The sequence below is a fragment of the Mesoplodon bidens genome (assembly GCF_964165515.1).
Source record: "Mesoplodon bidens genome assembly, chromosome: 20".
In the NCBI taxonomy this organism is placed as follows: domain Eukaryota; kingdom Metazoa; phylum Chordata; class Mammalia; order Artiodactyla; family Ziphiidae; genus Mesoplodon; species Mesoplodon bidens.
The window spans coordinates 28,715,941-28,860,119 of NC_138181.1; the positions used below are offsets into that span (position 1 = coordinate 28,715,941).

Consider the following 144,179-nt stretch of genomic DNA (forward strand, 5'->3'; position numbering starts at 1 on the left):
TTAGAACACACATGATTACGGGAGTTGGTTATCCAGTCTGTGCGATCTGTCCATGCTGAGTCAAGACCTGGGCCTGAGTCAGCGGGATGGACAAGCTTCATGGGGTAGGTGGGGGGGAGGGGGGGAAGGAGGCTAAGTGGAGAAGTGAAGATGGCAGGGGCAAACTGGAACCTGTGTGGATGGATGATGGGAACCCGTGTGTCCCACCTCGGTCTCTCATGCCTCCAGTCCTCCAACCTCGGTGATGAAGGTGACCTGCAGAAGAGCTGGTGCGCTTCACTGTGGAGTTACACGCAAACCTAACCAGGATTTGGAGCTACTGCCCTCCATCGCCAGGTGAGCCAGTGGAGGCACCGCTGTGCTGGGAGCTGCCACGGCACCTGACCCCACATGGACCTTCTGACTTCCTGCAAACACTGCTCCCGTTTCACTTCTGCCTTCCAAATGTTGCTCAGGTTTTCTGGGATCCATAGTTCCAGCTTAGGTACACTGACATCGTACAAAACCACCACAGTCTCCAAGCTGCTGGCCAGGGGTTAGGGGTATAGCCCGAGAATGCACAGGAAGTGTTTGTCTCTCTGTAATGGCAGAGATTGGCCATTTGAGGATGTGTGTGAATCACGTGCATACAACACACGTAAAGGTAGGAAAGTTAGTATTTATAAACCAGTGATACTACAAAACTAGCAAATAAAAATGAATAAACGTCCAGAATAAATTTTAGTAAAACTATTAAAGTGATGATTAATGCTGTTCCAGCGTATACCAAACGGATCATTAAGATGCTGATAGGTTTTCTGCATTAGTCTGCTAGGGCAGCCACAACAAAGTACCACAGACTGGGCGGCTTAAACAACAGAAATGTATATTCTCACAGTTCTGAGTCTGAGATCAAGGTGTTGGCAGGGTTGGTTTCTTCTGAGGCCTCTCTCCTTGGCTTGCAGGCGGTGCCGTCTTGCTTTGTGTTCAGATGGTCATCTCTCTGTGCATGCACCTGTTGGTGTCTCTGTGTCCTAATCTCCTCTTATAAAGACACCAGTCATTGGATTAGGGCCCACTCTGATAACTCTACTTTAAGTTAATTACTTCTTTGAAGGTCCCATCTCCAAATACAGTCACGTTCTGAGGTACTGAGGTTTAGGACTTCAACCTATGAATTTGGAGTGGGGGACACAATTCAGCCCATAACATTTTCTGTAGTACAATAAAGTTTGAGCAATACTACATGCTCTGTTTTCTTCTTGGAAATCCACAAAGTCTATTTCTATATGAAAGATTATACAAAGTCTTGAAAAACATCCAGTATTCATCTTTAACACACCCCACCATTTTATACATTCTTTGTCGATAATCCTAAACCTTCTTTTGTCTCTTATACATTGGCCAGTAATGTTGAGCAATTGTACGGTGATCCTACCTGCCAGCTGGTGGTGGCAGTCGGGCAGGGAAATGCACGTGAGGCGGAGGAAAGCAAGTACAAACTAGAACTCAGTCCAACTCTCATCAGAACCTGTGCTGCTCTCTCGGCCCCTCCAAGCCTCAAACTTTGAAGATGCTTGGTGAGTTTCTGTCGATCTACGCTGAGAGATCGCTTTGTAAGGGGGCAAAAGGGTTGGCCTTTGCCACATGGAATTGCCTCTTCCACCTGTACCGAGGGGATCTTCCAGACTGCTAGGGACCTGGAGTCTCCTTGCTCACCTATAGCTGCTGGCCTTTCACCCGGCCCAGCCTCTGCTCACTTCTTTGTTTTCTTGTTCTTTTCAGGTGAGGAAAGGAGCAGAACTGTGGACACCACTGGGGTGTGACAGGCAGCTGGGCAAGGATCCATCCAGGAAGGGGAGGCCAGGTCTGAGTGGGTGGGGACGGGTGACAAAGGTTACTGGCTGGCACGGGCAGCTAGTTCTGCAGTGGCAGTGGAAGAAAGAGCCCCTGGCCACAGCCCAGCTCCAGAGGGCCCAGTCAGCCATCTAGCTGTATACACCACTTGCTCGGGCCTTTCCTGGTCCGTGGCCTACTTTCTGCTTCCTAATCTTACCTCTCCAGCCTAACGCTCATTTCAGCTAGAGTTCTTTCCCTGGGCCCTGCGTCCCATTCTGAGCAATTCCTGTGGCTCTGGCCTTGCAGGAATTATCTGAGTCAGACCCCAGAACTCACTCCACACCTCAGCCAAGGGAGGACCCTGCCCACTACCTTGGCACCTGCGGAAGCAGATGGCTCTTTCTGTTCTCGTCGTGCTCTCATTGTGAATCATCTCCAGGCGTTGCAGGTAGAATTTGTCAGCTTCTAATGTCAGCTAAGCTTTGAAACTGGTATCTTTGCAGCCTAGTGAAGATGATATGATTTTAACGAAGTGTGCATCTCAACAGCAACTGACCCGGCAGGTTAGCACGGTAATAACAGCTTTCGTTTGAGCAGGGCACGGTGCAAGTTGCTTTACATGCAGTATCTCTACTCCTCACAAGAGAGCACGTTGGGGCTTCCTTGGTGGCGCAGTGGTTGAGAGTCCGCCTGCCGATGCAGGGGACACGGGTTCGTGCCCCGGTCCGGGAGGATCCCACATGCCGCGGAGCGGCTGGGCCCGTGAGCCATGGCCGCTGAGCCTGCGCGTCCGGAGCCTGTGCTCCGCAACGGGAGGGGCCACAACAGTGAGAGGCCCGTGTACCGCAAAAAAAAAAAAAAAAAAAAAGAGCACGTTGTCCCAATTTTACAGAGAAAATGGGCTCCCAGAGAGCAGCTTCTCCTGGCTAGAGCGCATCAGAGCATCAGCTTGGGCCCCCGCCTCCCGACTCCAGGGCCAGGGCCCTCACACGAGCCTTCCCAGACATACTGGTTCATGTTAAAACAGCCCTTAGCACAGCGTTGTCCTCACTCTCTATGGAATGACTGCACTTCCCTCTGAAGCCCAGTTCAGAGTGAGCGCCCCTCCTCCCCCGGCCATAGCCTCTGTCAGAATGCTCCCGCTGGAATTCAGTACGCTCCGTTCCGTGAAAACCATTCGTACCCCGAGCCCGGTTCGCTGAGTTGCTTTGGGAAATATACTGTTTCCGAATTAAAACTGCCACATAAATGTGAGGGGAGGTGTTGGTGCATTTCTCTCCCCGGCTGGCTGCGATCTGTTAGGTCTGCGCCTTTTCTTTTTCAGAATCTCCCTTTCTCATCGCTGCGTCCAGCAACGCCCGCCCTCCATCTCACAGAATGGAGTTGCATTTTAAGCCGACATCCCTTAAAATCTTACACACATCTTTTCCTTTTATATTTTAAGAACAAAATAATACACTTAAGAACACACCAATTTAACCAAATAGGCTTAATTGTGGGGCCGTCACAGCGGTGTGTGTTTGGTAGAATTTCGTGTTCTCGTTTCACGGTATTAAGAGAGGGTGAGTGAGAGACTTTATATTCCTTTAAGTCATAATTTACAAGGCAGTTTTACAAATGTTTTCTCACTGGCCCCTTAAGAATCTCTCAGAGGCTTAGACAAGTTGGTATTTCACAGAAGAGGGAGAGTGACTGTCCGTGATCCTGCAGCTGATGTGGAGAGAAGGCCTTCTGGTCTAAGAGCTGTGCACTTTGACTCCACCTCACACTAAATTCAGGTCCTTTTTTCTTTTTTTTAATGAACATATATCCCCATATCTCCTCCCTCTTGCGTCTCCCTCCCACCCTCCCTATCCCACCCATCTAGGTGGTCACAAAGCACCCAGCTGATCTCCCTGTGCTATGCAGCTGCTTCCCACTAGCTACCTATTTTCCATTTCGTAGCATATATATGTCCATGCCACTCTCTCACTTCGTCCCAGCTGACCCTTCCCCCTCCCCGTGTCCTCAAGTCCATTCTCTACGTCTGCGTCTTTATTCCTGTCCTGCCCCTAGTTTCCTTTTTATCCACAGGGCGACTGACTTCTCCTGTGGACCAGGGCGGTGTGATGAAAGAACACCTCACCCTCCTTCCCCTGTTCACACAGTATGCCAAGAGTTCTGGGCAGTGCGCACCGCTTCGCTGGCTATCGTCTGACAGGGCTGTGGCTGAGATGGCCCCCGGGGAGGGTCTCTGAAGGCCCCTCTGTTCCCTGGAGCCTGGGAGATGGGGCTCACCATCCCTTCCCGCAGCTGCTTAGGCTCTGCTTTGCAGGTAAGGAGCAGGGATCACCAGGTCAGTGCACTTCGGAGCCCGGCCTCCAGAAAGCTTCTCCTTTCCTCGCTGCTGCCAGAAAGGAAGGAAGGAACCTTCAATCCAACCTCTCTAGCCGGGGATCCTCTTATAGGTAAGAGATGCAGTCTGATCATGGATGACCTTCCGCTGGTTTTGCCCATGTTAAGTGAGACCTCATGGAACAAAGCAGCCATGCAAAGAGCTGGAGAAGAACATTCTAGGAAGAGAGAACAGGAACTAGGAAGCCCTGAGGAGAGAATGAACAGGGTGAGTTTTAGAAACGGGAAGGAGACCAGTGTGACGAAAGCGGGGTTCGGCAAACTCTTCTTGCCAAGGGCCAACTAGTAAATATTTTAAGCTTTTAGGCCAGTCAGTCTTGGTTGCAACTACTCTGCTATTGTAGCACAGGAGCTGCCCTGGACAATACATACACGGATGAGCATGGCCGTGTTCCAATAAAACCATATTTGTGGACACTGATAATTGAATTGCCTATCATTTTCACATGTCACAATATAGTGTTCTTCTTTTTATTTTTTTCCCAACCGTTTAAAAATGTAAACACCATTCTCAGCTCAGGAGCTGTACAAAAACAGGCAGTCGGCTGGGTTTGCCCGTGTGCTGTCATTTGCCGACCCCAGGGCTAAAGCATGCGGAGCGAGTGGGAGATACAGATGGAGTGAGAGAGAATGAGGTGGGCGCAGGCCAGACCCCATGCAGGGGTTTTGTAGGCCATGGAAGCAAGAGAGGATTTTATTCTAACTGCTATGGGGAATGCCTGAGGGGCTTTAGGCAGGAGTGTTACGTGATATATTTTAATGACACTCTGATGCATCTGAGTCTAGAGTGGACAGCCAGGAGACAGAAGTAGAAGCAGAGATACCGGTAAGGAGCCTTCTCCATCAGACCAGGAAGAGATGACAAAATCCTGGACTGGGAACTAGATCCCCAACCTCACAGGGAATGGCCTGTCAGGGGGATAGGTGTTTAAGCAGGGCACCTGCTGCACAGCATGTTCTCAGTAAATGTACGTTCCCTACACTTTCCTTCCTTCTTTGGTGATAAAAAGGCTGGAATGTGGGTTTGGTCCAAATCTCTCACCACTCTCAGAAAAATGAGTCATTCTACTAAAAATAAGTCAGATAATATCATGAAAAGTGAGTGGACACACACTTAAGTTTTGTTAATGACTCTGTGATAGGTTATGTGTATGTGTGTGTGTGTGTGTGTGTATTCATATTTTTGTTGAGCCACATGAAATAGCTAAAATTTTCTACTGATTAAGGTTTATCGAGATCACTGGCCTTATTGGTGCTCTGAAAATACATTTAGTTTTAATCTATTTAGTTGTCCTCATTAAAAGTATTAATATGTAAATCAAACCATCATGCTGTATGCCTTAAATTTATATAATGATGTATGTCAATTATTTCTCAATAAAACTGGAAAAAAGAATATATTGAAAAGGTTTTTAAAAATTATCCTTAAGTACCGAGAGAAAAAAACAAACTTGATCCTTTTGCCAGAATTAACAAAAACCAACCTTTATACACCATTCCATGTTCTCCCAATCTCTTAATCTCACCTGGCATTGAATCAGCATAAAAATGTAAGGAACACCAAAGTCACGAATTTGCCTGATATTGGCAAATTATCAACTTGGAAAAGGGGGATGAATCACCCTGGATCCCATATGGGACCACATAAGACCACGAGGTTGAGATGAGGTGTGATTAAAAATCTAACCAACCCAAAATCTGGGCATGATGTACACAGTTGTAGGGTTAAAGATTTTAGACCTATTTGATTTTATGTACTTAGAAAGGTAGAGGTGGTTAATCAGTAGTTATTAATATTATATTTACAGCAAAGCATACATATGACCATAGTTCTTGGCCCAGGACGGCTCTGGGGAGAATCCTTCCTCGCCTCTTCCAGTTTCCCGTGGTTCCGAGCATTCCTTGGCTCGCAGCTGTATCACTGTAGCCTCTGCCTTTGTCCTCACGTGGATTTGTCCTCTGTGGGTGTGTCTTCTTCTCTTCTTTTATAAGGACACTTGTCTTTGGATTGAGGGCCCACCAGGATGACCCAGAATGATCTCATTTCCAGATCCTTAACTGATGACAAGTCTACTGTCATCGTTATTTTTCTTCCTTTTTATATAATACCTTTTTCTTCTCTGGCTGCTCTTAAGATTTTTCTCTTTATCATGTGTTTTCAGAAATTTGGTTACGATTTGCCTCACTGTGCTTTATTGTTTGTTTGGTTGATTGTCCTGCTTAAGGTTTGTTGAGCTTCTTGCGTCTATGGGATTCATCAAACTTGGAAAATTTTTGGTCATTATTTCCTCAAAGATTTTTTTCTGGCCTCCCCCCACTCCTCTCTTCTCTTTCTGGGATTTCAGCTAAATATATGTGTGTCAGATTGCTTCGCATTGCCCCAAAGGATCACTCAATCTTTGTTTCTGTTTTCATTTTCTTTCGTCTTTTTTTTTTTTTTTATCTCTGTGCTTCCTTGTGGATAGATTGTATCGCTATCAGTTCATATTCCCTGGCCTTTTGTGCCTAATCTGCTGCTATTCCTATCCAGTGAATTTTTTTGAAATAAACTTTTATTTGAGAAGAGTCTTAGATTTACAGAAAAACTGCAAAGATAGTACAGAGTTCCCGTATACTCCTCACCCAGAGTCCCCTATTGCTAACATTTTACATTACTGTGACACATTTGTTACAGCTAAGGAACCAACGTTGGTATATTACTATTAACTAAAGTCCATACTTTATTCAGATTTCCTTAGTTTTTACCTAACGTCCTTTTTCACCTCTAGGATGCCACATTACATGTAGTTATCATGCCTCCGTAGGCTTCGCTAGGTTGTGACAGTTTCTCATACTTTTTTGTTTTGGATGCCTTTGAGAGTTTTGAGGAGGTATTTTGAGGAATGTCCCTCAGTTTGGGTTGGTCTGATGTTTTCCTCATGGTTAGACTGAGTGTATTAGTGTTTTTTTTTTTTTTTTTTTTGCTGTGGTAATCAATTACTACAAACTTAGTGGCTTAAACAATACAACACAAATATATTACTTACAATTCTGTAGGTCAGAAGTCTGACGTGAGTCTCACTGGAAAGCTCAAGCTGGCATGAGAGCAACAGCCTTTATTCTCACAGTTTTACACTTCAGGAAACTCCTCCTTACCTTTCAGGTAGCAGATATACACAGAAAGGGCCACGATGGGCCTTTCCCATAGGGAGAGCAGGAGGATCTTATAGGGAAGTGAAATGCCAGCCTGCTTAAAAGTGTCTCCATCGTGGGTCTATTGGGTGGCTCTGGGTTAAAACACTTTTTTTTTTTTTTTTTGCGGAACGCAGGCCTCTCACTGTTGTGGCCTCTACCGTTGCGGAGCACAGGCTCCGGATGCACAGGCTCAGCGGCCATGGCTCACGGGCCCAGCCGCTCCGCGGCATGTGGGATCTTCCCGGACCGGGGCACGAACCCGTGTCCCCTGCATCGGCAGGCGTACTCTCAACCACTGCGCCACCAGGGAAGCCCCAAAGCACTCTTACCAGAAGGGCCCTAAAGTGACATAAACATAGTGGACACTCAAAAGTCTATTGATAATTATCAAGGGCAGTTTCTCTCTGTCTTTCTCTCCTTCTCTCTCTCTGACACACACATATAATACCAAGCAAAACAGAAATCAGAAATCAAAGTGATTTTAATCTTTCTCTTTAATCTGTTCTATTTCCAAATTTTCATTTTGTTTTAAAATTATCATCTTTTTCCTCAGTACAAAAATAAAGAAAGAAAAAAATTAGTAGCTCACCCGTCCTTAAGGTGACCAATATTAACAGCTTCATATCTACACCTTTATCCTTTTGAATTCAAATTTTTTGGGGGGTGTCCACTGTTGTCTTTGAAAAAAGGAGATCAAAATAGGAACCTTTCTTTGCATCTTGATCTTCATTCTTTATAATACATCCTGGGCCCCTGTCCAGAACAACAGATATTCTTAATTTGTTCTTTTTTATTGGTGCATAACATCCCACAGAATGGATCAACCCCAGTTGATTCAATCATTCAGTTATCAACATTCAAGTTCTTTCTGATTTTGTCACTACAGAGAAGTCTGTATTGCTCTAATCTTCTTCTATAATCATGTATTATTTATATTAGAAAATATCATTTAGACTATAAAAATAGAGAGATAATTACTATAAAGTCAAGAAACAGATGCTGAATGAGCAGATAAATGAATGTATTAAAATGTTACCTGGGAGTGGGGCCACATGCCATTTCTATCTTGAAATAATCATCTTTGCACTGTGAGCCCTGTCTCCCAACGTGGACTGCAAATGCGTCAAGATCAGGAAGCAGGCCTCCTTTTTCCTCGTCACCTCCAAACTGCTGAGCACGGTCCTGTGGAGGGTGGGCAGCCGCAGGCCCACACAACGCACTGAGCCCTCATAGTGTCTTTTGAAAACAGCTGTCTAGATTTCAGAATGCAAGTTTCCCACGTGTACAATGTTATAAAATGGTGTATTCCCGGGCCAGCCCACAAACTCTTATTTTAACCCATAATGAAGGAAAACTATATACTTTTACCATCATGGTTTCTTATTATTTCTGTGGGAAAAATGTTCTGAATTGAGTTTCTGCATGCAGAGAATCCTCCTCTACTGTGTGTGTGTGTGTGTGTGTGTGTGTGTGTGTGTGAGAGAGAGAGAGACAGACAGACAGAGAGACAGAGACAGAGACATCCTACCCTTTACTGTGTTCAAATGAGTTGTTTTCTCTCCCTTCTGCTAATCCTGTTATATGTGGAAGTTGAGCAAGCAAAATAGGAAATATGATGACTAAATGTGAAAGTGCCAGAAAGAAGAAAGGCAAAAAAAAGAAAACATTTAACATAAAATTTTGATATTTTGCTTAGAGTCTTCATTCATGTTTGAGATCTAAGAATTTGAATTTGATTGCTAAGAATATAGTAATATTCTTGCATACAAATGAAATGAAACTTTATAAGTGGAAGAGATTCTTTAGTTGTTATAGATTTCTCCTAAGTCAAACTTTTTCAAACGGCATATTTAAAACATGATGTGAATCAAAGCAAAGGCTTATTTAAATATTAATAATGATTATGGAATGTATCACTTATTAATAGCCATTGATCTGGACACACGTTAGTTTGTTTTTATATGTTCCTTTGGAGAGTCCTGTTTGGAGAGTCATTAAAAATGAACATTTTGATAAAATTAAAGACTGGGAGAAACTATATAGCATCTGTAGGAAAAAATTATCTTCTACACAGAGATTTAAAAATTCTTATAAGAATGTAGTGTAAAATATAAGATGTATTAGCCAGTGCTTTGTTTTTTGAAGTCCCATGGATAAAACTAGCTAAAACTTACAAGTCGGGGTTCCCTAGTGGTGCAGTGGTTAAGAATCTGCCTGCCAATGCAGGGGACACAGGTTCAAGCCCTGGTCCGGGAAGATCCCACGTGCCACGAGCAACTAAGCCCATGTGCCACAACTACTGAGCCTGTGCTCTAGAACCCGCGAGCCACAACTACTGAAGCCTGCACGCCTAGGGGCAGTGCTCCGCAACAAAAGAAGCCACCGCGATGAGAAGCCCGTGCACTGCAACATAGAGTAGCCCCCATTCGCCACAGCTAGAGAAAAGCCCCGTGCAGCAACGAAGACCCAACGCAGCCAAAAATAAAAAAAATTAAAAAAACCTTTACAAGTCCTTTACATAAAAATCATAAGCATATCAAGAAATAATTTTCTGAAATCACCTATAAAAATATATTAAAATGTTTACATTAATAAAAGGAAAATCTATTCTTAAAAGTGTTAATTTTTCAAAAGAAGAAGAATCACCCATAGTTCCATCCCTCAAAGACAACCACTATTAATGTTTTGATGTAGTTCCTTTTCACCTTATATTAACATCTTTAGCGTGACCTTACTGTACATATAAAACTTTGTTTTCCTTTTACCCTCAATGGAGCATAAATTTCCTACTATCTTACTTAAGTTCATCATAAGCAAAAATACCAGTAAGAGTGTATATGTGGTAAAATATTTGTAAGCATTGTGGAAGATGACAGGGCTAGGGTAGTGTTCCTCTAATTTCTCAATGAGGGAAAAGGCTTGGTCAAAAGTGTCATATAGGGCTTCCCTGGTGGCGCAGTGGTTGAGAGTCTACCTGCCGATGCAGGGGACACGGGTTCGTGCCCCGGTCCGGGAGGATCCCACTTGCCGCGGAGCGGCTGGGCCCGTGAGCCATGGCCGCTGAGACTGTGCGTCCGGAGCCTGTGCTCCGCAACGGGAGAGGCCACAACAGTGAGAGGCCCGCGTACCACAAAAAAAAAAACAGTGTCATATAAACATGACATCAACCACATACATTGTGAAACGAGTCGTCATGAATCTGTTGGTTCTGCATCCCTGAAAAGATGAAAAGTACTCATCAAGGTAGGAAATAAAAACAAGGAAATATGGAGACAATCTGAGCAACTCAAGTGAGGGTGAACCTACAATGTTGGCCCCGCCTCCGAGGCTGGCTCCGCCCAGCCACCCAGCGTGAACTCACCGATCAACCCTCCCTCGGGAGTCTGTTCCTGGGTCTGCATTATTTCTTTCTCTCCTTCAGTCTTAAGGTTCTTCACTTATGGTTTGTCGCGTTTTCTTTATTATCTCCAGTTATAGGAAAATGAAGCAAAACTAACCGCCCGTAGTATTTGTGGCTTTGATCTTTTTTCCATTTTTTTTTTTTAAGCGACAGAACCTTTTCCCAAAATGAAATCTTATGCAGAACCTCAATATGTAAAACAGGAAAGAAAGTGGTATTTTTTTTGGTTGTCCGGAAAGAAGTGGTGCTAAAAACCCAGCATCCACAGCTGGACATTGAGAAAATATGTGGTGGGCTGTTTAAACCAACATTTGCTTTCAAATTACAAAACATCCAAGGCAAATCGTGAAGTTTTACTTACGCCGATTGTTCTGCCAACAAAAATTCAGTTTTGTGGAAACTATTTATTACACACAAGGGGTTTCTGATGGAAAAGAAATTTGAAAATTTTTAGAAATCAAAAAAAGAAATACATTTGAAACCATTAAATTTTGGAATGAATGTTGATTTTGTGGTGACACAATCTCTGAAAATTATCATCATTCACTCAAAACAGTCTGAGGAAAATAGCATGTGCCTGGAATCCACAGTTGAATATGTCTTCTTCTTTTTTTTAAGGGAAGTTTTTATGGGGATAGGGTAAAAAGAATGAAGTAAAAATTTACTTCATCTATTTGAGGAGATGAAAATCAGAAGGAAAGTTAAAGAAATACCTTAGGAATACCAAAAAGAAATGAAAAAGAAGATTAAACTGTTTCAAAATATCCCCAATGCATTGTTTCCTCAACAAAGTCATCATGTGATGAACTGAGAGGTCAGTGCAAGAACACTTACAAATTCTTCTGAGAAATCCACAAATTAAGAAATCCTTGCATTTCATTGATGTTGAGGAGACAGCTGGGAAATGTGACCTTTTAAAACCACAGAACCCTTCAAAATCTTCCCATTGATCTTAGAATAAAATCCAAAGTTCTCGATCTAGCCCCTGCCCACCTGCCTGTGTCCTTCTTACCCTCATTCAGAACTCTTAAGTCACATTCACCTTCTTTTGGTTTCCAGAATATGCCAGACCCTTTTGCTTTTCAGGGCCTTTGTCTTCAATCTTGCCCCTGGCTCTCGGGGCTTCATCACACAGTTGATATCCGTTACGTGTTGAAGTGTGTCCCCCTCAAAATTCATATATTGAAATCCTAATCCCTCAATACCTCAGATTGTCTTTGCAGATGTAATGAATTAAGATGAGATCATATTGGAGTATGGTGGGCCCCTCATCCAATAAGACTAGTGTCCCTATAAAACGAGGAAATTTGGATACAGACACACATCCAGGGAGAACACCATGTGAAGATGAAGGCAGAGACGGAGTGATGCTGCTACAAGCCAAAGAATGCCCAGGATTGCTGGCCAACCACCAGAAACCAGGGGGCAAGGAACAGGTCCTTCCCCCATAACCCTCAGAAGGAGTCAACCCTGTGGACACCTTGATCTTGGACTTCCAGCTTCCAGAACTGTGAGGCAATGCATTGCTGTTACTTCCGCCACCTGGCTTGTGGTACTGTGTTATGGCAGCCCCAGGAAAGGAATACAGTCTCCTCTCCTCCAAGTTTTGGCTTAAATGTCATTTTCTCCTTGAGAAACCTTCCTTGACCACCTAGATCCCCCAGTATTTTCTATCCAAAGTCGCGTTTGTTTCCCTCAGAACACGGATACAAATCTGTAACTATTTTCTTGGTTTGTCTGTCTGTCTGTTGACATCACCCCCACTAGAATGTAAGCTCCAGCAGAGCAGGGGTTGGTCTTGCCTTGTTCTTACCGGCTTGTCAGGAGCACGGCTGGGAAATGTCTTGGAGTTGCATCTCAGGAGAAGGAGGCAGTGCCGAGAGGTGTACGTGTGAATTGTCGTGCACCTTTTGGATGGAGTGGAGATGAAACTTTCTGAGGAAGTAGGAGTATTTAAAAATACTGTCAGTCCTTTGTTTTCTGACTCTTCTGTCTTTCTGATTGGCAAACTTCCAAACATTTTCTAATAGGATAAGGTGTGTTATTCAAAATGCTCAGAAGTTTGGGGACAAAGAGAACAGACGGAACATCATCAAGGTTCACATGCTGTGAATGAGGAACTTATAGGGAAATGGTGGAAGCTGTAACAAAAATTCTTCAAATATTCGGATTCAGTGAATTATGTGGTTTGCTGAATTTATGTTACAAACTGGAAATTTATTTAAAATTTTTAAAATTTTTTATTTATTTATTTTTGGCTGCTTTGGGCCTTCGTTGCTGTGCATGGACTTTCTCTAGTTGGGGTGAGCAGGGGCTACTCTTCATTGCGGTTCGCAGGCTTCTCATTGCAGTGGATTCCCTTGTTGTGGAGCACAGGCTCTAGGTGCACGGGCTTCAGTAGTTGTGGCATGTAGGCTCAGTAGTTGTGGCTCGTGGGCTCTAGAGCGCAGGCTCAGTAGTTGTGGCGCACAGGCTTAGTTGCTCCGTGGCGTGTGGGATGTTCCTGGACCAGGGCTCGAATCTGTGTCCCCTGCATTGGCAGGCAGATTGTTAACCACTGCGCCACCAGCAAAGTCCCTAAAATATTTTTAATACTTGAAACTATTATAGTAATTTTTTCTAAAGAATCTCAAGGCAAGGCTATAGGCACTTTTTCCTTCTGACTTTAAAAGCACTACTTTATAGTTCATTACTTTAGAGAAATAATGAATATTTCAAATCCATTTGGGATGAGACAGAGAAATTATAGCAAAAAAAAAATTTTGAAGTTTTCAAAGTTGAAAGCCTTCCTTTTGGACGAGAAAAATTCACTCATCTCTCTCTCCCTCTCTAACCCCATATACATACACACACATACACACACACACACAAACATCCTGGCACTTTTAAAGAGTATTTCTTCCCTTACTTCATCAGAAGAACAGGACAAAATTAATATTTATTACTAAGGATTGGGCAATATATTACTCAATTTAAATTCATTATTTTCAGAGAATAATTGCAACAAAATGCACCTCATTTTAGAGTTTCTAGTAAAATGGAAGAAACTGTTACATGAGGTAATAGGTAAGAATTTCTCCAACTTGATGCCTATGGTCCCTGAACTTTGATTGATGGCTTTTTCAACATCTTTGCAGTTCTGTTTCAACTGCAATCTAATGTGGCTGTATATTTATTCAGTGTGGACTTCACAATGATATTCTTTGCTTTGTATTGGCCAACTGCTCTGGCAAGTGTGGAACACTCATTTTCCATGATTTTATAACCTCTGCTAAATTACAGCAGCATGGAACAGAGCCTTGGTGGCCAGGACCGAAGTGGTACCATAGATACTGTGGCGAAAATTAGGGCATCAACTGACAGACTGATGAGGGGGGCACTGATTTAATCACAGCTATAAATACTTAACCCTTTAGTGAGCATGCCATCATATTCTACATTCATAACTTTAACGTACAGTTGTAAAGACTGCGATTATAGATGGAGGTGATGTCTGAGTCATTACTAGGATGATACAATGGAAATTAACATTCCAATTTACTAGACTGTAAGAAAACTTCTTGGAAGGCAGAGATTTTCATTTGTTTTGTTCACGAGAAAAGTTCTTGGGCATTCAATAAATGGTTATTACTTGACTCAATAAATGATTCAATAAATTATTATTACTTGACTCAATAAAGAATTATTGCTTGAATAATTATTTATCAAACTATTCTCATTTATTAGAAAAATAAATTAAAAACCCATTTGAGAGGGGCCAACCTTGAATGTATCTTTAAGTTTCAATCATGGAGAGGTCAATTGCTGCATGGCCAAGTAATCACTGTCCTTTCTCGACTCCCTTGAAAAGAAATGAGTTCTGATGCATCCAGGTAGATGGTCCTAGGATGTTCCATTTTGCAGGTGAAACATAAACATGCCTCACTCAGGAGCTCACTCTAGTTTCAATATACTACACTGCTCAAACAACATCTATTGCTTTAGACCAGGTGTTTGGTCAGATTTCTTTGGTATGGCAAAGGCTATTTTTTTCCAGAAACTTTCAAAAAGGTTATATTTTGCTATACTGACCCGTTTTCCACAGAGATTTATGACTGTATGCATCTCATCAAAGGGCTAAAATATTTCTTGATAATGTATATCAATACATAGTAGATTTTGGGGTCATATTTACATATCTTCAAGCACGTAAGAACAGAATGAAATTCAGTCTATGTTTTATGAGTTTAGGGGCCTGGAAATTGGAAACGATACCCATGCCCAGGGAGCTCCAGGGGCTCAGGAAAGGTGGGAGTTGGTGATGCCTCCCAGTTTCCTGGCTGGTTAATGAAGTGACAAATACAAGGTGGTGGGGAAAGATGTTATGAGTTTAGTTTTTTGGACATAAATAATTTGTCGTACCCGAGGAACATCTAGAATAAATGCATCCAGAGCTTAGAAATTATAGATTATGGAGTTATCACCAAATAGTGATATCTGAAGCTTTGGATGTGGGTGAGAGCACGCAAAGAGAAAGCTTGTAGAATGAGAAAATAGGAGGGGTGAGGACAGAGTATCTAGAAACACCATAATTTAGGAGGCTGGCAGCAGAAGAGGAGCCAGCCGAGAAATAAAACAGGAGAAGGATGTCACATAGGCATCAGGCAGTATGATGGGAATCATTAAGTGATACAGAGACGCTGAGCAGATCAGGACTGGAAATGGCCCTTTAGAAAAATTACTAGAGGGACTTCTCTGGTAGTCCAGTGGTTAAGACTCCATGCTTCCACTGCAGGGGGCACAGGTTCAATTCCTGGTCAGGGAACTAAGAGCCCTGCATGATGCGTGGTGGAGCCAAAAAAAAAACTACTAGAAGGAAATACATAAAAATACCACCAGGTCTATTCCTTACTGGTAAGATTGCAGGTGTCATATTTTCTTTTCAACTTTTCTGTACTTCCTGCATTCTTCACAATAAATATCGATTACATTTATATTAAAAATACTCTGATAAAGTCTAAAATATTTTTTGAGAACCCAGGGCAAGTAACTATTAATTAAAAGTAGTGGAGTGCCTCTGTGCTGGACACCATACTAAGGATAAAACAACGAACCAGAGGATGGCTCTGTTGTTTTACCAGAAGGAGTGGAAGCTGGGTTGACAAGGGAGGGGTGTAGAGCTTGTGGGGCAAAGTAGCAGGAGATGGGGCTGGAAAAGAAGTTTGGTGCCGGATTATAATGGGCTTTTTATGTCTTGTCAAATAATATGGACTTTATTCTGAAGGCTGTGGAGAGATTTTTGAGGGGTGGAGTTAGGATTGGAATTGTGCTTCACCTGAAGTTGATTTTCTGCTTAACTTGGCTGTTAATCTGGATGAGTCCGAGTTAAGAAGCCCAGTTCTGAGGCCTCTGCCATAGCTGAATAAAGGCGATGCAAAGGGGATGGAGGAGGGGCCAGGCCCAGAGAGATTTGGGATCCGCATCAACAGGTCAGTAGGATACTACTGACTGGATGTGTGTTGGGGGGAAGAAAAACACCGACTACTGGGTTTTTAACTTGGGCCCATGGGTGGTAAAGAGTGACAACTGTCCTACAGAGTTTGTATACAGTTACTGTAATCACCTATAATTGTCATTGCTTTATGAAATAAGAAAGTGGCTGGCTGGGTCAAATAGTATTCTATGAGGGGATAAGAAATAATGGTGCATGGGAAATCTATTTTTGAGACCACGGCCACAAAACAGAAGCCTAAACCCTCAGCTCTCCTCCCCAAAAGCACTGAGATACTTTTCTTTTTCCAGTCCATAGAACTCAATACTTCTGTGACAAAGAGGGTGTTGGAGCTATGTTTTTAGAAAAGTGTTTACATATATGTAGCTCTGGCCTCTCAGGAAGGGACTTTCTGTGTCGGGGAGAGAAGTTTGGGAGAAGGCCAATGAAACTGCATGTGGGGGAAGAAACAGGTATAACCAGGTGAGAATCTATACTTTAAAACAAGGGACCCCAAAAAACGGCAGGTCCCAAGTGAACTGTATTAGTTTGAGCTAACACACCTTGAAGGTGACAGGTGCTGCCCCTGTATTCTTGCATTCTCTCACTCATCCCCATTTCAAGGCATTGAATACTGAGGCGTTAGGTTAAGCAACTTGACTGGGGATGCCCAGCTAGTAAGTTAAAGAGGCCAGATTTGAACCTAGCTGCATGTACTACAGTATAAAACCCCTCTCCTGGAACAACCACATTAAGACATCTTTCAGGAAAATTAGCTCTCACCCTTGCCCGTCTCATCCTGCAGGGAGGGAACTTCTGTTGCACACTCAAGTCTGGGAGGACGCTGCTGGTGACTTACTAGGGAAAGGCCTTCCTTTTCGCCCCCAGACGGAGCTCCAGGCGGTGTCCCTGATGACAGCTACCCTTCAAATGGTTACACACTCAGCTACTGATGAGGGTTCAAATAAAGTTAAGGATGCGTTACTTGGCCCAGTTATTGCACTAATATCTGAGTAATGCTCTCTCGTCAGTTAATTGCTCCTTGTATTCCTTGGAAGTGGGCAGTGTTAGAAAGTGAATTTTTATTCACTCAGAAAACAGGCTCTAAACACCGCTGACACCTGCCCCACCAACTGCATGGCAAGAGCTCTCCCCGACACGCCCTCCTCCTCCCTCCTTCCCTACCTTCAGGTGACCCTTAGGATGGAGAGTCAGGTAGGTACCTGCTGTCCCCTCCTACCGCCGCCAGCACACGGCCGGAACCCAAGCTCGCGCCCCGTACCCCACCCCCCGGACCCCCACTCGAGTGTGAGCGCCCGAGTGTGCAAGCAGCAGACTCACGCGCAGCCGCTTGTTGCTCCCGCTGCCGCGACGTGGGTAAGTGAAAATGAAATTGACTTTTCTGAGAAATGATGAAAGCGGCGCTTGCCTGCCAATGAACAGCGGCGGCGAACTTCCGCACCTCCAGGCCGGGCGGCTCGCGCCCTCCCTCCGCCTCCACCTCCCAGTTGCACAAGCTTGAAACAAACACTGGGGAGGAAGGGCGGAGGGAGGAGGGCGGAGGGGGGAGCGAGCGAGGGACGGAGGGAGGGAGGGAGCGAGGCACCAGGAGGGCGGGGGGTGGGGGGATTTCCAGCCTCAGCGCTTCGCAGTTTCCTCTCCTTGTTTTGCTTTCGATCTGGACTGTTCTCAGGCAAGCCGGGGAGTAACTTTTAGTTTTGTTCCTGCGATTATTCAACTGACGGGCTTTCATTTCCATTTCACACATCCTAGCAACACTTAAGCCTTGCGGAATTGTATTGATAGCGTGAAAAAGCACACTGAGAGGTAACATTTTTCAAATAATAGTTGCGACTGTGCGTGTGTGTTTTTCTCGAGGGCATGTTTATGAGGACTGGAGGGGATATGTGTGTGCGCGCGTCCTGATGGTTTGACACGATGTTTTGCAGACGGAAAATGCTGAGGTTCATAAATATTAATACTGATTTTTGGAGGAACAGTCGGCGCTGTTATGGATCATCTGATTTTAGGGGAAGCAGGTTCTGCTGCTGTTGCTGCTGCTACTGGGGCTGCTGAGGCTGCGAGGAGGAGGAGGAGGAGGAGGAGGAGGAGGAGGAGGAGGAGGAGGTTGGTGGAGGTTTAATTTCACTTTTGGATTTGCAGATGCGGAGAGGTGGCTCCATGGACACAGACCTGCTCTGTGTGATTCTGCGCCCCAGGTGGTGTGTTGGGGGGTGCAGGTCCGCTGGAGTCGGGCCTCCTTTTCAAACAAAATTCTCGCGTGCATGTGTGTGCGTGTGTATGTTTACGGAGGCCGTCGCCACCAGGTCCGAAGGAGGGGAGCGGGTCCTTCTCCTTGCCCGGCGGCGGTGCCTCTCTCCAGGCAGCCTCTGGCGTAAATAGGCAGGAACCCGCAGTCCACCCTCAGCCTGCGCCCCGCGCCCGGGCCGGGAGAGGCGCCTCCCGCCGCGGCCAAAGGAAACTTGATGGGGCGCCCGGCGGCGGTCCCGGGGCTCGCCCGCCCGCCGGGCTCGGGGAAGAGTCGCGGGCGTCGGGTGCCAGCGGCCGGGGCCGGCGGGCGGTCTCGGAGCGGAGCTGCGCGCGGGGCCTGGCCGGCGCGCCCGGCTTCCTGGGGGCTGGGCCGCTGCCGCCACCGCCCGGGAGGCACGCCGCGTCCTCCTTCCCGCCGGCCAGCGCCCGGCCTGGCCCTGGGGCTTTGTCACTGCACTTGTCCCGGCGCGCGGGGGGCTCGGGCGGCGCGTCCCGGGAGGGCGCCGCGCCCAGGGGTCAGCGGCCCGGCCGCGGCCTAGCGCCGGGCGCCTCCGGGTCCCCGCGGGCGCCCCCGGGCCGTACTCGCGCGTTGGGCCTGACCCGCCTTGGCTACGGAGCGGGCGAGGTGGGGGCGGGGAGCCTCCGGGGACCGAGCGGCGCCCTGCTGGCAGGCCCGGGGCCGGCGTCCCCTGGGGGTCCCGGGGCGCCGGCGGCGGCGGGGTGGGGACGGGAGTGCCCGCCCCGCGCCCTCCGACCCCGCTCGGGGCGCCGAGTGGCATTCGCCCGCCGGCCGAACGTGGTTGGTGCAAAGCCGCGGCAGCCACTTCCTTTCCGCCTCGCGGGCCGGGCTCGCCCACCGAGCGATGCCAGTCGTGGCCGATCGTGGCGCCCGCCCGCTCGGGGTCCTACGGCCTGGAAGCCGGCCCCGAGAGGGCTCGGGCAGCCTTTCCAAGTTCAGAGGGTTTCAGGATGCAGCTCATCCCCCTCCTGGGACGCGCCGGCATCTCTGTTTGGGCCCCAGGTGTGGCTGCGTGGGCCGCCCTCACCCCCTTACCCCTTTAGAGAGGGAGAGGCGGAAAGGAGGCTGGCAGCCCGAGCCGGGCGCGGAAACAGCCTTCCGGGCACCAGGCGAGGCGCTGAGGTCAGTCGGTGTAGGCAGGACCGCTGGTCATCGCTGTGAATGTGACCCCTGGCACTAGCAGTCGAGGTTGCCACATGCGAGCGGCGTGCCTTTCAGTCGTTTTTGCCCCCAGAGTATAGTGTTTGGAACTTGGGGACATTTTACCTGCTCCCTCCCTCTTCAGCCTCCTCCCTGCAGTGTGGGCAACGGGTAGCGCGCCCTGTCCTTGGTTAAGAAAACGCAGAAGCTTCCTACTTGAGGAAAAGTGCTGGCATTTGCCTTCTGCCACTGGCCTCCCAGTTGCTGTGACTCGGTCTGCTTTTGATGGATGGCGAGGGAGGGTGAAGGATAGTTACATTTCCTGTTGTGGATTTTCAGGAATCACCAAGGTTGCTGTCAAGCCTGCATTCATTTATTAGTTTCAGACCGACTGCAGATAACATTGGGATTTAGCAGCCTGCGCTTTTTGGTGCTTAGGGGCAGGTGCAGACAGGGGCCTGGTGACAGACTGAATGGGAAAGGTGGATGGTCTTGATGTTAGGCAGATGCACGCTCCTTGCCACGACCTGGAGGGGGACCCCTGTTTAACTTCATGCACAGATTCAGGATTTTCTAGTTTTCTCACCCGCCCCCCCACCATTCCTTCCTTGGAGAGGGAAAGGGTGAAATCCTGGAAAAGCTTGTGTTTTCTAAGGAAAGTTCAGCAGATGGAATATTTAGGACTTAACCTGGTAATTTTAAGGGATAACCTTGAAAAATCTATTGATTGACGGGGCAGAGTCCAGAATTTCACTGTAATTAGTGAATGATTATAATTTATAACTTAGCCTGTTGTGTAAGAAGTTAGATTTTGGCCTCTTAGATCCGGGTTCTTGTCTGTTATGATTCGTAACTGATTCTTAATATTAAACATTTACATACTTTATTCTCAATGAGTCGGGTTTTTTCTTCTTTGACCTTCAAAAGTTAGAGATAACTGCATATTTCAGACTTACCTACCTGTAAAAATGTCATCATAATCAAAAGTAAGCGTTTATGGTTAAATTGGAAGCCAATTATGGCAAACCAAAGTCCTGACAGCTCAGTGAACCATGACCCAGCTTTTCTCTTCCTCTCCTTTCCTGCTTTATTAGGCAAATATTCCGTATACTAAAGCTAGTTAAACATGTTTAAACCTAGTAGTGGAAAATTTGAAACTTTGGATGTTTAACATTTGGATGTTTGACATGCATCGATTTCCTCATGTTTCCAAGGACACTGTACTTTTATTCTTAGTATTATGGCATATAAGCTTCCTTGTTTTTAGAGCATTTTTACACAGTTTCCTTTTGATAGAGAACAGACCACTGAACTCTAAATGGGGTATCTGGGACATGGTTCTATTATGTTCTTTATACCAAAAAAGGCTTAAAGCAGATAAGGGAGTTTATTCATTTAATAACTATTCCTAGAACATTCACTATGCCCCAGACACAGTGCTATGTTCTGTGGGTTCAACTGGGAACAGGAAGACAGTTTCTTTACCCTCTGGGGAGATTGCATTCTAGTTGGTGAGCTGACAATACCCAGCTAAAAAATAAAGACAGTAATTACCTTTAGGGGTGAGTGCTATGGAAGGTGATAATAATACTTAACTGTATATCTGATAGGGTTGCTTTTGGAAACAAATGAGATACTGTTATGAAAGAAGGTTGCGTAAGTTATAGCAATCTACAAATGTGTAAGGCATTCACTTTCAAAATTTTATCAGATTATTCTTAACTTGAAAAACCAGGGAATCATGACTGTGGATTAAGCACTGACTTTCTCTTATAGAATTTTCAGCAAGAAGGGATTTTACTTGTTCTGAGAGAAAATAGTAATGGTAAGGAATTAAACACAGCATAGCTATTTTATGTAAAGCATTAAAGTATTTAACAGTGACATACGATATTATCAGTGAGTTTTTTTTTCTGTCAGAAGAGAAGTTAGATGGTGTCCATGGAGACCAAATGATATGGAAATAAAAATGGTTGGACCAATGTATTTTCCCTCTTCATATCAAGAAAAAACCTTCCCAAGCTCACTTTGCTGTAGTCTGAATTTTCTTCATCATTGCTGAAGACTCTTCAATTCATTATCTGTTATTAATTGTATGCCCTTAACTGATTTTAGTTTTTGCTGTAACATCTTTAAAGGGACTCAGTGAACTTGCATTTATTTATTTATTTATTTTTCTAAAAAATTATTTATTTATTTATTTGCGGTATGCGGGCCTCTCACTGTTGTGGCCTCTCCCGTTGTGGAGCACAGGCTCCGGACGCGCAGGCTCCGGACGCGCAGGCTCAGCGGCCATGGCTTACGGGCCCAGCTGCTCCGCGGCATGTGGGATCTTCCCGGACCGGGGCACGAACCCGTGTCCCCTGCATCGGCAGGCGGACTCTCAACCACTGCGCCACCAGGGAAGCCCTGCATTTATTGAATGCTTACTCTGTACCTAACACTATATATGTGAAAATGATATGCGACAGCATATGTGAAAATAAATATAATAGATCGTATATATTTACCATAGATATAAAATACATAAAATGGTATATAAAAATAACATAAGTTGCTGTGAAATAGTTATTGTTAACAATAAAATCAGTTCTTCTTTTGGTCTGTATGGGACACAGTGTTCCTTCTCACACAGGGGTAGGAAGTCAGGGCTTTCTGTCCCTGTTGGCCCCATTCGTACCCTACTTTTGGCCTGAGTCTGATCGGTATTTGGTTGTAATGTCTGCCCAAGGCAGGGTCAAAGCAGTGGCCCTCACGGTGGAGGGGTGCTGGTGGGCTTGGGAGTGACGAGATGTGATTAAATGTTGAATTTTTTTCAGCAAAGAATGGTAAGTTATCTATAGGGTCCAGATTTAAACCTGAAGTCAGTATTTTATATAAAATACCAAGAGAAATACACAGGCAGGAAGTCACGTCTACAGGCACCTGAGGCTGGGCCCTGACCCGTCCAGAGAACCCACAGTCACCAGCATTTTGCCTTGAGAGAGCCTTTTAAAATGATTTCCCCTCTCCCCAGCTCCATCTTTTGACAAATGGTCTCTGAAACAGATTGTGTGTAGCTAGGAAGACTTCATATGCCCATTTTTATTACTCAGAAACACATTAGACTTGCAGTCAGAACTCCTGGTTGACTTGAGAGAACCAGCATCAGCAAATCTAGTTGATCTAATTCCAGCCCAAAGTAGAGAAACTCGATGTTGTAGGCAGCCTGGGCAGCTGTTTCTTAGATAAGCTGTTAGACCTATTGGGCCTTCTGAGGTCCTAAAAGTAGTTACCACCTTCCCACTCCCATCAGTAACTTTGAGTTCTACTGGGGATCCAGGGACCCCATGATATGAACCATTGCAGTAACTCAGGCGATTATTTTGTTCAATGAACACAAACACTGAGTCCTTATTTCATTTATTTATTAAATATTTGTTGACAGACAGCTATGTACAAGGCTCTGGGTAGTGGGAGGTGCATGAACTCAAGAGTCCAGAGGCCCAGAGTTGACTCAGCTCTTTCATTAACTCTCCAATCACGTCTCCTTTCTGGACCTTAGTTTTCACATCTATAAAATGGGGCTGCATGGTTCTGTCATCTTTGAGGGACGGGACTTATGCGTGTATCGTCATCATGGACAGGAGGGGGCTTTTAGAAACCACACAGAACCTTCAGACTTGAGACTGTCTGCAGCCCCCTCTTCTCTTTGTCTCTCCCAACCTTAGAACCCCTCCTCCGACTCCATAGTAAGCCTCTCACGTTCACCAGTGTGTCCTGGATCCCTGTCACTCAGGTATATGGGCCAGAGCAAAGGCAGAGAACCACTGAGTCAGGGATCTCTTCCCAGGGCCAGACCTTTTCATTGTTTCATTGAGGCCAGGCTATGCAGGAAAGCAAGCAGATGGAACTTGTTACCACCTTTTAGGCAGTGCTTTGAATAGGGAATCTGTGGTCCCTCCCTGTGGGCTCTGCCCATGTTGACCTTGCTTGTCATACAAAAATGGGATTCGCGGTACAGTTGTGATACTCTGAATTTTCCATTCTGAACACGCAAGAAGGACTTTGTTTCACGAGTATGTCTCTCCCTAGGAAGGCCACAGAGTCACGGGTTTGTTTTTTGTTTGTTTCTGTTTTGGCTTATAGTCCCCTTTATCAATGTAGTATTCAGCTTCGATAAGCAAGAAAGAACAAGAGGCAAAGCAAAAAATGTCGCCGTGTGTCCCGTGCCCTGTGTGCGTGCCTTGTAGCCCCATGTTTTTGAGAAACAGAAGGCTGTGCTGTTCTTTCTGGTGATGGATTCTAAGCATTTTTATATCAAGGGCAAGACCAATTTAGTTCAACAAAATATCTTCCTTCAGGGTTTTGTGTGATAAAAGCCTGTCTGGTTTTTTTTTTTTCACGTCTTTATTGGAGTATAATTGCTTTAAAATGTGTTAGTTTTTGCTGTACAACAAAGTGAATCAGCTATATGTATACATATATCCCCATTTCCCCTCCCTCTTGCGTCTCCCTCCCACCTTCCCTATCCCACCCCTTTAGGTGGTCACAAAGCACCGAGCTGATCTCCCTGTGCTATGCGGCTGCTTCCCACTAGCTATCTATTTTACATTTGGTAGTGTATATAAATCCATGCCACTCTCTCACTTTGTCCCAGCTTCCCCTTCCTCCCCTGTGTCCTCAAGTCCGTTCTCTACATCTGCGTCTTTATTCCTGCCCTGCCACTAGGTTAATCGGTACCGTTTTTTTTAGATTCCATATATATGCGTTAGCATATGGTATTGGTTTTTCTCTTTCTGACTTACTTCACTCTGTATGACAGACTCTAGATCCATCCACCTCACTACAGATAACTCAATTTTGTTTTTCTTTATGGCTGAGTAATATTCCATTGTATATATGTGCCACATCTCCTTTATCCATTCATCTGTCGATGGACATTTAGGTTGCTTCCATGACCTGGCTATTGTAAATAGAGCTGCAATGGACATTGTGGTGCATGGGTCTTTTTGAATTATGGTTTTCTCAGGGTATATGCCCAGTAGTGGGATTGCTGGGTCATATGGTAGTTCTATTTTTAGTTTTTTAAGGAACCTCCATACTGTTCTCCATAGTGGCTGTATCAGTTTACATTCCCACCAACCGTGCAGGAGGGTTCCCTTTTCTCCACACCCTCTCCAGCATTTATTGTTTGTAGGTTTTTTGATGATGGCCATTCTGACTGGTGTGAGGTGATACCTCACTGTGGTTTTGATTTACATTTCTCTAATGATTAGTGATGTTGAGCATCTTTTCATGTGTTTGTTGGCAATCTGTATGTCTTCTTTGGAGAAATGTCTATTTAGGTCTTCTGCCCATTTGATCAAACATTTTTGAGAGTTAACTACTTGCTCTGTCATTTTCATAAATAATTTCTTTTCCAGCGTCCTTAGCAATCTGTTGCTATCTGTGTAAGAGCATTTGATACTCACACACCTAATGTGATCAAAGGAAAGATGAGCTTCCTATTTAATTTGTTCTTTTTGAGCTTATGGATGTCAGGTTTTTGTAGGAACCAAAGAAATACCTTCTAGATAGCTCCTAGCCCCGTAAGCTTAGAATCAACTGATTTTCCCATCTCATGAGGTTGACATTTTGAATGAGAAGAAAGTGCATACAAATAACTTTGTTTCAAGTAATATCTAACGGGTTATTTTTGAAGAGAGCTTTTCCTGTTCTCCTTACCCTACAATTATTGAAGATGATGAGAAAAGTTACAGTGGTGGACCAGAGTGTCCTGGCACGTGGTTAGGATGTTAGTGGGTGTGTGGGGTGGTGGAATGTGAGTGGGGAGGGTGTTGGAAGGTGACAGTTGGGAGAACGAGGTGATGAAAAAAGAGACTAAGGTGGAGAGTAGGATAATGCCTCCTGAATTCTTTTTTTTTTTTTTTGCGGTACGCGGGCCTCTCACCCCTGTGGCCTCTCCCATTGCGGAGCACAGGCTCCGGACGCTCAGGTTCAGCGGCCATGACTCAGGGGCCCAGCCGCTCCGCGGCATGTGGGATCTTCCCAGACCGGGGCACGAACCCGTGTCCCCTGCATCGGCAGGCGGACTCTCAACCACTGCGCCACCAGGGAAGCCCCTCCTGAATTCTTGAGTGGGAGACAGGAGGGAGTCAGGCAGGCAGACCCTGTGTCTGCCACAAATGTCATTGAAGGCGTCTTGAGGTAGGTAGAGGGGACAGCTTGGTAGTTAATTGATAGTGACTGCAGGACCAGTTGAAATGAAATGCCGGAGGACCCTCCATTTCTGACTTTGAAGTTTGGCCTTTTTATCTGGGGGGGGCAAATTGCTAGGCATCGGCCAACTTTAGACAAGTAAACAGGAAGCTGTGAGTGGTCACCACTTGGACATGGTTGAAGCCACGTTAGAGCTGGAGAGGATGGAGGAATTGGTGCCCTGACCTGAGGCCTCAGATTCAGTCTAAATTGCCTTTGGAGGCAACCGTGGTCCCCTCGAGGAAGATGCATGTTGATGAAATGGATCAGCAATACTGTCATAGGTCTTAGGCTGTCCTCCCTCCCCCATGCTGGTCTTCCTTGCTGCTGTTTTTTATTTTTACCACGCTGCAGGAGGTAAATAGGGAGTCAGGAAAATAGAATCGGCCGATACTGTGTTTCCCTAAAGGATACAAGGCACAGGTTAGGACTGAACCATGGATGGCATCTCTGGTAGTGCAGGCCACTGGTTTTGAAACTAAGCTCTTCATACTGTAGTTGGGGCATTGTACTTGGAAATAAGCTGTCTGGAATTCAGTTGGGCAGTGTACACTTAATGTCTTAAAAATGTTGCACTCTCTGCTCCCGCTATTCCACTTCTAGGAACCTCCATATGTGAGGTAACGAGAGGTGGAGTGAAGATTTATGTACAAGGATGTTTAACTGGTAGCTTCTGTAATAGTGAAAACTCGGAAACACCCTAAACACCCAACAGTAGGAGCACGTTTAAATGAGTTACGGCACAGTCCACACCCTGAGTATAGATAGCCGATGAAATTCATGTTTTTGTATTTAATAACGATGGGAAGCTGTTTGTGGAATATGCTGAGTGGAGAAGAAGAGGATATTCAATTGTGACCCTAATTTTATTTTTAAAACGTGTGTGTTTATCTGTATACACATCATTAAGAAAAAACTGGGAGGAAGCATTTCGCTGGTGTGATTATGGCTGTTTGGCTCTTTTTTCCCCCTTGAAACACTTGTATTTTCCAAATTTAATACAACAGCACAGTTACTTTTATAACCAGAAAAATATTCTCAAGACAGCTCTGCAGGGTTCCCTCTGACCTCACGTCTGGTAAACGTAGGCGGAGGACAAGTAAGTTGGATGTTGCTCAGCAGGCTGTTGCGCATGAACTTGGCCCCTCCTGGGCCCCTCGTGCCTTGATGTGCAGAGCCGGGCTCTAGAATCAGGGCCTTCCCAGCCAGTGCTGAGAGATGCCCTTGTCCCCATTCATCTGTTACTACTTGAAGACCCTGAGATTGATGGCTCTCTGGTGCGGTTGGGACACACTGTTTTCTGAAGAACTGTGGAGGGTCTGAGATGTTATCCCACTTCACAGATATGTCTTCTATGTATGTGAATACTGCAGAAGCCCCAGACACGGGGGCTGGAGGAAAGAGTTGTTTACTGAGCTTTACAACCAGGTCAGTGGCCAGAGAGATGTTGCAGTGTTGGTCCCCCATACCTAGTCCCTGAAGTGATAAGTGATGCCATGAAAGCTGATGGAATGTGGGTGTGGTACGGTCAGAGCAACCATCCCCCTCCTCTGCCAAAGGAGGGGGCACGGGGAGGGGGGGAGAGAGAGAGAGAGAGAGAGAGAGCGAGAGTGCATGAGCAAGCAGGCGCCTTTGCTCCTTTGAGCCAGCATGGCAAGGATCCAGGGTTTTCATCCTAACCTTTTGGAAGGTCTGGGCTGAGGTCTGGGCTTCATCCCTTTTGAAATGTACATGCTTAGAGACATAGGTCTTCCTGGGACCCTGCAAACTTAACCCAGGGACCTAGTCAAGGCTGTAACCATTTGGCCCTCTTGAAGAGATAAGAGAAGTTTGATTATCCTTCTGGATCAGAGCAATTAATTTAGACAAATGGCTACAGATCCAGTTCTCATGGTAGGTGAAGAGTAAAATGTTTCTAGGGGAAGTGAATGCAAACATTCACTATCTTTTATTCACTATCTTTATGTTGTGTTCATTCCTGTGTCTCAGGTGGCTCAGCTGTTTTACAGGAGCACTGAGGAATCCAGGGAAGTTTTATTTTCCCCACACAGCAACCTTTACAAGTCCCCACGGGAGAGTGACTTTGTGTGACTCAATCAGAGTGTGATTTCTGAGTTTCCATAACTGAAAAGATTCCAAATCCTGAATTTGGGTCTGAAAAAAAATTTAGAATAGTTTTGATCCCTTTATAGATATGGGAGATGTTTTTTGCATTTGTTATGAAACTAGGGTTAGGCGTAACCGTAAGGACTTCAGAGGCAGAATGCCAAAGTGATGAGTATTGATTAGGACAGTACTGTCCGATACAAACAGAATGTGAGCCACGGGTATCATTTTTAATTTTCTAGTAGCCACGTTAGAAAAGTAAAAAGAAGTAGGTGAAGTTAATTTTAATACTATTTTATTTAGCCCAGTGTGTCCAAAATATTATCATTTCAACATAAAACGGATGTAAAAGTATTAATGAGATTATTTACGTTCTTTTTTTCATACTGAATCTGCAAAGTCCAATGTATCTTTTACACCTTCAACACATCTTAATTCAGTCTGGTCACATTTCAAGTGTGCAGTAGTCATGTGGCTGGTAGCTACCATATTGGATGGTGCAGGGTTAGGAAATGAAGCAAGGTGTGAAGAGAAATACAGGGAAACATTGTAATATGAGGCTAAACCTAAAAAAACCACAGGAAAGCAGAGGTAGGTCGTTTGGTTATAACTGCATCTCACTGTGCCTCCCCCCACAAACCTCACCCGATCTCATCAGCTTAAAATAATAAGATGCTCTGAATCTCTTCAGAAGCAACACACTGTGCGTGCCATTCCTTTGGCGATTAGTCACAAACATCTTGAATCTTTTCCACCCTTTGAACTGTTGTGAAGAAGGTCGATTCCTTGGATTTCCCCGTTTGCAACACCTCCATGGGCAGGTTGTCTGAGAGCTGGGATTGTGTCGTATTTCCTTGCATTCTCCACTAGTGCTTGATACACAGTAAGCACTAGATAAAATATTTGTTGATTTGATTTTCAGCCCTAAAGCAAAGGTTAGCTTCAAAGGCTGAATTCCAGCTTGGGACCTATGTCCTAGATCTCCTTTGTGTTAGAAACCTAATGGTATATGTATTGAGCACATAAACATTGGGATTTGTCATTTTGCAATAGGATTTGTCACTTTGTATTAGGCGTTCAACATCCAGAAGGTGAAAAAATTGTTCGGTTTTCTCCTTTTTACCGAGGGCTTAACAAAAGTCTTATCAGGCTATTCCTGTGACATTCATGTCCCAGTGCTGGTAGTAATACTTTCCTGTACATGTAAATAAGCTGTATTTGCTGATAAACCCGAGGTATACATTTGGGAGCTGCTACTTTCTTGGTGGGTTAGTTATTAACAATAACTTCATTATTAACAAACACTCAGCCCGTAACTTATGTGCAGGGAAGTTCTTTTGAAATCAAGCACCGGTATGTTACAGTTGCCTTCATTTGTTCTCTTTGACTCTAATTGTTGGGTAGAAGCAACAGACTTATCCACAGAGCCCAGGCAATTTATTTTTACTGAAGCCTACCTAAGAACTGCTTAGGTAGCTTTTCTCTGTGAGATTAAATACGACCTTCACTGAATCATGTTAGCAGGGCCAGCAGCTAGAAAAATAAAGACTAAACCAAACCTTCAGCAAAGAAATTCCCAGCTGCTCAGCAGGTCAGAGCTTTCGTGATTGCTTTCTTCCAATGAAAACACTGTAGATTAGTTTTAAGTGAATTCTAGTAGGTTTGGGGATTTGCAACTGACAGAAGAACAGGAACGTGTAATCTCACTTTCAAATCGTAATCCTGAAGGTAAATCTTTATTGACTCTTTGTGGGGATGTGGGGATTTTGTTTGTATGGGAAAACTTAACTCATGTGCACTGTTGAGCTGACCTGGAAAGTTAAGGTCCTCAGGGATGAGGGACAGAGAAGTGAGACAAGAAGCTGGTGCCCCCAGAGGATGCCCTGGGCACGTGGGGTGCTCTGGGTGGCTCCGAGCACCGACCCAGATGGTCCCCTTTCTTCTATCCGTTACAAAAGCGAAGTCCAAAGGCCCCAGGAGGGAATGTGGATGAACTGCTATTTCCACTTTTGGGTGTGTCTCTGCTGGTGATTCAGGAAGTCGGGGTGAGTTTAAAATATTATAGGACAGGATTGATTTATTTGCCTCTCTTACAGGTGCTTTGAATGCATCAAGACTTTTTTTTTTTTTTTTTTCCCAAAGTCAGGGTGCAATTTGGGCTGCAGTCTGGGCCCTGAAAGGAAACAGTGGACAACTCTGATCATTCATCCAGTCATCGCTTTCTTAACAGGTGTGTACTCATCTCCACGTGCAGGGAGCAGGTCTAGAAAGGTAGCGAAGTCCTCAGCTTGGAATTGAGTGAGCTCGGTACATGACCTGTGCTCCCTGCAGTGAGGGGCCTTCGTCTGGGCAGCTGACACCTCACTTCCAGCCATGATTTTTGGTGTCTGGGCATCCCTTTTAGAGGTCTTCTTCCACCCATCAATGGGCCACACGGGGTTGTCTCAGGTTGTAGGGGAGGTGACAATGCTAACATGGCACGTTTTGGGGCCAACTGTGTACATTTTATTTTCTAAAGGACAGAGTCTTCGTAAATCATGTAATAGGCATAAGACAGCATCTTGTTTTGTTGTTCTGGCTGTTTCTCTACCGTCTTCCCCCCCCCCCCCTCAGTTTGGCATGTCGAATTCAGCTGGCTGGCTGGCTGTTGTCTGGTGTCTTTTGTCACGAAGTGGCTGCGTCGCGATAGTTATCTCCACTTTCTACTTCCCTTTCCCTGAGGGGAGATGGTAACTGGCAGTGCTGCTGATAACAGACAGCTCTGAAGCCCTCCCTGGAGGTTTGTGCTGGGAGAACCTCTCCCTTCACATACCATCCAGGAGAGGCTTTTCCCTCACATGGCTTGAGATGGCATCGCCATGAAGGGGAAATTGGCCTTTATTTAATTTTGAAAATCCGTCCTCTCTCTCCCTCTGTCTCCCTCTCTCTCTGTGTCTGTCTGGAGGGGAGGGGTCAGTAAGTTACCTTCAGGTTACCTGGAAGTAAAGAATGACTTGTCCACGGTAGGACTCAAAGAAACAGTGACAGCAAGTAGTGAATTCATAAATGTGTGTTTGTCATTTTTTATTATTATGGTAAAAGTTACCTAACAGAAAATTTGCTTTTATAATCATCTTTAAGTATAAAGTCCAGTGGCAAAAAATTCATTTACAGTGTTTGCAGCTGTTACCACTATCCTTCTCTAGAACTTTTTTTTAATCATCTCAAACAGAAACTCTGGACCCATTAAACAAGAACCCCACCTCCGGGGCTTCTCTGGTGGCGCAGCGGTTGAGAGTCCGCCTGCCGATGCAGGGGACACGGGTGCATGCCCCGGTCCGGGAAGATCCCACATGCTGCGGAGCGGCTGGGCCCGTGAGCCTGTGCTCCGCGACGAGAGAGGCCACAACAGTGAGAGGCCCGCCTACCGCAAGAAAAGAACCCCACCCACCTCTGCCTGGGCAGGCACCATTCTACTCTCTGTCTCTATGAACTTGACTCCTCTAGGTGCTTCATCTAAGTGACACCAGACAATATTCGTCCTTTTGTGTCTGGCTTATTTCACTTAGCAGAATGTTTTCCAGGTTCATCCATGTTGGAGCATGTGTCAGAATGTCCTTCCTTTTAAAAACTGATTAATATTCTTACATTTTGTTTCTCCATTCATCTGTTGATGGGCACTTGGGTTGTCATTACCACTGGCTATTGTGAACCTTGCCGGTTTGAACACTGCTGTAAAAGTATCTGTTTTGAGTCCCTGCTTTCAGTTCTTTCAATCCAGTGGATCATACGGCAATTCTAGGTTCAACCTTCTGAGAAACCATTTTCCACAGCAGCTGCACCATTTTACATTCCCATCAATAATGCACAAAGGTTTCAATTTCTCCTTGCCAAAAATTCTTTAATTTTTTTTTTTGATAATAGCCATCCTAATTGGTGTGTGGTGGTCTCTCATTGTGGTTTTGATTTGCATTTCCCTAATGGCTGGTGATGTGAGCATCTTTCCATGTGCTTCTTGGCCATTTGTATATCTCTTTGGAGAAATGTTTATTCCAGTTCTTTGCACATTTTTCTTTAACATCTTTATTGGAGTATAAGTGCTTTACATTGTTATGTTAGTTGCTGCTGTATAACAAAGTGAATCAGCTATTCGTATACATATATCCCCATATCCCCTCCCTCTTGCGGCTCCCTCTCACCCTCCCTATGCCCATTTTTGAATTGGTTATTTGTTTTTTGTTGTTGTTGAGTTGTAGGATTGAGTCATTCTTTTTGTGGGTTCCAAAGTGACATACAAGTATGGTCTGAAAACTCAAAAGATTTTCCATCATTACCGTATGTGTAGCATGTGGCACAAAACCATTTTTCAAATTTTGAGATGTTATAGAGCTGATAAAGCACCTATTGAGGAATTAAATTATACTGAATTAAGTACATCAGAGTGGAGTGGAAAATGGGGAATCAGCTAAAAGTACTTAACCTTGTCATAGAGTACTAGAATTGGAAGTTTTCCTAGAGATTATAGTCTGTTCCTTCATTTTTACAGCTGGAGAAATCAAGTAACCTGCCCAGGGTCATGTGGCTGGATTAAGTACTTAGTACATTTTGTTGAACTCTGTAGTAAAGCGTTAATTTTTTTCTGTTGTATTTTTGAATGCTAAAATTTCTGGTGAGAGGAAAAACTTAGCAGTGCTTGAATATGGTAGTGAATTAATCGTAGCAGCCTCTCATATGATACCTTCAATACTTGGGGCTCATCAAAAAGCCCTAGTATTGTGGTATTTCGGGATAAAAGTGAGTAAAACAGCCTCCGGATAACATTTGGGGGCATGAGAATTTAAACATAATACATTCAGTAATGGTTCAATATGACTACTTGAGTGGATGAAAAAAAATATTGCTGTAATAACAGATCTCTTAGGAAAAATGAATAAAAGCATTTGTGTATTTATTGTGAATAATCAACAGAATGAGAAGCCATTTATTTGTCCTTATAAGAGCTATAGTAGATGAAAAAATGCAGTGAACTATCAGCTTTACGGTAGCAAGTTAATTGTTGGTTTACTTTTATGCTCTGCTCACATTTTTCACTTCACTCAATTCTTTTGAGAAGTTGGTCTTTATTGCATAAGGTAGCCTGACAAGCTAACATACAGATTATAACTAGGAATCAGTTGTAAATAATTGGGAAGCAGATAGATAACTGCAAAAATTTGTGTTAAATTTGTATTCCCTTCAGGCTTAGGGCCAAAGCTTTTATTTTATTTTTTAAAATAAATTTATTTATTTTTGGCTGTGTTGGGTCTTCATTGCTGCACACGGGCTTTCTCCAGCTGCAGAGAGCCGGGGCTACTCTTTGTTGCGGTGCGCGGGCTTCTCATTGCGGTGGCTTCTCTTGTTGCGGAGCACGGGCTCTAGGCGCTTGGGCTTCAGTAGTTGTGGCGCAAAGGCTTAGTTGTTCCGTGGCATGTGGGATCTTCCTGGACCAGGGATCGAACCTGTGTCCCCTGCATTGGGGATTCCTAACCACTGCGCCACCAGGGAAGTCCCCCAAGGCTTTTTAAAAGTCTGTAAAATTAGCCTCAAGTAATATGAAGAGAAATGTGATGATGAAGTTAAGTTGAAGACTCCTTTCTGCAAACAAGTATTTTAAATACAACTCTCAGAAGAGTTAATTCCTTCAAACAGATGTTTCTGGACTGCTGGTGTGACGCCCGGTGCGTGGAGATGCAAACTTGACAATTTCATGTTCTCACAGAGCTTATCATTTACTTAGAGAGACAGGCAGGGAAATAACCATCTATAAGAACAAGAAGAATGAAATATGTGCTTAATAGAAGAAGCACAGCAGCAGAAGGCTACGGGAGGGAAGAGGAAGGAGCTCTATCTTTGACCAGGGATGAGCTTCACCATGATCTCCCACCTGTGGTAGGAGGAGGGCAGGGTCAACTGGTGGCTCATGGGTGCTCAGGGCATCTTGGTCGAAAGAGCAGTAAGAGCGAAACCATGAAGGGTTGGAGATTCCTTACACTCTTGGAGGATGGAGAGTTCTCTGGTTTGATGGGAACGGGCAGGTCAAGGGAGTGTCAGGGACCGTTCCTGGTGGCCACGAAAAGTTCCTTCAGTGCATGTGTTCCCGTGTTTTCTAGCAAGGAAAGGCTTTATTCTGAGCATAGAGCAAGCTTTTGGGAGGAAGGGTTATTGAAGATTTGGAACATCTACCTCCCTTACATTTTAGAAGATGATACGTAATGACTCCTAGCAGTTGGATGTGGCAGAGCTGTGAGCCTGCCACACTTAAGAGGAGCTACGAGGAGGTATAAGAATGACGCATGCATTTCATTCATAGACGCATGGGCATTGCAGGAAGGACCAGACTGTGCTTTTGATAATAACCAGACCTGTTTTTGACATGCTTTCATACGTTTGTAAGAGGAAGTGATACACAGGTACAAAAATATTTTTTGTACCCTCTTTTGTTTGTTTTGATTTAGTTTATAAAGAGAGGGAAGTTATTATGAATAGGTTTACAATACTTAAGTGGGGAGGAGATAGAGACGGCTGCCGTTAATACAGATGAGAAACTCAAGTTAGAGAACCAAGACGATGGCAAGGTGCCCCCAAACGACAGCTTCGCACAGTGGAAGTGTTTAGGACAAGGCATCCCCGTGGCTCCGAGAGTGGCTGGATCTGGCTGTCATCTCAGCAGTGAGACTGCCAGTTGCGGTAGGACATGCGGTGTGCTCGGCCATGTTCTCCGAGAGACACCATGGAAGACCCTGGAAGGGCTGGCTTATGGAACCTTAGAGTCAAGCCTCAACTACAGGGACTTAGGAAGCCTGGAGGGAGCCGGGAGTATTGGTGCACCAGGTGGGGCCTCTTCCCGTCTGCATCCCCCCAGCATGACCAGGTGACGGTGGCACCACCATCCGGTATGAAGGCCATAGGTTGGTTGATGGCTGCATTGATGGCATTTATTGGATATTTGCTGGGCTCTTCACTTAGGTTTGAAGATCTTATTCAAAGGCCCAAGATATTTCTGTGTTACATTTCAATATATCATGCTCTACATTTATTATCAACGACTGCCTTGTTGACCTGATTATAAATTTTGGAGTGCCGTTATGTGAGGGCTCCGCACAATGACTTGCTTCTACCCGGTACTCAAGGAATGTTGGATGAATTAAATCGTAATGATTGACCTAGTTCTGCATTTGTAATTTCCTCTCCAGACAGACTCCTTGGTAGGACCTTAGAGCGAATGGGGCTCATGTGCTGGGTTTTCTAGTGAGAAAGGAGGACCAGACAGCAGGTGGGAGGCACCTTAGCCACGTGTGCATGTGCCCTGGGGTGTACCAGGGTGTTTCCCCTCATCAGTTGGCAGGGACCCTTGTTAAGGTGCAAGGACAAATGTCTCTCTGTTAACTAGCCAGCCTTAGTGAGCCTTCCAGCTGTTTCTCTACCATATCCGCCCAGTTTTCCTGGGGCACAGCTTTTCCGTATTGCTAATGGTTCAAACCTGCTATCACACTTCCTCCCTCTTGCCCTTGTTGTTATTCTTCCTTTTGTTTGGAATGTTTTTCCTTCCTTTCTGCCTGAGAATCCCCTACCTTTCCAGGCCCACTTCAGACGCCCCCTCTTCTTTGAAGCCTTCCAGTGTTCTCTCTTCCGGGCTTTGGCATAATATAGTAAAACTCCCCCGATATGCCTTCCAAAAAACTCACCTATATAAAATGCAAGGTCCTTTGATTGGGAGGTTAATGAAATGACTGAGGTGAGTCCCATGCAGAGAATGAACCAAGAAACAGTTGTGTTGAAAGCCTGAGTTCAAGAATCGGGGTGTATTGTAGCATCAGCCACATCCTGGAAAGTTTTATCATCTGTGGTTTGTTTCTCTTGTATCACCTTCAGGACATGGTGCCTCGTTTTCGAGCTGGTTGTTTAGGTTCCAGCCTCCATCATTACCACGTAAACTTTTTGAGGACAGAGATCACGTCCCCATCATCTTTGTACCCACCACAGAGCTTTTCACAGGACTCAGCTCCATAAGGTTTTTTGAATGAAATGCTACATAAATGTAATTCAAAACTTGTTAACATACTTAACTCGATTCACCTGGAAAATGTCATAAAAATGGTGAAATTCTTCTTCTTTGGGTTGCATGCTTTTTTGCAGTCATTTTTCCCCTGCTTGTTTATTACTTGTTCATATTAAGTTTTATCCATCACAACATATAGTTCATGTCATCTGCCTTTTCCTCCCCATTTCCTGCCCCCAGAGGGTTCTCCAGGAGGGATTCATCCACGTTCTTATCAATAAATAATTACTACATATCATTACATGCAATGAGCTGTCCCTGATGTTTTGGGAGTTCTGAAGACGAGTAAGATGACATGCCTGCTCACAAGGACTTTAGCCAGAGCTCTGCCTATTTTCAAGTACGTGAAGCTGTGAGCTTTGGTTGAGTTTAGAAGGTGGAGGAATTGGTGGGATAAGAAGTCAGAAAGGTGGGACGGGGCTGAGTTAGGGTGGCTGAGAGTCCAGATTTTATTCAGTGGGCGCTGTGGAGCCCCTGAAGGGTTTTGAGTCAGGTGACAGATGTTTGGGAAGGTTGATCTGGCCAACACTGTGCAGGGTGGAGATGATGCTAATATTCCAGAACATGGACCCTGGGTACCGTCCTGCTCCTTGTGAGAGATTCTGGCTGGGTCCACTCTGCTATGAGGTGAGGCACTGGCTCTGCTCTTCGGAATTTCTTTGGGGAAGTCTTAGCGGAAACCAAAGCAGTCATCCCATACTTTTCCTTTTACTAGAAGCTGCCTTGTTATCTATTTATTCCTCACAGTAGCTCTGCCAAGTTGCTATTAAGGTCTCTGTTTATAGATGAAGAAACTAAGATTCGGAGAGGTTACAGGTTGTGAGTGGTGAGGTTCCAGTCAGGTGTGCTGGACACCAAACCTGAGCGCTCTGCAAGCACCTTCTGCTTCTGCAAGGAGGGGGAAGGAAACCAGTGTGGTCCTGGGAGGGGTTGGCAGAGAGGGAGAAATGGTAACAATACAGTGGAGGCCAAATCCAATTTTCAGGTACCGTTTGGAACTTGTTTAGTGGCAGTAAGTATCTTTTAAAAATATTTGAAGAGGGCTTCCCTGGTGGCGCAGTGGTTGGGAGTCCGCCTGCCGATGCAGGGGACGCGTGTTCGTGCCCCGGTCCGGGAAGATCCCACATGCCGCGGAGCGGCTGGGCCCGTGAGCCATGGCCGCTGAGCCTGCGCGTCCGGAGCCTGTGCTCCGCAACGGGAGAGGCCACAACAGTGAGAGGCCCGCGTACCGCAAAAAAAATAAAAAAAAATTGAAGACATTTACGCAGCTTGTAGAGGAGAGATGTGTTCTTGATTCAGAGGTCTTATTTATTGTATTTGGGGTGGCCAGCAATGCTGGCTCTCATTTCCAGTTGGAATTCATTGGTAATCAGGATGCCTTATTGTAGGAATAGAATCATTAGTGTATACGGTTATCGTTTGTGTGTTGGATCTCAACCTGATTTGAACAAAAAGAGCTGAATTGAATGGCTCTATAATATTATATAATAATAAGTAGTAGAAGAAGAAGAAGAGGAGAAGGAGAAAAAGAAGAAGCAGCAGGAGTGACCTTACTGAGAGTTTGCTGGCTGCGGGGACAACTCAGAGGAAATCCCCAGAGGAAAAATACCAGCAAGAAGGAAGCTGTCAGGGACCCTGTGAGTGTGGAATGAGTGAGGGAGTCATTTATTCTTATCCAGGGCAAGAGGTAGACATTGCCCTTCAGTGCCAGCCTTTTTCAGAGCAAATTATTTTCAGGCAACCATCTTAGGGGAAACATCGGTTTTCAACATCATCGGCCAGTAATGGATTTGAAATCAGATGGTAGCAAATAATTTTGCCATTTTATGCAAATAGGTTTTCTTAGGAGTTTCCAGTATGCTGGCCTTTCTAAGAATCCCTGTTATTTGACTTTTCAAACTTAAGTAATGAAAGCATTGCCATCTCCTTTTTCTTCTCGTTCCCTTGTCTTTCCTGTGGGACAAAATATACCCATTGTATCTATATCTTAGAGTTTCATAATTTAGTTGTATCTGGAAATTAATTTATCTGTGACTTCACACAGCTTTCTCATCTTATTTTTTTTTATAAGAAAGAATATTACATTTGTATATGTAACATACATATAGATTTAGATCATTGTAGTGTTTTTTGTTTGTTTATTTGTTTTTATTTTATTTTATTTTATTTTTTTTGCGGGGAATATAAACAGCACAGAGAATTTAGGTCCTGCCCATTTCCTGCCATGTTCCTCCTTCCCAAGCTACTTTGTGTGTCTCAGTGATACACTCTGTGGTCCATAGTTTTCTCACCTGCACCATCTTATTTAACTTTTCCTGTACTTTCCCCGTGTACTTGAGGACCAAGATGTCTTTTCCAGGCTTTTGTATTGCTGGCTTAGCTGGATGGCTCCAGGAACACCCATCTATTCATGGAAGGAGGGACAGTCTGAAATGAAGTCCCCACTTAACTGCCAAAAGGAGAAGTCGTGCCTTTCAGACTTTGCTTTACTGCAAAGGCAGTGCTCAGAGAACATGCTGATTAAGGGAAAAATAGGGTCGCTTCTTTTCCCATTTTCCATATGGAAAGAAGGTTTGAACATGCAGTATGAGCCTGAGTCCATATGCTTTGAAATCTGTCCATGATTCTTGCTTTGCTGATTTGCAGAATCTGATGCCATCTAGGTACTTGGGTCTAGGGCCAAACACACCCAGTGGTCCCAGCATGATTTCAAATTTATGATTTTTTTTTTTTTTTTTTTTTTTTGCAGTACGCGGGCCTCTTACTGTTGTGGCCTCTCCCGTTGCGGAGCACAGGCTCCGGATGCGCAGGCTCAGCGGCCATGGCTCACGGGCCCAGCCGCTCTGCGGCATGTGGGATCTTCCCGGACCGGAGCACGAACCCGTGTCCCCTGCATCGGCAGGCGGACTCTCAACCACTGCGCCACCAGGGAAGCCCCTATGAAATACTTTTTAAAAGTCAGTCTACCCTTTTAGGTCCTTACTGCCTTCCATGAGTTCTTCTAGAAAATACTCTTTTAAAAGGTGATGGATTTTAAAAAAATGCTCGTAGAGTTTCATAATTTAGTTGTATCTGGAAAGTAATTTATCTGTGTGGCTTCACACAGCTTTCTCATCTTATTTTTTTTTTACAAGAAAGAATATTACATTTGTATATGTAACATACATACAGATTTAGATCATTGTAGTGGGGGTTTTTTTGTTTGTTTATATTTTCAGAAAACATGTTTCACACATGGTTAAATCGCCTAGGAAACATTTGACCCATGGCTGGGTCAAAAAGTATCCTTTAGGGCTTCCCTGGTGGCGCAGTGGTTGAGAGTCCGCCTGCCGATGCAGGGGACACGGGTTCATGCCCCGGTCTGGGAAGATCCCACGTGCCGCGGAGCGGCCAGGCCCGTGAGCCATGGCTGCTGAGCCTGCGCGTCCGGAGCCTGTGCTCCGCAACGGGAGAGGCCACAACAGTGAGAGGCCCCTGTACAGCAAAAAAAAAAAAAAAAAAAAAAAAAAAAAAAGTATCCTTTAAAATTTTTGATACCTATGGCCAAGCTACTGTCTGGAAAATTTCTACCTATTTGTACTCCAACCCATAGTACATATGAGATGTAAAGCACTATTCTAGATGTGTTACAGGGTTCCTTATCTAATCCTTGCAAAGCCCTTTGGGAACAGATAGGGTTGATAAGCTGCCTAAGGTCACACAGCTAATAAGTGCTAGAGCTGGGATTTAGAACCAGGCTGGAGTTCACACTGTTGCCTTTTCTGCTCTGTTACTGCCATGGCAGCTCTTGTGAGGAAATTAACCAAGGGATGCTGTGATGAGACTCTTTCTTCCTTCTGTGAGTCCCTGGGGGGCGGATAGAAGCTCTTCTTTAACCCTTATTCTGGATGCGTCAGATAAGAGAGGTGCAGAATGATTTTCCTGAGGCAAAAACTTTGGTCTTTACATTCATTCTTTCAGAAACTGTACGATTCAGACAGTGTTCTCAGAGAGATCTTTTGAAATCCAGCCCCTTTCCTCAGCTCTTCCTTGCCCCCTTGTTCTGCTGGCTGCAGGCTGAGACAGGAGACTGTTAAAATCTTACCCTTATGACCCTTTTTCCTGCCTCCTTCTCCCTCACGGAGGTGTTGGTGGGACCCATCCTGGATGCCTGTTGGGAGGCTCAAGTGGTTGCCAGCATCCCCCGGGGGGCATGTCGCATAGAGGTGGGAAGGTTTTGCAGAGTTTTGCTTCAGCTTTTAAACCCTTGCTTCTCTTTGCTGCTGGATCTGGAGAGACGGATCACGCGCGTGCACACACACACACACACACACACAGTATTTTCACCAGTGCAGCCCTGGAGTCATACAAGGTCAAAAGACTTCCTCTTTTAGGAAAAGCCCCAGACAGCTCCCTGTCTTCTTGTTCCACCCTTGTCTGTGGGTGATTTGTATTCTAAATTGCTCCGCCCTCAGAACAGAGACCCAACAAAACAGAAAGTGTAGGGAAATGCCACCACGACTCGGCTCTGTGTTTTCTTTCTGGATCTGTAGCCCCGCAGGACTTAAACGCTCATGTTCCTGAAATGTTCCTGATGTGAGGAAGCACCTGTCAGAACTAGCATGGTGTCCAAGATAAGTTTGGGAAACACCCGTTTTCTAGTGTGTATGTTTGAGAACCCAAAGGGCACGTGTAGATGAATCCTGTCCACTCAAGGTTGAAGCCTGTCTTGGATGCTGGGGTCTCATGATAAAGGAGCTCAGCGATGGAGAATCAGCTTTGCCAGGGGTTAAGCCACAGCTTCCTCCTCTGAAAATGGAAATAATAATAATAATAATACCTACCTCATAGGGTTGTTGTGAGGGTTAAAGGAGATAATATAGAAAGAGCGTAGAGTTTAATACCAGGTACATATCCTAGTCGTTGCCGTCATCATGCCACCACCATCTTTACCTGCTGAGGGATCGGGAGAGCATTTTTTTGGAGGCATGTTCGACTCTTTCAATGCATATATTTGTAAGCAATTCAATTCAGTGCGTGTAAATGTAATCTCTGGTGTGAGTGCCTTGGCCCTTTTGGTAGGAGGTCTCTGGGGCTCCTTCACCTTTGACCATCGTTAGCCTTGCTACGTGTTCTTTCTTCACACTGCCTGGAGGAAGTGTGTGCGCAAGGATCTCTGAATTGAATCTCTACCCAAGTCCCGCAGAACCGAGACAGTTCAATGTACATGAGACGTCTCACATGGCAATGATATACCTGTGCTTTCATTCCAAATTATTTTAATTGTAAGAGTTAAACTTTCCAGACAATTCCTTGAGTGAATTTACATTTGTGCCACTTGGAGTATTTAGTCTTCTTGTTTCACATGATGGTTTCCACAGAGCAGGAGGGCTTATAAGAAGTGGGAGGCGGGCTTCCCTGGTGGTGCAGTGGTTGAGAGTCCGCCTGCCGATGCAGGAGACACGGGTTCGTGCCCCGGTCCGGGAAGATCCCACATGCCGCGGAGCGACTGGGCCCGTGAGCCATGGCCGCTGAGCCTGAGCGTCCGGAGCCTGTGCTCCGCAATGGGAGAGGCCACAGCAGTGAGAGGCCCACGTACCGCAAAAAAAAAAAAAAAAAAAAAAGAAGTGGGAGAGTGGTGCACGTACCCGTCTCAACAGATGACGCCGTTCTCACGCTGCATAAACTATAGTGAACAGCAACAAATAAACGTGATTTAACTTGATACCCGTGAAAGTATTCTTCGTAATAAATCTAATTTTCGAAATGAAATATTTAAAATGTAGGAAGAGGAATGATGTCATTACCAATGTTATTGTAAGGAAACCCTAGGGAGGATATTTTAAAGAAAACTTGAATCTTATTTAAAGCTTTTCTTATATCACAAATAAGTCTTTTTGTATTAGATTGGTAAAGAAAAATGTATATATATTGCTAGGTAGAACTACTGTAAAGGCAGTCATAATTTTTAAATGGCTACCTCAGATGTCAAATCAAAAAAATATTCAGCAGAAGTACTTCCTCACTTTTTAATATGCAAAAGCAGTTTGCATCAAAGTTTTCCATTTCAGGACTAAAAATGTGCCATTATTCACTAACTCAAGCACAGTGCAGGCCAGATTAATTTATAATGTAAGTACAACTTAAGGAAGAAGATGCTGATTTTCTTGTATAACATGGGAACAATAATATATTCCAAGGATAGAAATAACTTGAAATTAATTACAGATCCCAAATCCCTTCTTTGCGATCCAAAAAGCTCTGAAAACTGAAAGTTTTTATCATGACTCACTTGTCAGTAGAGTCTGCCTCGAATTGGCATGAAGCTATTTATAGCTTTTACTAATCCCAATCTGTGTGAATGCTCACGTTTTACTGCAGAAATATTACTGTATTAGATTAAGGGGTTCTGCTCTGGAGATTGCGGGGGGTGTTATGTTCTATATGGTATAGGCACCATATTATCTCTCTAAAATCCCCAGGCTGCTGGATTCTGAAACATATCTGGTCCAAGGGTTTTGAATAAAAGAGCAGTTATGTCCCAGGACTTGAACATGCCCTCATCCTGGTTTTTCCAGGGACAGTTTCTCTTTACATCTGTTTAGAGGAAAGGTATAATTATTAATAAGGCCCCATTCACGCTCAAAAGTGTTCCATTTTGGACAATAAATGATTGGTCACCATACTGACCATCTATGCATTCTGGGTAATGGAATGCTAATGGGCATCAGTAAGTTTCTTGTGAAATTCCATATGTACAACTTTGAAATAAGTAAGCTTCCAGATTATATCTTGAAAGCCTAAAATAATGTAAAGCAGTGTTTGTAAGAAATAATTTTTAAAATGTAAAAATACACATCCACTGCTTTCTTAGACGAATTCTCCATAGTATTTAAATATACACTTTTTTTTTTTTAAGGGCAAATCATCATTTTCCTTATCGTGATTGCTTGTGTACCAGCCTTTTTTTTTTTTTTTTTTTTTTTTTTTTTTTTTTTGCGGTACGCGGGCCTCTCACTGTTGTGGTCTCTCCCGTTGCGGAGCACAGGCTCCGGATGCGCAGGCTCAGCGGCCATGGCTCACGGGCCCAGCCACTCCGCGGCATGTGGGATCTTCCCAGACTGGGGCACGAACCCATGTCCCCTGCGTCGGCAGGCGGATTCTCAACCACTGCGCCACCAGGGAAGCCCCACCAGCCTTCTTTTACTAGGCTGCAAGCCCCCTCTCTGTTGCCCTTCACATTGTTTTTTTTTTTTTTTTTTTTTTCCTTTTTGCGGTATGCGGGCCTCTCACTGTTGTGGCCTCTCCCGTTGCGGAGCACAGGCTCCGGATGCGCAGGCCCAGCGGCCATGGCTCACGGGCCCAGCCGCTCCGCGGCATATGGGATCCTCCCAGACCGGGGCACGAACCCGTATCCCCTGCATCGGCAGGCGGACTCTCAACCACTGCGCCACCAGGGAGGCCCTTTCACATTGTTTTTGATGCCTGGCATCCACAGTCAGGTCATAGTTTATTAACTTAGCATCAGTCTTTGCCGTACTCTTAGGCCCTGGGAACAGAGTGGTGAGCAGACAGAATTGGTCTTGGGCCTTATGGAGATTCTTGTCTAGGAAGGCAGACAGATTTGAGGCCTGGCCTCGCCTGCCAATGACGTGCTTTTGAAGCTAAGACTTGAACAGTGTGAGTCAGCCAGTGAAAGGCGATGCCCTTGAGGACGGCAGGTACAGAGGCCTTGGGCTGCCCTGCTGGCCGGAGGGTCAGGGAGTAAGGCCAGCAGAGGGAGGGGAAGCTGGAGCCAGTGTGGGTGACAACAGTGGGCTTTAAGCAGATCATGTTTATGCTTTTACGAGAGCGTTCTGGCTGCCTGGCAGATAGCAGACCGTGGTTGGGAGGTGGTGGGGAGCCGTCAGAATGGCTGCTTGGTGCCGGCTTTGCTGAAGGAAGGAATTGTTCTGGACCCGCTGGTTTCACTCTCTATTCTTACAGTGTTATAGTTACTCTCTTGGGAAACAGTAAATATGTGCTCTGCTTGTTACTTGGAGGCCAAAGTGGTTACTGAAATGATCAGCCAAGTGAGAGCAAGAAGAACTGCAGGTTATTCAGGCTTCCGTTTTCCCCAAGTTGAGGAAGAGTTGTAAATAAGAAACAAAAAGCAATAAAATAAAATTCAAAAATTAAAAAAAAAAGAGGAATGTACCACAATGCTCACTGCAGCACTATTTACAATAGCCAGGACATGGAAGCAACCTAAATGTCCATCGACAGATGATTGGATAAAGATGTGGTGCATATATACAATGGAGTATTACTCAGCCATAAAAACGAAATTGAGTTATTTGTAGTGAGGTGGATGGACCTAGAGTCTGTCCTACAGAGTGAAGTAAGTCAGAAAGAGAAGAACCAATACTGTATGCTAACGTGTATATATATGGAATCTAAAAAAAAAATTAAAATGGTACTGATGAACCTAGTTGCAGGGCAGGAATAAAGATGTAGACATTGAGAGTGGACTTGAGGACATGGGGTGGGAGGGGGAAGCTGGGGCGAAGTGAGAGTAGGTGGCATGGACATATATACACTATTGAATGTAAAATAGCTGGTGGGAAGCAGCAGCGTAGCACAGGGAGATGAGCTCGGTGCTTTGCAATGACCTAGAGGGGTGGGATAGGGAGGGTGGGAGGGAGGGGATATGGGGACATATGTATGCATATGGATGATTCACTTTGTTGTACAACAGAAATTAACACAGTATTGTGAAGCAATTATACTCCAATAAAGATCTGTTAAAAAAAGAAAGAAAGAAAGAAAAAAGAAACAAAAAGCAGAACCCTTACTCATGGTGGGCTTTTCTTGAGCCAAGTGTTGGAAAAGCTGTGGGATCCGGAACTATTGTCACGAAAGAAAATGAAACTATGCCAGGAATGCCAGCTTTGGGGGCTCTGGTGACATCTCAGACTGGCCTGAAATGCCCTACAGAGAATCCAGTGGCGTGGGGCCTCTGAAGACTGAATATCTAAACCCTGCGTCACTGGCAGCCCAGGGACCGGTGCTTATGACTTCTTTCTTCCACTGCTAACTTAACCTACGAGGTGAAGCAGTGTCACTTGGAAGCCAACCTCATGTTTTAGAATCTAAATAACTTCATGTAAATATTAGTTCAGAAGTTTAACTGGAGGTAAATCTTTGATGCTGAAATCTGAGAGCCTTCTCTAAAACATGCAGGCGGGGGACTTCCCTGGTGGCGCGGTGGTTAAGAATCCGCCTGCCAGTGCAGGGGCACACGGGTTCGAGCCCTGGTCCGGGAAGATCCCACATGCCGCGGAGCAACTAAGCCCGCGAGCCACAACTACTGAAGCCCGCGCGCCTAGAGCCCGTGCTCCGCAACAACAGAAGCCACCGCACGCACTGCAATGAAGAGTAGCCCCCACTCGCCGCAACTAGAGAAAGCCCACGCCCAGCAACAAAGACCCAATGCAGCCAAAAATAAACAAATTTATTTTAAAAAGTAAAATAAGATATGCAGGTGGGCTTTTGGGTCATCTCACTTTTTGTTTTCTACACACCCGACACTTTAAATGACTTGTGGACCATCTTCCCCAGGAAATGAAGCTTCGAGGTTCCTTGTTCAGATCATTGTCACTTGATTGTGCGGCCCCTTATGGATGGACGGATAAAGTGATTGATGCGTGTACTTAATACAGTCGCCGTGCCTGGATTAAGAAAAAACTATCATCAGTTTAATTTAAGCACCACAGGGGGAATTTGCTAGAGTTTGTCGTATTTGCAGAAATGCTGTTGTTTCTCCCCCGGACGGTAAATCACTTGCATGCTTCACTATTGGCTTTGGTGCCAAGTCTTTTTCTTTGCAACTAGTTTTAAGACTTCTACGAAAGTTGCAAAAATATTTCTAAAGACTTTTTTTTTCTGGACCTCTGGAGAGTAACTTGCCAACCTGAAGTCCCATCACTCCTGAATCCTTGAGCGTGTCTGTCCTGCAGACAAGGGCACACTCCACGTGACCGTCAGAATCAGGCAATTGACATGAGGACCATCTAACCCACAGACCCCATTCAGGTTTGCCAGTTGTCTCGATAAGGTCCCTCGTAGCAAAAAAAATCCCATCCAGGCTGAGGTGTCATGCCGTTGTCACCTTTCCTTAACGTCCAGAATTTGACATTTTTGATGATTATAAGCCAGTTATCTCATAGAATGTCTTTCAGTTTGAGTTTGTTGGTGGTTTCCTCATGGTTAGATTCAGATGATGCATTTTCTGCAAGGATATTTCAGACGCGATGCTCTGTTCTTTTCATTGCCTCCTCTCAGGTGGTGTATGTCATTGACTTGTTCCTTTATTGGTGATGTTCATTTGATTGTTTGAGTACAAAGGTATCTGTCAGGCTTCTCCATTGTAAAGTTACTCTTTTCCCCTTTGTAATAAAAAACATTTTGTGGGAGGTGCTTTGAGTCTCCATAGGTGTCCTCTTCTCATCAACCTTTCACCCACTGGTTTTAACATCCGTGATGTTTCTTAACCGAGTAATTACTACTTGGATCGCTGCCAGAGGCGATCTTCTAGTTCCAGCGTCTTTCCGTGGCAGGCACCGCACCTTGTGGAAAAGCTTCCTCTTTTCCCTATTTAGTTTTTCCGTAGATCCCTATTTCATTCAGTGGGCTATAACACAATTGTTTCATTATTTCGATGCTCAGATTGTCTCAGATTTGGCCAGTGGGAGCCCCTTCAGGTTGACTGCTATGTTCTTTTGATGTGTTCCCAGCATTCTTTGATCAGTTCCTTACTTTCTGGCCCCCAAGGTGGTTCAGGCTCATCTTTTGCTTTCCCTGCTCTAGCCCTGGAGTCAACCATTTTCCCAAGAAGCCCTGATTCCTTTTAGTGGAGACTGGTATTTAGAAACTAAGACTTGGACATTACACGTGCCCATCACCATTGGTGTATTGCTGTCCCCAGACCCTCTTCGTGGACAGCGTTAGGGAATATTTGTACTGTTTAGATGTATACTTACACATACACTCACTATTTACATCTATGTTTATTTCTGTATTTATGGAGGTATATGAAAAACCGTGAATTCAGTCCTATTCCAATGCAACACCCGGGGTTAGTCTCGTTTTCTTTCTGTATTTGAACTTCCTTCTCCCATAGTGCGAAACCTGGGTCCCATTATCCTTTATGTATTAGTTAATCTACTCAACTGCCTGAATGTTTCTGATCTCATGTTCCCACGGCTGCCCCACCTCACTTCCCTCTGTGGGTTCCTGTACTTTGGACTAGACTGCTGCCCTCCTGTACAGGAGCCCCTTCCTTCTGCTTGGGCCCTGAACCCCGCTCTGGGCTGCGCCTCCCTCCTGCATGCATCCCCACTGCCACACGTGGGCTTCAGCACTCCAGGCCTCCTCCCACCCACCGCGTTATGTCAATACTCCACGCGGGGCTGCTTCTGCCCTGCTTCCCTAATGTCTGCCATATTGAGTCTGTTAAGGCCGCCCTAAGTACCAACAAACTGGGTGGCTTCAACAACAGGAGTTTATTGTCTCACAGTTCTGTAGGCCACAAGTCCTAAGTCAAGGTGTCAGCAGGATTGGTTCTTTCTGGGGCTCTAAGCACAAATCTGCTCCATGGGGAGACGTTTCTCCTCGACTCTGATGGTTGCTGGCAATCCTTGACTTGTCGACGCATCACTCCAATCTTCAATCAGTCCAATCTCTGTCTCTGTCTTCATATCCCTTCTCCTCTGTCTGTGGACCTTTGTCCAGATGCCCTCTTCTCGTAAGGACATCGGTCGTGTTGGATTTAGGGCCTGTCCTAAGGCAGAATGACTTCATTGTAGCTTGAGTACATCTACAGAGACCCTATTTCCACATGAGGTCACATTCACAGTTTCCAGGTGGACATAAATTGGGGGGAACACCGTTCCATGCATTGCCTCTGCTTTGCTTAGTTCCACCTGATGTGCTTTTGGACTAAGTCGTTCATAAAGGGAGGGAGGGAGGAAAGAAGGGTAGAAGGAACTCTCAGTAGTTTTGCGAAGAATGTTCTCTGTTGCCATATTCTTATTTTCTGAGCTAAAATTAGGGCACTCTGCTGACATCAGGACTCTTGGAAAACGCAGGACTTGGAGAGAGCACAGGATGGCACTCCCTGTCATGTCGTGGGACTTTACAAGTCCCCACGGGGACTGCACCCCTCAAGATACCTTTGCTGGAAAACATTGCAGCCCGTTACTCTAACTGTTCAGGAAGCTTGATATGGTGCTGCCTGGGGTTGGGGTGCCCCCTCCCTGACCCCCCCGTCCCCTAGCTGCCCAGTTCCAAGCAACAGTGTCTTGGGGTCCCTTGTCAGTCCCGTACTAGGCGGTGCTGCCGGCTGTCTCTGAAGAATCGCTGGAGCACTTGGGAAGGGTGAACCCTGACTGTCTCCAGCACTGTCCGAGAAGGGAGCACTGTCAGTGCTGGGACCCAGCAGCCTGGGGAAGCCACCACCGCCCAGCTTGCCCTAGAAGTTTACTGCCCTGATGCTTGAAAACCGACCCCACTCCCTGCTTCTTTTCACTTATTACCTTGTATTATATTCTGAGCTATATTAACTTATATATTACTTATATAAATATATATATAAATACATACATAGAATATATAATTATGTTTATTAACTATATCAACATATATATTCTGAGCATTTTCCCATGCCAATGAAATAAATAGTCTTCCATAGTTACAATATTCCATTATTTGAGTCTACCACATTTTATTTAACCATCTTCCTACTGTCTGATATTTGGGTCACCTTAAAATTTTTGCTACTGTAAATAATGCCCCATCAAACATCCTTGACCTTAAATATGTGTCTGCAGAAACTATTATTAAATATCCACTATTTTTTTAAACATCTTTATTGGAGTATAATTGCTTTACAATGGTGTGTTCATTTCTGCTTTATAATAAAGTGAATCAGCTATACATATACATACATCCCCATATCTCCTCCCTCTTGAGTCTCCCTCCCACCCTCCCTATCCCACCCCTCTAGGTGGTCACAAAGCACCGAGCTGATCTCCCTGCTATGCGGCTGCTTCCCACTAGCTACCTGTTTTACATTTGGTAGTGTATATATGTCCATGCCACTCTCTCTCTTCGTCCCAGCTTACCCTTCCCCCTCCCAGTGTCCTCAAGTCCATTCTCTAGTAGGTCTGTGTCCTTATTCCTGTCCTGCCCCTAGGTTCTTCATAACCTTTTTTTTTAGATTCCATATATATGTGTTAGCATACAGTATTTGTTTTTCTCTTTCTGACTTACTTCACTCTGGATGACGGACTCTAGGTCCATCCACCTCACTACAAATAACTCAATTTCGTTTCCTTTTATGGCTGAGTAATATTCCATTGTATATATGTGCCACATCTTTTTATCCATTCATCTGTCAGTGGACACTTAGGTTGCTTCCATGTCCTGGCTATTGTAAATAGAGCTGCAATGAACATTGTGGTACATGACTCTTTTTGAATTATGGTTTCCTCAGGGTATATGCCCAGTAGTGGAATCGCTGGATCATATGGTAGTTCTATTTTTAGTTTTTAAAGGAACCTCCATACTGTTCTCCATAGTGGGTGTATCAATTTACATTCCCACCAACAGTGCAAGAGGGTTCCCTTTTCTCCACACCCTCTCCAGCATTTGTTGTTTGTAGATTTTCTGATGATACCCATTCTAACTGGTGTGAGGTGATACCTCATTGTAGTTTTGATTTTCATTTCTCTAATGATTAGTGATGTTGAGCATCCTTTCATGTGTTTGTTGGCAATCTGTATATCTTCTTTGGAGAAATGTCTGTTTAGGTCTTCTGCCCATTTTTGGAATGGGTTGTTTGTTTTTTTTGATATTGAGCTGCATGAGCTGCTTGTAAATTTTGGAGATTAGTCCTTTGTCAGTTGCTTCATTTGCAAATATTTTCTCCCATTCTGAGGGCGAGATAGTAGACTGGGCACTTCGCATGTCTTATTTAAGCATTGCCACAAACCCTAAGGAAATGATCCCCATTTTACAGATGAGAAAACCAAGGCATAAGGACCTTGGGTTCTGCTACCCTCTGCATTTGGTTCCTGAAGCATTGCCCTGGGGAGTGGCCTTAGGTAGGAGATACTCCCAGACCTGGACGGCTCCTACAGGAGTGGAGATAGTGGCAGAGACTAAGGAATTTCTGAAGTTTTAGGGGAATAGCGCATCGATTTCTCATTTAAGGGCACAACTACCCAGTCCTTGTCTCACGTAAGGTATGGTGATAAAGAAGTGGCTGTAGCCACAGGCTCACTCCTTGCCCAGCTGTGGTGGACACAGGAGCTGCCGAGGCCATCCCTAGTCTCCACCTACCTGTGGATGGCCGTGCTGTCCCAGAGTCACAGTAGCAGTCAGACCTCCAATGATGTCCTGCATCTTGGCCACCAAGTTAAATAAGGACAGTGCTAGGCCCTGTGGAGATCTAATCACTTATTCAGAAGTTCCAGGTCCAATTAATTAGCTGAGTCAGACAAGATCGATTATCATTAATATCTAGATATTTCTTGGGGCTGTCATAGTGTGAACAAGATGATCCTTGTGGTAATAGTTGAATCTGCATTGGTCAGGGAAAGCTTTTTTGGAAGAGTAGATTTAAAACTGGCCCCTGAATTCCAAGAGAGAAGTGAGCTGGTGTAGAGCGTGTAGGACATGATGGCGCTGAGAGATTTAAGCTGGTTGGAGTGGAATTTGTGGACTGGGGGTTTGGCACTTTTCAGAGGTCCTGCAACTAAAAATGAGGGAGAAGAACAAAGGCCTCATAGGCAAGCGATTGCTCTTCATACACACGGAAGGGTGTGGAAATTGACAAATACCCATAATGCCTAGCACTTTATTGGTTTTCAGTACCTTACAAAAGAGTTCCTGTGAAATTAACTCTGAGATGGTGGACCATGGCTTCCATGGGGTTTATTTGTGTTCCTGAAATAGTTCTCCAGGTGAATCAGTAATAGGCAGAGCCGGGCAGGGTGCACTTTCCTCCTTGCCTGGTTTCCTAAGACCCCTCTAGGACCTAGGTGGCCAGTGTTGGGGCCAGGTGACCTTGTTTTATGGCAGAGGCAGAGACTAAAATGAAACAACTGGAGAATACACCCAGTGACTCACATTAAAAAAACAACAACTCTAATTCTTTCCTGTTGCTTGCTAAAGAGGGGATGGAGGTAAAGGGGTAGAGAGTGGGAAAATATTTTTATTTTGGAGTATGGGAATAGAGAAATACTGTTTTCCTAGTACCAATTACAAAAATAAAGCTCCAGCTGGACAGGATATGCAGTGCGTCTTGCTGATTTCCACCAGCCAGGAAGGTACTAAAAGGGGCAGGAAGTGTGCATTGAAGGGGGTGGACTGGGTAACTGGGTTGGGACGCTGCTTTCTATTCATTAGGCCCGGCGAGTGCAGCCTGAGCAGTGCTCCTGCCGGCAGGGCTCCTGGGGCGGGTGCCGGGAGAGACTGGGAGGGCTTTCAATGTCTGTTTATGTGGTCCCCATTTTGGCCTCATAGTCCACAGGCTAAGTAAGGGCCTAAGACTCCTGTTTAAATATGAGCTCTACCACCTTCTGTGAGCTTGGACAAGTTACTTTACCGTATGTGCCTCAGTTTCTTCATCTATCAAATGGGGATTTTAGTAGTACCTACCTTACAAGGTTGCTGTGAATCAAGTGAAGTAATACCCCTGGCCAGCTTAGAACTTGCCTAACACTTCAGCCTTGTTATCTAGTGTTAGTGTCACGGTGGTGTGGCATGGGATACTCTGGGCAATCCCTGTTTTCCAGGGCTCGCAGGTCTAGGCGGGGATAAGGATGGCTCACACAGAAGCTCCCCAACTTAACATCACGCTGGCTTCCCAAAGTTAATTCAGCTTGCCGAGGGTGAGTCAGGCCTTTTCAAACTGGCCTGACTAAAAACTCAGAATAGCGCAGTGTCAGGTGGGTAACTTGCCTTTTCAGGAACCCCACAGGGGTGTCTTCTGAAGATACTTTGTTTTTACCTGACACTGGACAACTCACTGTGATTTGGAAAGACTAGAACCGGCCTTGAAACTGTGTGTCTATCTTTGGGAACAAATGGTTCCCCATTCACACCAGCCACATCTCGGGTGTTCGGTAGCAGTGTGTGGCCAGTGGCTACCTTGCTGAGCTGTGTGCGTATAGAATATGTGCAGTATTGCTGGATGGGGCTGGTCTGCATTTATTGGCTACCTGCTGGGTGCAGAGTGCAAGGCTAGCTAGTTCTACATGTTAACATATGTAGCAGTGTTAACAGAGGTTTGTTTCAGTGGAGAAGGGCACATAACATTGCAGCAAAGAATGTAAGGCAGCATAAGATGCATGTTAGAGGCAGTGTGTTTCATGGATTCAAGGGCAGTTGTGAATTGGCCAGGGTGGGCTTTGTGGAAGAGATGGCATTTGACCAGTCAGTAAAGGGGTGCCTGACTATTGCCAGGCAAGACCTTTCTCCTGAGCTCGGGCCTCAGATACCTAATTGCTCATCCAACATCTCTTGGGCTATCCCAAAGATATCTCAAATTCAGAAGACCTGAAACCAATCTCAGTATTTCTCCTCTCTTTTTTTTGAAAATTGAAGTATAGTTGGTTTACAATATCATGTTAGTTTCAGGTGTACAGCAAACTGATTCAGCTTACATATATATACTTTAAAAAAATTCTTTTCCATTGTAGGTTATTATAAGATATTGAATATAGTTCCTTGTGCTATACAGGAAATCCTTGTTGTTTATCTGTTTTATATACAGTGGTGTGTATATGTTTATCCCAAGCTCCCAATTTATCTCCCCTCACCCCACTATCCCTTTGGTAACCATAAGTTTCTTTTCTGTGTCTGTGAGTCTATTTCTGATTTGTAAATAAGTTCACTTGTATCATTTTTTTAGATCCCATATAAGTGATATCATATGATATTTGTCCTTCTCTGTCTGACTTAATTCTCTCAGTATGAGCATCTCTAGGCCACTTGCAGCAACATGCATGGACCCAAAGATGATCATACAAAGTATTTCTCCTCCTCAGCCTTCCACATTCCCTGTTGCACAGTGGTCTGAAGAAGGACAAAAGGAGGTCACCGATAAGTGTGAAGAAGGAAGGGAGTCAGACATTCAGAAAGAAGAGTGGTGGCCTCTGTTTTTTTCTCTGGAGCTGGAGACAAGATCGTTTGCTGTGATTAATGAGTGTGGAAGTGAGGTTGGAAAAATCTGAAAGTGCTCCCGTGGGGAACAGGAAGCACTGATGAGGGAGAAGCAAAAAAAAAAGGAAAAAAAAGACCTGCAGAAAGCTCCGGAGAGGTGATAAACCATAAATCTATGATGATATTATTATTATTTTGACTGGGTACTATTCAGCCCAGTCCTGAATTTTTGCCACCGGAGCAAACAAGAGGGAGAGACCCGTATGTAGTAAAGTGGTTGGGCACCTGTGTTTGGGAAGAGTGGGACCAGAGAGTGGACATACTAGGAAGAGGAAGCGGGGAAGTGGAGCCTGAAGGGCAGGGTTGGATCTTCTCTGGGAAAAGTACACAGATGCACCGTGTGCCATATATTTCTAAGGCTTACTCCCTGGGTGGAGAACTTCTGTTCTCTTTAGGCTGTGTTGAGAACTGTTTTCTAGAATGACCGTTGGCTCACCTGCAGTACTGAAAGCCAGAGATATTTTGGTGTCTTTCGAGCACACGTGTGGAGGCCATAAGTCAATTTCTCTGTCAGCTTATGGTTGTGATTCGGAGGCTAAATCATACTGTTTCAGGTACCAGGGTAGATTTTGTGGTCAGAGACAGGGAAATTTTTGTAAAGGAGCTATGGTAATGTCTTCTAAAAGGGTATAGAAAACATGCCTAATAAGAAAATTGTGGGTAGAATGGCAAATATGCAAAAACTATAGTTTGGATGATTCTCAGTATGGGAAACTGTTTCTGTGGTATTTAGAAGTATTTAGACTTTTAATTTCATATGCATTTATGTGCCATTCATGATGAAATCTATTCCCCATTGGCCTTCCTGTTTTCCCATGACTCAACTGGAGATATTCATGAAACATACAAGAACTGGAAGGCCACTGGCTAATGGTACTAAATGGAAGTGATACCTACACTTAGCTGCATAACAGTTATCCTAGGATAATAGAAAAATAACTGATTTTTAAACTCTGGAGATTCTTATTCAGTAGTTCTAGGATGGGGCCCGGGAACTTTTTTTTTTTTTTTTTTTTTTTTTATTCCCCAGGTAATAACGCTGCACAGGCAGTTTTGGGATGCTGGTATAGGTGAAAAGAAAGTATAGCAAAGTATGCTTATGATATACTGAGCCATGCTGGGTTATGATATATTGAGCTATTTATAGCAATCCTGCCACATCATTCAAGGTTGGGTTCCTGAAAAATCCATATAATAAGGGAATTCATGGTTGAATTGCTTAAAACCTGAGAAACACTGGGCTAGAGACTAAAATACTTAAATGAATCTATGACATGTGTCTTTTTAACGTTCAATAAAGTAAAACAGTAAATGCTTGAAATTATATCCATGATACAATGTATAGCATACAATTGATTTCCATTACTTACTAACTCTCCTGAAGTTTAACAAAACTTTGAAATTGGTTTTGCATTGGTGTGGATAATATTATGCTGAGAGGCAAGCTTTTTTCTGTGTCAAGCGCTCCATCCAAATGTAGAATGTCTTTCTGATTTCCTGACTGCTAATTGTTGACTTGGCCCTACGGTCCCACCAGAGTATGTGGAGTGATTTGAATATTGTAGGCAGAGAAGTATTAAGTATAGCCAAATGGGTAAGTCTCAAACCCCCTCCATAATGCACAGAGTCCTTTCATCTTAGCTCTGAACATGGTATTTTCATGCCAAGCACATGCTGTTGAACTTCTCTTGTACATTTCACTTCTGTCTCCTGGGAGTCAGTTAGCGCTGTAAGGGTTTGCCGCTTCTTCTCTTCTATATCCTTCTCTTCCGTTTTCTACTTTCCACCATGACCTCTGCCTCCCCCACCATCCACATGCTCACACACATCTGTACACACAGCTGGGAACCAGTCTAGCACAGTACGATGCTTTTTATACTTTTTTGGCCACAGTACCAATATAATAATATAAAATTGAAACAAAAGTTTAATGAAACAATGCTTACTCTTATTTGGGGAACTCTCATAGTTTCTATTCTGTAGTCTCATACATTAGAACTAAAGTGCTGCTCTTCATCCTGTAATTCAGATCTTAATCCAATAAATTGATTTCCTGACCCTCTAATGGGTTGCTACTGGATGTTTGGAAAAAAAAACTGTTTCAGAGGTTTCTGGCATATTCTTCCAGTCAGGAAGATCTGGATTTGAATCTTAGCTTTACCACTTGACAGCTCTGCATCTTGGGAAGTAGCTTCATTTCCTCATCTGTAGAGATGGAGATAAGATACTATACCTCGTATAGATTGTTTGAAGATGGAATGAAATAATGCATGAAAAGCATTGGTATCACATTCTTAGTAAGGTTCTGAGCCAATGTGACAGGGATAAAGAGAATCATGATGATGATAATGGTGGTGGTGGTGATATTCAGTCTTCAACTACAGCTTCCTCTCAATTCACATAATTTTGAACTGAAATTCTTATTTTTTCAAAAAGGTACACAAAAGTCAGTGTGGGGAGTGTAGGATGTTATGTAAGAGGAACTTATATTTTGGGAAGGATTACTGCATATTCAGGACAAATCACCACTAAAAATTGCTATTATATTCCTACAGATGTATTGCCACTTGTGCGAGTGTTTTTCTTTTCCTGTGTGTTCCCATAGCCACCATCCTGGACAGAGCTGTAGCTCCGGCTACTGGTTTCCTTGCCTCCATGCGTTCCTGCATGGAGTGCTGCTTGGTTCATGATGAAACGAGGCCATTCGGAACTTTTTAGTAGCCCCTGTAAACAAGTTGAGTATCTAGCTGGGCATTGGAGACCCTCCAGAAAGACCTGGGCTCCAATCTTGGTTCCCCATCTGGGGGCTTGTGTGACTTGGACACTTTTTTCTTTTTTTAAAGTTACCTTTTCAAGCTATACTTTTCCTCATCTCTAGAATGAGGATGATAATATTTAACTGAGTAGGGCTGTTGTGAGGCTTAGTGATGATATTTGTGAACTATCCAGTCTGTGCTTCTCACATGCTGGCTGGCTCTTATGAAGCTTCCCCCATGTTGGTACATGCATCAGTTGCTCTGCCCACATCAGCAAAGACATCTTCCTCAGTTCTGCTTTGGCCATAAATACCAGCCTTTACCTTGCCTGACTTGACTTGCAGCCTTTTCTCTGCCTACGTGATTCCTCCCTACCTTATAAGCTCTTCCTTTACCATAAAGCTTTCGCTTACGAACCCATCTAATAATGATTTATGAACGAGTTAACCTAGTTGGCAATTAATCGTATACTGCCTTTGGATCTCTATTGCAGTCTTTTATTATTATAATTATAGCATATTAGTTAGCTTTATATGATTTATGTCTCATGCCCCCAGATATTTATTAATTCCTTGAGGGTAGGAATCCTGTCTTACACGTCTTTGAATCCTCTACAGCACTTAGCACAGTTCCTTGTAATAACATATATTTAATAAATATTTGTTGGTACACCGGATGACTGGATACTGCAGACAGCACATCCGCAGGAGGATAGGGTCCAGTGCTTAGAGTTGTGAGAGAAGGTTTAAGGGATGAAAATAGACTTGAGCTGGCTTTTGTTGGGAGGGTAACATTTATGTAGGTTGATACGAGGGGTGGCGCATGGCTGTGTGGGGAGAACTATTAGGTGACAGGAGCCTGCACAGGCATGTTTAAAACAAATGATGCAGCTGCAGAAGAGATGGCACTGAGCACTGCTGTGATTGGCTTCTGTGACACAGCCTCAAAGTTAGGCCCTGTGCTTAGCAACTTAGCTCTCATCCCTTTGCTTTCCCTCTTGCCCAGTTGTGGCTTATCTCCTGTGATGCTGTAACTGGGAACTGATGTGCTGTGGGGCTTCTGGTAGAAATTCTCTACGTTTTCCTCTGAGTGAAGATGCCTTTATTTCCTCTTCGTTCCTGAAGGAAATTTTCACTGTATATAACATTTTAAAATAGCAATTATTTTCTTTGGGTGCTTTAAAGGCATCTTTCCATTGTCTTCTGTTTTCCATTGTTTCTGTTGAGTAGTCACTGTAAGCCTTCTGGGTTTTGTGTTTTTTGGTTTTTGAAGGTCATGAGCCTGTTTTTCCTCTGGCTGTTTTTAAGATTTTTCTCTATATTTTTGGTTTTCATCAAGTGTACTACAGTATGCCTAGGTGTGGTTTTATTTATAGTTGCCAGTTTGGGGTCTGTAGTGAGTATTAAACCTGTGGTTAGATGGTCATTGATCACTGTCTCTTCAAATTTTGCTCCTGCCTCATTCTTTCTCTTATCTTTGTGGAACTTCCAACTACCCATATTTAGACCTTTTTAGGTCTAAAATACAGTCTATGGATTTTATGGATTTTAGGTCTGTTTTTACACATTCCACTTCTTTGTCTCAGTGCTTCATTCTGTCTGTTTCATTCTGACCTCTCTTCTGGTTCACTACTTTTTCCCCTAGTGATGTCTAATCTATTGGTAAACCCATCCATTGAGTTCTTAATTTTAATTATTTATACTTTAGTTGTAGAATTTCTATTGTTTTATAGTTTCCAGTTCTCTGAAAAAATTTTCCATCTTGACTTTATTTCCTTGAATGTATTAGGCATAGCTGTTTTAAAGATTACATCTGGAAACATTTGGTAAGTGTATATTCATGATATCTGTATAAAATCTGTGTATGCATCCCTATTGGTCCATTTCTATTGTTCATTACTTCCCTTGGTTTTCTATTTTGTTGTCTTTTAGCCTTGTATTCCTAGCTGTATTGATTGAATGCTGGCCATTGTATCTGAAAAACAGCAGAGAGAATATGAATCTTAGGATAATGTTATCTTTCCTCAAGATATGATTTAAATTAACTTCTGGTAGTTCCAGATCATTTTAACTTGGTCAAGGATTGAGATTAATCAAAGCTGGGCTTTAGTCTTTGAGGTTAGTCTATTTCCATTTTGTTTTATCCCTTACAAAGCTTGCATGTTTGGAAAGGGGGAGGTTTCCAGGACTCCCTTTTCTTTAGCTTCAGTTCTTATCCCCCTAGTCACTGAATGTGTCAACAGCTCTGCTCAGCTTTGATGCCCTAAAGCCTCCTCTCCTGGATTCAGCAGATGCCCCTAGGCTAGAAGAAGAGCTGCCCCAAACATCAGGCTTACCATCCTGGGTTTCTTTCTTCTCCCAGATCTTGCCCTTCTAATTCTTTACTACCATCTTAGTTCTCTGATGTTTCTAAACATATTTTTAAAAACACACTTTGTTGGGGAGGGTGGGAGGGAGGGAGATGCATGAGGGAAGGGATGTGGGAACAGATGTATATGTATGACTGATTCACTTTGTTATAAAGCAGAAACTAATTAAAAAAATAAATAAATAAACTTAAAAAAAACAAAACAAATCAAAACAAAAAAAACACACTTTGTGGGACTTCCCTGGTGGCGCAGTGGTTAAGAATCTGCCTGCCAATGCAGGGGACACGGGTTTGATCTCTGGTCTGGGAAGATCCCACATGCCGCGGAGCAGCTAAGCCCATGTGCCACAACTATTGAGCCTGCGCTCTAGAGTCCACGAGCCGCAATTACTGAGCCCATGTGCCACAACTACTGTGGCCCGCATGCCTAGAGCCCGTGCTCCGCAACAAGAGAAGCCACTGCGATGAGAAGCCCGCACACCACAGTGAAGAGTAGCCCCCGCTCGCCTCAACTAGACAAAGCCCATGCACAGCAACAAAGACCCAATGCAGCTAAACAAAACAAAACAAAACAAAAAACACACACTTTGTTTAGGTTTCTTAGTTATTCACCAGGAGAGTTAGGTCTGAATTACCTACCATGCCATTACCAGAAGCAGCACCCTGTCAGCCAAGGATTTTATTATCTAAAATCTAGCAGAGATGTTTAGAAGTCTGTAATACAGAACACTAACATGACTTAAGTGGTATTTTAGGATGATTGATATGTCAGTGGTATGCAAAGCAGAGAGGGGTTGGGAATATCTCCATAAGTAGAACAGTTAAAAGACCATCATAACTGAATACTTTCTGAAGTGAGAGGAAGGCAGGCATTATGGTTTCTGAGTCTGGGGATTGCAGACAGACCTGAATGAGAGTCTGGGCTCCCCTACTGACCAGCAGGTTGCCTTTGGGCAGTTCCCCAACCTATCCCCTCATCTGAAATATGGATTAATAAAGTCCCTACCTCCTAGAGTTAAAAGAGAAGTGAGAAACTCACAGAAAACCCTGGTTTTCATGCCTGGCATATAGGAAGTGCTCAGTAAGTAGTAGCCATTGCTGTTACTATTCCAAGACCCAAACCTCAATTATTTAAGTTAGAATTCAAGATCACTGTTAATGACACTAATCAGGACCATAGTCAGCATTGTCAGCTTCATGGGGGATGCGATTTATGTCCTGTGTATCACAGTGAACAGCTCATGTGCCTTTATGCAGCAGCCCTGGTGCCAGTAATATTCGAAATACTTGCCATGTACTGAATTGATTTGTAGCCAATGCCATGGTTTTGAAGATGATCCCAACCCGAAATCTCAAAGATGTAAGGATAGCTGATTTTCCAAAGTCAGGCTTGAGGGTAGAAGCTTCATATTTTAGGCTTATAGAACCATAAATTTAAGCATTTCACTTTTAAAAAGAGCACAGTGTACAAGAAACGAAGCTTACAAAAAAGATAAATCAGATCATGAGCCTTCATGTTACAAACGGATTCCTAGAATCACAGATAACCTCAGAAATTATCTCTGTGAAACCTCTCCTTTTTTTAGATGATCAAAGTATCCACCAGAGAGATTGAGTGACTGGCCCAAGGACACACAGCGGTAATGACAAAGCCAGGACTGGAACACGAGCGTCCCAATTTCTGATGTATTTTGGTCCTCTTGGCAAAAATAGCACCTCTTTTTCTTCTCTGCCGAGTTCCATGCCCTCTTCCGCTCTGTTCAAGCAACACTGGCCTGGGTGTTGCTGCCCATGGGAAACTTGCCTTAAAGAAGGAAGACCAATCTATCATCTTGAATTTCACTGATAGAAGCTAGAAAACACATGCCACGTAGGCATGAGTTTCTGGTGCTAGCTGCATGTAGAATTCTACCCTTCCTTTCTTTCACCAGAGGATGCATACTTGACCTCTGAAAGTCATGAGAAATCTATGTCAAATGGCAACCTTTTCATTCTGGGTTGTGTAGCAAGACCACTGGTAATTCATCACCTGTTCAGTGTGTTTGTGGCAGGGGACGGGGGAGCAGGCTATAAAATCAAGTAAGACAGAGGAAGTGCCTCCAGGTAAAAGGTTACCTTTCAATTGTGTATCATCGGGGATGTCCTAGCTGTTAAAAACAGCAACACCATAGAGCCTGAAATAAGTGAAGCCCTTGATAATAGAGTTTTCCCTACTCGGATTAGATATTTGGTATATTTGCTTTTCCTAAAAATCTGCTTGTAATTAATGACAGCCCTGATGACTGACTTAGAACAGTTTTTACACGTGTGATTTCCAGTGTTTTGGCTAGGTGAGCGATAAATGTTGAGGTTTGGCTGAGCTGCATCCTTGTTAGAAACACACAGGATAGAAATAGGGGCTGGGCCAACGGGTAGACGATGCAGCAGCACCTGCCACACTGAGACTAGTAGAGGAGGCCTGTCTGCCAGGATGACCAGACTTTGTAGCGAGTCGCAGAGGAGCCAGGTGAGTCCGGAGCCTTGTTCCGCAGAGTGTGGCCCAAGGACCTAGGAGCTTGTTAGAAATAGAGAATCTCAGGGCTCACCAAAACCTGCTGAATCGAGATTTGTATGTGCGTTAATGTTGGTGAAGCACTGGTCTCGGTTTTGTAATCAGCTCTTATCTTTGCTGTCAACAACACTGATCATACAACACTGTTCATTGGTGTAAATCTCCAGTGTTCTCTTTAGTCTTGGGTTGATGACCAAAATCCTAGACATGATTTCCCAGGCCTGCAGGGTCAGCCTGTCTCTGGCATCATCCCTATTGCTGGTTGCCTTCTGCAGCTGGTCCTCCTGCCCCAGGACCTTTGCACTGCCTACCCTCCTCACCTTCCTTTACCTGTAGATGGGGTAGGAGCCCTGTTTTCTGACTCAATATCTTACCTTCTATACTGGTTTCCTAGGGTGGTCATAGCAAAGTACTGAAAACTGTGTGACTTCAAACAACAGAAATGTATTTTCTAACAGTTCTGGAAGCTGGAAGCACCAAATTGAAGTGTAGGGCTGTTCTCCCTCTCAGATCTCTAGGGGAGGATCGTTCCTTGCCTGTTCCAGCTTCTGGTGGTTTCAGGCAGTCCTTGGCTTGTGGCTGCATCACTCTGGTCTCTGCTTCTGTCTTCACATGGCCCATCTGCCCTGTGTCTTTGTCTGCACATGATGTTCTCTCTGTGTGTGTCTGTATCCACATTTCCCTCTTCTTCTAAAGACGTTAGGCTCCTGTGAGCCTTTGGTCACAACATTTTCATCAACCCATTGATACATAATCTTGTTTTATGTGTGTCTCTGTTTAAAGGCTCCATATTTAATACGTATTGTAGATTCAGTAACGTTGAACTCAAAGCCAACAAACTGTGACTCATGGCTGAAGGAAGTTTATCTTACAGACATATTTTCTCCATAAGGCACATCACAGCTTGGAATGCTAGATCGCATTTCAGACGGACCACTCTCTGGGCCATTTTAAACGGCAAAATCACCAACAAACAGCAGGAAAATGTGAAAAATGTTGCACTAGATAGACTGTGAAAAGGATGCATATTTATAGTGTGAGAGCTGAAATAAGAAGGCAGAATGTCACCTGTTTGACCTTAGCTGGGAGCGTGTGCATTGAATGACTCAAGTTTTTCACCTCTCTGTGCATGTCTGTGAGGGGCCAGGAAAACACCCTGAGGATTGATTTGGGTGTTATAAATATATTTAGTGAGTAAGTACGTTTGCAAAGATGGAATCCTTGCATAATGAAAATTGACTGTATCTCCCCACATAGGCTTTAGTTGTAAAGACGGAAAGCTTTTTGAACTATTTCAGGTGACTGTTTTTTCCAAATGGGTTGTCTGTGAAAAAAAATAGGGGAGCAATATGTTATTATAATGACGAATTGGAAGCAGGGCCATGTTTCCGTGTTGCCGAGCTTAGGCAGGGCCGCAGGGTCCTGAGCCACAGCAGTCCTGCTTGTCATCTTGTCCCCTCGGAAGCGCGTGTCGCTATGTAGCTACTCTTCCTACTGCCCTGACTTAGCTGCGCCCTTTCTGGGTCTTAAGATCTTCTCAAGAAGGAGGATCTGACCGGGTGGCCTGGGCAGAGAGAGCCCTTGCAGTGCTCACTCACCCAGTGCATCTAACGTGGACGGCTTTTCCTGACGCTCCCAGAACTCTCCATAACTCCTCTTACCATCCTGGACACGGGATGCTCCGTGGGCTGTGGGAATTATCTTCTCCCCTGTCTCCCGCTAGACTGGGAGTCCCTGGATGGCAGGGACTGTCTTCTTTCTTCCTATTCCTGGAACATCACTCTTGATATATGATCTTTGAGTGGGTGGGTGAAAGAGTGAGTGAGTGGAAGAAGCTGAGACCCACTCAGAGCAGCTGTGTTGGGGGCTCCCTGTGGCCGTTCCATGTCCTTTTGGACTGTCCCTGCAGTTCCTGTCACTCCTGAAGCCACCAGATGAGTGGACGGGGCCGGCCTGTAATGGTGACTGCACCTTGGCTGATCTTCAGAACTGGCCTGGTCCTTGTATTGCACTTCTCCGGGGGCGGGGGACAGCCGCATTTAGGCTTTGTAGGATTAGCCAAAGACCTACAAGAGGTAGAGTTCCTACTCCCAGCGAACTTACACTTTGGTTAGGAAGAGAGGCTGAGCACCGCTGAGAAGTTTACATTTAAGATAAGAGTTAGAGGGCTTCCCTGGTGGCGCAGTGGTTGAGAGTCCGCCTGCCGATGCAGGGGACACGGGTTCGTGCCCCGGTCCGGGAGGATCCCACATGCCGCGGAGCGGCTGGGCCCGTGAGCCATGGCCGCTGAGCCTGCGCGTCCGGAGCCTGTGCTCCGCAACGGGAGAGGCCACAACAGTGAGAGGCCCGCGTAAAACACACACACACACACACGTTAGATAAGAGGAAAGACAACATTGATAGCTGCCCTGAAGCAATGTTTGATTTTCAAATGAGCAGTACAGGATCCCTGAGTATCGTGGAGCATGGAGGAGGCCGGATGCCTTCCGCTGGAGCGTCCGGGGAGGCCTCGTGGTGGAGGAGGGCGGAGGCTGCGTCTTGGAGGACGGCTGGGGGTTGGCAAGGCCGCGGCAGGCGGCGTCTGAGACGGCGAGTAGGTCGGAAGTGCGGCAGAGGGCCGAGGGAAAGGCAGGGGCTGGAGTTTAGTTCTGGAATGGAATGAGGCTCTGCAGGCAGAGGGCGGGGCCCCAGGGGGCGGCTAGCGGCGCTTGCCCTGTGGTGTGAGACGGGAAGGCCTTTGTGAGCTGGACGAGGAGGTTACTGAGACTGTGACCGTCTCAGCCTGAAGTCATCTGAATAGAATATTCAGAGCTCGTTTTTGGAGGAGAAAACGAATAAAGGAAAGATGAGGCAGCCAAGAGTTGAAAAGAGGACCGTGTCCCACGGTGCACGAAGTCCTATGGAATGGATGCCTGGTCGCCATTGTCTCTGCTTTTGAATCCTGCATCGAATTTAAACTTCCGTGTGAACAGGCTGAAGACGAGTGATAGACGGCGCTGTGTCAGTGATCCCGCTCTGGGTGTACTTAGGTGGACAAGGGAAAGACTGTCTAGAAATGCGTCTGCAAGGAGGGGAGAGAGGTGCTGTATGGGCTGGTGGAGGACAGGTGACCCCAGGTCAGAGGAGGCGGACGGCAGTGAGGAAAGACCCCTGAGGGAACACTCCAGAGAAGAGATGCTTTCACGCCAGAGCGATGCTGAAGCCAGAGCTAGAGGCTGGTGCGCTCTGCAGGGAGACAGACCACATCAGGAGGGGTGGCCAGTGGGTGAAAGGCCTTGGAGCCGCGTGAATTGATTCCGTAAGCGCTTGGAAGTGCCCGTGCCGGGGCTTTGACGTGTGTCTGTAACCCAGATACCATCTCAAGGAATGACTCGGTTACTCTGTCCACCCTTGGCTCTTGGAAGGATAATACCCAAAGGTATCTGTCAGACCCTGGTCCCCTGAGCACCCGATACACTGAAGGTACCTGCCGTAAACACAGCCTAGCGTTAGGTGTCCGGGCCCTGTGACTGGCTGAGTTTCTGCGTCAAGGGACCCTCTCAGCTGAGAGCAGGGGTGGCCTGCACCACCGCCCCACCGAGACGGCCCCTGGGGAATGAGCAGCGCGCTCAAGCAGGGGCAGGGGGCTCTAGGGCAAAGCCCCTGATAAGCTCTCAGAGCCCCCCAGACCCCATGTACACATAAGCTGTGCGGTTTTGAGGAAGAGGAAAATAGAAGAGGGTCAGGCAGGGGTGTCAGACTTCACGGTGCAGACATGACACTGGGTAGCAGAAATGCCTGATGGTGTTGCTTCTCTTCTGCAGGAGGGCACCATGCCGGTGGAGAGGATGCGCATGCGCCCATGGCTGGAAGAACAGATCAACTCAAACACGATACCAGGGCTAAAGTGGCTTAACAAGGTAAGTGCGTGTGTGCGCGTCTGCTTGTATGCGCATGGGTGTGTGTATCTGTGTGAGAGAGACCCTTACTAAGCCGGTGCCCGAGGATCACCGCAAGTGAAACTGTTCTTCGTGTTCAAAATAGTATGCTTATTATTTACAAAAAACAACCAAGCGAAAAGGATCGTGAAAGTATGAAATTATCATACAAGGGAGACTTATCATCCTCTCAGACTGTAGCCTCGACCCCGAGGTAGGGCTCTGGTCTCGTGGATGACTGTTGATGGGAAGCTTCTTGCTGTATTTCTGTTCAGTAATTCTTACCCTTTTCCTTCTCTAGATTCCTTTCTTCCTTCTGGTTTTCAAGGATTAGAGGACATGGCAACTGTAGGGCTTTCTGTTGGGAATGGAGCATATTGATTTTCTTTTCAGTATTCTTTATGTAAAGAAAACTTTTGTTTTTGTCTTTAAAAAATGGTTTTATTTTTATCATGAAATCCTGTTTGTGTGCCTACCTGTCCTAAAAAAGCAGTATTCCATCATTTACACCCCCTATCTATACATAAATACTTCCTTCCTTTTATCAACCTGAAAACTCTCAGTTTAGTTGCTCCTACCTCTCATGGGGGGATCAGGAAGACATTGGATGTAAAAATAAAGACCACCGGGCTTCCCTGGTGGGGCAGTGGTTGAGAGTCTGCCTGCCGATGCAGGGGACACGGGTTCGTGGCCCGGTCCGGGAAGATCCCACATGCCGCGGAACGGCTGGGCCCGTGAGCCATGGCCGCTGAGCCTGCACGTCCGGAGCCTGTGCTCCGCAACGGGAGAGGCCACAACAGTGAAAGGCCCGCGTACCACAAAAAAAAATAAAGATCATCTGAAAACATTTAGTTATAATCTAGAAAAGCAACGAATACATCGTGCTTTCTTTAAGATGGCCCAAGACAGAGATTGCTCTCCCACTACCAGGAATATTGCAGTTCTTCTGAGCAAATGTCTTTTTCCTCTTCTGCCTCCCCCCTGCGTTTTTAATCTTAAGGACACGATGAATAATTTAGCAGGTCAGCCTTTACCTTTGTATCACGTGCTCCAGAGCTTAGAGCCAGATTGTGGCCGCTCCTAACAAGTGTACAAAATATTGCAGCATAATTTTTTTTTTTACTGATATTACTCCTTGCTTCATTTTATTTTTTCAGATATCTCTCAAACCTTATCTCTTTTTGTTCTTTTCCCCTCATTTACCTATTTTTTCACTTATTTTAAGTGTAACAGTGTATGTATTTGAATGTATCTGAGTCCCTTCTGAAACAAGATGGAGTAGAAATAAACAGAAATACTTTTAAATAAAGCATATGCTCACTTCACCTGACCTGTCATATATTTTAAGGTCTAATGGCAAACAATATATTTTTCTAGGCTTGCAATGTCTATAGTGTTTTAGGTTTATATCCTGGAGGGGCTTTGTAATTAGCCTGTTGCAAAGAAACAAACGAGAAATCAGGTTGCCCCCTGTCCTGCTGCGTTAGCAGGGGCGCACGCAGAGGTGTCAGTAGAGGGGAGATGACAGCCAAAGGAGAGTTGAAGAGACATAGGGTCCTCAAGAACAAGAATAGGGGCTTCCCTGGTGGCGCAGTGGTCGAGAGTCCGCCTGCCGAGGCAGGGGACACAGGTTCGTGCCCCGGTCCGGGAAGATCCCACAGGCCGCGGAGCGGCTGGGCCCGTGAGCCATGGCCACTGAGCCTGTGCGTCCGGAGCCTGTGCTCCACAACAGGAGAGGCCACACAGTGAGAGGCCCGCGTACCGCAAAAAAAAAAAAAGTACAAGAATAACGATAGTGATGATGATCATAATAAAAGTAATTTATGAAGTACAGGCTCTCCTCTATGCAAGGTTGTGCATTCACTCCCATAATCCCCACTATGGGGTAGATGCTGTTATTTTTTCCATTTTGCGGACAAGGAAACCAAGGCTTGTAGGTTTAGTAGGATTCTATTTTGAAGAACAAAGTAACATTGCCTATTGTTGACTTAGGGTGTGAAATTAAAGCAGATGTTGCTGATTTCCGAAGAGAAGTAAGTTTGGTCTTGCTTTTTCTTTTTTTTTTTTTTTTAATTTTATTTATTTATTTTATGGCTGTGTTGGGTCTTCATTTCCGTGCGAGGGCTTTCTCTAGTTGCGGCAAGTGGGGGCCACTCCTCATCGCGGTGCGCGGGCCTCTCATTATCGTGGCCTCTCTTGTTGCGGAGCATAGGCTCCAGACGCGCAGGCTCAGTAATTGTGGCTTACGGGGCTAGCTGCTCCGCGGCATGTGGGATCTTCCCAGACCAGGGCTCGAACCCATGTCCCCTGCATTGGCAGGCAGACTCTCAACCACTGCACCACCAGGGAAGCCCGCTTTTTCTTTTTTTAAAACCCACCCACCCGTTTTGGCTGGCTTGATGCAGTGGCGCCCTTACAGTGTCACTGCGTCTCCTGCACCAGGTGGGTGCTTGATGTGCTACAGTTTGTTGTTCTCTGTAGTAGGTTGAATGGTGGCCCCCTCAAAAGATAGGTCCACATCCCGACCCCCAGAACTTGTGGATGGGAACTTATTTGGAAAAAAGAGTCTTGGCAGGTGTCATTAACGTAAGGATTTGCAGATGAGATCATCCTGGATTATCCCGCTGGGCCAATCCAATGACAAGGGTCCTTACAAGACACAGAAGAGGAGAAACACATCCACGGAAGAGGAGGCGGAGACTGGAGTGATGCCGCCACAAGCCAAGAACACTTAGAACCACCGGAAGCTGGAAGAGGCGAGGGAGGATTCTCCTCGGAGCCTTTGAAGGCAGTGCAGTCCTGCTGCCTTCTTGGTTTTGGATTGCTGGCCTCCAGAACTGTGATAGAATCCATTTCTGTGGTGGTAAGCCACCCAGAGGGTGGCAGTTTGTTACGACAGCTGTAGGAAACTTACACATCCTCGCAGGGTAGCTTCCTCACCAGTACTCTCCACTGAGACACCTTTTCCTCCGGCCACTGTGCCCGTGTTTTTCGGATAGAGGACCAGAAAGTGAATGGATGCCTCTTGGCGCAAGTGAGCACGTGACCCCTCTCCGGCTCCTGGCTCGTGAGTTCCCTTCCCTGGTACAGAGGGACAGGAGAGACCGTCCCCTTGTCCTCTGCTGGGCTGGGCGTGGGCCAGGCTGAAGGAAGGAGGGTGTGCTGTGGCTACAGCACCCGGCACCTCTCAGGGCGGCGCTGTCCCAGGAGCTTGTGGGCTGCCTGAGCGCCCAATGCAGACAGAGCCGTGCCTGTCCCTGTAGACCTCAAGTGGCCTCAGGGCATTTCCTCTCCGTACCCACACCTCCCCAGGGCATCTATTTATAGGTTTCTGCCAACTTAGGCTGGCTGGCATTCGTCTGTCCACATAAATGTTTCACTCAGACCCTACTGTTATTTCCTGCCCATTCATAAGCCTAAGAATCCCTGTTCGTGTGTTGAGTGGTTTGAGGCCATTCCAAATTCTCTTCTCCCACTGGAGCCTGTTGTGACTCCTGGAAAACCTGTGCTGTCTGCGGCGCTTTGTCATTCACTTGCGCCTTAGCTGCGTTCCGAGTGTCGGTCCTCACGGTGAGGCACTCCAGGCTGGCCGTGCCAGAGGGCGGGCACCAGGGCTGCCTTGATGGTTGCTGCGAGCTCAGTGCCAGGCCTCGTGCCTGACACCCAGGAGGTAACATCGTGCTGAGAATGAATGGACGAATCATGGGCACTTGCAGGGGAGAAACATCAGTGACTCTGTTTTTGTTGTTAAGATAATTAGACTTAAGAACACTGGGTTGGCAGCTGTCACGTGTCTCTCAGATGGGGACACCGTCAAACCCAGTGCATTCTTAGTAAGAAACAAATAGGTGGTTAATTAATGCCTTAAATTTGTTTCCACCTGCTCCTTTCAATACATGAGGGGTGGAGGGTGATGGAACGGGTCCTCTGGGTTCCTCTGGAGGAACGGTGAGGAAGTTTGGCAAAGCAATATTATAACTAGTTCTTGAAAGGGGTGGTCGTGGCTTGGGCCAGTTACTTTTTATTATGAATATTTGCAAACAGACATAGTGTGCTTGAATGATCTAATGACTCGGAAGAACAGTGCAGTAAATTCCCGTCTAGATTTAAAACTCACATCGAGATTGAACAGTCATTAACATTTAAAACGGAACTGTGGCGTGTGTGGTAAAGCAGCTCCCTGACCCTGTACATCTATAAGATCCAAGAACGTTTCTTTTTCTTTTTCTTTTTCTTTTTACATCTTTATTGGAGTATAATTGCTTAACAATGGTGTTTTAGTTTCTGCTTTATAACAAAGTGAATCAGTTATACATATACATATGTTCCCATATCCCCTCCCTCCTGCGTCTCCCTTCCACCCTCCCTATCCCACCCCTCCAGGCCATCACAAAGCACCGAGCTGATCTCCCTGTGCTATGGGGCTGCTTCCCACTAGCTATCTATTTTACGTTTGGTAGTGTGTATATGTCCATGCCTCTCTTTAGCTTTGTCACAGCTTACCCTTCCCCCTCCCCATATCCTCAAGTCCATTCTCTAGTAGGTCTGTGTCTTTATTCCTGTCTTAGCCCTAGGTTCCAAGAACGTTTCTTATAGAGCCACAATACCACTATCAATTAGGTAATTGTAAATTAATCGTAGGTAATCGTCACTTAAAATGCCATTACTGCCCTGTTCATATTCAGAATGCCTTGAGTATTCCCCAGATATTTTTTTACAATTGATTTGTTCAATCAGCATCCAAAGAATGCGCGCAGGTTGTGTTTGGTTCCTGACTATGAGCTGTGCGCTCTCCCTTTTTTCCGTCTCTCCATTGGCTTGTTGAAGAGACCAGCTTGGTTCTGGATTGATTTGTCCTCATGCTTGCTTGTGGTTTCCCGGGCTGTTTCTTGAGGAAGGAAGGAGGTGGCCGCATTCAGGTTCACCGTTTTTCTCGTCGCTCCGATTGATTCCCACCCTGGTTTGTTTGGTTTTGTTTTGTTTAATTAATTTATTTATTTGTGGCTGTGTTGGGTCATCGTTGCTGCACGTGGTCTTTCTCAAGTTGCGGCGAGCAGGGGCTACTCTTCATTGTGGTGCGCGGGCTTCTCATTACGGTGGCTTCTCTTGTTGTGGAGCACAGGCTCTAGGTGCGTGGGCTTCAGTAGTTGTGGCATGCGGGCTTCAGTAGTTGTGGCTCGTGGGCTCAGTAGTTGCGGCTCACAGGCTTAGTTGCTCCGCAGCATGTGGGATCTTCCCGGACCAGGGCTGCATGTCCCCTGCATTGGCAGGTGGATTCTTAACCACTGCGCCCACCAGGGAAGTCCCCCAACCCCGGTTATTGACGTTCTTATTTCTCACCGGAGATCTGCCTGGACCAGGACCAAGGCCTCTCCCCAAGCCTGGGAGATCATCAGGTAGCTCTCGACCTTTTCCTGCTCTGCCCTTTGAGAGCAGGCTTGTGCTTGTGTAAATATCAGGCCATCTCGGAACAAAGTAAGAAGTCCAAACAAAAATAGCAAACAACATTGGAACATCTTCTAAATATTGGGGGAGTGAAGAGGCACACGGAGATAAGAGGACTAGTTTCCGCTTGGGGCCAAGCTATATTTGCTCTCCTTTGCTCAAGATATCTCGTCTTCTCAACTCAAGCCTGACTTCTCTCTCCTGCCTGCAGGTGGGCAGAGGTCTCTATGTATCTAAACATGAGTAGCTCCGCTACTGCATTTAGTCCTTCCGTGCACGCTGTGTGTAGACACCACGGGTGGGGACCCGGCGCTTGGGATTCTGATGGCACAGCCTGATGTCACATAGTCTACACAGAGCAACGCCCTCCCTGTCCCATAGAACCAGAATGTTTACTGGTCAGAATCTCTTACAGGTTTAAAATGAGTTTTGCCATCTTTATCTTTCAACATAGTTTTGCAATTTGAAAAACTAGTTAAAAGTTACATGTAGTTTTTTAAAAAACACTTACCATTTTAAAATGTGCAATTCAGTGGCATTCCGTACATTCACAATATTATGTAGCCGTCACCACCAGAACTTTATCATCACCTCAGAGGGAAGCACTGTACCATGAAGTAGTCACTCCCCATTCTCCTTTCCCTGGTTCGTGGCAACCACTGATCTGCTGTCTGTCTCTTTGGATTTGCCCTTTCTGGATATTTCATATAAATGGACTCATTCAACATGTGGCCTTTGGTGGAAGGCGTCTTTCCCTTAGCACAGTGCTTTAAAGGTTCATCCCTGTTGTAGCACGTATCAGACTGCGTTCCTTTTTGTGGCTGAATAATATTCCATTTTATGCATGTATAACATGTTCTTCATCTGTTCCATCAGTGGGTGGACACTTGGGTTATTTCAGTCTTTTGACTATTGTGAGTAGTGCTGCTATGAACATTCATGTATAAATGTTTGCATGGACAGCCGTTTGTAATTCTTTGAGTGAAATTACTGGATCATGTACTTTGTGTTTAATTTTTTGAGGAACAGCCAAGCTGATTTCCAGAATGGCTGCGCCATTTTACATCCCCACCAGCAGTGTGTGAGGGTTCCAGTTTCTCCACATCCTCACCAGCACTTACTATTTTCTGTTTATTTTTTTTAAAAAGTTCTAGCCATCCTAGAGGATATGAAATGGTATCTTATTGCTGTTTTGATTTGCATTTGCCTGATGATTAGTGATGTTGAGCATCTTTTCATGTGCTCATTGGCCATTTATTTATCTTCTTTGGAAAAAGGTCTGTTCACGTCCTTTGCCCATTTAAAGAGGATCCATGATGGATAATTGCTAGGTTCAGTCATTACTTTTGTGGTTTCATGGTTTGAGCATGGCTTCTGGGAAACTAGTTTTGGGAGGGGTGTGTGTGTGTGTGTGTGTGTGCCTGCAAACACGCAAATGCTTGAAAAGATCTACTTATAAAATCAACTTTGTGTCTTAGGAGATAAGATTTCAGATTGTGTCACCCCAGATCTCCTTTGTCCTAGAAGAAAGTACAAGAGCAGATTCTTTAAGGATCTATATCTTTAAGCATAAACCTTTAGATTCTGGTTGTGTAGTTCAGGAAAAGTTCTTTCACTGAGATAAATTCATTTGCATGTTTCCCGCTTTCATGTGAACGTCAGAAGCTGCATTAAATGATTTTGCCCTCTTATTTTCATCTACAGTAAGAAATAAAGTTTCACTGAGCCCTCTTCTGATCACTGCCCTTTTGAATCTGGCCAACCTGAAACCCTGCCCTCTCTCCGTGGATGATACAGCATGAACAAGGAGGGATTTATGAAAAATCTCTCGCTTTCAGTTCTCCTTTACTGACCAAGTTTTAAATACATAGAATTTTCCCTTTTAACAGTTCTGGGGAGATCTCAAATGTTCTAACATATTTTTAGTTCAGGCTTTGCAATATGTTCTGTGGGGAGGGCCAAGTCCCTTTTGGGTCGGTGGGGACCGTTTGTATCTTTCATTGTGTGAGACCAAAGTGGTGGAAAATCCCTACTGACATTTTCTTTCCTGCTCCAGTGTAGAGATCCGCATACCTAGAAATTATCAGACCTACCTTAAGAGCTTAAAAAAATATGGTTTTCCTGGGTTTTAATCTCCATGGAGTCCAAGTCAACAGATCTGTTGTAGGACCGGAAATCTTCTAAATCTAAACCCTGGGAGACAATGGGTGATATGAATAAGTGACTGAATATGGGATTACACGGCCTCGGTTTCGAATTTAGATACTTACTACTACAAGTTCCTTGGCTAGAAAATTTAATTCTGTTTCTCAGTTTCCTCAACTGTAAAGCGGAAAAAATAACATACACGCAGCTTGTTAGGGTGTTGCAAAAACCAAAACTGAGACCATGTGAACATGCCAAATGAACCAAGTTTCACATAAGTAGTTTTACTACAAGTGTGACTTTGTTTCCAAAGCACTGGTTTCTAATCATATGTTTGCCAGGATTGATTTAAGTAATTTTGAGTTACGTCTTGGGATATAAGAGAGATGGAGAGGGTCTGCTATAAGAACTGTACTCGAGGGACTTTTCTCCAGAAAAGGAGTATCATCTTCATATAATTGGTACATCTTTGTTTGTATTTATTGCTATCTCATGCAGGGTAGTAGACACATAGGGATTAGAACAAAATCTTTTATTTCTGTTGGCTGCGTGAGCAAATTGAGATAATTAGTCTCTGTGACAATGGCCTCAGACACCCCCAACTTCCCTTTAGCAGCAAAACGAGTGTTCATTTGGAGAGTTGCCTAATTTTTAATTTACCTAAGGCAGAAGGAGTTCCTCTTTACCAAGTGATGGGAGTAGATCATAAGACTAAGCATTAGAAATTTCAGTAAGTGACCAGTTACCTGTGTTCCTATAAAGGAAAGGAGGCACATCGGCATTTCCCAAATCATCACCGTTGACCTTGGAATTTATTTTTATCCTACCAGACTCCACTTGCCTCTCAATCTCACCTGGTAGACTGTCAAGGTTTGGGGCCTAGTGGGGAAGTGGGTTTGGTTTACAGTAGATACTCAGCAAACCCAGTGATACTTAACAGGGAATCTTACTAGCTAGAACTAGGTATAATCCTCTGCAGTGGTGGCCTGAAACCCAGGGCTGCAGTGCTTATTTACTTTTTTTTTTTCAGGAAAAGAAGATTTTTCAGATCCCCTGGATGCATGCAGCTAGACACGGGTGGGATGTGGAAAAAGATGCACCGCTCTTTAGAAACTGGGCCATCCATACAGGTATTAACCCCGCATTGTTTATAGAGCCCGGCACTTGCTTTTTTGTGGTGGTTTTCATGCCTTTAGGTATAAGTGACAAATTAAATTGCAAAATATTTAAAGTGTACATTGTTTTTTGGTGACAATGTTTAAGTTCTACTCTCTTGGCAAATTTCAGTTACACTGTAGACTGTTAGCTATGGTTTATTTTTACTACATATATAAAATCTCCTGGCTTATGACTCCATGAAAATAGCTCTGATAAACCTGGGACTTGTTCCCAGGCACATCTAGGACACGTGGGGTACCGCCTGCATCACTCAGAAGTGATGCTCGGGCTTCCCTGGTGGCGCAGTGGTTAAGAATCCGCCTGCTAATGCAGGAGACGCGGGTTCGAGCCCTGACCCGGGAAGATCCCACATGCTGTGGAGCAGCTAAGCCCGTGTGCCACAACTACTGAGCCTGCGCTCTAGAGCCCGCGAGCCACAACTACTGAAGCCTGCACGCCTAGAGCCCGTGCTCTGCAACAAGAGAAGACAGCGCAATGAGAAGCCTGCGCGCCACAACTAGAGAAAGCCTGTGTGCAGCAACAAAGACCCAATGCAGCCACAAACAAACAAATAAATAAATTTATTTTTTTTTAAAAGAAGTGATGCTCAACCCATTCCGTAGAAAACTTAGTCCTTAAATTTCCTGTAAATGTGGTTTTCTGATGAAGTTCCCCAGGTGTGTACCAGGAGAATATAGAACTTACTTGTTTGCGTCGTATAAACTTTGGTCAAATTTATCTCCCCCAAAGGCAGTCAAGATTATATTTATTTATAACAAAATTTAACTAGTGAGCTCTTTGCAGGAACGGACTTTTACTTAATGTTTGAGAGTCAGATGAAAAAGAGACCTTCCAGTTGCCTGTGCTTGTCGGTCTACTGGCTTCCTAGCTTTGTCTTTCCCTTACCTTGGTTCTCCGTTCTTCTACCATTATAATTTTCTCTCAAGCTATTTCGTAGAGCCAGGGTGACCAGTTTGTCCCAGTTTGCCTGGAACTGTCGGGTTTTAAAACAAAAATTCCTGCATCCCGAGAACCTTCTCAGCCCCAAATAAACCAGGAGGTTTGCTCACTGTAGGTGTGGCCTAGAATTAAAAGGGTTCTCTATACTACCTGCCAGCAATCCTGTTTCCGGAAATTTTTACTCTAGAAATAATTTTTCCCCTCTTTTTCTTAACCTTAATTCTTTCAACTATTTTGTTAGGAAAGCATCAACCCGGAGTAGATAAACCTGATCCAAAAACATGGAAGGCGAATTTCCGATGTGCCATGAACTCTTTGCCTGACATTGAAGAAGTCAAGGATAAAAGCATAAAGAAAGGAAACAATGCCTTCAGAGTCTACCGAATGTTGCCTTTATCTGAACGACCTTCTAAGAAAGGTAGATAAAGATATTTACTGACTAAAACAGTGATCGCTTAATATACCTTATAGTGCCTTTGTGATTTCTTTATTTCCACATCTGTAGTCACAGCAAGGGTACAACCCTTGTTCCCGTTGTGGATGATAATTCTGCTCTTACCCGGCCGGGGAAAATGACTCTCAGGGCCCCCAAAAGCAGTAAAAGAAGCATTTGGGATCTTGGCCATGTACAGATTAAAGCACTAAGTTCATTGAGAGTTTCAGAAAGAATTTAACTTAGGGAAAATGCCTCTCTGTTCTTCATGAATTAATACAGAACTATTTTTGTTGCCACAGGAAAGAAACCAAAGACAGAAAAAGAAGACAGAGTGAAGCACATCAAGGTAATCTTTGTTTAGAGAGGAGGCCAAAGTTGTGATCTTACTAATGATTCATCTTCTGTCTCATAAAAATAAGTGATGAGATCTCTGTGAAGTATTTAATCTTGCTTCTTTTGCTGTTGTGTTTCATGTGCTTTACACGTCTCCTCTTTGGCATGTACCCACTTGTAGACTCAAGTACACACATCCCCTGCTTCATCCAACTTCCCTGAGCAATTTATGAATGAACTCACAAATCCGTGCTGAGCTTGACAGTCTCAAGCCTCCATCTGGTCCCTGCAACTGTTGCCAGCATGTCACTTAGTTCCAGCTAAGCTCCAGCAACCAGCTACTATCTGATAATATTAAGTATATTTTCAGGCCATTAAATATTTTTAAAAGTATATTAAATAGTATATACTTACATTAGAATGTATTACCTATATTTATATATATATGTATTGTGTTGGCCAACTTTTTGGCCAACCCAGTATGTATGTATGAATGTATGTATGTATGTATGTATGCATGTATGGATGTATGTATGCATATATTGCATGACAAGCCATTAGTTTGGGGACACAGAGGTCTGTTCAAGTCCTCTATTCGTGTGGATCTCAATAGTTTTTTTCCTGCTCCACTGTAGAACCAGCTTTCATAACTTCCGAAAGTTTTCCGTAGGGATGCGTTTGTGTGTGTGAGCTTTTCAGTGGGCTGTGTAGTCTGAAATCCACTGCAGTGTGAGGGTCTTTGTGTGTAGATTAGGTGGCCCTTGTTCAATAGCCAGAGAACTGCCAAATATCCCATGCAAAATCGAGGGTGAGCTCAAGTTGCTAAGCAAAGAGCAGACACTACAGTCCAGACTGACAGACCATCAGAGAGAAGATTGTCTGTTTCACCGTGCCCTGTTTGCAGATGAAGAAACAGAGGCTCAAGAGAGTTGAGTGACATGGACCCAAGGGCAGTGGAACATGTGGCCAAGTTCACATGGTTATTTAGAACTGAACTTAAAAGGGATGCCAAGCATTCTGGTTTCTACTCCTAGAATAACTCTTGAAGGAAAAACCAAATTGCCCAGACAGCACAATGTTTAAAAGCAAGCCACTTAGTCAAAATAATCGGAAAAAATACCAAAAAAATGTACTTCAGTTTGACTTGTGAAGGTAGAGGGAAAACTTAGGTAAATTGTTAAAGTTTCAGACACATTTACTCCTGCAATGGAAAATAAATTTTTTAGCTAGAGTGTTTTAGCAGTGAGACCTCCAGTTTCCACTTCCAGTATTTTTAGTTGGTGACTTATTTTAAATATAGCATAGTATAGGCCTCATTTTGTTATAACTTTTTATTCTGGAAAAACTTTATACACAGGAAGGAGGCAAGTGGGTCAAACGTACTTCATAGACCGTCACCCCGATTTCAGCATTAATCAGCTCGTGGCCATTTTATTTCATTAGTACCTCCCTCCACTTCATACATCCAGTATGAAACTGCAGATGTTCAACCATTTTTGACTTACAAAAACAATTTCATATGGTTCAGCCCAATATTTTAAAGCAGATTCCAAACATCTTATTTCTTTCATGACTACGTCAGTATATATCTTTAAAAAATAAACACTCTTTAGAAATAACACAGTATCATTATTGCATCCGAAAAAATTAACAGTAGTTCCTCAAAAACATCAAATATCCAGTCAGTGTTCAAATTTCTAATTTGTCTCATAAGTGTCATAATTTTGATACAGTCTGTTTACTTGAATCAAGATCTGTGTAAGGTCCACATGTTGTGATTTTCGGATATGTCTCTTAGGTTTTTTAACCTATAGGTTTCCCCTAGATTACTTTTAAAAAATTTATTTTTTTCTTAGAATGAAAAAAACCCTGTTATTTGTTGTATCAAGTTCCCCACAGTTTGGATTTTTTTAGGGCCTACATTCTGATTATTGTTGTTTAGTCAGAAAAGTGTAACTCCCACAAATATGTGATTTTGAAGAATCTGCTATAAAATCTCAAGTACAACTATATCATATTTGCTACTAGTTTCACAGCATCTAGCTCAGTGCCTGGTACAGAACAGATAATTAATACATATATAATCACTGAATAGATGAATGAGTATTTGTTGACAAAATAGATGCATAAATAAATGTAATGTATGGGGAGGAGGGAGTGGGGGGTTTAGAATGCAGATTGAATTTCACAATCTCAGTTAATGGAGAAGTGAAAATGGAGTAACAGACGTTCACTTTTCAACCAGCTTTGCTCAAACATAGCCACCAGACTTCACTGAATATCAGATGCCAGCGATTGGAAGATGCACCATTATTTTATGTACCTGTAAGCAAGAAAAAACTGCTTGCAGTGAAATCATGACACAGAATTGATTATAGAAGGCACGTCCCATTTCAGGGGTGTGGAAATGTGAGGAATGTGCACCTTAGAATTGATGACACATGGCGTTCTTGTAAGTAAAGGACATCTGCAGCCACATCACCGATGGCAGTGTCTTCCACGTGGCCAGGCCCCGCACTGACCCAGGGAAGCAAGTGAGAGATTTCCTCTTAGGTGCAGCCACGTGGGTCCCAAGAGAGTACAGTGAGAAATCCTCCTGTGATGTAGACATGGTCAGTATCCAAAACATGGCCCTCATAGAGACGTTGTTCCTTCAGCAGAAGGCAGGTGATTCATCAGAAATAAGAGCAGCCTAACTTTTGAATTTAAATCTACTCGCATCTGTCCTGTGACAAAGCCTCGGGACGTGGATAAGGCGAGCCGGCTCCCCCAGTTCTGTGGTTCATGACTGCGTAGTGTTAATGTTTCTGTAGAGCGGTTCAAAGTTAATTCTCTAGGTTGTCTGGAATTATATATATAAAGGACCTTATCCTTACTGAGCTATTAATACATGACTTTTTATTGTTTGTCAAACACCTAAGCTCTGAGTTTTCTGTTCTGTGTGTGTGTATATATATATGCAACTGGATAGACTAGGTTGGTTTCTTCCGCAGAGAAAATTTGCCTTGTATGTAGTAACTAGGTATGAAAATTTGCTGTTAAAACAAGCTCTTCCCAATCTTCCTTTAATTCGAGTTGAATTTTTTTAAGATACCTGAAGAAATCCTGTCTTTTTTTAATTATTATTTTTTTATTCGAGTAGAGTTGATCACGTTGAGGTTTTAACTAGCAAAGGACGTTCAGAGCGTGCAGGCCCACTGTCAGAATATTTCTTGGGCTATTCAGGCAATTTATCTCCGTGCTCTTTGTCTCCTCCCTAAATAGCTTCCCTGAAACTGGGAGGCCCAAGGCTCATTGACCATGTAATATGTGCAGAAATGCTGCCCCTGTATCCCCTGATGTTCTCTTTGGGAGTATATGCTGTGCACTCAGTGAGCCCTCTTTTACTTGAACTAAGCCCTGCCTGCGTGGAGGGAACTGGCTGTCTAAGGAAATAAGAGTAAGAAACACAGTCATGAGCAGTGCAAGACGGGACATCATCAGAGCATATTGGTGTTTCAGAAAATGTCACAAGGCCAAGATCAGTAAGGACAGAGGTGGATGAAACAGCAAGGTGATAGCTGACATTTTGGAGCCCCTACCCGGTCCCCAGCGCTGATCATTATCTCATTTAGTTCTTCCTGTGATGGGCAGGTTTTCTCTCTTTCGCATCTGTGGGAATGGAGGCCCAAAGATGTTGAGTAATTTTCCCAGAGTTGCTCCACTTTATGGAATTGGGATTTGATTCCAGGTTAGTCCAACCTCAGAACCTGTGTTCTTTCACCGCCCTCAGTGCCTCTCAGCCTCTCGGAAGCTGTGGGCTCTGATCCAGGCCTTGGGGGACTCTCCAGTTTATTGGTGGACATTCCCCAGCACCAGATCATACATGAAGCCCTGGAGATCAGAGCTGCTGTTTGGTCTTCGCTGGATGAGTCAGGACACCGGCTTCATTAGAGCCAGAGCCTGAGTGAGGGTACAAGGGGAAACAAAGGCACGTAGGTAGGGAGGATTCGGAATTAATACTTCCTGCCTCAGAGCATTGTTTGCAGAGGACATGTGTGTGCTTCGAAACTGTGAAGTGCTTCCAGATTAAAACATCGGTGTGATGATGGAAAACATAATCAGGGACTGTCTCTAATGTCACTTGGTAAAGACTAGGACTGGTCTGTATTAGTTCTGAGTGCAGGCCTCTGGGTGGAAGTTACGGAAAAGCAGGTATTGGCTGAGCAGAACTTTCTAATAGAGCTCTCATCGCCACCAGTGACTTGAGCTGGAATACGAAACAATATGCCCCCTGTCACTGTCCAAAGACAGGCTGAATGACTGACCACCTGTCAGGGCTGATACCGGAGTGATCTTTCCATGGGTTGCAAGGGATCTTTAGTTCTTAAGCCTCATGCCGGCAACCCACCTGAACTTTCAAGAGATGAAATCAGAGCTGCCCTGAAGGGAGCAAGTGAGGGGCCTGCCCTGCCCGTTCTGGTGCCTCCCTTTCCTCCTGGTGGCTCTTGAGAGGAATGCTCAGAGCGCAGTCTGCAAACTGGTTGGCTGAGTAATCTCCGTGGATGCCTTTGTGAGATGAGGCGCAGCTGAACTCCTTGGGGAGGCTCTGGAGCATGGAGGAGTTGGGGTTTTTTTGGTTTTTGGGGTTTTATTTTGCGGTACGTGGGCCTCTTACTGCTGTGGCCTCTCCCGCCACGGAGCACAGGCTCCGGACGCGCAGGCTCAGCGGCCATGGCTCGTGGGCCCAGCCGCTCCGCGGCATGTAGGATCCTCCCGGACCGGGGCACGAACCCGCGTCCCCTTGCATCGGCAGGTGGACTCTCAACCACTGCGCCACCAGGGACGCCCAGGAGTTGATACTTAAGGGAGGTTTTCCTCACCGTGATGGGGAGCAGCAGATGGGGGGAGGGACTGCGGTAGAGAGTTTAGATGAAGATGGTGGCAGTTGGAATGTAGAGGAGGAGACATTTCTCTGGAAGAGGAGGTGGAGGAGGAAGCCAGGTGTGGATCTAAGAGGTGGCCCTGACTTCTCAAGCTTCCTGGAGGGGCTGTTGGGAGCGGAGCATGTTTTGTGAAGAGGGTGAGTTTAACTGTGGACGTGACGGGCTAGAGAGGGCAGAGGGCCCTCTAAGGCAGACACCAGGTGGACAGTTGGATCTGACAGGCACCGAGCTCGGGTGAGTGTTGGACGCCAGGTGTGTGGTCATTTGCCCAAGAGCGATGTTGGAGGCTGTGGGAACAGATGCCTTCTCCAAGAGGGAAGCTACATGAAATGAACACGGAGACCCAAGGAGAAGACGAGGAGAAAAGCCAGTGAAAGAAAGAAGTCTAAGGGGACGTTGCAGTGGGAGCAGCGAGGAGGAGAACGAAGACGGCCTAGTTCCAAGGGAGGAAGGTGTTCCTGGGGCTACACAGGAGGCCGCAGCCTGTTTCAGTTGCACTCCTGTTCTTAGTAGCCTCGGGGCCTCCGAGGTATAGAGTGTTCAGTTCCCCGGGCCGACTTTGACTTTCATGAAGCCCAGCTGTCAGCCTGAGATTTTTGTTGGTAGAGAGACCTAGAGATGCCCTTAAATTTGGCTTGGAGGAGACTGGCTTTGCACAGATGACTTAGGGCCTTTCTGCAGGTTGGGGATGGGAAATGGTCTTATGGCCACTATATTTGGCCTCAAAGGAAGGAGCATCTAGACAAGGGCTGTGACACAAGATGAGACAGAATGAGTGGCCTTGGTTGTCCTCTGTTCGGCCCACCCCCAAGCCCCTCCAGCAAGCATGGCTTTGAGACCAACCAAAGGAATATTATTTTGGAGGTCTAAGGAAGGCTGCCCCTGCCCCTGCACGCTCTCTTGTGCTGGTTTGCTTTTGCCTAAAATCCCTTAAACTGTAGAACAAACCTTGGATTCTATAATGAGAAGAAAGGTTCTTGGGCATAAATATCTGGCAGAGTTAATAGATCATGGAGCGGTCTGAACCCAAGTACAATCTGTTTTTTGGTTTTCTTTGGGGCAAGGTGATTTACAGGAGAGCCTATATCTAAAGTAAGAAAGGGAACAGAAAGAGGAGGCTAGTTCAGGATTCACCAGGCCAGGTCATGGTACAGCCAGGCGGGGGACAGGGCAGGAGTGGGCATCACAGAGAAGCATGAGACGCTGTGGGCAAAGGCCGTTCATGACCTGCAGGATCTCTGTACATGTTCCGTAGAGAAATGTTCACCCATTTTCTTAAGTTGGGTTCCTTGCTTTAAAAAAAAAAAAAAAAAAAAAACATAGTTTAGGTTTTGATCTTCCTATTCTAGTCATTTCAAAAATGTCAACTGAGGGGCTTCCCTGGTGGCACAGTGGTTGAGAGTCCGCCTGCCGATGCAGGGGACACAGGTTCGTGCCCCGGTCGGGGAAGATCCCACATGCCGCAGAGCGGCTGGGCCCGTGAGCCATGGCTGCTGAGCCTGCGCGTCCGGAGCCTGTGCTCCGCAACGGGAGAGGCCACAACAGTGAGAGGCCCGTGTACCGCAAAAAAAAAAAAAAAAAAAGTCAACTGAGTGTAGTGAAGATCCCTGTTTTTCTGCACCCTGGATAGAGACCTTTCAGGGAGGTGCTGGCTACATTTCACTATACAATCTGCTATCTTGTCCTTCTAAAACCAGTGAGGTTTGCACTGAAGACGTGGAGATTGGCAGGTTATTTTGGAAGTGGGGATGGGAGGAGGCAAAACAATGTCCAGAGTAGTCCAACTCAGTCTCCATCGGTAGAAGATTCTGTTTCGTTACAGGAGTGCGAGAGGCAAGGTGGGGATCTGGGGAGTAGAACAATGTTGAACATAGTTCAGTCTCAATCTCCATTGGAATGAGTACAGGATCCAAGGGCTTATTAAGACAGAAGCTACTCGAATTGGACCACGTTGCCTGACCAAAGATGTGAGTTCAGTTCCTATATCTCCTCAGAGTAAAATCAGTGTGATCTTGGAAAACTCATTTCGTCTATGAGTCATAGTTTTCTCAAGTGTAGTGTGATAGAAGGATCACTTGCCACTAATTACACTGTAGATCACGTGAAACTCTTTTGAAGTCTCCAACTGAGAAATCAGAATAATGTAGGTTTTTAAATATATGCAAGTCTGACTGCCTCATTACCTTTATAAGAAGCCTAGAAGCAGAATGAGTGAATAATAACTTGGCAACAAAAGAAACCCACGAAAACGAGCAGTTCTTTCCGTAATTCCTTAAAGTGTTCTTAGGTCCTTTTGGGGAATTGAAGAGGTGGACGGGAAAGAAGATGACATGTGGGGCATGATGGGGGTGGGTGGGAAGGGGGCCGTTGAGGGAGCCAGGGAGAAGGATGCCATCAGAAAGGAGGAGAAACAGATAGATTTTGTTGCCAAGGAGGGAGAGTACAGGCCTTCCTGTTGGAGGTCAGAGTGTGGGGTTGAGGGAAAGAGACTTGCAGAAAGGTCACTGGATTGGGGATAGTAGAGTTTTATTGGTGACCTTAGATAGTAGTGAGTGCTTATTTAATAATAGGTGCCAGGTGCATATTTATCTCGTTTAATCTTCCCATTATCCCTATGACGTGGGTCCTATTACTGTCCCCAGTTTACAGCTGTCCGCAGCATCCTAAGAGGCCACTAAAGAGGCTAAAGTCCTATAACTAGAGGAAGACTTGGACCCCAGGCTCATGTGACTCTAAAGCCAGGCTGTCTCACCACCCCTACCCCAGGAGCTGGGAGTTTGATTCCACAAGTGGAGTGGCAGCCAGACTGCAGGCTTCATGGTGGTGCAGTGAGGAGGTGATGGTGGGAAGGAAGGTGCACAGTCAGGAGTTTGCCTCTAAAGGAAGAGAAAAGTGGTGACTCAAGTCACAGGCAAGGGAGTTTCTTCCCAGAAAGGATAAACTCTTTGGAATTTGTGAAAGAGATGCTGCAGGAGAAAGGGATAAACATTCTGCCCAGTGGGGCTGTCCTGGGCCCTTCCTGGATTCAACCTTTGGTACATCTGGTCAACCCTGCCATGTGTGATTTTGTTTGTTTATTTTTTTGAGAACTGAGCTATACAGTGAGGTGATGTCTTTGAAGCCGTGGTTATCATGGCGGGAATTTGCCAGGTGGGATTGGGAGGGAGGGGGTAATTTCCCCCTCCTTCCCTAAGATTTGGGGGGGTGGTTCATCATTGGTTCCAAGCAGCACATAAATTGATAAGAACACCCTGCATGCCTTGGAGCATCCACTCTAAATTTTTCAAAGCACAGTCATATCCACCTCACATGATCTCCTGCTCCTGTCTTCTATTCTTTCCACCCCTCCACCCTCCTCTCCAGTTTGGTCTCCCCAGGAGTTGTCACGTGTGGCTTTTTTTGTCTGATTCTGTTGCTGTCAGTAGACGCCAGTGTAACCTCCCCTTGAGGAGAAGCTCTCTCATCAAAATGCTGAAAGTCAGTCTGTACTCCAGCGCTGGCTCTCCCAGAGCTGTTGGCACGTTCAGAGGTTGGAGGGCTCTGGTGCACTTGAATAAAGCAGACTTGAGAGCCAAGCTTAGGAAGAGGAGTTTGTTCTCCTAGTTAATATGAATGTGTAGCCTCTTGGGCTGCATGGGCATTCGGAAGGCATGCCTGTGGAGCCCATGGGTGTGGGCTGTTTCACTGGACTCCACGGGGTGGCGGAGGCTTTGGCAATGAGTCTGGCCCGTGTGACCAGCCACCTGCCCCCCCGACCCTGGGGCAGGATGCTCAAGTGGCCAAAATCCAGAGCAAACCCTATCCAAGAAGAGTTCATCCACCACTTCCTCTGATTTCGTCCTTGGGCTGATAGTTTTTAGAGGCAGAGGTTTTCCTCCGAAGTCATGGAAGAGGTGGCAAGTTTCCTCCCTTAGAGAGAAAGCCAGGAGCTGAGTCTTACACGCACCCCTCCCTCAGAGAAGGATGAGTTAGGATCTCAGCAGCAAGGTGCTTTACCAAGGCAGTGCCACAGCTCCGCTTAACCCCAGGGCTACCTTGCGCAGGGGTAAGCATTTCAGGAGGGCACGCCCGGTGCACGGATACCATCTCCTCCAAGGAAAAGGAAAGAAAGGGAACGCTCGGCGAGACACTCTACGCAGAAATGTGCTTCTTAAGCTCCAGGCTGATTTAAAACACGTAGGGAATGCGTTTGGGAGATGAACATGACCTTGGCATTAAAGAAAGTGGACAGAGGGTAGAATTTAAGCTAAGCACAGGGAGGGAAAAGGAAGTGTTCTCAATTCTTTTTTCTTTTCTTCTTCCTAGCAAGAACCAGTTGAGTCATCTTTGGGGCTTAGTAATGGAGTAAGTGATCTTTCTCCTGAGTATGCGGCCCTGACTTCAGCTATAAAAAATGAAGTGGATAGTACGGTGAACATCATAGGTAAACTGTTTTGACATCTCATTTTTTTATACACACGAGTAGCTCTCTGGGGTCGAGAATTTGTAAAACGTGATTTGAAATAACGTAGTCAGCGGGAGGAGGTCTTGGAACCATCTCAAAATGCAAGTTCAGGCCCCCAGATTTCAGGGCTGAAGAATAAAGGCCTTTGAGGATCAGATAAAGGAACTGAGGCAGATCCGCCTCAAAAAAATAGGTAGATGAGATGGGGATGTTCCCCCCAGCAGCTAAGGATTAGCGGTTCTCAATCTTTCAATAATTGGTCATGTGGACAAAAGTGTTATTTATTTAACTTGGGAACAAGGAGGGGGGAGACTGTCCCCATGAGTCCTCTCAGCATCTGCTCCATGGTGGATCTGCCACAGAGGTGGTGCTCATCTCACAGATGGGGAAACAGAGGCACGTGGCCAGAGGGCACCCTGTGATCCCACAAAGAGTGTTGAGTGCCTTCTGTATACCAGACGTAGCGCTGTGAGCCAGAAATAGGTTGGGGAGCAAGGCGGGCCCAATCCCTAGTTTCATAGAAGAAGACACATAATAAACAAATAAAAACTGCCGTAACAACATCATTACCGTCTGTGATAAATGTGCCAGAAGAAAAGAGTGGAGAGATGAGATGACGCCAGTGGGTGAGGACCTGCAGCGCGGGTCCCGACGCAGGAACACGCTTGGAGGACTAGAGGGAAGGCCAGTGCTCCTGGGGAGGGCGCCTGAGGTCCCTCAGAAGGGAGGCGGGGAGGGCTTATGGGGACCTTTGAAGACCCTGGGAAGGAGGTTAGGTTTTATCCCCAGCCTGCTGGAGGGTGTGGGTTTTGTTGTTTTCTTTTTTTTTAATTTTTTAAAAATTGAAGTATAGCAGATAGTGAAGTGCCCAAATGTTTTACATACACACACCATGGAAACACCACCCCTGGAGGCTTTTAGGCAGGTGGGTGACAAGTGTGAATTATATCTCAATAAAGTCCCGCTGGGATGCTGCCAAGCACGGAGGGTAGGGACTCTTTGCAAGAGTGGAGGAGGCCCAGGCTTGACCCTGTATTCTGACTCCAGCCCTGGAATCTAGAACCTCGGTTTCTTTGCCCTCAATACCTTTTGGTTCATTACATTTTGTTCCATTTTGTAAACAATTAGGGATTCTGATGCCGGTAAGAACAGGAAAAATCCTGTTCCAAGAGCAGGCCTCACATCTGAGGACCTTCATTTGTGGGTTCTCAGCTGAGTAGGGACAGGAGGCCGCAGCCGCTGCTCCTTCCCCTGGGCTTTGGAGTTTGGAAGTGGAATCGCATGTGCAGGGTCTCCCTTGCACGTTGAGGTCTCCAGCAGTGTGCAGCGTGAAGAAAGAGCGAAGCCTGGGTTGAGACTCGGCACGTGCTGTATCTCATGTCAGGATGGCCATGTCTTCCTCGCAGGGCTCACTGTCTGAATGGGGCACTTTTGCGTAGAGACAGATGGCCCTACAGTCATTTTGAGCCGAGCAAACTCTCAGAGAGTGAGCATCTTTCTCACTTCCCCTCTGGAGTGAGGCCACTTGCCTGACCGGAAGCCCAGCTCTCCTCCCTCCTGGGCCCTTTTTTCCACGGCTGAGAGCTGCTTCCCCAGCACCTGGGTTTTTATCATCCCTTTCTCAGCAGGCTGTCCTCAGAAAGCCTCTGCCCACTGAGCCCTTTTTTAAAAGGAAGATATTTGCCAATCTCCCAGGCATGGTCTCTTAAGATTCAGCTTATTTCGAGGCAGCTGGTTGGCCTTTGGAGCTCCTCTTCGTTAAGGAGGTGAATTCAGCCTCAGATAAAATGCCAAACAAAAGCCAGAATTGGACCAGTTTTCTTTACCTTTTTTTTTTTTTTTTACATTTTGGTTGAGCCTTCAGTATGTAAATTCTCTGCCAGGTCGATTGTTCATTGCCCTTATGGTATCATTGGTGCTACATGGTGCTGGTACTAATTTAATGAGTCATCCTGGGGCAAAGACAAAGACCAGGTTTGGTTAGAGAATCACCTACTGGATTAAATGATTCTCTTCCTAACAATAAAGTCATAATGGATGGCAGTAAAATGAGTTTGAATATCTCTTTCTAATTAGTCAGTGACCCTTGTGAAGGTATGTAATGATAGATGAAGTGGATCCATGCAGGTATTTTAAAGAAGTGGGTAATTTGTGATTATCGCTAACAGTAGCACTAGCTCAGATTTTAAACCCTTTGTAGAGCTTTGTCTGCACTCTCCCAAGTGACCAATAATTAACCATCCCAGCCTCTGCGATGTGTGGACCGAGATGAGAAGCACAGGGGTTCTGATCCCAAGGCCACTGTGGCATTGGAGAGATTCTCTTTCGGGCTCTCTTTACTTTTTAAAAAATGCTTTCTTTAAAAACGAAACCATTTCTTGCTCTCCATTCATTTGTCTCTAAACCCAGAGTTCCGGCCAGTTTTGTATCCAGGCACCAAGGTGAAAAACCTCAAGATGTTTTCATTCTACTCTTATAAGCCCATGTTTATAAGGTTAAAAATGGGAGCTGAACCGAGTCCTTACTACGAGAGCATTTTTCTCGTTGTCAGTAGGCTCTGTCACTAGGGAAATAGATTGAAAATCAATATCTTAATCCCTTGGAGGCCAGCCACCCAGTACATTTGTATTCTGGAGGAGGGGTGCTGTTCGGTAAGTGAATCCAGTAAGGGTGTAAAGCACAAAATGTACTGTTACCTGACAGATGAACTCCTGCTGGATTGCTGCTGTGTTTTACTTTTATTTCTGCGGCAAATTGTGGCAGGAAAACACACACACACACACGCACGAGTGTGCACACGCTCATGGTCAATGAGCAGTGTCCTGGTCTTGCCTTCTTGTCCAGAACAGCTGAATGTACGTCCAGATTTAGCAGGCTGTGCACTCCAAGCAGGAGGGCAGCATCTCACCACTTAAACCAGGTCTTTTCACGTTTCATCTCCTGTTTAAACGCACAGGTCAGCACCTCCAAAGATCTTCCCTGCTATCCCTTTAAGGGGAGGGAGAAAAAGACTCATTTTTATTTTTACTTTTCTTTCACATTGAATTATTTTGCGTGTGCGGCAACTTCTGTTTTTAGGAAGCGGAAGAAGCCAGCAACGTGTTGGATTGTTCTGATAATACCCTGCTGGCCTCTTGCCCAGGTCACCAGGGCCTCTGCTGAGCAGCATTGAAATCACCTCCAGGCCAGTGTGAGAAGTTAGCAGGTGTGGACATTCTTTCTCCCTGGCCTAGGTGGGGCTTCATAACCCCATTGTGTTTCTTGATAAAAGGTAACCCCACCCTTCAAGAAAGCAAAGATTGCTGTGAAATGAGGGAGGCGATTCATGACCCTGAAGTAAGTCAAGCTGGCCTTAGGTGACTAGACACAGACAGTTAGGAAATAATGTAATTTGAATTCTGTCGATTTTAGTGGCCCAAAATGCACCTTCCAGGATGTACCTTTTTTTGGTAGTTGCTTCCAAATTTGACCAACTTTATCTAAAGTAAACCTTGAGTAGCTTTTTTTCAGCCAAGCTTAGAAACTTGAATATCAACAGGAGCAGAACAACAACAAAAAAGTTTAAAAAAAAAAAAAAGGAGCAAAACAGATTCACAACTAAGAGACCAAACTTAGGGTGCCCCCAGGGCCTCACGGTTATAACTCAAGCCTGGCAGCCTCTGGTACCAGAATTCATAATGACTTGAGGATGGCCAAAGGTGATGCCAGGCTGTAGAACTGTCTTCAACTTTTCCAGATCCTTTGTTCCCTGTTTTGTTTGTTTGCTTTTGTTTTTTGCCATTTTCTCTGGTGTTTAAGATATGAAAAATTCCATCGACAAGATAAAAAGTAGATTTGGGGCGGTTGTTTAGATGGAAGGCACCCCTCTTGAGAAGGAGCGAGTGAAGGCTTTCCATGCTGGTTCATCCCTCAGGAGCGGGGGCCAGCGACAAGCCATCCAGTTTTATCAGGACCCCTAGAAAACTCTTAGCAATAGAAAGTCCATGTGAGGTGTGAACCCAGATCTCACAGTAAACCCAGACACAACCGATAATACATCTTGTTTTTCTTTGGTGAACTGGACCCTGGAAAAGCCAAGGTCACAGAGGTGAGGCCGCATGGGATGTGCCCTCGGTCACCACGTGCACTGGCAGCCCTGGGCAGTGGACGTGGAGGTTTTTTCAACCTTTAAGGGGTTTTTATTTACCCAAGAAAGCTGCCAACTTTTTACGAGGCTGTATATATTTTTCCGCCTTGACACCTCCACCTTATTTATAATTACCTATGGAATCCTGTCTTCCCCCGTCCTATTCCGCACATCCGTCCCCTTCTTTCTGTTTCAGATGCGACTCCCAGTCACCTTCCTGCTTGCCTCAGCTCTGCTTCCATGCTGCCCCTTCTCCAGACACAGTCATTTGTTAAAAAATGCCAGTCTTACCATGTCACCATTGCCCCCAACCCCCCAGGACAAAGACCCGCATGTCCCCAGTGTCCTGGTGACCTGGCCCCTGTCCACCTCTTTTATACTTGTTTTTGAAGTCGAATGACTCTGAACAGTTGGACCTCCATGTGCCTGTCCAGCGAGAAAGAGGGGTTTGGGTGGTGGGTTTTCTTACTGTGGGGTGGACGCTATACCTCTGTCAACCCAGCAGAGTAAGGAAGGGGCGTTAGGCGGGTCCATCGGGAAGGGTATGCTGCCAACCCATGAGGTCTTAGCCAGGTTTCTGCTGCCAGACCATTGACCCTTGAAACACGGTGATGAACTCAACTGAGTTTTTACTAGAGCATATTATTTGCCCCCCTTTATAGCAGAGCAGCATGTGATGCTGTTTCCTCGTGGACATGCAGAGTGTGTACCACACCCTGCACCCACGTCGACCTGTCACTGTTAAGGCAGTCTGGCCCCTCCTCTGAAAGTACTAATCCCGTAGAGACTTGTGTCTCCCACCATCGCCCTTGGATGCCTAAACCGAATCGTGGCCAGAGTTTATTGAAAAAAAGAAAACAGAGCACCAGATTAGAAGTTAAAAGACTGGGGTTCTAGACCTAGTTCTGCAGGTTTTTATTGATCACGTGATCCTAGGCAAACTCCCTCACCTCTCTGAGACTCAGTTTCCTCGTTATCTAAAGTGGAAACGAGGGGACTTCCCTGGCGGTCCAGTGGTTGAGACTTCGCCTTCCAATGCAGGGGGTGCAGTTTCAGTCCCCGGTCAGGGAGCTAGGATCCCGCACGCCTCGCGGCCAAGGGACCAAGGCATAGAGCAGAAGCAGTGTGGTCACAAATTCATTAAAGACTTTGAAAATGGTCCACATCAAAACAAAATCTTTTTAAAAAAAATTAAATACAGTGGAAATGATAAAACTGTGATCCCACCTACCTCACAGGATTGTTGTGAGGACCAAATGGGTGTAACAGAAAACTCACTGTGTGGTTAGAAGGTGGTCAAATTAATATTAGGATTGTGGTATTACCAAATCATATTAGAATATATGTGATTAAGAGACATTGCCTCCATCTGTGCTGCGTCCTCAGGGCTGGTACTCACAGTTTAAATTCTCGAAGTTTCCCATCAGGGCAAGAAGAAATTTCTCTCCATGGCAGCATGCAGATGGCCGGCTTTTATATACGCTTTTATCTTGACCCTGCAGCTGCCTGAGTGACCTTGGCAATTTACCCAACCTCCCTGGGTTTCAGCTTTTTTCAGCTGCAAAGTGATAGGACCAGCCCACCTTCACAGAACCTTCCCGTTCCTAATAGTCTACTTTTAAGAGCTTTCTCTGAGGCACGGGGGCAACTGCTTTCACAGGTGGAGCCCTCCGTTGTCAACAATTGTTAATAAGGTAAGAATGACCTTTTAAGGAATTAAACCGGTTCATCAGTTAACCAGCCATGAATAATATTGTTGTAAGTCTCAGCACCGAGGTCCAGATAAAATTACATGCCTGCGGGGGACTCTTTTCCTGATGCTCTGACCTTCATAATCTGGAGAAGCTTAGTGGATTTCTAGTTCCCTAACCATTCAGGAATTTCCTTGGCACCCAATATAGAACTGTTGAAAAGCAATTTCACTATTGGTTATGAGCCCAGAGTCTTATTAAGGTGAGATTTGAAAGGTTTTATCCTAAGAGGGGCTTAGAAAGCCCAGGGAAACTCAGTTTGAACTTCCTTAACTCTTTCTTTCCGGGGGACGGTGCTGTTGAGAGGGAAAGCTGAATTTGCCTCCTGAGGCTGCCACTTTCCGGCTGTCTGACCTTGAATTAGTCATTGAACTCTTCGTTAGTTATTTAACTCTCCACGATGCTTCTCCTCCTGTCTCAAATGGGCTGATAACTGTGTCTTCCCCGTGGAGTTGTGAGGTCTGGCAGGTGATAGGTCAAGGTGGGAAAGACAAAGTTCAGGGCCCAGGAAATGCTAGGTTTTGTTATTATCGGTTATCAGTCATGATACTCGAGCACCTAGAGGGCTCCCACTTCTGACCTTATGTGCTGTAGCAGTTTGCTAAGCTTGCTATTCTTGTGACTTTTCATTTGTTAGGAGTCAGTGGCACTGTCTGTGTTGTCCCTTAGGACAGAGTTTGGTGGTTCAGGAGAAATCAGCTCGCATCTACCTCCATAGATGGATAAAGAGAGAGATACGGATCAGGGCTGGTGCATAAAGCCCTTCCAGAGAGCATCTCACATGTTGGGATTTCTCAGCTTCTCTCTCGGGCTTGCGACTGACGAGTTCAGACGTTTCTAAAGTGCCCTCAGTCGTGTTCAGATGGAGAGCAGTGGTTGTCCCTGTCCCAGGCACAAAGCCACGTACTCCTAGGGCAATGTCTGGCCTTAGAGATCATGTAATCTTATTAACCGCGTATCCAGATGTAGCCCAGAAAACTAAAACTTATTTTTCTATCCTGGTCACCAGCATTTGGGATACACTTAAAATTTGAATAGAGATGCTTATCTACTTTTTGTCCTAAGGCATGTATGTTAAGTGAAATAACCATAAAACGAACCCCTTTTAGGTGTGCAGGTCTATGATTTTTTTTTTTTTTTTTTTTTTTTTGCGGTTCGCGAGCCTCTCACTGTTGTGGCCTCTCCCGTTGCGGAGCACAAGCTCCGGACACGCAGGCTCAGCGGCCATGGCTCACGGGCCCAGCCGCTCCGCGGCATGTGGGATCTTCCCGGACCGGGGCACGAACCCGTGTCCCCTGCATCGGCAGGCGGACTCTCAACCACTGCGCCACCAGGGAAGCCCTGCAGGTCTATGATTTTTGACAGACATCCTCAGTTGTGTGACTACCACTACATTTAAGACATAGGACATTTTCCTCACCCCCAAATGTTTCCTCTCCCTCCTTCCAGCCCTTGGCAGCTATGGCCTACTATGTCTTTATCCCTTCACCTAGGTTTTAAAAAGCCCGCTTGCCAGGAGTCTTGAAATTTTCTAGAAAACGTTCGTCGTTCCATTTGGTATTCACAAGTGGTCCTGAACTCCTGCAGGCCTCTGGCTGCAGTCTGGGAGCCTTGCTCTGTTTATTCATCTCTTTACTCAGCAAAGATTCACTGAGCTGCTCTCAGGTACAAGCCGTGAACGGGTGCTGTGACTTGAGACAAAAAGTTCTAATGCAGGGTCTCAACTCTCTCAGGAGCCACGGTGTGGCTGGGAGACAACACGTACAAATAAAGAGTTAAATAAAGGGACACTGCATTAACTGGGCACGCGAGGCCGAAAGTGAAGGCACATCACAAGGTCGTGTCAGGCTGTCGTTTTGGCCAAGCCATGGGGACAGCAAGCGAGGGGGGCCCGCAGGAAAGAGAGGGCAGTCTGTTCTGGGGGGTCAGGAAAAGGCCCCCCGAAAGCAGAGGCATCTGACTCCTGCCTGCCACTCACCCTCCCCTTCCACCCACCACGCTGGCGCCTCCCCGAAGCCTTTGATTTCCTGGAACTGGAAGAAAAAAATATCCCACTTCCTGAACTTTCATCACGGGCCCTCCGCCCTCCCCGCTTTTCCTTTTCACTACTGTCCTCAGTTTATTCTCTAGATCATTGTGTGCTGGCCTCCAGCCCTACTGGACTTCTTACAAACCAGATCCTGGACTAGATTACACTTCCTCTACCCTTGCTACCTGACCACAGTGCCTTGTACAAAGAGGATGCTCAAGAAATCTCTGTTAGTTGAATGACTGAGTTGGGACTTATGGGGAAAAACACTGAGGGAGAGAATTCCTGGTCAGAACAAAGGGCCGTAATTAGGAAGATGCTTGAATGGCTGCCATAGTTGATACTCCCAGGAATGACAGTGCAAGGGAGAAATGAATTTTGGAGGATTAGAAGTTAAAGGGGCCTTGATTTAAATCAAATCTATATAAGATCTTGATTTTCTTAGTATGTAAGGTATCAGTTTTATCCACCCCCTCATCAAACACAGACACGCACACACACACACACACACACACACGTCCTGTTTGGTTTCTATCTCCACCTACCAATTTGGGAAAGGACAGGACCCATCTTGTTTTCCTGCCGTCTTATTTTACTTGGGAGAGGAGGCGGAAGAAACTTGAGAGAGGTCAGTGTCAGCGCTCAGTCTGTGTCTGGTGAGCTGCATAATTGATGCTCTCAGGCTCAAGGAGTATAGTCCAAAGGATAAAATAAGAATTTGGGAGTCTGCCTGCCATATTTAGCCTGCCTTCCTTTTCTTTAATTTTATCCCCTCCAGGAAAACCCACACGGCATCCAGTTTCCCTTCCATTCTGTATGCTGTGGCTTTGTGGAGTCTTTTATCACATCCCCAAATCTCCTTTCCCAGCCTCTTCGGTGCTTTTCTTTTCTTTGCTAGAAAATCCATGAATTCTCACTGCCTTCTCAAACCTTACCTGAGTAGAAATCAGGTAATATTCTCCCTACCTTAATTCTAGTCACTTCATCACTCCCCTTCAAGCAATTAAAACAGAAACCCACGTATAAACAGAAATACTTGAGTAATCAAAATATTAGACTTTGAGCAGTGAAAATAGGAACTGGCCCATGATGCTAACTCCTCAAGGAGACTGGAATGTGGCCACCTTCCCGCCTAACCTGAACATTTTACAGGTGGCCGAGGACGTACAGCACTGCCCATAATCCGCGCTGTGTGACTTTGGACGAGCTACTGTACTTCTCTGTGCCTGATACTCTGCATTTATAACAGGATAATGATGCTTTCCCTGTCATTCTCATGTGTTGAAATGTGAAAATAACATATACAGGCATGAGTAAAACATTGATTATGAGGGCAAAGTGCTTTGAGAGAGGCCCTTGGGAAAACGTTGATCCCATTTGTTTATGGGTGCCAGTTTTCAGGGGTATTCCATCCAATCAATTGTCAGCAGAAGTATAAGGTCAGCTCTGTTTGAAAGTAAGACAGGGCATTAGGGACATTCAAATTAAAACCACGATGAGGTATCACCACACATCTATCAGAATGACTAAAGTCAAAAAGTAGTGACAACACCAAAAACTGGCTAAAATGTGCATAAATTAGCTTGTCCATACATTGCCGGTTGGAAAGTAATATGGTATAGCCACTCTGGACACTAGTTAAGCAGTTTCTTGTAAAACTAAACATATAATTACCACGTGATCCAGCAATTGCACTCTTGGGCATTTGTCCCAGAGAAATGGAAACTTACGTTCAGATAAAACCTGTGCATGAATGCTCATAGCAGCCTTATTCGTAATAGCCGAAGAATGGAAAGGAACCTACAATTCCTTCAGTGGGTGGATTGAATTGGGTTCCTCCAATTGAAGGAACCTACAGTTCCTACTGATACACACAAAAACTTGGATGAATCTCCAGGGAATTCTGCTGAGTGAAAACAGCCCATCTCAAAAGGTTACTGTGTTGAGTCCCTTTATGAAGCATCCTTGAAATGACAAAAATTATAGAAATGGGAAACAGATGAGTGGTTGTCAGGGGTTAGAGACAAGGGGAGGAGGCTGAAGGAAGGTGAATACAGTTACAGAAGATGCTTGTGATGATGAGACTGGTTTTGACTGCGGAGGTGGGTACGTGAAACCGCGTACGTGGTGAAATTGCACAGAACTAAGTACACACACACGAAGGAGTACAAGTGAAACAGGAAATCTGAACAAGGTGCGTCGATGGTCAAATGTCAATATCCTGATCCTGTATGATAGTTTTGCACATGGGTAAAGGGCACGCGGGATCTGTGTATTATTTCTACAGCTGCACATGATCTCGGGCTGAGAAGTTTCATTAAAGAAAAGTTGAGTCAGGATTTCAGAGGCAGGGTGGTCAGAATTCGTATCATCAGTGTTGTGAGAAGCTGATGCTCCGAAGGTGTGTTAGAACTGGGAAAGCATTCTTTTCCGTTGTTTTTTTTTTTTTTTTTTTTTTTTTTGCTGTATGCGGGCCTCTCACTGCTGTGGCCTCTCCTGCTGTGGAGCACAGGCTCCGGATGCACAGGCTCAGCGGCCATGGCTCACGGGCCCAGCCGCTCTGCGGCATGTGGGATCTTCCCGGACCGGGGCACGAACCCGTGTCCCCTGCATCGGCAGGCGGACTCTCAACCACTGCGCCACCAGGGAAGCCCTTTTCCGTTGTTTTGACATGACAGCTATTGTCTGCGGAGGAGGAGGAGGAGGGGGGCTGGCAGTATGAACGGAGCATCCCACAGCTAGAAGTGACACAACAGGGTGGATTTTGGTGGTCCTCCCTCATTATTTAAGGTTTGATGATGTCTCTCCGGACCCCAGGACCCAGAAACTAGCACAGCAGCTTCCTTTAGAGCAAGAGCAGAGAACAGAAATGGGTCAGGTTCAAAGCACTGTTTCTCTCTCTGGCCCTGGGGCGAGGTCTGGATGCAGCTCTCGTCCTGCAGCCTTGGCTGTGACCAGGAGGTTGAGTCTGGGACGTTGCCACGTGTAAACACCGTTGGCAGGGACACTGGAAAGAGCCCTGGCGAGCCAGGTTATTGGCAGGTTGCTTCTCCAGGGACATTAAACCAAAGCTAAGGCTTGTTGCTGTTTCATGGCAGATGACATTTGGTGACCAGGAATCTGACTCTTGGCCTCTCTGGGGGGATGTTTCCTTTCTCGAGAGTGCATGCTAGGATTGTGAAGGCAGGTGACGTTGGTGCATGATGGCTGTCTTTTCTTGGAAGTCGTAGGACAGTCACATCTGGACAGCAGCATTGAGGATCAAGAGATTGTCACTAATCCACCAGACATCTGCCAAGTTGTGGAAGTGACCACTGAGAGTGACGAGCAGCCGGTCAGCATGAGCGAGCTCTACCCCCTGCAGATCTCCCCCGTGTCTTCCTACGCAGGTAAGGCGAGGTGGGGGGGTCGGAAACGCTGGAACTGAGCAAGGAACCAGGGAGGGCGGTCCTTTAGTCTAGGGTCACTCACTGGTTTCACCAACATAGCAGAGAACCTCTCCTGTGTCCTAAGGATTATTCTGTCTGGAACTAATCTTGCTTTAATGTTCTCAACCAACATCTTCTTGGATATTTTTTTTCTCAATTCGAAGACTCAGTCACAGCATTTTACTTTATCACCCATAACGTGTTCATGCATGACTAACGCATAAGAAGATTTCTTTGGGGAAGTAGTTCATCTGAGTCTTTTATTTGTGCAAGTTGTCAGAAATTCGGAAGGATGTCTTTAATGGAATCTGAGTTTGACCCAGCTGGATAGGGCCATAGGGATAACCTCTTCCGGTTCCTTCGTTGGAATAGAAGGGATTCCTCCAGGCCACACGGCCAGTAAGTGTTTGGGTCAGGACTCGAACTAAACCTTCAGACCCCAAGCTCCATTCTGTCGTTCACCAAGTTGACTTGTCACTTCCACGTATTTTCCTCTTCTTTTTCAATTTCATACAGCTTCTAGCTGGGCCAGGGACTGAGCCCACTGCAAATTCCCCAGGGAATGGCCCCAGAATGGCAGGAATTGGCCCCGGCAGTCACAGGGCTAGCACCGGGTTCAGTGGGTTCTTCCATCCTTACAGGATAAAGTGGCAGCTCCTTTTTCCCACCAGCATTACGTCACCTTATACACTCCTTCTGATGGACTCCACTTAACTTTTGGTGACTCAATTATAATTCTGAAATATAAGTTCTGAGTCAGGGTTATTGCTTGCAGATATTACAAATAAAAAGCAGAGGCCCTATCACGGGTAGCCAGAGTCGCTCTAATAAATAGTTCAGGAATTCTTCCCAGTGTCCTTTATGTGTTGCCAAATCACGTGTCCTTCAGTCAGGACGCCACCCTAGTGAGCGGCACAGAGTCAGCGTTAGAATTAGGTTGATTCAGATGACAAGTTGTTTGTGAATTTTCCGCCCCTAAATTAACCTCATATTTCCTAAACCCCAACTTTCTTTCATTTTAACTTATATTTTTGAGTTGCGGTAAGATATCCACAGCGTAACATTTACCACTTTTAGCCATTTTTCGGTGCACATTGCAGCAGCATTCAGTGACTTAACATCGTTGTGCAACTGGCACCACCCTCCGTCTCCAGAACTTTCTCATCTCGCACAACTGAAACTCTGTGCCCATTATACAACAACTCCCACTCCCCCTCCCCCCAGCCCCTTGGCCAGCCCCCTTTTACTTTCTGTCTCTCTGAATTTGGCTACTCTAGGTACCTCGTATAAGCGGAATCCTACAATAGTAGTTCGTTTGTGACTGGCTTATTTCACTTCGCAGAATGTCCTCAAGGTCCTGACTTTCTTTCGTGCTGGGAACATAAAAATAAAGTGCGAACGAACCTTGGCTACAAGAAGCCTATAATCTGTCAGACAGGATAAGCTTGTCATCAGTTATTTATTCATGAAACATATTTTGAACTCCTGCGTGTGCCAGTCCCTCTTGCATATCTGCCAGTCCTCGTAATAATTACTATTTGTTGCATGTTTGTGGTACCCAGGGTGCTGTGCTTAGTGCTTGAGATCGATTGGCTTATTTAATTATCATGAGAATAACCCCGTCAGCCTGGGTACTGTCATTATTCTCTCTTTAAAGGTTAGGTATTAGGCTTCTCTGGTGGCGCAGTGGTTAAGAATCCGCCTGCTCATGCAGGGGACATGGGTTCGAGCCCTGGTCCGGGAAGATCCCACGTGCCGCGGAGCAACTGAGCCCGTGCACCACAACTACTGAGCCTGAGCTCTAGAGCCCGCGAGCCACAACTACTGAAGCCTGCGTGCCTAGAGCCTGTGCTCTGCAACAAGAGAAGCCACCGCAATGAGAAGCCTGCGCCCCGCAACAAAGAGTAGCCCCTGCTCACTGCAACTAGAGAAGGCCTGCGTGCAGCAGCGAAGACCCAATGCAGCCAAAAATTAAATAAATGAATAAATAAATAAATTTATTGTAAAGAAAAAAGTTAGGTATCTGAGGTCAGTGGGGTGAAGCAGCGTGTCCAGAAACGGACAACCCGTAGCACAGTCAGACCCATACGTGGCTGATGCCAAAGGCCTGCTCTTAGCCCTTTGACTGCACTGCTGCCCTGCAGGACCGTGTGGGGCTCTGCCATTCAGAACAGTCCACCTCCCAGAATCTCAAGGACCAGCCAAAGGAGGCAGAACAGAATGTCTATGCCCTCGTTTGACAGTTGGGATAACTGAAACTTGAAACACTAAGCCACTGTGCTGACGTTTCCCTGACGATGGCTGACAATGTGTGACTTCCCTCTATATGATGCTGCAGGCATTATTACACCCCAAGTGGTTTTTTTTCTTCTTCTTCTTAAGGGCTTAGAGCTTTAGAATAGACGTTTCTATTTATCTATTGAGTTAGACTTTTCTGAAGTCTTCTTGGGGATTCTGGAAAGACCTCTTCTTGCTGTTCTGCCAGCACTGGCATTTTGCTTTAGCAGAAGAATCCCAAGAACAGCTGATTCATGCAGAGAGAAATGAAAATTTCATTACCCTTTTCAGGACATTTGCAAGATTTGAAAAGACGATTCTGGTGCCAGGCTGGCAGGCAGTACGGGTTTGGTTGGAGCCTAGTGTTTCAGCCTGGCCTTTAGTTCTTTCGATTGTTTTCACTGTCTGAATTTTCTAGAACCCTGTGGAGGGAAGCTTCCTGGATGGAGTCAAGACAAGTCATCGTTGCTACTTCTCTAGAGCCTATGACACATAAGAAACGTATCTGTTACTGACCATGGGTAGCTAAATCTTTCAGTCAGGGATTCCATAGCTTGCTACTAGGAAAGGCAGCCCTTTGGTGGTATTCACTTTCTAACTTCACGTTCCCCACGAGAATAGGCTGTTTGCCTGTTTTTCATGACAGGGTCCCTTTGTGTGGACGACTGAACTGAATTTCAGCCTCCTCAAACCACTTCATTCACTTAGAAACTGGTATTTGGAAGCGGTTGTTGGCTATTTTTCCCCCCTACTGATCATTGAAATATAATCCCAGTAGTATTACAAAAACCACATTCATTTCTGCAAGTCTGTCTTCTCCACAGTCTAAATATTACGGTGAGCAAGAAAAGGGACAGTTCCTTTGAGTGGACGTACTTGCATTAGATTGTTTCAAGACCACATGAAATTCTAGTTGGATTCATAAAACTATGTCCTGGGGAGGGATGTCCCAAAGCCCAACCCTGGGAAACTCTAGAGACAAGTCATTTTTATTTTTAAAGATCTACCGCAAAGTGGCCTCTTGCCTGCTGTGTGGCACCAGGATTTTATTAGGTTGTGGGTGGTTTAGTGAAAGAAAGCCACGGTAGTGTTTTGGGGAAGGCTGGACGAGAGTATGGAGAAGAAAGTATAAGACGAAGGATTGGTTGGTGATAACTGAGAGAAGGGAGATGTCCTTCTGACCAGTGACCAGCGGGAAAGACTTTGGGTCCTTCTGGAAACCGTAGCAGGCTTGCATTTTGCTGGGTGCGGCAAAGATAGAAGTGCTGTAAGAGGACTCTGATTTGAACCTCTTCATTGAGCCTTCTAGGGAAAGTAATTGAGATGATTGAGGGAAAGGAATCCTTGTCAATCTTATTAATAAAACTTGTTGAACAACAAGAGCCTTCCAGGAAATGTACCAAGATGTCGTAGTGCAAAAGGGCTGTGACAGAAGACGTCTCCCTCCATCATGTTCCTGAGATGGTCTGACGATAAAAACTGGGCTAAGTGGAGTGTGAGCCCGAGACTAGCATCACTGTAAAACTGCAGCTCTGGAAGAAGCATCTTTGGGGTCATCTAATCCAAACCTCTTCCTTCCCTCTCACCCCAGTCGCTTTCCGGGAAACGGAGACCAGAAAGATGAAAGAAACTGCTTAGGTACCTGTTATTACTCTGTAAACACTTGCAACTTACTCAGACCGTGCTCGGGAAGCAACTCCAAAAAAATTTTTTTTAATTCCATTCTACTCAAAGCAAATACGAAACCAAATCCAAAGTAATCACAAGGAAAAATGAAACAACTCATGTTGCTGTGTCGGTGGTAACATTGATCTGGAAGCAGGAGCTGCCATGAATTAATTTGTCCTATAAGAACCGATCTTGAAAATGGCAATGGTGGAGTAAAACCAAGAAAACGAGGAAAATGGGCATGAGTGCCCCCAACAAAGCACTCTGAGCCAGTGACCCAGGGGTGGCCGGGAACACCACTGTTATTCTAGAGGGAAGGGTTTGGGGTCCTCACGCTAGAGCTTCCCAGCATCGCCTGCTCCTAAGCTGAAGGCGCTCAAGGTCATTCTTTTAAACAATGAAAATGAGAACTTCCAGTTTGCTTACATGGAGAGTTTTCAAAACTACTTCAGAGGCAGTTGATCTTCCTTTAGAAACGGTGCTCTTCAGCTGACGTTTGTGTCAGCTGAAAACAGAAGTTCAGAGCATGTGAACTTGTCTCCGACTATCTCCCTGAAGTTGAAAACTGGGTGCTTACAGGCGATTTAACCCTCTGATTCTGTTCACGGCTCGTGCCAGGCCTTACCAGGGAGTCTTCCCCAGGGTCTGCCTTCCCTCCCCTCCCGCAACTGTGACTCATGCTGTGGAATCCCAGAACCTTGGTCTAACCTGCTCATTTTTGCCTGTGTCCAGCGCCCAGAGCAAGCCTGGTGGCATCTTGGTTTTATGTGAAGGGGAGAGGAACAGAAGATGATGGTGTTTATGGAGGGTGATTAGGAGTGGAAGGGCCTAGACCTACAGGACGGGAAGAGAAACCTTGGCTTCGGAGCACTGAGAAAGCTAACCATAGAAACGGAAAGGGGATCTTGAAGTTTCACCAGAGGCTGGAGCAGCCGGAGAGCTTCAGCGCCCGGGGCCCTGGAATCAGAAGCTTGCTTTGTTTTCCCTCCTCTGTGCTGACTCAGTCCGTGATGACTTTGGCTGGTTTCTCAACATCTCTGTTCCGCATTTTTCTTGGGAGTGGCAGCGCTGATTGCTGCCTCCTCAGGGTCCCGGGCTAGCCTGAAGGTTGAGTGAGGGGGGGCATTTTCCCTTGCTGTTGTGTATAATTTGTTTTTGTGGGGAAACCTCTCTTGTGCCCGGCGTTGCCAGTTTGCCCCGACAACTAGGGTTGGGCCTTCTCCGGGCTTCTGCTGCCGCTGCTGGGGATGCTTCAGGAAGTCGGCTCAGTCTGAGGAGTGGACGGGCCTGTCTTCTAGTTGCTGGGGGTCAGCGCTCGGCAATCGCTTGTGCCCAGGTGAAGTCACTGGAGGAGAACAGTGGCCGAGAAACGTGCACAGAGGCCCCAGGGTGGGCCCCGTGTAGTAACTTCCGGTTTCTTTGTTCGAGGAATGAATCTGTGCCTCAGTTTGTCCGTTTGTTCCTTAGCCTTTAATTTATGGAGGGCCTGGTCTGGGCCTGGTGCCCTGGGTCGTCAGAAGGACTCTATCTGGGCTGGGAGCCACCTGGTCACAGCTGTGCCACCAGCAAGACGTGAGGCTGGAGGCCAGTCCCTCTGTAGGTTTAGGATGGAAAGGGTGGAAGGCACAAGAACACATAAGGTCCTTCTGCACAATCAAGGGGTGACAGGACCTGCTCCCTGACTTAGGGTCCTTGAGAGACTGAACAAGACCTGCGTGCAGAGCACGGGCCCCCAAAACGTTCACTAATACAGCTTCCCTTCAGGCCGTGTCTGCGAAGTGAATGACCCAGACTCAGGGCTCTCTAAGGGTCAGTGTATTTTGGAAGTTCTACCCGCTGTGCTTTCATTTTCTCAATGCTGTGAACCCTGGAGAACCGCACACCATCAATTTTGTACTTAAAACAATATTAACATTTTTCTGCTTTAAAAAAAATAAGTTTGCTTTAAAAAAAATCAAATTTTTTTTTTTTTACTTAAAAGAATCTTGTATTCTATGTACAGGTGATGTGTAATCGCTAGCTATTGACTGTGACCCTGTCACCCTAGTGTGTGGTGCAGATCCCCTGTTGAATGAGGCTCAGGACAAAGGCGCACCAACGTTTACTGGGTGTGGGCTATGTTCCAGGCCCCGTACTAGGCCTTTCCCTCACTCATCACGTAATCCTCTTTGGAAGGTGTTTATACTCCCATTTTACAGATGGGGAAACTGCCTCAGTGAAGTTAAGTAACTTGCTCTGTGTCTCACAGGCGGCAGGATGAATCAGGATGGTAAGTGAGTTGGTTATCTGTTGCTGCGTGACCCTATAACCACAAACCTAGTGCCTTAAAACAACACACATTTATCATCCCCCAGTTTCTGAGGGTCGGGAGAGCAGCCATGGCTTGGCTGGGTCCTCTGCTCAGGGTGTTCTCTGCACAGACCAGCAGTTGAGGTCTGGTCCAGGGCTGATGTCTCATTTGAGGATGGGGTCGGGGAGGATCTGCTCCCAGGCTCACAAGGTTTGGGGCAGAATGTACCTCCTGGCAGGTTGTCAAACCGAGGGCCTCAGTTTCTTGCTGGCTGTTGGCTGGAAGCGGTCCTCAGTTGTCCGTCCTGTGAGCCTCCCTGCCATGGCTGCTGGCTTCCTCAAAGCCAGCAAGGGAGCTGGTCTCCTCATGAGACAGGTTGCAGGCTCACATAACGTAATCACGTGCATCCCATCGCCTCCACTGTGTTCTGTTGGTTCAGAGCAAGTCACAGGCCCCGCCTGCCCTCCAGAGGAGGGAACCCCACAAGAAGGTAAACACCAGGAGCTGAGGCTCACGGGAGCCACCCTAGAATCTGTGCACCCACAGTAACCCAGGGGGAAGATGCCACTTTATTAACCCAGGATATAAGTACTGAAGGGCCGTGAGGGAAAGGAGGGATCTGAGGAGAATGAGGAGAATGAATGGGAAAAGATGGCTTGTGATGGAGCAGCTGTGAGGAAAGGGCCTGACGTGGAGCCAGCAGAGGGCCGGCGGGGGGGTGGGAGGGGGCAGGGGCGGGCAGAACGCAGATGGGCAGCCCGGGGCCCAGCACCCTATCCTGGGAAGAGAGACCATGAATAAACATAGCCTGGCCCTGGGAAAACGAGCCCCCCTTCAACTCTAAATTCCGCCCTAGCATCTCCCAGGCACACGCGTTTGACCTGACGCAAGGGGACGGAGGTTATGAGTTTAGTGATGCATTTCTCTTATGAAGAAAGACATGCTGATGTATTTTTTTAAAACACTGCCTGAGCCTCGAAACAGCTTGAGTGGCAGGAATGATGTGCCTGTGTTTTTCTCTCTGTGAACAGAAAGCGAAACTACCGACAGTGTGCCCAGTGATGAAGAGAGCTCGGAGGTAAGCATGGTGGCACCGGGGCAAAGCCTTCCCAACTGGCACGTTGGTTTCCCTGCTGCTAGTGACGTTTCTATTCTTTTGAGCATGAGTTTTCACTCATTTTTGGATTTTTTTTTTTTTTTTTGGTGATGGTGAAATATACATCACATAAAATGTGCAGTGCTTTTGGATTTTGACTTACAAAATGAAGCTTTGGGAAGTAAATGGGAGGGAAGGGAGTAAGGTGTTACAGTGAGAAAGGAGGCTATGACGGCAGGAAAAGGCTAAGAAACGCTGATATGCTTTTACCACCATAAACATCCTAAATCACAGGCAGAAACAAGAGGTCCAAGTGGCCCAAAGCAATGATGAGAAGTCAGTATCAGAAAGTGCTAAGCAAAAGTAGCTCCCCAGACACCGGGAGTGTCCCCAACCCCCCAGCCCGCCCTGTGCCCTGTGATCCCTGCCCACGGGCCAGGTATGTGTTCAGTCCGGATTCCAAGTGGCTTTGCTTCTGATCTCTCCTCTTGGCTAGGCTCAGACAATGGCAGGAAATGGTTGGAACTGTGAGGGGAAGCATTCCTGCGAAGCCTGCTTTGTGTTTGTGTTTGAGTGAGTGAGTTAGTGAGAGACAGACGGACAGAGCCTGGCTGACTAGGCTCTGAATTAGTAATTTCCCAATGTACTAAATATATAGTCCAGGAATTCTGAAAAGACAGTAGGTGTAGATGCGCACATACATTCGGAACCTGTTTCTTCAAGGTCAGAATTCTAGCTCCTTCGCTGAATGACGCCACCCTTGAAGCCAGCTATTTGCTGGAGCTGGAGCTCTAAGCTGTACCCGTTTGAAAGCAATCCAGGGGCGTTCCCTGTCTTTTATTGCGTTCCTCGCTTCCCGCACTCTGAAAATGCAGCTTGACTCAAAGATCAGGCCGGGCCATCTGTGAGGACTTAGTCGCTGTGACACACCAGCCATCCTGGCCCAAAGCTACCTAACCATGAGGCCGGGCAGCCAGAGTAGCGGGGAACCAGAAACCAAGCTGCTGCCTTGTTTTCCTGCCTTCATAGAACAGTCTTGGCTAGATTTCTGGGAGGTAGCCAATGGGCATGGATAAAAAGGGAAGAGAAACTGTGCTTGGGGCATGCGTGGCTGGGGATGGATTTCAGTTCAGGGGTGTGGAGTCGCTAAGGTTCTCATTTATTCCGTGCCTCTTAAGAAATTCAGACACCAACACATGGGAAGAGTGGCATATTTTTTAAAAAGCCATTGAAGAGAAGGCAAAGGAAATGTATATCATAATTATTTTCTTTGAAAGGGCCGACCACACTGGCGGAAGAGGAACATTGAAGGCAAACAGTACCTCAGCAACATGGGGACACGAAGCACGTACCTGCTACCCAGCATGGCGACCTTCGTCACTTCCAACAAGCCCGACCTCCAGGTCACCATCAAAGAGGAGAGCTGTCCCGTGCCTTACAACAGCTCCTGGCCCCCGTTCCCAGACCTCCCCCTCGCCCCCTCCGTGACCCCAGCGCCCAGCAGCAGCCGACCAGACCGGGAGACCCGGGCCAGCGTCATCAAGAAGACCTCTGACATCACCCAGGCCCGCGTCAAGAGCTGTTAAGCCTTCGACTTCCCCTGGTGGTTGTTGGGATTTCTTGGCTTTGTTTTATTGTTTGTTTGTATTATATTTTTCTTTCTGACACCTCTTTTAGACGAATCTTAAGGGAAAAAGCCTTGACAATAGAACTTTGATTGCTGTGTCCAACTCCAGTACTGGAGCTTCTTTTTAACTCAGGACTCCAGCCCCTTGGTAGACGCATATCTCTAGAGCCTGCTGGATCTCCCAGGGCTGCTCCCTCAAGTTCAAGGACGTCATAGGACCAACACCCACACGGGCAGTGAGGTGCTGCATTGCCTGCGGTCAAGGCCAGCATGGTGGAACGGATGCCTCTAAATGGAGGAGAAAATGTGAACTAGCTGGAATTTTTTATTCTTGTGAATATGTACATAGGGCAGTACTAGCGACGTTGCAGTCTGCTTCTGCACCTTATCTTAAAGCACTTACAGATAGACCCTCTCGTGATCCTGCTCTGTTTCATAGCACAGTCAGCACCCCTCTTCCCTCCTCCCATCCCTTCCCCTCCCCGTCCCGTCCCCCTCCCCTCCCCCCTCCCATCTCCTCCTCTCCCTTTGCACCCCCTCCCCTCCCAGCCCCTCCCCTTGCTTGCCTCGCCTTCATCCCACCCCCTCCCCTCCCCTCTCCTGCCCTCACTTGCCTCGCCTTCATCCCACGCCCTCCCCTCCCCTCCCCTGCCCTCCTATCCCCTTCATTTTCTTTCCTCCTTTTCCTCCCCTCAAAGGCTGTGTTCCACATCCCTGAGGAGGAGAAGAAAATGAACTTCTCCACAGATGTCCCATTTTAAAAGACTGCTTTAAAAAACAAAAAAAAAAAAAAGAAAAGAAAAAAATCTTTCTAATCTGCTATGCTTGAATGCCACGCGGTACAAAGGAAAACTATCATGGAGAGATTATGCAAATTCCCAGATTTGAAGAGAAAAATACTCTAATTCTAACCAGAGCAAGCTTTTTTATTTTTTATACCGGGGAATATTTTATTCAAGGTAAAATTCTAAAGAAAATATAATTGTTTTTTATCTTTTCTACAGCAAATTTATAATTTTAAGATTCCTTTTCTTGTTTATCGGCAGTTATTACATCCTTGTGGCACATTTTTTTTTTAATTTTGTAAAGGTGAAAAAGCTTTTATGAGCTCATGTAGCAATCAAATTATCCTGTGGATTGATAATAAATGAATATGATATATAGTTAAATTTTTAATGGGCATCACGCCTGGCTTTGTGTATGTGTCCCTTAGAGCACAGTCATGGGATTGGACTGGTGCGATATCGTTTCTTCTGGTGGACCAGAACTTTCCCCCTTTCGACCCTGGAGCTTTCTGTTGTGAGATGGCTTCCTCTGTTAGGCGCTAGCCCGGAGCTGGACGTTGTACTGCGTGTCTTACACGATGATTTCACTTGTTCACTCATCCAGATTGTGCACAAGATAGAGATTTATCTCCATTTCACAGGGAGGAGATGGAGACTTAAAAGGAAAATGCCTTTAGTCAAGGTCACATAGGTAGTCAGAATCCAAGGCTGGTGTGACTCTGGAGGAGTCTCTTTTCCCCTTTCCACTACTCTCTGCTGTCAGCAAATTCCACCCACATCTGTGTTTTTCTTGTTCTTAAACATAGGACTGAAATTCTGTGTTTATGTCACATACCGGCCTCACAGATAAGACATTTTTGAGAACAGGAAACATTTGTTGGGTTCCTCGTCAAAGTCAGTCTTCTTTCTAAGACCTGGGGCCTCAGACCTAGGCCCTGCCCTCAGAACTTAAGACATGTATTTTCTAGTGACAAATGTGAATTCCACACCCCAGACTCCCCCCACCACCCAGTCTCTGACCTTGGGCAAGAAGGCCGCGGCGATCACCCCTCATGCTTCCACGATGTCCAGAAAAATCAGCCTATGAAGACTTAGCCGCCTCCCTACCACCTCTGGGGGCTTATGGAGGAGATTGCTAGGTTAATATTTGAAAAGGTTGCTTCAGTGAAAGGACAAAGGGCTAATTTTAATGCCTCTCTCTGTGGGTGGCTGCAGATATAATTAGTGGCCATAAAATTATCCAGCCCTGAACAAAAATTAACTGAAGCATTTTACTAGTTGCTGGGCTGTGGTTGAAATGCCAGGGTTGATGGCTGGCTGCTTCCCCGAGGAGCACCCTGGTGACTCTGGGTTTACCTGCGCTTCACGGGAAGCCTCGCTTTCTGTGCTCTTCACTGAAGACCTACCCTTCTCCCAGGTCCTGAATACACAGGTCCAGTTCTTTGCGACTTGTATCTAAATCCTTCTAAGTCATCCTGTTTTAGAATAAATTAGAAACCAATAACGGAAGGCAGCTCTCCATCACATGGCCTGGAGATCAAAGGGTTAAGGCCACTCCTGATTCCCGCCCCCCTTCCCTCTTCCCAACACAGAGGGAACCCCCAGCTCACTTCCTGAGCCCTGTCAGCAGCTCTGCAGGGCCCAGACGCCGCCGCCTCTCGTGCTTCCTCCTACACGGTTATGACCGGAAGTACAGCATCTTACCAGGTCAGAGAAGGTGGGGGATCTGGAGATGCACCACTGAGGGACTGAAGGTGACCATCCATTGCCAAGCAGGCCACGGAAAACAGAATCATGTTTCAATTATTTCTGAGAAAGGCTGTCGTGTTTCTCAGTGTTACTTGCCAGGAGTGTAGGAAAAGAAGCTAGTCAGCCCATGCCTAGGGTTGGCCTGAGGAAGAAAAACATATGAGATGGGCCGACTCCGGGATTGCAGCCTCAGACCTCATTGTCCGTTACAGGAAGTGCTGGGGACACGTGCTGCTTTCGTCTGGCGTCTGTGTGAGCTGATATGCTTTTATGATGGGCGTGTGTGTGTGTGTGTGTGTGTGTGTGTGTGTGTAACTAGCAGGTTCAGCGTCTTGTTCTCTGCAGCCAGCACCTAGGTCACCCCTTGGTAAGAAGGAGCCGGTACAGATGTGAACTCTGAATCCAGTGACAGGAACTTCCGCCCACTCAGAAGATTGAGAGAACCCAGCACATCCTGAACCACAAAGGGCTTCCAGAATGCCGTTTGCAAGTCTCTAAATAAATCCATGCTCAACCATAACATTTTTTCCATGTTTTGATGAAGTAACTGCCAAAGGAGGTGTTTAGTCTATTTAAATGTATTTATAGAGAACAAGAAATACACATGGAAAAGAAATGCACACAAATCCATTGGCCATCAGAACCCCAAAATAGTATCCTTTTTTTTCCCCTCCCAAATCTAAAGTGTACTAAACTATCAGGTAACCACTACTGAGATCAAAATTTTAGGAATGAGGAAGGTATGTGATTGGGTTTCAGGGTTCTGAGTTTTCAGATTTGAGCTTTTGGAAGTATTTTGCATGTGAATGAAAACGATGTTAAGCCCCAAATGGCCTCCTGCCCTAATGGAACATTAGACATTCCATTTGCTTGAGGCCATTCTTTGAACATTGAATTCATTAGGTTTTAAAAGCCCCCCTGTTATTCTAGCTATGGACAAACAGACCCAGATAAAAGGTAAGAATAAGAAGCCCCTATTTTGCGGAATCTCTACTGAGGCAAGACAAAAAAGGCACACTAGGAAGAAGTTTGCAAGCCGGTAGCCAAAATGGGTCCTGACATGCAGTGTCAGGTACCCTGGGTCTCAGTAGCAGTTTTGGTATACAAAGAGAAAGGAGGCAGAAACTGGTTTTTACCTGATGGTGTTCAGCCACCTCATCTTGAAATGCCACACCCTGGCGCCTCCAGTGCCAGGATGGTCAGAGCCAGTGGGACCTGAACCTGACCAGCCAAGGGGGCTGGGAACCAGCTCTCCATCTTGTTCCCAGGCTGCAGTAGACCCCTCCCTGAGGGGATCCCAGTCCGTGGGACTGGAAGCTTCTTGAGGTTGTGTGTCAGTCACATTTGCATCCCACATGTGGAAATTAGGCAGTCACCCCCAGGATCTCCTCCCCTTCCCCTGGGATCCACATACCAGTGTCAAAAGAACAGGGCCAGGCCCCTGGGCTGTCCCCCTTTGGAGCGTGGCCAGCCATAGACCTGGAGAGGAGCGTCCCAGGTTGTGCAAAACTTTGGGTCAGGGGACACAAGAAGATGGTGGGTGAGATGTTTCCTCCTGAGGCTGCCTGGCCTCTGGGCCCCTGCCGGCCCTCTGGACCCTGGCACCATCCCCTGCCTTGGCTTGGGCAGTGCTGGCCATGCTGGGTGGACAGACAAGGGTTTTTGAGGTTTCCTTCTGTGGCCACACTGACAACAGGTGCAGGGGCTCTGCTACCGAAAATAGCGCCTGGAAGGAAGGAAGTGGCCAGCCTAATAGCCGGTGTGAGCAAAAATGTGAAGTCTGTCCAAGAACTTGAGTCATACCATGGAAGGATTGGAAGGATCGAGAAGTAGGACATGTCAGAGTTCACACAGTCAGAAAAGAGCATTTTCTGGAGTCCTTCAGGCGATTTCTTAAGAAGAAAAGCAGCGTGAGTGCTTCTGTTCCTCTAAGCACAATGCCCTTGGGAGACTTGGTCAGTTTCTCTGTATCTGCTTTGTAAACACGTTCAGACAGAGCTTGCTGGCTCTGAGGAATGCATTGTGCTGGATTGTGCAACTCTGCCCCCGTTAACCCCTCACATACACATGGCCAGAGAAACGCCACCGTCACGTGCAACAGTTGATTTTAGTAACACAACTGTTTTTGCATGTGCAAAACAAACTCCAGGGTGATTGCATCACTAAGTTTTGGTTTTGGTTGAGAAGAATATTTTAAAATCTAAACATCCAAACATTCAACACCGTGAATCATCAGGGAAAAAGAATCTCCAAGATGATCCATCTACCGGAAGCTTGGGTCGTAGGTCTGAAAATGCTCATAGTCAGTCTCCAGTTCTCTCTAATGCACCAGATCAAAGACATTGTTTTCAATCCACAAATTATACTTGAATGCGCTGTCTGAAGTTTCAGGATAATGTTAGCGCTAGAGAGTGTGAGTTCTTTATGGTTCGTGATAGCTAAGCCTTTATTCATCCCTAGAATTAACGAGATTATAAACAGATTTCTCTTGCCTTCCCTGAAGGATCTAGTGCTATAGCTTTTCTCTGGGGTGCTCCTGTATCATGTTTTTCAATTTAATTATGAAATATGCTATTAATTATATTTCACATGTTGAGCTGTAGCATATTCAACATATAGCCAAACAGGAGTATTAGTAAAAGTGTAGAATGCAGGCCAAGGCCATTGCTCAGATTTCACCCTGAGGGTTTCAGGGATCATTTGCAAGACAGCTGTGACATGGGAAGGAAACCACAGGCTGGTTTAAAAGATTTGTGTTTGCAAACTTCTATTTGCAAGATTGATTTAAAATAATGTAATTCCAAATGCCTTTCTCTAGCATCTCATGAAGTTAACTAGGGAAACTAATTGTCTTCGTCTGCCCGGGACTGATGGGGTTCCCAGGATGTGGGATTTTAGTGCTAAAACTGGGAAAGTGTCCGGCAAACCGGAAGGAGTTGGTCACCCTAAATTTAATGCTGAGATCCAGAGAACGCATATCATTTTGTGTTCACTGGGGATTTTCTGAACCCAGGTGAAAGCTTCATGAGGAGGCGTTATTGAGGGTATACTGTTGACGACTCTATTACTAACATTAATTTGGTAGTAGTGTTCTGTTAAGAAAAGTAGACTCATTCATTCAACACTATTTATTTATTCCCACTGTTTGTTAATAATGTTCTAAGTGTTAGAGGGCTGTACAGAAGTGAATAAAACAAAGTCTTTGTTTGAATAGAGATTAAATTCTAGTAGGGGTGGGCATCCAACCAATAAATAGTCTTTCAGAGACAATAAATAGTCTGGAGAAAAATAAAGCTGGGTAAGGGAGACAGGGAGTGATGGAGATATTCAAAGCTCTTATTTTAGAGCTTAAAGGATCCATTGAAGGGCTGACAGTTGCAAAGGCCAGTTAGTGGGAAAGATGGGGAACAGTGTGTATCCGCAGGGTTCAGTTGCAGGAAACAGAACCCACTCTGGCTCTTTTCAGCAGAGAGGCATTGACCAGGGAGAAGCAGGTTTCTGCATGGTTGGAAAGGCTGGAGGGGCCGACCGCAGGGCTGCCTCCCCCTCTGCCAACCATGAAGGTCGGAAATTGGGAGGTTGGCACTGGAGACATTGATCGTGAGGACGTGCTGCCTTAGCTGAGATCCGAGAGCCCGGAAGTCCCTGTCAGCCCCACCCTAACTATCTCTCAATACTGAGACTGACTGAGCCTTGAGGATGCAGCTTTAGAAAGTCCCAGTGTCGCACAGTGACTTTGGCCAGTGGTTACAGGTGAATCTGCGGGCAGGTGGCTTCTGTTTCCATCCTGACTCCTAGTCTCACGCAAGGGCAGATAACTAGGGGAACCTAATTCACAGTTAGAAGCCCCGGGCAAGAACAGGAAATATGGCTCTCGATTTCCAGCTTTGGCCTTAGAGGAAGCCAGACGAGAAAAAGATGGGCGTGGGGACTGCTGAGTGCCTATTTGGGACATGCATGCATCTCAAGGAATCCACTCTGCCAATAACAACAAAGGAAGTAAAAACTCCAAAGTAAGAACATCCAGAGAACAGAATCTTCATCCTATACTCCCTAGTGTATATGGGAAGGCAACATGGTAGAGTGGAAAGAGATAAGGTTTTTGAAATCAGATGAACCTGGGTTCAGTTCTCACTTGCTGATGACTTTTGGGAAATCTCTTAATATCTATAAGAAGCAGGGTTTTTGTATATAAAATAGGGTATTAACATCTTATTTGCAAGAATGCTGTAAGAAATAAGATCATGCTATTAGAGTCTGGGCTGTGTTGTATGCACTCAGTTTTATCAAGCATATAATCTGGATATAAAATAGCTAGGATCCATATTACGGAGCGCTGCTTCCAAATTACCCAGCCGCTCCCAGACTTACATTAATTCAAGAATTTATCACTGAGGATCTCAGAGCTCAGACATGTGACCCCAATTTCTTTCTTTCTTTTTTTTAATGAGGTTTTTTTTTAAATAAATTTATTTTATTTAGTTATTTTTGGCTGTGTTGGGTCTTCGTTGCTGCATGCGGGCTTTCTCTAGTTGCGGCGAGCGGGGGCTACTCTTCATTGCGATGCGCGGGCTTCTCATTGCGGTGGCTTCTCTTGTTGTGGAGCATGGGCTCTAGGCGTGCAGGCTTCAGTAGTTGTGGCTCACGGGCTCAGTAGTTGTGGCTCGTGGGCTCAGTAGTTGTGGCTCGCAGGCTCTAGAGTGCAGGCTCAGTAGTTGTGGCACAAGGGCTTAGTTGCTCTGTGGCATGTGGGATCTTCCCGGAACAGGGCTCGAGCCCGTGTCCCCTGCATTGGCAGGCAGATTCTTAACCACTGTGCCACCAGGGAAGGCCGACCCCAATTTCTATGTAGCTAAAATTAGTGGGTCTTTTTTTCACCCCTAGATCCTGGGCCATTCTTTATTGGGCAAAGCTAACTTCATTATTGAGTGGGCTTAGAAGGAGCTAAGAAAATATTCCTTCCTGTAGAAGTTGAAGGGCATCAGAATCTGCTGGTAGTGACTTTTATTTTTAACAACATGGACTCAAACACATTTTTAAAATGCCTTCTAAAACCACCAGGTGGAATTTAATTAACTTTTGATTATTGAGGTGATCCTAATTTGCTTCGTTCTGGGTCAGCAATATAATTTTCATCATAGGCCAGTTGGCACGGTAATTCCCACCAGATTCATGGGATGCATGACATTTTGACTCAGCAATTTTGAAATTAGGTGCATTTCAACATACTTATAAGTCAGACAAACAAACTATTAGGCTTTTGTGTTTCTTGTTATACTCCTGTCCTATCCTAGAATGTTATTTTAGGTCATGCACAGGATGAGGGAGCTTGTGTGGCAGATGCTTTGATAGAGGCTAGACATAGACCAGATGTGAGGGCAGGAGAACTCCCTTCCAGGGCATCTGTTTGCCGCAGTTGATTAACACTGGAGCTGAGAAGCCTCCTGGGAAAAGAGCAAGAAGAGTGTGTCAGACACTAGATGCAGGGAAGACAATCTAGCCTGAGGATGTGATCAGTAAGGTGCTGAAGATGGTGGGTGCTGTTCTCAGTAGTGTTCTGACTGCTGCTTGAGCCCATCACCCTTGGAGTGTAAAGATGCTCCATCACCCTTGAGGGGTGGGTAGCCTGAGGAGAGAATGGCTGAGGGTATGTAAGCTGTCATCCCAGGACCCAAACCCCTTTCTACGTGGAGGTTTATTTTCTACTTCCCTAGCTCTTTCTTAGTGGTTGGATGAGCAGTGGCCTGAGCCTGGGGAGCAGATCCAGTAGAATGATGGCAGCTACCCTGGAGAAGGCAGAAGCAGGTCATCTGAAAAAATAGAGATATAAGAAATAGCACAGGGCTTCCCTGGTGGCGCAGTGGTTTAGAGTCCGCCTGCCGATGCGGGGGACACGGGTTCGTGCCTCGGTCCGGGAGGATCCCACATTCCATGGAGCGGCTGGGCCCGTGAACCATGGCCGCTGAGCCTGCGCGTCCGGGGCCTGTGCTCCGCAACGGGAGAGGCCACAACAGTGAGAGGCCCATGTACCGCCAAAAAAGAAAAGAAAAGAAAAGAAAAAGAAATAGCACACACTGCTGTATTTAAAATGGATAACCAACAAGGACCTTCTGTATAGCACAGGGAAACTCTGCTCAATATTATGTAACAAGCTAAATGGGAAAAGAATTTGAAAAAGAATAGATACATATAACTGAATCGCTTTGCTGTACACCTGAAATTAACACAGCTTTGTTAATCAACTCTACTGCAATATAAAATAAAAAGTTAAAAAAAATTTTGAAAGAAATAGCAAAGAAAATGTGCCAAATAAAGAAGGAAATACAGTAAACATAACATGCAGTGATTATAACATAAAATAATATGACAGCCTTGAGACTAAACATGAGTCATATCAATAAATGGAACAGGCTTTACTAGTTTCTTCTCTTTTCTTGTTGTAGTGACAAATGAGCCAATTATCAAATTAGCTTACAAGGCAACGTTATATTTAAGAGGCACACCTCGATCACAGTGATTCAAAAGACCAAAAATAAAGAAACAGGCAAAGTTATACCAGAAAAATAAAAACAGTAAAAAAGAAGGGGGATGATTCTTATATTAGACAAAGTGAATTCAGGCCAAAAAGCTTTAAATGAGAGAAAAAAGGATGCTACTCATATATAAGCCTGAAAATCACAGTTCACAATGAAGACAAATTATAAACATCTATGCACCAAATAATACAGCAACCATCAATATAAAGCAGAAATTACATAAAATGAGAACAGCAATAGATGAAAACACATTAGTAAAAGGAGACTTCAACACACCACACTCAGCGTGGCAGTTCTAGTGGAAAGAAAATAAAGATATAAGTATTTTAAACAATTTAATAAATAATAAGGTAGATCTTATGCATGTATATTCAACACTATGCCCTAATATAAAGATTATCTTCTTTTCAAATGCAATGAACATGGATCATTTTGAAAAATTGATCATATATTGCTTTTGTGGTCTCAGTAAATTAACCCTCTGGGTGAGGGGTGCACCGAGCCCTCACAAGGTGACCCTTTCTCCCAGAGCTTTGTGTAAATTCCTTCCAGGCACCTGCATCTTGGCCTGGTTTGACTTTGTCCTCCTGTATGTTCTTGTCACCTATTTCCAGATTGGGGGACTTATTCTTTCTTTTAGAGCTAAGAAGTTTTGGGCTTCCCTGGTGGCGCAGTGGTTGAGAGTCCGCCTGCCGATGCAGGGAACACGGGTTCGTGCCCCGGTCCAGGAAGATCCCACATGCCGTGGAGCAGCTAGACCCGTGAGCCATGGCCGCTGGGCCTGTGCATCCAGAGCCTGTGCTCCGCAACAGGAGAGACCACAACAGTGAGAGGCCCACGTACCGCAAAAAAATAAAAAATAAAAAAAATTTTAAAAAGCTGAGAAGTTTTTCAGAGGCAGTAAAGCAAAGCCCTTAATTGCTAAGCAGGAAAGGAGGGGCTTTGCTGTGTGAGCGCTTGTAACCACCATGAAAAGTTTGTTTGCTTTATAACTTTATTAAAGAAGAAAGAATCAAAGAACACCCAAAGCAAAAATAACCACACACATGGACACGCAAAACTGCAAAATACTTTTATAGGAATTATTCTTCATTTCTATATCAGATAGGAGTTGGTCTTTCACAACAGCCATGTGTTCATACTCATTCAAATGATGCTCGAGGTGCTGGGAAAAGGAGGCTTCATGTCTTAGCACAGCCATGAAAAGACACATTTGCTCATGAGCCCTCAGGAAATGAAGTCTGATATAGAAGAAATTAGCCTAATGGTAGTTCAGGCAGGAAGCTTAAAATAAGCATAACCATTGTCTTCTTCCTTTTTAGATTGGTTTTCCCTCCACGCTGTGATTTGAACTCTGTGATCTCCAGGGTTGAAGCTGGAGGGGGAGGTGGGATGACAGAAAGGGTAGAGGTAGACACAACTTTTGAGCTGGTGGACACAGCTCCAGCTCTGCAGAATTCTCAAGGCCTTGTAATTTTTGGACACTGCCCTATTTTCTCTAGTTTAACACTCACTTTATTTTCCCATATGTTAACATTTATGAACTTGGGAATTGTAACGCACGCCCTGTCAGAATGGTTTGCCTGCTGCTGGGCAGAGAGTGAGGTGCCAGTATGGTTGGCACTGCCTATGGCCACAAGCTTTGCCAGTGTAGAAGTATCTCTCCCTCCACTCTGCCACTTGGGTTTCATTATTTGCATTGGTGGCACCACACACTGTTAACTTTGATTTGTGTCCCTAATAGTCACAGAAAAATGTCTTCACAAAGCTTACACTGCTTTACCGTATTGAAGCAAAAGCATTACAAATTGCCCCATCACACAGGGTAAATTATGAAAATTTTCAAAACCAGGGAAAATTGGTGTGACCACTTCATGCATCATGAAAAAACTATTATTTAGGCTTCAAAATCTTTCAGAAGTTTCTAGTGACTTTCAATAGAAGCTGCATAACATTCAACTTTCAAAAAGGAAAAACAGAATTATGTTTAATCAAAGAGGAAATGCCAACAAACCCCTAGGGTTCTCTGTGATGCCTTCAAATTACATTGTCAACCTTAAGTGTGCCAAGCTCTTTAGCATGACTCAGGGCAGCATCTCCTAAGGCTATGAATAACTGTAGGTGTCCAAAATGACTTGGAAAAATATTTAGTCTCTGATTATGAAATAAACTACAGCTAAACTCTGGTAATAAAATCAGCATATAATTGTGAAGGGTGGACGGTGTGTATCTAGAATCTTTTTTTTTTTTTTTTTTTGCATGTGGATGTTCAGTTGTCCCAGTACCATTTGTTGAAAAGACTATCTTTTCTCCATTGTGTTTCCTTTGCTCCCTTGTCAAAGATCAGTTTGCTATATTTATTGGGGTGTGTTTCTGCATTCTCTATTCTGTTCCATTGATCCATTTGTCTATTTTTTTGCCAATACCACACTGTTTTGATTATCATATCTTTGTAGTTAGTCTTGAAACTAGGTAGTGTCAGTCCTCCAACTGTTTTCTTCTTTTTCAATATTGTGTTGGCTATTCTGGATCGTTTGCCTGTCCATATAAACTTCAGAATAAGTTTATCAATATCCACAAAATAGCATGCTGGAATTTTTATTGGGATTGCACTGAATCCTCAGACCAAGTTAGGAAGAACTGACATCTTGACAATATTGAGTCTTCCTATCCATGTATTGTACATGGAATAATCTCTCCATTTATTTAGTTCTTCTCTGACATCTTTCATTGGAGTTTTGTAGTTTTCTTTGTATAAATCTTTACATACTTTGTTAGACTTACACCTAAGTAGTTCATTCTGGGGGATGCTAAGGTAAACAATATTGTGTTTTTAATTCCAAATTCCACTGTTCATTGCTGGTGTATAGGAAAGCAAAGGCAGTATATAATTGCCTAGGTAAATGAATACTAAAGTTATTTAAGACTATGCATAGTAAATTCAGCCACTCTCTCTCTCTCTCTTTTCCCCCTCCTTCTTTCTTTCTAACTTCTCTTATTTCTTTCTCCCACTGAAAAGCTTCTATTCATTGATAGAGCATCTTAAAATCAGTGGCATCTTAGAATTGGGGAAATATGATGTTTTTTAGGCTGCTCAAGTGAACCATTAAGGGATGAAGGACTAGGGATGATTTCAAACAAATGAGATTACTGGGTGTTCTTAGAGAAGACGCTGAAAAAATGGAATCACCATAGAGAGTCAAGGGCAGGTAAATATAAGCAAAGACTGGGTTCTTCCAACGTATTTGGAGTGGAAAGAGTGGGTTTGTGAGCATGGCACGTCAGTCAGATGGGAAGATCAGCCAGTTGCAGTCTCAAAAGAAGGGAAGTCAGTGAAGTTTGACATTTAGAATCCAAGACTTGAGTGGAAGAGATCTTGGTCCCATCCTTGATGGATGCTTTCATTTAACAGATAAGGAAAATGGGCTCATGTGGCAGAAAAAATCTGCAGAGCTGAGACTAGCTCTTAGAGGACCAAGACCCTGTTCCAGGGATTTTCTGTGGGATGAATAAATAAATGATGGATTCTGGTGTGATTGTCTGAATGCTTCATCTATGATTTCAAGCCCTAACACAAACTATGCTCCAAGTAAAAACAGTTCCATGGGATGTGAATAGGCATTTATTTATTACTTGTTTGGCATTCATTTTGTGCCATATTTTTTCTCTTGTCCTCACTTAAAAAAATGGTTGCAATATAACTTATATGCAGTAGATGTATTCAGCTCTGTGAGTCTGACAAGTGCACAGCCACATAGCCATCACTACAATTAAAATATTTCCTTCATTCCAAAAACTTCCCTCTTGCCCTTTTGTAGTCATTGCCTCTCCTACTCCTAGACTTTGGCAGCCACCTATCAGCTTTCTATTCTAGAAGTTTTACCTATTTCAGGATGTCATATGAATGATATGATACAACACGTAGCCTTCTGAGTCTGGCTTCTTTCCTTCTACGTGTATTTGCTATTCAACCATGTCCTTGCATGTTTCAGTAGTTCATTCTTCTTTGTTACAGAGTAGTATTCCATTGTACACATCACAGTGTGTTCATCTATTTAAGATGTAGGGGAGGAAAAAACTTTTTCCTCTACCCTCTTAGGTTCATTGAGTGGAGCACTGAAAATTAAACAAACGAAAAAGATTAACAGGAAAAAAGAAAAGGGAGGGGAGGAAGTTGTATCCCTTCATCTCAACCCAGGGTCTTTATTTCCTGCCCCAGAAATGATCTCTTGCCAGAATGATTGGCAGCTGGAATGTTACAACCTTCAGGAGAACCGCACCTCCACCTGCAAGAGGATGGTCCGGCTACAACGAGATAATCATATAAAAAGTGATATCGATCTATTTTCCCAAGTTTGGTTTCAAAAAGGCTAAGGATACAGGTTCACTCATGGGGCTTTTGATGGCAAATACTTAACAGAGATTTTAGTGAAGCTGCTTTAAATTATTCATGTGCCATCATTGTTGTCTCTCTTGACAGAACCATGTGGACTGGGCTAGAGGAAGGCAACATGACTATATGAGTCCTTAGACCTTACAGAAGCCTGTTAAAACAAGTTATCTTGGGTGTTGGAACAAGGGAGGTACCACTTCCTTCCTGTTTTAAAACCATTCCATGCATCCATGCCATGGGCAGAATTTCAAGTCATGCTTGGAGGATGGCCCTGCCCCTTTTAGCTGGGTCTCCACAGGACTGTGCAGAGTAGAGCTTTGCCTTTCCTTGCCAGTGTCAATTGGACACTACATGAGTGAGAAATAAATTTCATAAATACAATTTTATATTTCATATAAATAAATAATAGTATTTTGCCACTGAGGTTTGGGGGTTTATGTGTGATAGCAACAAGCACGATCTTAACTAATACAAGATGCTTCATGATTGACTTTCCCTAGAATGTCAGCCCAGGTTTGCTGGAGGTTTGGCTATGCGGTGACCAGGTACTTGAGGGTGTCTGGTAGGTGATTACCGTAAGACCAATGTACCTTAAACCAATATTCAGTGCATGTGTACACCTTTCTGAACAAGAAGGAAGGCTGATATTTAAAATATAAGTCTGGATCCTTGAATGTTGAGTAGATTTCCAATACACAGTAAGTACCAGCTTATATAGAAGGAAACATCCATTTACTGCAGACTTTTAAAAGTTCTTTCTTGGATTTCTATATCCAAATGAACAGTTTTAGAATTACCTTCTCAGTAATTATTTATTGATGAATTAATTTAATTGGAGAAGAAAATACAAGAACTTTATATGCCCATCCTGGTTTGCGCAGAATTGTTCAGATATCTTAAACAGACAAATAATCCAAATAATAATCACTTGAGTTCTTAAATGTCTTAACAATATCTATATAGAGGGGTGGGATAGGGAGGGTGGGAGGGAGGGAGACGCAAGAGGGAAGAGGTATGGGAACATATGTATATGTATAACTGATTCACTTTGTTATAAAGCAGAAACTAACACACCATTGTAAAGCAATTATACTCCAATAAAGATGTAAAAAAAAAAAAACACAATATCTATAGACGACTGCTTAACCACCAAGATAATATTAAAAAATCTACTGTGTTTTGTTTTTCATTTCAAGCCTTCCCCCTATAAGGAAGGATCCCATGTTAGGACAGCTCATTTTCACTCCAGTAACTTTGGTGGGGCTTAGTCTCCTTCCTTTATCAGTCTGTCACAGGGGCTTCTCAGACTGGGAAGTTTGCCAAGTTCCTCACATTTCAGCCACAGAAAGCAAAACTCACTGGAAGAATACACTTCCCTTCTCTTCCCAGCAATAACTGCTTTATCCAATCACCAGGAAGTCCTGTCCCATCAGCAGTACAGTGTGTTTATGTGTGTGTGTGTGTATGTGTGTCTTACCCACAATGTGGCATTAAAAAGACATAAATACTGGGACTTCCCTGGTGGTGCAGTGGTTAAGAGTCTGCCTGCCAATGCAGGGGACACGGGTTCAAGCTCCCACATGCCGCAGAGCAACTAAGCCCGTGCACCACAACTACTGAGCCTGCGCTCTAGAACCCGCGAGCCACAACTCTGAGCCCACGTGCCACAACTACTGAAGCCTATGTGCCTGGAACCTGTGCTCCGCAACAAGAGAAGCCACCGCAATGAGAAGCTCGTGCACCGCAGTGAAGAGTAGCCGCCGCTTGCCTCAACTAGAGAAAGCCCGCGTGCAGCAACGAAGACCCAACACAGCCAAAATTAAAATTAAAAAATAAAAAGATACAGTATGTAAAAAAAGACATAAGTATTAAGATGCAGCAGAAAAGGGCTTTTCCCATGACTCCCTGGAAATCCCTAATCTGTCTGATAAGCTTCGTTTGCTGCTTTCCTCCTGCAGGGACCACTCCTGCCTTCGTTGGGTGGTGATCTTTTTTATACCTGCCGGGAAGTTCACCCTGGGGGATCCTGGGCGGGGGTGGGCAGTTGTGCCTATTTGCTTTGGTCTCTAGGCACCCAAATTGTGCTCACTTTTCTCTTCTAGAAAAGTGATTTACTCCCCCCCAAATATTTATTTTTTCTGATAACATATGGCTATAATGATAACTCTGATTCAGGAACATTCCTGGACAGTAAATTTAGTGAAAGTATGTATACTGCTCATACCTGGTGCCCCAGTTACTGTTGCTGCGTAAGAAATTATGCCTAAAATTCAGCAGCTTCAAACAACCAGCTCATGGATTCTATGGGTTTGGAATTTAGACAGCAGGGATGGCTTGCCTCTGTTCCATGGTATCTGGGGCTTAGACAGCTGGGGGTGTCACAGCCTTTGGGGGATAAAATCATCTGAAGACTCCTTCATTTGCACGTTTGGTGCCTGGCCTGGGAGCATTTGAAGATGAGCACTGTGGACTGGAGAACCTATCCAGGGCCTCTCCACGTGAATGCTTCCTCAGAGCATGGCGGCCCCAGGGTAGCTGCACTTCTGGTGTGGAAGCTCAGGGCTCCAAGTGCAAGGGCCTCAGCAAGCAAGACAGAAGCTCCATGGCCTCTTATGACCTGGAAGTCACAGAGCATTATTTCCACGGGCTTCTACTGGTTACAGTCGAGCCACAGCTCGACTCAAAGGAATGGGAATCTGACCCTACATCTGGATGGTTAGTGGTAAGGTTCTAGAAGAGCCTGGATACCCTTGTAATCTTTCCATCTTTGGAAAACACGATCAGCCGCACCAGATTCTGCTTTTAGAGGTTGCAAGGGGATTTGTGTTGCAGCATTTGAAACCACACATGGTCGGTGCTTATGCTTTGCAAACAAAGCGCTCTGGGGGTCCAGGAGGGGCAAAATCTTTCCTCACTGAGATGAATCTGGTTGCATTTGAGCTAAACCTGGCAAGGTGGGGGAGGCAAGAGGGAACACTAGGCAGGGGGAGACTGCACTTCTAAATACAGGGAGGTAGGGAAGTATGGGGTAATATGACTACATCATTGTACCTACAGAGTTGGAGGGGGTGGGCCGGGGTGGAGGGAGAGAAGCTTGAAATGTACATGGAGCCCGAATTTGTGTGAGCATTTGACTGACAAAGCAAAAGCCCAGGAAGGCTGTTTATATCTGTCCCTCCTGCCTTCTCCCTCCCCCGCCCCATTAGTCTATATACATTTAAAATATTTTATCGTGTCACTTGAAATAAGGTGAGCACTCCTCTGTTCTTCTGATACGTTTAGGCATAAACGTATTTTGCTGCCTTCTGGGCTCTCATTTTTATACTGTTACTTCTTTGCACACCATCTTGGCCCCTCATGACCACTTTGATTTTCTGAGACCTTGTTCAAAATGTAGAGAAAATGGACCCACTCGGGCTCGCTTTTCCCTGGCTGTCTCCTCCATTCCTTCCAGCTCTCTCCTTGCTCTGTCAAACTGCCCCTGATTCGGTCTCACACTTATTTTTATCTTTAGCTGTATGTGTTATTCATGCCTGAAAGAGCCCGCCCCCTGGATGCTGGCCAGTCATCCTGAACATTTTGTAAGGCAAATTTATGGGAAGTTGGGTCCATATTTAATCATCACTGTATCCCCAATGCCTAGCAAGAAGGTAAGGTACCGTGGTTGGCTCAGCACAGCCCATACCTGGATGTTATTCAAAGTAGAATCAGGAAGGAAAGTTAATTTAAAAACAACCTCTGAGGATCAATTAGGAGTTTGGGATTAGCATATACGAACAACTATATATAAAATAGGTAAACAAGGTCCTACTGTATAGCACAGGGAACTATATTCAATATCTTATAATAACCTATGATGAAAAAGAACACATGTATAACCGAATCACTTTGCTGTACACCTGAAACTAACACAACGTTGTAACTCAACTATACTTCAGGTTTTAAAAAGTGGTAAAAATATTTGCTGAGAATTTGAATCGGGCAATTGCTGTGGGGAATAAAAAGACAAAGAATCAACCCCTCCCTTCAATGAGTTTCCAATCTATTGGGGGTGCCAAAGCCTGAACACATGGAAAGGTAAATGACAGGGTGGTGGTGGAATAATGGGCCCCCTAAACCATCCACGTCCTCATCCTTGAAAACTGTGAATATGTTACTTTACGTGACAGAAAGAACTTTGCAGATGTGATTAAGTCAGAGCTCTGAGACGGGGAGATTATTCTGGATTATCTAGCTCAGCCCAATGTAATCACGCGCGTCCTTGTAAGTGAAAGACAGAGGCAAGTCAGAGTTATACAACATGGGAATGACTTGACTGGCCATTATTGGCTATGAGCCAAGACATGAAAACAGACTCTAGAGGCTGGAAAAGACAGAAAGGAACACAACCTTGCCTACGACCACCTTGATTTGAGTCCACTAAGAGCCATTTTGTAATTCTGATCTGCAGATGGTAAGATAACAAACTGGTGTCGTGTTAAGCCATTATGCTCATGGTGATTTATTACACCAGCCAAAGGAAACTAATAACAGCAAAATTACATGAGACAAAAAAATCCAGAAAATAGTGTCATAGGTCAATAAACCAGAAATTGCCACATACTGGGGTTTCTACTGAACGTCATATATGCATCATCCTTCCCCGCCCCCCAAAAACCTGACTTCTAAACATTCAAGCCTGAAAAATAATCGGGCTTATGGGAAAAGTAGGGTTGGTGCAGATCATTTAAACATATGGAACTTACAACCAGAGCACTGATCAAAGTAATAACAGTGCTAATAAAAATATTAGTACAGTTCATCTCAGCTGGCATTGCATCTACCTCAGTGAGTCCATCCTTTGCAGCTTTATACCCTGGGCTTGTTGCTTTCTCCTTGAGAAAGGAATGTTCAGAAGGACATTGGGTTCTGAGAGTGACTTGCTTCCTTCATTAAAATTAAAAATATTGTCCTGAGATAGTCTTCTTGATCAATTACTTCTTTTTAAACACAGGGAGAGATGTCTTTGCAAATCCTTCACCTACACTTACAACTTCCCCAGATGTACCGGAAAGTCCCGTTACTTGAAGTGATGAAACCAGCTCCTATTTGCATTCATGGAAGAGGCTTCTGCAAGAGATTCAGATCTTTTTTCTAAGTTTTCATAGAGCGCTAGAACTTTCTCTTGAATTCTGAAAACGCTTGCTGCTCATATCTGCAAAATGTTGATCGGCTTGGAAAGACTGGGGAAGAACAGACTGTAATTAGTAGAAGCAGTGAGTGCTGTGAGTTCAAACAGTGGCAGTGGGTGGGAAAGGCCTCCTGCTGGCGGTGGTCTGGAGCTGAGCCCTGGGAACGACTAAAGCTGTGGAGGGTACACACTACCTTCCCGGCGGAGGGAGAACCACGGCAGCACCATCAACCCTGGCGTGTCCCTGGTGGGCTGCTTGGCTCGGGTACCACTGGCTGGCTCAGTGGCCAGAGGTAGGCGTCCTCCCATGCACGTGGCTGCTTCTCATGGTATTGGACGGTGGGCATTTAGAAGCTTCTCTCAAAGAGGCAGTGCCAGCCCTATGCTCATACCTTAGGCTACGGTTTCCTCACATATCCTTCAAGCTGCCTCACCGCTGTAATTTCCCCTTCAAAACAACGTCCTGTGATTTTGTGGCATTGGCACTCTTGGAGGAAATAAAAATATAGAAGAGAAATTTCTAGACGTGCATACTTCCCCAACATTCCCAGCCAACGTCCTTCAAATGATTGTAATGCCTCTGCCTATCACAGAACGCTTAGAGAAAGGGCCTCACCAACGAAGCAACTATAGGATAGGTGGGCCTTCAAAAGCATACGCTGCCTCGTGGATGTCAGCAGCGCCTGTGTACTGATGTGTACTGTGAACTTACACCCATTTCTCGGCCGAGGAGCCGCTCTTTTTTTTTTTTTTTTTGCAGTGCGCGGACCTTTCACTGTTGTGGCCTCTTCCGTTGCGGAGCACAGGCTCAGCGGCCATGGCTCACGGGCCCAGCCGCTCCGCGGCATGTGGGATCCTCCCGGACCGGGGCTCGAACCCATGTCCCCTGCATCGGCAGGCGGACTCTCAACCACTGCGCCACCAGGGAAGCCCGAGGAGTGATTCTTAACCCGCACCTATTCCTCCTTCTCCAAGGCCCGTGCGTCTATTCTTCTCTCTCCCCTCCCCCTGCTTCTCTCTCCGCGTCTCTATTGTAAATCAACTATACTCCAGTGAAAAAAATAATAATGAAAAATGAGTTACACACAATGGATTAGTAAATGCCTTTAAGGCACGGATTGGATACCTAAGTGAAGCGGACTTAAATTACACAATAAGGAGCTCTATCCGGGGCAATTAGGAACCCTGCGCTGGAAGGCTTTAAAAAGAGGATCCATTAAACTTGGTTTAAACTGGGACTTACTAAAGCCAAGAGGAGGAGAGAGGGAGGTAACTTTCACTGTGCAGCCCCTGCCCAGGAAGCTGCACCTGCAAGTGTAAATATTTGTTTACCAGTTGGTTCAGCCAATCAACGTGCTGCCACACCCATAGGCTCCCAAGTTCTCTGATTTGAAGCTGGTACAGTGAAAAGGTGAGAGTCATGTTGGCCTTTGTGTTCTAAAGCAGGGACACGAAGTACTGTGGACCTTGACCTTCTGTTAACACCGCAGAGAAATGATCTCCGTAATCCCCTGAATTCCCATCATCCCACTGCATTAGCAAAGATATCAGGTGGTATTTTTCCATGGACCATATTCCAGTGCAATGCCCTGGAGAAAAGCTTGGGAAGTTGGCACTAGTACAATGTAGTCCAGGATGGTGGGGATGGGAGGTGGAGAGGAAAGAAAAGGACTTATATGTTTTCGAAAATTGCTGCCAAAAGATAAGGTTGTTTCTGTAACCTCCAACACGGATGGGGGCAGGGAGGACTCTGTGAAACCAGGACAGAAAGAACTTTAGTCAGCAAATAAATACACGATTCACACTAGCAAGTGGGTGGGGAAAAGGGCTGGGAAAGGACTGAGTCTGTAAATAGTCAGAGACGAATAATTTGTGAAGGCATATCTAGGGCTAGGTGTCTGATTTAATTTCACTGGTATGGAGTGATGATTTGGAGTTAGCATTCAGAAAAACAATTTATCTCATGGAGCACCAGACTACAAATAGAGGTCTCTTAATAGACCCTGATCGCTGGATTCAAATCATGATGTCCCATGTCCTGGGGGCCAGATGGCTCTGCCACTGGCCTCACACTGACCTCTGGGTAACAGAGCCTTGCCATGAGGGAAGAGGTGTTGGGCAGGCGCTGGGAGATTATGAAAGGAGTCAGTCACCTATATGAGTCACCTATATGAGTCCAGGAAGTGATCTAAAAAAAACAAAAGAAAATAAAAGAAATATGCATATCACAAGTTGGCACTGATCTTTTACTGAAAGGCTGTTTGGAGACGTGCATTCACTTCAAGGTATTAAAACCCACGTTCTCTCTGGGTGGAAACACTGAAAGCTTCTCCTGGCTGCTTTGGGCTCTGAGTGTGACCAGATTGTGCCTGGGGACCTCTTTCAGGTGAGGCAGGCTCCAGGGGAGGAATAAAAGTAGAGGCTTTGATGAAAGTTTCTCAGTGACAAGCTCTTTCATCCATCATTTGTGTCCAGGAGGCAAGTTCCAAAATCCTCCTTAAGCAAAACTTGAAGAGATCCAAGGATGCTGTCTTAAAGCCTGGGGAATTCATCACAAGGCAGACGGACACGGCAGCAGCCTAGGGGGTGTGGGTGTGGGACTCAAATCCAGCCACAGGCTGGGTTTTCTCAGCAGAAGGGGAAAAAACTGATTCTGCTGGGGTACCTCTCCCAGGAAGATCCCAGCCCAGAGGAGACAGTCTGAGGTGTCTGAATATCCACGTGACTGTTCGTGACATTGGGTAAAGCTCAGGGCGGGACACCATGAGACCTCAGATTAAGACTGAAATGTCGGCTGAATGCTTATGTGTGAATTTTATTTTTAAGTTGTGACTTCCTTCCTGTATCTGGTGGCCAATGCACGAGCGGGAGGAGGGAGAGTTGTTATCACCCTGCAAGAGATGTTTCCCCAATTTTCTGGGTGGATTCTTGAGTCAATAGAAACCTGACACTGCTGAGAAGTAATGCAGCCCCCTAATCACAGGCTTGTGGGCCCAGAGACAGAATATCATGCATGTCCTTCCATCCATTTCTATTTGGAGACCCCAGAAGGGTGGGAGAAGGTAATTTCTGCAGCAGCCTTTGCTGTTCCACAGCTGAAAGAGGAACTAAAATTGAAGGCAGGAAGGCGACATTTTGAAAATGCCTATGGAATTCACTGAGCATTATAAAGCAATCTGTCTTTAAAACGTCCTAAGAAATCACCACTGGGGATATACTTTTTTCAGACCCTTGGGATGATCTGTATTGTAGTTGTTGTAAAATTGAAGAATTACCGTTATTGCTTTTCTGACCGCCTGCTGAAAATATGGTGGACGTGAAATTCCAAAAGCAACACCAAATTATTCACGGAGAGGAAACCCCTTGTTTGTTGCTTCCCAGTAATGGGTTTTCATAAAATGGTGTTTAAAACCATTTTTCTATAGATGATATTCACCTAGAATGGAAAATTAAGCTAAAATATTTTATGACCTCAGAACATCTCATTTTCTCTCTCTCTCCCCTCTCTGAGTTCTGTTTGGTTTAAATGTATAAACCTTTGGACCATGGAGATATTTCACAGAACTAGGTTAGGAGGACAAAGTGTTGAGATAGAAGGAATTTTTAGCCAGCAATTTCCCAGTAGCACACAATCACCTTTTTTTTTTTTTTTTCCTTGCTTCTTGTTCTTCTCCAGAGGAGAGCAGGGTGTGTGGGGTGAGGACCCGACTACAAGGCTGCCCAGGCAGGAAATACTGTCTTGTATCATCAGATTTTAAAAGGAAGAGAGTTTAGAAAATGGTATACATTTATGGTTTACTTCTTTCATTTTGTTCAACGCCACGGACTTCTTCATGCTTTGTAGTAGCTCAAAACGTTGCAAATCCCAAAGTGAGCCCATGAAATTAAGTTTAGTGACCACTCTTTTCCTAAAATGCTGGGGAATTTTTTTTTCAAAAAAAGCTTAGTGTGTTTTTTCAGTTGGTCAGAAGATATTTATAGACCTCCCCTGGGTACAGAGTGATGTAATGGGTCCGTAGGGATAGCAATTAAAGAGCAGGCTTGGGCCCTGCCCAGCTGTATTTACAACCTTTTGAAAGAGGAGGCCTTGTGTGTAATGTAAGAAGCTTGCCCCGTGGAGCCCAGCAGATTGGGGTGCAGACAGAGGGAGGGGGACCCCGGGGGCCCACCATGGCGGAGAGGAGCAGAAACATTTGGCTGGGGCCCCCAATTCAAACTTATACTGGGTTCTGGAAAAAAAAAATAAAAGCAACTGGCCCAGGCCTCTCTCAACCTCTGAGAGACACTGGCAGGGAAAAGGGGACACAAGGAGAAAGACAACTGTGACAAGTGGTGGCCGTCCCAGCCCCTCCACTGTCTCTACTAACTTCTGTCTGAACCAGTCATCCGGCTCTTGCCCTTTTCTGCCCAGCCCTTCTCCTGCTCTTTCAATGCTTACATCTTAACTCCCAAAGTAGATTGGGAGGCTGCTGGTGTCATGGAAATAATATGATTCTGGGGTAAGTTGGACCTGGGTTCAAATCCTCTATCTGTACACATTTATAATGTGAGACTTTACGTTCCCAGTCTGAAAAATGGGAGCGCCAATACCTAGCAGTCGGGCTACTTAGGAAGACTAAGGTAGATAACGTGTGCAAGCACACAGCGTGGTGCCTGGCACAGGACAGAGGTTCAGTGAAGGTTACTCGTCCTCGGCCCCCTTAGGGGGAGCCAGTCATCAGGATTCGCCCATATTGATGCGTGAGTGGACTAGATAGGGCATGGAAACTGGTTGTGTTGCCGACCTGATGTGAGGTCCCCCAGTTCCCCTGTTTGTAAAGAGGCTGGAGTGATTCTACTGGTGTTTTACAAAGTGGAGTGTGACATGCAAGTTTTCACCAGCATGTACATAGTCCCTGCTCGCCCTAAGGAAGAAAGGAATAAATGGCCAGGAGGAAGAGCGGTTTGATCATCAGATGGTTAAATGTGGTGAGATAATGTTCTATTAGAGATTTTGAAACATTCAGCGTATGTTCTCTTTGCTTCCGATCGACCTGAGTAGAAAACATCTGGAGATACACACACATCTGTGTGAAGTATCTGCGTATAAGTCGAGCCTGGGGCTGGTTCTTTGTCTGTAGCCTCTCAGCTCCATTCCCACTCTCCCTGCCCTTCTCCATGGAGGGCTGGAAGCCTGCAAACTACATTTCCCAGACTCCTCTGCCAGCTGGCTTCCAACTGGGCTCTACCAATGGGAAACACGGCTGGGAGACTGGAAGTAAATGGAAAGGAGAAGCCAATTTTTTAAAAATTCTGCTGAAGTCTTTGGCAGCGGCAGCAGCAGTGGGTGATGTGGGTTTGTGCTCAGGTGGTGGAATTTCAGCAGGAGAGGAAGAGATGCCCCTGGAGCCTCCACAGCACAGGATTCCTGCACACTGGCTCTGGCAGCAGCAGGATGAGTGGTAGGCACCTGTGGGTGGGAGTTTAGCCTCCTGGGTTCCTGAAAGATGTTCCAGAGATAGCAGTGGAGTAGTGGACGTCCTAGCAACCTCAGCAGCAAAGCAATCGTGGATTCTGGATAACACCATTTTTTTTTTTTTCCTCAACACTATTTTTTCCTCTGTTTGGTCAGCCCTAGGATGGTAGTGGCTTTCTGCAGTTACTAATCTCTGAGTGATCTCAGCTTCTCTCTCTCTTTTATTTTCCTCCAGCCCTTCAACATATTTGTAGCTGATTTCCCATGTTAACGCTCCTCCATTTGAAAGTCCTACAGTGGTTTCTGTTTTGCTGACTGGACGCTGACCCATACGCACACATATAAACTAAACACAAAAACTGAAGGCAAATCAAATTAAAATTTCAATGTGCTTCATCTACTTCCCTTGCATTTTGGAGCTTACAATAAGGAAGGGGTAAGCAAGACTTCATCCCCCAAGTTTGACAACAAAACTCAGTTCCTTGTCATTGTCTTGCAGGGTCTACCAAGAAAAAGAGACAAGTGAACAAGACAAGTGTTTTAGAACAGGAGACTTTCCTTTGAGATATGCCTGTCTATAACCTTAGTCCATAACGACCTTAATAATAGATGCCCTTTCAGCAGGTGTTTTTTTATATGTTAGGCCATTCAAAGATGTTATTTCACTTAATTACCATAATAACCCTAGAAATTAGGTATCGTTCTTATTTCACATATGAGGAAAATAAAATATTTTTAACGGCACTGGTTGATTGTTTAATGGCTACATATCCCTCCTTTGCTAGAATGCATACTTTTTACAACGTGGCCCAGCCACGCCTCTTATTCCAGCGGCACAGTCTGTTTCTTCACTCCCTAGAACTTGAGATGACTCAGTGACTTATTCTGGCCTGTAGAATGTGCCAGAAGGGACCTGCGAGTCCCAGAGCCCAGGCTCAAGAGGTCTGGCAGCTTCTGCCTTCCTTCGCTTGGAGCATTGCCCTGTAATGTCCCTGAAGGCCGCAGGCTTTGCCTATCGGAGGATGAGAGACCCTGTGGAGAAGAAACATCAGAGCATTTAGAGTTATAGAAAGAAAACGTTAGGGACTTCCCTGGTGGTCCAGTGGTAAAGAATCCGCCTTACAATGGGGACTCAGGTTCGATCCCTGGTCAGGGAACTAAGATCCCGCATGCATGCCGCAACTAAGCCTGTGCGCCACAGCTAGGGAAGAGAAAACCTGCACGCCACAACTAGAGAGAAGCCCGCGTGCCGCAACTAAGACCTGACGCAGCCAAAAAAAAAAGTTAGAGTTCAAACTGGTTACTTGAGGCCAGAACATCATTTCCACAGGCTAATTCCACTGGTGACCCTGGGAAGGAATTCAGCTCTCACCTGGTTACCTCCACCTGGTAAATAGGGTTGGTCCAAGGCACAGGCAAGAGAAAAGAGGCATCACTATTGGATACAGGCAGATTCTGACCAAGACTCCAGGCCAGGGGAAAGAAAAGAGGGAGTGTTCTCTTAAGCCCAGAGCCCAGCTGAAGGCCTGGGTCTCTTGTCTGTGTTCCGACTAGAAACAATAAAATGTCATAACAAAAGTGCTCTACAGTCTTCAGTGGACATAGGCAGTGTGATATCTGTCTCTATTTAACTGACACCTCAGGAGCAGGTAGTTAATATTGAAGGACCCTCCTCAGGAATGAATACGCCCTCCCGGGAGGTTTGTGGGAGGATTACCAGGAAGGTCCTACTCTAGGGACAGCTATAAACACTTCCCCTACCTTCATTCCCAATAAACACCAGTGGCTTGCATATTTAACACAATGGATCTTGGCAGTCATTTTCACTGGTGAAATAAGAGGTGTTTCAAATACGTGAGTTGGTTGAAAGTACTGTATCAGACCTTCCTGCCCTTGCTTAAAAAGGGTATTGTGATCTAGAAAGCCTAATTGATAGTTTATGCCCTTCCCAATGCAGTCTGCCTCTGGTTTAGGATTTGAAACGGGACCTGTATCCACAGCTTGTAGGAACATGGTCGCCCCGGACTGTGACTAGATGTGTAGCTAAATGTGGTGTTAGAATATTGTCACATCTGCCTTAAGTGAATCTGTTATACAGGGAATCTGTCAGAGTGCCAGGAGGATGGAGAACTGATTCCTCACTGAGTTTGCAGAACTGGTTATGCAACGTTTTCGTGACTGCTGGCTTCCAAATGTTTATTTTATGGCAGAATTCAGTCTGAGACTCGCTTTCATTGTAATGTACCACCTGGTAATGAAGTTGAGGGCAGGAGACCATAGCCCTCCCCTCCTGCTATCGCAGGCACACAGGCCCACCTGGTGCCCACAGAGGAAGGTTTATGTCCCTTAGTTTGAGAAAGTTCTCAGAAGCTGGAAGCCTGGAATAAAGCATGAATCCCTTGTTAAGGACCTTGGTTGCAGCAGCAGGAGCGTTCTTTATTTCTAGGACCCCTTATATTTCTACATATTGGCTTTTCCACCATTAAACCCTTTAGAGTAAGCCGCCTCAGTTCTTTTATGAGAATGACTTATAAGATGAACGGAAGGGTATTGAGCTAGGAGAATATTAAAGAGAGCACCCTGCTGCTCTAGGAACCATTTTTAAAAATGTGTGTGTTTGTGTTTATAGGGTCAAAAGTTTCAGCTTTTGAGAGATACTTCAGGCAGGGCTGACATCCCTGTAGCCAACCAACCCCCCTAAGGCTACAATTTCTACCCCCTGGCTTGAGCCAAGTGCTCTTCGTCATTTCAAAGCCTCAGGAAACCTGCCCCACTCCAACTTATTTTTGCACTGAGCCGGTTACTTTGTTTGTTCTTTTAGTATCTTTCAGTACCACCACCCGGAGGTGGTGTACTTCTTTTTTCTGTGCCCGATCACTCATCTCTGTACCAGGAATACACCACTGAGTGACTCTTTACTTCTGTGTCAGCTGACTTTGGTTTTGGTAAGTGAGAAAATGCTTACTTTTTGCTACCTATGCTGTGAAATTCCTTTTGGGAGCCCCACGAATAAAATAAATAAGACCATCAGGAGTCCTCAGACTCGCTAAAATTCCAGACTCTATAAAAACAATATTTCCTGTCTAATCTTAATGTTAAGAAAATGATGATTTGGGAGCCAAAGCATGGTTGTGGGATGAGCTATTTTGGACATGAACTGCCTGATGTTTAGAGTAGCCAAGTCACTGTCCACGTTAACTTGCCAACGTGAAACATTCATTCCTCTGATATGCATTTATAAATACCTCATCCTTGTGTGTGATGTGTAAGTGTGCACCCCAAATCAGTAGAGAAAGCAGATAGTTTCATCACTACCATAAACATTCATGTTGAAAATCTATCATCGATTTAACTTTTTTTTCACTCTTGGCCTTGAACTAAGCTTTGTGACCACTCTGTGAAAACAAAAGCCTCGTAAATGCAAAATCGTCATGGGTTAAATGATTCCACAGAGGTGAGACTGGACAGCAAGCAACATTTTCGGAAAGGACCTTTGCTCTTTGTTAGTGGCAAAAAAAATATGTTTCCTTAGGAGGCCAGTTACCTCTTCTTTAAAGGCCAGAGGATGGGAACAGGGGAGAGCGGGATGACTGTCTGACTGGAATTGATGCCAGTGGAATGCAGGCGAGTTGTACTTATAAGGCCTTATGCTCACCCAGCTGGGCGCAGTCCTATTCAGAAAAGCCATGAGATTTTTTTTGGATGCATCAAACTACAGTGATCATTCTTTCATAAAAGCTTGGGCTATTTATCATTAGGTTTGATGTAGTAGAATGGTTCCTGGGTGTTTAACCAGAATGGTTAAGGAACTAGGCAGGTGGCTTCTCAGCTCTTTTCCAGAATCCACCTCCTTTCTCCATTTACCCTGTCATCCCATGAAAACAATTCTCTGTCAACCCTGGACCCTGGGTTTAGCAAACAAGTTTTGATTCAATGACTGTCAACCCCTCACCTATCCACATATTCAATGACTCCAGCATTTGCTGTGTTCCTACTGTGTGCTACTGACTGAATTTTATAGGTGAGCGCATCGAAGCTCAGAGAATATATAACTTCCCCAAGGGCAATAGCTGCTAAGAAGCAGAGCTGGGATTTGAAAGCATTTTTTAAATCCCTTAGACTTTAAGTCCTATGCTTTTTACTCATCTAATTTCAACATCTAGCAAAAATTGAAAAACTAGTGATAATTCACCTGTAGTTATGGATCATTTCACTCTTAAATGGACTTTTCCAGCTATTCTACCCAACTGGTTCTGGGTATCTTTAGTGTTACCTTCCTAAATATCTTTGGCTTTATCTTCTCTAGGTCAATATACAATCAATTCAGGAGGAGAAAAATAGGCTTGAGGTTGGTGATTGGGAATATTGGTTCAGAGTGGGCGCAACCTTAATTGCAGGATCTTATATTTTTCATAACACTGTGGGGTAGGAAAAACTTTTCCTCTCCCTTCCTACAGTCAGTAGCTGAGGGTGCTGTGAATTATACTGACAAAAGACAGAGTAACAAGAGAAAAAAACAGATTTAATTGATTCATTTTTGCCATATTTATTCACGATTCTCTAAAAGGCCTCCCACCAGATAGTGCTGATTGGCCAACTGGGCTGATTCTCTTGGCATCCTAAGAAATCAACCTTTTAATCCTGGAAACGTTGATTGGACTTGATAGCCATGCTGCAGAGGTACGGAATGTATATGTATATGCCCAGTTCACGTGGAAGAAATCACTGTTAAGTCATCTCACAGAAACTCCCGGGCATCCTCTGTGCTAGTTAATAACTGACTTTACATGGTAATTTATAATAGGGTTTTTACCGCCATTGTGTCATTTGATCCTCACATGGGCTAAGTAGAGCAGACAGGCAAGGGAAGTGAGCTGGAAGGAATTTCAGTTGCAGAGAAGGAGCTGAAACTCACATCTTCACCCATAAGCCCTGCCTCTTTTCCTTCTTCTCTGATGAGTCCTGTTTTTTTTGTTTGTTTGTTTTTGTTTGTTTGTTTTTTTGCGGTACGCAGGCCTCTCACTGTTGTGGCCTCTCCCGTTGCGGAGCACAGGCTCCGGACGCGCAGGCTCAGCGGCCATGGCTCACGGGCCCAGCCGCTCCGCGACATGTGGGATCTTCCCGGACCGGGGCACGAACCCGTGTCCCCTGCATTGGCAGGCGGACTCTCAACCACTGCGCCACCAGGGAAGCCCGATGAGTCCTGTTTATCTTACACTGGGGAGTATGGCTTGAGGAGGAGGAGGACACAGGGCTTTGAGTGCTTAGCTGAATTAGCTGATGAAAGGTCTTCAGAGGTAAGAAGCCAGTAGCTGATGCTGCCCTCCACTGATATGAAAGCTTGGATACCCACCCAGTGTGGGCAGAATTGACTCTTCTAAGGGAACAGCAAAGGTCAGCTATCAGGCACATGCATCTCTAGGTCAAATGGCCAGGCACTCTCACTGGTAATGACCTTGCTGTGGGCTGGATATTAATGTTGGGGTCCACCTGGGCACGCTTGGTCTTCTTTGACATGAGTAGACTTTCCCACTGTGAATTATCGAGAAGTGGCAGGTCCTCAGACAGGAAACCAGAACTCAGAAGGTGGGCCTTCGTCAGGCAAGAGAAGGAACCCTGAGGTTTCTCTGAGTCTCACTTCTTGGGTCTGAAATGGAAGGAACTGAGAAATGCTTTAAAGGATTCTAAGCGTTAGGAGTTAAGTCTGACCCCAGGGTCTGGAAGACAGTTTGGGAATCCTACACCGAAGACCAGAATGCTGTATTTTCTAAGTCAGGATATTCAGCGTTCTCTGTGTGCTCATAGAGAGTGGCTACCCCTTACCTGTAGAAACAGTTCAGTTACATGGCGCAATGTCGTAGTAACTGTGTAGCGTGCAGAGGTAGGTTGGGTGAGCCAGTAGGAAGGGAGGATATTAGAGGAAGGGTCATACGCCCACCCTTGGGCCCTATTGGTAAATAAGGGAGAGGTGCTTCTCTCTACAGCCCACTCTGAATGTCACTAGACCTCTGGGAGCAGGACCTATGACAGAGGCCACCTGCCCTTTTCAGTCAGAGTTGGAGGGGACCTGGGATTTCCCAAAGCTGGTATCTTTTTGTGGTTCCTTTAATATTTCCAAGTCAAGCAAGAGAGCTACACTGTGCATCTATGCAAAAAGAAGTTAAATCGTTGCTTCTTCTTTCATGGTCTCTTCCACGCTCCGAGTTCACCAGATGTTCCAGGGCTTTGGGGACCACTCTCTGCCCCGCCATCTTTAATTGTCTGGGTTTGAAGTTTTAGTGTTTAGCTGTTATCATCCTCCACCTTGCCGTCTGTCCAAACACCAGAATAGATGATGTGATGTTAATAGGTGCCCAAATCTTAAGTTTAAAAAAAAAAAAAAGATTTTATGGAAAACATTCTGGAAAACTGACCACTTAAATATCTCAAGCAGGTGTTTCCTGAAAGAGATTAAACTTCGGTTTGCCTTGGGGGCAGACTTTTCCCACTTGGCTGGGTCCTCACTGTTATCCAGATGTAATTGTTTGTACTTGGCTAAGGCTATGTCTTAGTCACTATTTTGGTGGCACTGAGGGAAGGTGGCACAAAGGGGGCAGAAATGCTTTCTGGCTTCATATGGACTTAGAATGAGTTGTACCAAAGCCTGCTGTCCAGCCTGGACTGAACCCGGCGGGTTCTTCTCATTGTGAGGTTATGTCCTCTGAACGGTTGTTCGTACAGGCTGGAAAGTTAAGGGCAGCCTTCTGCAGAAGGACAAGCAGATGGCTCCTCAGCCTGTACCAGCGGAATGAACGTCACCAGGATGGGCTTTGGCCCAGCTCTCCCCAGATCTGACCTCGGGGTCCACCGAGTGAGCACGATTCCACCAACTCAAGTGCCCACAGTGGCCAGGCAAGTAAGATAAACGACAAAAAGAGACTGGGTGGGAATTCAGGCAAATTGGAGGATAAGGCCCCATTTAGAGAGAAGAGCTGCTTCTGAGCTTGAGCTGCTTGCTGGCAGGCAGATATATGGGTGAAGGTTGCTATGTCTTCCTATTGCTCAAGAGAAGATGGAAATCTTGATTTTTTACAAATGTGGATATCTCAATTGGAATATTGATTAATAATTCATAGCTTTTTTTTTTAACCTGCATTGCAAGCTTATTGCACAGAATTTGAAAGTCTTTTGTCTCAACACGCTGTTCTCTTACACTGTCTACAAATTCGTCCTTGACAACAGCAATAAAATTGACCTGTACAGCCCTGATTCTCTTTCTCCCTTCCTTTTACATCTCTCAGGGCTTAGAATACATGACTTTTGAATACATGACTTAGAATGAATTCTTTCAAATGTCCTGATAGGTGGGCGGGGTGAGACTTCAGCAGCTTCTACAGCAGAGAAGACTGCCAGGGCCCAGTGGGCTGCTTCTCTTTGCTCCTACTCTGCACCCCTCTGGGGGCGGGGTAAACACCTTCCGTTGCTGAAATGCAACCCCTACTAGACTGAAGCAGGACACTGGGTTTCTCTTGCATCAGTAATAACGCTGTTTAAAAGTCTAAGAGAGGAAGTAAGAGAAAAGCCCATTAACCTCCGTCCAGACCAGCAGGGAAATTCTATGTCGTAGGTTCTGCCTATACAGGTGGCAGCCCTGCTCGATGGTGACCCCCCGGCTCCGTGTCCCGCAGTGCCTCTGAAGCGCTGACAGAAGGATGGACCATCGAGGTAGGCGCTGGGCTGGCTGCACGTGCTGATGCAAATGTCAACACCAGCCCCATCATAATGTCATAGTCTGAAGGTCAGCAGATGGGTCCCCTGGCATTTGGGGTCTGCAGGGGCAAATAGGCACCGTAACTCCCACAGTGCCCAGACCATGTCCATCCTATTGGCTTCCATGGGGCCTGGGGCCAGGCTGGGCCCTGGAGGCAGTTGGGGGACAGTGTTTGAGGACGCAGAAGCCCCACGGTTGGGTGCGGTGGCGGCCGGGCCTTCAGCGAGGTCTACCTGGGTACTTTCCTCCCGTCCCCCAGAATGAGTTCTGTTCCCCCAGAATGAGCTCTCTGAAGCTGCTTTCCTTCTGATCTTGAGCACAGCGTTCAGGGTCACTACACATCCTCTGAGAGGTGGTAAAGATAAGACCAGGGCTTCCCTGGTGGTGCAGTGGTTGAGAGTCCGCCTGCCGATGCAGGGGACACGGGTTCGTGCCCCGGTCCGGGAAGATCCCACATGCCGCGGAGCGGCTGGGCCCATGAGCCACGGCCGCTGAGCCTGCGTGTCCGGAGCCTGTGCTCCGCAACGGGAGAGGCCACAACAGTGAGAGGCCCGCATACCGCAAAAAAAAAAAAAAAAAGACCAAGACGACAGGACCAAGATAGGTGTTTTGACTTTGAACAGAGCCCCTGTGGGTGTCCTGCAGCAGGGGGCTGCCTCGGATCTGGGAGCCCCTCTTCTGCTCCTGTTTCCTTTGGGGAAGGTGTGTCTGGGGCAGCCTCACTCCTTCAGGATCCTGTCTGCCCTCTGCTTCTCCCTGTGGTCTGTATAGCTTTGCACGATTTTGCTTTCCTCTACCCGAGAAATATGAATGGAAACAGAAACATCACACAGATGTCCACAGTGTCACAGAACAACGCGCTCAGAGCCAGCGGTTTTGAGGAATGATGAAAAACATGTGGTTTTACCCCAACTTCCAAGAATTAGAGGCAGATTCTAGGAGAGTGGGGATTGTCTGGACTTAAAAATAGTAGGACAACACATCCTGTGAGGAGCTATTGCCGCCCATTAAAAGGACAAAATAGGAGTTGGTCTGGGGGGCAGGGCATGTACCTTACAGGCTGTCCCCAGCCAGGCCCAGCCCTAGGGAGGCTGCCTGCCCTCGAGGTGGAGGGGTGATAAAAATTCCCTCACACATTTCTAATGTCCACAAAGAGCACTGAGCATCCTGGTGGTGAGTCACACTCCCCTGTAATTGACCCCCACTTTGCCAGAGAGAAATTTCTAGAACTCAAGCCTGCCCAGGCATGTCACTCCCTTATTTATATTGACTTCCTTTGGTTCCCAGACTCTGCAGGTTATACAAAACCCCCTCATGATCAGGCTCCAGCTTATCTTTATACAAAATTACTCACAGGTAATAGTCCATGTTCTCACTTGCTGTTGGGTTTTGTTTCTCCGTTTGTTCCAATTCTCTTTCTCTGCTTGACTAACTCATACTTCAACATTCAGGCATCAGGACATTTCCGGGGTGGCTGCCCAGCTCTGCCTACCCCATCCACATCTCTGACCTGGCCTTAAGCATACACTTCAAATTGTCTTTTTCCTTCTCTGTGTTTTCCATCACATTATCAGATCTTTAAGGGCAGGAACCACATCTCCCCTTTGTTCTCGAGAGTACAAATGTTTCCTTCAGTAAATATGCATTGAGCTCTTATGCTAAGCTCTGTAAACACAATGGCAAAAAATAAAGCCATGATCGCTGCCTGTATTAGTTTACTAGGGCTGCCCTAACAAAGCACCACAAATTGGGCAGCTTAAACAACAGAAGTTTATTGTCTCACAGGTATTGGCAACATTGATTCCTTCTGAGGGCTTTGGGGAAGAATCTGTTCCAGGCCTTTCCCCTGGCTTCTCCTGGTTTGCTGGCCATCTTTGGTGTTCCTTGGTTTGTAGAAGCATCACCCCAATCTCTGCCTTCACATGGCCTTCTCCCTGACTGTGTGTGTATGTGTCTCCAAATTTCCCTTCTTTTTTTTTTTAACTTAAAAAAATATTTTTATTGGAGTATAGTTGATTAACAATGTTGTGTTAGTTTCAGAAGTACAGCAAAGTGAATCTGTTATACATATATGTATATCCACTCTTTTTTAGATTCTTTTCCCATATAGGCCATTACAGAGTATTGAGTAGTTCCCTGTGCTACAGCAGGTCCTTATTAGTTACCTATTTTATACATAGTAGTGTGTATATGTCAATCCCAACCTTCCAATTTGTCCCTCCCCCCCACCCCCGGTAACCATGTTTGTTTTCTACATCTGTAACTCTGTTTCTGTTTTGTAGAGAAGTTCATTTGTACCCTTTTTTTTTAGATTCCATATATAAGCAATATCATGTGATATTTGTCTTTCTCTGTCTGACTTACTTCACTCAGTAGACAATCTCTAGATCCATCCATGTTGCTGCAGATGGCATTATTCCGTTCTTTTTTATGGCTGAGTAATATTCCATTATATATATGTACCACATCTTCTTTATCCATTCCTCTGTTGATGGGCATTTAGGTTGCTTCCATGTCCTGGCTATTGTAAATAGTGCTGCAGTGAACACTGGGGTGCAAGTGTCTTTTTGAATTATGGTTTTCTCTGGATGTATGCCCAGGAATGGGATTGCTGGATCATATGGTAGCTCTATTTTTAGTTTCTGAAGGAAACTCCCAAATTTCCCCTTTTCATAAGGACATAGTTATGTTGGATTAGAGTCTACCTTAATGACCTCATTTCAACTTGGTTAGCTCTGTAAAGACTCTGTCTCCAAATGAGGTCACATTTTGAGGTAACGGAGGGTAGGTCTGCCACATATGAGTTTGGGGAGGGACACAATTTGATGCATACACCCACCCTCATGAAGGCTGTGATTTCACTGGGGCTGAAAGCAATGTGGTATGACCAGGACAGGCCCACACGTGGCGTGTGCTCATCCAGGAAGCCAGCCTAATTTTGACATGGTCCCTGGGAACAGGGACTGGCTCTGGAGGCCTGAGGGACCGTCAGAATTCATCAAATGAGGGGAAGAAGAAGAGGGGTTAGAATAGCTGTTGGCAGCAGAGGGAACATCATGGGGGAAAGTTCTGAGGCAACAGGGAAGATGGCTCTTTGCAGAAATGCAAAGAGCATGGAGCCAGAGGAGGGACTGGGAAGGTGAGGCCGAAACAGGAGTGAGGCCAAGTTTCCATTCTAAGGAAACCGAGCCTTTGTCCCAAGGGCAGGCAGGGTCCTGGAGGGGTGTTAAGCCGTGGGGTGAGGTGACTAGGTCAGCCCTCCAGAGCCCCACGGCCTCGTGGGAGAAACAGACCTGCTAAGCAATCACTCCCACCCTGATAATAATGGCCACACTAGAAACACGTGGGTGCAGAGGAAGCAGCAAAGCCAGAGGAATTCCTGCCCTAGGCAGAGGGCTCAGGAAAGAGGGGCACGGGTGGCCGGGGGGCCCGTCAGGAAAGGCTGTGGAGCGGATTTGGTTAAAGAACTTCTGCCCCAGCAGAGAGGCCCGAGGAAGCTGCCCCTGAAGGTCTTTGCACGAAGGAGGTGGGGGCTGTGTCTGCACCTGCCCTGGGCGTGCTCTTCGGCAGGTTTTGGTTGAAACAGAGTCCATGGTGGAGTTGTTGTTGTCATGGGGGTGTGGACGGGGACTGAGCAAAGGTGTGTAATATCATAACCATACAAGCCAGCCAGTGTTCTCTCTCGCGGGGTCCAGGAGTGTCACCCTGGGGGGGAGGGGTGTGACCAGGTGAGGCCAGAGAGATGCCGAGGACGTAGCATCCTTGAACTGATTGCACAGCCCTGAGAGTGAGGGCTCCCTCCCTGCCGGGGGATGGGCACGTTTGCTTTTCCCATCACCAGGTTGGGCTCCGGTGCCAGCTAGAGAAGGGAAGGATTCACCCCTGTGTGGTTAGGAACACCATTCAAAGCTCACTTTCTTACTTCATTTAATCTTCACAACTACTGTATGAGTATCTGAGGAAGGTGCCTCTATTTGCCCTTTTTAAAATATTTATTTATTTATTTATGGCTGCATTGGGTCTTCGTTGCTGTGTGCGGGTTCTCATTGCGGCGGCTTCTGTTGTTGCGGAGCACAGGCTCTAGGCACGCGTGCTTCAGTAGCTGTGGCTCGAAGGCTCTAGGGCACAGGCTCAGTAGTTGTGGCGCACGGGCTTAGTTGTTCCACGGCATGTGGGATCCTCCTGGACCAGGGCTCAAACCCGTGTCTCCTGCATTGGCAGGCGGATTCCCAACCACTGTGCCACCGGGGAAGCCCTATTTGCCCATTTTTACAGACAAAAAAGTGAAGCTTACGTTAAGTAGCTTACTCAAGGTCACACAGTGATGAAGGGATTTGAGCCCAAGTATTTCAATTCAAAAGTATTCTTTTTCTAATCCCATGTTTAGCAAACTTTTTCAATGAAGAGCCAGATGGTAAATATTTTAGGTTTCATGAGCCACACAGTCTCTCTCTCTTTTTTTTAAATTGACATTAGTTGATGTACATATGATGTTAGTTTCTGGCATGTTACATAGTGACATGACATTTGCATACAGTACAAAATAATCACCACGACAAGTCTAGTAACCATCTGTCTCCATGCAAAGGTATTACAGTATTATTGACCATATTCCTTATGCTGTATATTACACCCTTGTGGCTTATTTATTTGATAACTGGAGGGTGTACCGGCATCTCTGTCCAGACTACCCAGCCCTGCCCTTGTACTGTGAAAGCAGCCATAGACGGTAGGTACACAAACAGGGGTGACTCTGCACCAGGTTAACTGTACTCCCTTTCTCCAGCCTTGTGTGGTTTCCTATAGGCAGGCTCTCATCAGTGTTCAGCCAAAGTCTCAAGAGCGAGCCTCTGCAGATCTCTGGTGCTTTGCCCTGCAGACGCTGACTGCCTGGTCCCAGGATCCCATCCCTGTCTGTGCCACGCACGGTGACCACCGGGCTCAGCCAGGGCTCTCCTCCGTGGGCTGTGCCTCAGGAACTCTCTCCCGGCAGTGAGCTGCGTCAATCACATGACTCCCTTCCCTCAGGTAGCACTAGCCTGTGATGCTTGATGGTCAATGTCTCAAAACCGTTGTATAAATTGTGTGCAGTTTTTTAGTTGTTTCAGGCAGAAGGGCAAATCTGATTCCTGTTACTTCATCCTGTTCACAAGAGGCTATCTTGGTACATTGATTTTTTAGTCATTTTTCAGTTCCATCTCTAAGCACCATATCTACGTGCTATAGTCTCTGAGCGCTTGCATATCTGCAAATCTCTCTCTTTCACTGTAACAGGGAATGATACCTTGGCTGCATCATTTCTTGGGTTGCAGTTCTTTTCTTTTGGCATTCTGTGATGTTTCCCAGTATCCCTTCTGATCCCTAGTGTTGCAGAAAAGAAGTCAAATGTCAGCTCATTTTTCCTTTTGTATGTAACTTGTTCTAAATGTCAAGAACTTTGTAATATATTTCTTTTTTGTCCTTGGAACTCAGAATTTTTTTTTTTTTTTTTTTTTTTTTTTTCCGTACGCGGGCCTCTCACTGTTGTGACCTCTCCCGTTGCGGAACACAGGCTCCGAACGCGCATGCTCAGCGACCATGGCGCAGGCTCAGCGGCCATGGCTCTCGGGCCCAGCCGCTCTGCGGCATGTGGGATCTTCCTGGACCGGGGCACAAACCCGTGTGCCCTGCATCGGCAGGCAGACTCTCAACCACTGCGCCACCAGGGAAGCCCTCAGAATTTTTTAAAACTAGGATATCCCTCTTTTGATCAGTCCAGCCTGGAACATATTAAACTCTAACTATAGACTCAGCCTTTCTTCAAGCCAGGGACAATTTTTCTCTACTTCTGTAGTCATTAACTTTCCTTCATGTACACCCTTTTCCTGCTATTGGAAATCTTAATATAGAGTCACAATCCCTTATCTAAAGTTTTAAATTTCTGTTTATTTGTTTTCTAAAAAAATAAATTTCCAGCAAACACCTTTGGTGGAAAAACATAACCTAAACTAATGTGAGGCTATTTTGGGTCATTAAAAAATATTAGTATGAATATTCATATGTTTTGCCGCTGAAAATGTTTGATTTCAGAGTACTTCCCATATCTCCCTGGAGATATTATCAATATATAGTATACACTATAAATATGCAGATATAAATAATGTAAAAATATGATATACATAAAATGAATGCATACATAAATATATAATACATACATCTATACATATATATATATATATATTATACAATATTATCTCTAAAAGCTGAAACAATCTAAAGTTCAGAGTTCTTCTGGCTTCAGTGGTTTCAGATAAGAGATTGTAGACGTGTAATCACATCTTGCTTTCCTGGATCTATCTTCAGTGCTAACCTTTTCCTCATCCTTTGAGTTTTTCTCTAACTTTTCATCTCCTTCACCACTTGACCTTCCGAGCTACTCATCAGGCCTCCATACTTACCACCATCGACTTAAATTACGTTAAGACAAGCACAGATAAATTAATCTGTGCTTGTCTTAACGACTGAACATCATGACTTATTTATGGTACAATTAAATCTCTTTTATGCTTTCTCTCTCCCTGTTTTTGATAAAGATGCATGCTTTCTCCAGGAATTCTATTTTACTAGGAAGCTGTAATAGGAACAGTCCTGTAAAACAAGTTTTGGAATAAGCACTGTAGGAGTAGGGTTTGGTTTGACTGCAGGTGACAGCTTCCTCCCCCTCCCAAATAAATAAAAACAGCTACTCAAACAAGATAGATGTTGATTTTCATATGTTGACTCCACAGTTATCAAGGAAACAAGTCTTTCTATTTTGTTGCTTCACCATCCTTAACACTTGGCTTCTGTCTTGTGGTTGGAAGTGGCTATCACATCTGTAATCCAGCCAATAGAATTGAGGTACAAAAAGGAGCCAGGCAGAGAGCTTCCCACTAAGGACATTTCCTTGGGGTTGTATATGTCAATTCTGTTTCCGTTCTATCGGCCAGAACTTAGTCAATGACAACACCTACCTGCCAGGCTGTCTGAGAAACGTAGTCCATATTTGGGTGGTCATGCGTCCAGGTAAAAACCTTTATAGAAAACGGGGAGAATGGACATTTGGGAGACTCCTGGCAGTCTCTGCCTCTGTCTACTTGAGTCCGTTATTGGCTTTTCCCTACTTATTAACTCCATTCACCTTTTGTGCTCAGATCAAGTTGTTGGCACAAGTTATATGACACTGTACTTGACTGTCTCTTAAGACATACCTCTTCTTGGAAAATGGTAAAAAGAAT

The 144,179-nt window shown here is 45.3% G+C and overlaps 1 protein-coding gene across 4 annotated transcripts; it reads left to right on the forward strand.

Annotated features, from left to right (window-relative positions):
• The first annotated feature begins 17,907 nt into the window (after positions 1–17,907).
• On the forward strand, positions 17,908–106,261 carry IRF2 (interferon regulatory factor 2). 4 transcript variants are annotated; one of them, XM_081221177.1, is made up of 9 exons: positions 17,908–18,083; positions 64,834–64,929; positions 73,568–73,667; positions 74,897–75,073; positions 75,391–75,437; positions 84,655–84,772; positions 95,924–96,088; positions 103,394–103,440; positions 104,736–106,261. In XM_081221177.1, exons 2-9 carry the CDS (start codon positions 64,843–64,845, stop codon positions 105,042–105,044), a joined length of 1,050 nt encoding a protein of 349 aa, XP_081077303.1. In that variant the 5' UTR covers positions 17,908–18,083; positions 64,834–64,842; the 3' UTR covers positions 105,045–106,261. The 4 variants fall into 4 exon arrangements, with proteins under 4 accessions (XP_081077303.1, XP_081077305.1, XP_081077302.1 ...); XM_081221179.1 differs by lacking the exon at positions 17,908–18,083 and adding an exon at positions 18,454–18,475; XM_081221176.1 differs by lacking the exon at positions 17,908–18,083 and adding an exon at positions 19,421–19,668.
• The last annotated feature ends 37,918 nt before the right edge of the window (positions 106,262–144,179 follow it).

Coding starts and splice junctions, on each gene's coding strand:
- IRF2 (XM_081221177.1), top strand. CDS start 64,843: ATGCCGGTGGAGAGGATGCGCATGCGCCCATGGCTGGAAGAACAGATC. Junction 75,074..75,390: donor TGAACGACCTTCTAAGAAAG/GTAGATAAAGAT, acceptor TTGTTGCCACAG/GAAAGAAACCAAAGACAGAA. Junction 75,438..84,654: donor ACAGAGTGAAGCACATCAAG/GTAATCTTTGTT, acceptor TCTTCTTCCTAG/CAAGAACCAGTTGAGTCATC.